A 132,742-nucleotide genomic window follows, 5' to 3' on the forward strand; every position below is an offset into this window, starting at 1 on the left:
GTTCTGAATGAGCAAATAAAGAGCAATGGAATCAACAAAAATTTGAAGCTTGGACGCTCCTGAAGGCAACTTGTTACTGAAGAAGAAAAAGCGCTCCTGAAGTTAAGTCGCTTCTGAAGTAAGAATAGTGCTCCTGACGTTAAGACGCTTCTGAAGTAAGAATAGTGCTCCTGAAGACAAGAAGTCCAGAAGCTGCATCATCAGAAGCTGTATCATCAGAAGCTGCATCATCAGAAGCTGCAGAAGTCATATCATCAGAAGCTGCCTCATCAGAAGCTATTTCACCAGAAGCTGAATCTCAACTGGATTTGCAAAGAATCAAGAATTGAAGAATTATCAATGCAAAAGCTGTCTATTGGATTCGAAAACACAAACAAAGGATTAGTGGAGTTTGCAACGGTCATTTCAAAGGTGTTTGAAGGCGTGTGCTTGCAATTTGGACGAAAGCGTTGACATTGTACTTTGTACGAATTGTACAACCACGTTCTCCACTACTCTGTTTTGTGTCCACGCTACAGGACAAGAAAACAGCTCCAGAATACGGTTTCGCCTGCATAGATGTTCCTTTGGATAAGGAATGGATTTCAAATTTGTTCTTCATAGGACAACAACCAAATCAGGCAAAAGATCATTGGTGAAAGATCAAGCTTCAACAACGACTCTTTGGTGTGCTGGCAATTTCACAACGTCTCTTTCACACCTCTATATAAAGGAGTGAAGACCTAGAGCTTTGGTAATGCAAGAATGCTGAACGAAAGACTCACAAGATTTTCACAAGTACCAAACCTCTGCTGAAATTGTTCTGCATTCACTTAGAATTTCTGTGTCTTAAAGCCATATCTTAGAAATTCTTAAGTCCATTGAGTCTGTATCTGATTTGTATTGTGAGCACCTCTGATTGTATATCAAGTGTTCAAACTTAAACAATTTTCTGTGTAATTTTGTTTAGTTAGGAAGTCTCTTGCAATTGTGCTTGAGCAGGAAGTCTCTTGATTGTGTTCTTGAGCAAAGGAAGTCTCTTGCTTGTGTGCTTGAGCATTGGAAGTCTCTTGCTTGTGTGCTTGAGCATTTGTAATCAGATATTACTCATAGTGAAATCTCCTTGGAAGTGCAAGGGGGACTGGACTACTTCCGGTTTGTGGAAGGAACCAGTATAATTGCTTTGTGTCGTTCTTCTTCTCTCTCTCTGTTTTATTCCGCTGCATTTAGATTCTGTTTATCACTTCAGAAGCTGTCTCACTTAGCTTCTGATCAGTGTATTCAGTTGTTTAGGAGAAACGAAGAATTTTTCAAAACACAATTCAACCCCCCTTCTTGTGTTTTTCTCACCTTCATTCTAATGGTTGTCTTCTTCATCAATAAAATACAATCTACAGAGTCCTTAGTCTAAGTTAAAATTCATAGTTTTTAAACCTTGTGTATGGGGTTTTGATACACCACTAGTGGCTATTTTCTTCTTTTGTCAATATTTGTTGTAGTTATTGCTCTTTTTGTCCTTTCTCTTTTTTGATACAAATATATAAGGCTTGTGATCAAAGATCGGATAGTTTAACTGATTTGAACTAAAAATTTCAAAATTTAAAGGAACATGGTACAAATTTTATCATAGGTAAAAGAAAAAATTTGTAAGATCAAAATGAATTTTCGAAAAAAGAAAAAAAAGTGAAAATTATATTTCAACCTAAATACAAAATGAATAATGAATACTAGAACCTTCATAAAACTCTTCCTCTCATTACTTTTGTAATGAGTGTGACCTTACAAGAAAACAATCACTACAATCAAATTGTCCAAAACATTCTTCTTTTTTTCGGATACAAAACTTCTATGAAACATATTACTAATAAAAACAAAAAAAACAAAGAATGTGGACAAAACTAAATCCAAAAAGCAGAATCAAATTCAATCTAGCTAGTCTAAAAATGGATATAGAAATGTAACATAATGATCTAAATCTTTTCAACATTTGGGAAGATCAGAAGGTGGAGGTGGCAGCTTCTGATTGCGCCGTTTTCCATCCTGGACAATCCATGCCATTTTCAATCCCCAACTTGTATGTACTTCAAGATGGCAATGCATGAACCAAACACCTGCTCAAGATATATGATCAACATAACATTAATTTCGCAAACATTAACACTAAATCATATCCAAATTATGTAAGTTTTTATTTGTTAACTCTTAATTAGTGTATTAGATTAATATGATGTAACCAAGAAGTTGGACATTATTAATGAATTAGGAGAACTAAGTTCAATCCCCGAATGAAACAATTTTTAACCAGACTTTACTTATCTACGGATTACCTTGCTCATTGTCATCTGGGCCGAACGGTTAAGAACAAAAAAATATATAATATTACGTCAAACATATTTATTGATTAAAAAAATGGAATTTAGTATTTAAAATGTTTCCCACCTGGATTATCTGCAAGGAATCTCAAGGCAAGCCATCCACCAGATGGAACACCAGCAGTATTCCTTTCAACAGGATCTACCAAATTGAACTTAGAAGGATCCCTTTTAGGGTCAAAGTTTCCATTTCCTTGACCAACAATGAAGAAGTTAAAACCATGAAGATGCAATGGATGACTCTCAGCTCCAAGAATACTTGTATCTTGCAATACCAACTCCACTTTGGTATTGTATGGCAAAACCAGTACCTTAGTTCCACTCTTTACCATGATGTTCTTTGGTGGTGTTCCAGTGTAGTTGAATTTAACAGGTGGATTAGAAGGAAAATCGGTTGTGAAAACTCCTTTTGATTTGTTGAAGAAATGAGCTTGAAGTAAAGCAGTGTTTGGCATCACAAATGAAACATTGTTAATAGCTGCTGCTACTCTTGTGTTATTAGGTCCTTGACATGCTTGGTTTTTTGAACATTGACTAATACCTAAACCAACAGTGAAGAAAAAGTGCTTGTCGACGGTTTTTGGAACTTTTGCTGGGAATTTCTTGCTGTTCAAGCTACGAAGTTTCGTGTTGAAGTTCATTGCGAAGATAGTGTCATTGAATTTAGGAAGTGTTGGTCTAAAAAGTTTAACAGTGTTGTTTTTTGACTTAGTGTTTGAAAGTGAATGTTTCTTGTACTCCAAGAAACCAATTGCTGTGGTGTTGTCAAAAGATGCAGGACCTGTAGCATAAGGTCTTGAAGCTATGACAAATTTGGCATTTGGGGTTTTGGATTTGGTTTTGAGAAGGACATTGGTGGTTTGTCCTGGTGTGATAAGTACAATGTTGGTTCTAAAGGGCTTTACATAAACAGCATCAGCATCAACAACATGGAGGATGTGATTAGCAATGCTAAAGAACATCTCATCATTGAGTGCAGCATTGATTATTCTTAGTAGATATGTTTTTCCTGGAAGAACCTTGAGCTTAAAGGTATCTGCACAAATAGAAAAATTTAACAACTTGATTGAATGAAAATAATCACTAATAAGGTTTTGAATGGACTATGTTTGTTCTTTTCTTTCGAATGTTCAACACTGACATAGATATGGACACCAGACACAACACTGACACATCAACATCAAAATTATTTTGACAAAACGAAATAATTGAATGTAATCACATGTGTTGGTGTCGTGTCAGTGTTGGAGACCGGTACATGTCGGATACTGGACACACTTTTAATCTAATTTGTTGGTACTACATACCTTTAGCTGAACAGTTGTGGAGAGGACCTGGAAGACCATTGATGGTGTGAGCATCTGAGGTATTAGGTGCTAACCCTGTTTGTGTTGCTTGATTTATAACTGCTTCTGTGTCTGCTTTCCACCACTCCCCTATCATGTTATCAAAGTTAATATACTAATTTAGGAAATAAAAAATGTACACTTATAATATGTAAAGTTAATATTAAAATTTGTAACATATTTTGAGTGGTCTTAATTTACCTAATACAATTGGGATTTGTTTGAAAGGATGAGGGAATGGATAAGGCACATGCTTTTTGGGAAGAATGACAATAGGACCATGAAGAGTAGATCTAAGCCATGAAATATGTGCATGATACCACAATGTTCCTCTTTGTCCTATGATTTTGAAGTTGTACACATAACTTTGTCCTGGCTGAATTGGACTTTGCGTTATATATGCAGGTCCATCTGCCCAAGCACTTCTTACTTGGCGAATTCCGTGCCTGAAAAAATTAATCAAAATTTAAGTATATACTGACCGTGTAAAAACGTTTGAAATACATCTTAATATATTTCACCAATCACACATTTGTGCATGTATTTTAGAAAATTATATTATATATGATTGAATACTTGTGTAAAATAGTAATTAAACTTATAGAATTGTTGGAATAAATTGTGTAATACCAATGAATAGAAACATTGTATTGAACGTGGTTAACCACTTTAACGATGACTCTGTCGCCTTCTCTTGCTATGATTCTAGGACCCGAAAATTGTCCATTGACAGTTACAATACTCTTTGTTTGGCAAAGTCTTGTGACATTTTGCTAATTGGAGGAAGACAAAGATTAGATAGTTCCCAATGAATATGATCGAGTATGACTAAAATTTCTTTATTTATTTACTTTGAAAATGTGGAAGTATTGCTATGTTTCAGATGAATCATGGACAGGATGCAAACAAGCTCGCCAAGGACGAAGATGAAAAAGAACTCACCAAAAGTACAACACACTAGAATTAAAATGTGAAAAAAGGAAGTGCATATGGAAGCAACGGTCCCGCTTACTGCAACCCTGCATAGGGCTCTGCTCATTAAATTTTCTGTCAACCCTGGATAGGGCTCTGAGGCAACACAAATCTCAACCCTGGATAGGGCTCTGAGGCGACAAAAATCTCAACCCTAGATAGGGCTATGAGGCGACAATAACAACTCTGGATAGGGCTCTGAAAATGACTAAAACCTCACCCTTAAGAGGCTCTGAAGTGTAAACATACACCAAGATATATCTAAATCATGAACTTCATAAAAAGTTTACTTTCAAACAAATCACTAAGTTAAAACTAGACTTAAAATAAAGTTTTGACATCGTCAACACTGAGTCAAATACAACAAACGTTTTTGTAGAAGAAAGCCCACATGGCCAAAGATAAAAACGCCACAGGCACCAATCGCTTAGAGGTACTAAAACGCCTAAATTATAAACTGAAGAACTAGAAATAAGTATTTCCAAAAAGTCGATACGTCACTCAAAGTTCGAAAAATAGTTTGGCAATCATAAACATTAAATAAACAACCACAAAAAAGTCGCCCAATAAATTTATAAGTACGCAAGCGACTCAAAGAGATCGCCCGTTTAAATTACAAAACTTAAAAACGGCTCCAAGGAGGCCGCCAAAATAAATTCATAAGTTAGAGAAGTACGAAGGATGCTAAAATTACATCTAAAACAAACAAAATAAATTACGGCTATCAAGCCTCAATCTTCACAATAACCCATCTCGTCTAGACACCATCATCACTTCACCTTGTCCCAAGACTCGTGCTTGGGGGGCTGTGGACCATCTACATTCCTAAAGGCGTAGGTGCCCACAAGAACGCTCCCTGAAGCTCGGGTGTGTCCCTCCTAGAGGCACCGTCCCCTAGCAAGCATCTGAAAGCACAAAAAAACTTATATGAACAATCAACCTTATAGATTCATCACTTCACCTTGTCCCAAGACTCGTGCTTGGAGGTGTTAGCCTGTATTTTCGGCAAGCTACAATACATGCAGTCAATAAACACAATATGCCTCAAGATTTACTGGTTGATCTCGCAAGTTAACCATTTTGAAAACCAGCATTTGTTTACCAAAAACCAAGGTAAACAGGAGGGTTGTAGACCGTTAATATATTCCTAAGGGTCTGAAAGCCCTCTAGAAAGGTTCAGGCACTCTACAGAAGGGCTCTTGAGGACTAGGTGCGCCCTTCCAGAGATGCCACCTTAGTCCGCTTCTAGAAGCATCTAGAAGCAGGTAAAAAGACCTAAAGTCTAGCTTGCTTGGAGCTTAAGTTGCGTCGTAACCAACCCACAAAGGGCTATAAATACCACTCTTTGGGATCATTCTCATAGGATTACGAAAACAGACTAAACCCTAATTTATAATATTGTACTCACTGCAAGTACAATTTAGGACCTACTTCCTTCAATTAAGGGAAAATTAAGGGGAAGGTGAGTTAAGGAGAGATTTTAAAATTTGGGTTTGATTTGAGAACCGGAGAAAAAGAGGGTTTCTTTTGGCGAATAGGGGAGGAAAAGATATTTTATGTTTTATTTCAAATAAAAAATCATCTTTTAAAATGAATAAGCGGATGTGTGGATTACACCCCCCTAAGCTCATGGGACAAAGAGAAGAAATTTTAATTGAGAGTAACCGTAAAATTAAACTGTTCACTATTATATTTATTTCGATTTTTATGAAGGTTAACATGGTGAAAATTATTTATCGGTCTATCATGATGAAATAAAAAATAATCATTGATTTAATAATATAAAAATCAATCATAAGAATTAATTTTTTTTATATCTTTTAATCATTGATTATTTTTGGCTTAAATGCATGTTTGATAACTTATTCTAAGGTGAGCAACGTTCTTCTGGACCAGCTTGGATCTTTTAAAACATAAGAGACCAACTTGAAATTTTTAATACATAAGAGGCCAACTTAAAACCTAAAATAAATATAAGGGACCAAATTTACAATGTTAACCTGCATTTTCTTATCTTTTAAAAGATTCATGTTGGCCTTTTGATTTCACAACATTATGGTCACAAGAATTTAGATACACTATTTGCATACAAACATATACATTATTTATTGATTTTAAAAAATATATAATATTTAATTATTTCTTCATTGAATTATGTTCTTTTGTGTGTGTGTCAAAACTCTTGGAACCATACAATTATCACATCATGACATCAACCATTTATGAATTATTCCATTTTGACATGTGATGGTTGAATTGAATACATGTTAAAAAAACATCATTTTATTTGTACCAAAAGAAAGAAAGAAAAAAACATCATTTTAAGACCATTTTAGCTATTGTCTTCTTCTCCTCGAGAATTCATTATTTAAATTAAAATTCATCGTTTTCAAAATTTATATCTAAGTTGATCAAGATCAGAGGGTGAGACATTTTAAGCAAATATTATGTTTGCTTAAAAAATGTGTTTAATCCTTAAATTGATCTGAGTTGATAATTATTTAATAAATTTATAACTGTTTTGGACTAGGCCCCGACCCTTGTCGTCTGCCAAATGCATGGCGGTCAAATAATCCATAATCCTTGCCATAGGAGGTAGTAGGACAAAAGACTTCATGAGCATCTTACCGCACACGTGTGCGACTCAATCCATAAGAATCGTCGATGCGATCTCTAAGAAACTCTTACTTTTTCTGTTGGATTCACGAATCAGTTATTGCTAGCTCCCCTATATAAGGATGGCTTCTCGCCATAATAAAGAACACACATTTTTCACCGCTTTTCCACCGACTCTCCTATTGAATTTACTCTGAAATCTGACGGAAGAATTTACTCCGACGCTAGTGGAGGTATTTTAGAATGGGAATCTAATCTTGTGCTATATCCAACTCTAGCCGGTGAGAAACAACTCTGTTATAGTTCCCTTACTACTTACTATGTTGCTAATAACGGATATTTCAAGAACTATGACTAATAAAAACAGTAGATATCTATTACTAACGAACTCTGCCAGTAGAATTTCATATGACACACACAACCTTAAAAGGATAAATGTATAATCATCAATTTGTTCTGTGCAGGTACCATTTTTTTAAATGGGAATGTTCAATTGATATATAGATTTTCATAAGTTCTATTTTAGAGTCCTTGTCAATGATTCTCAAAAAAGCAAAAGAAAAAGATATATTGAGTTATATAATATACATAAAAAAAGAAAAAGAAAAAGAAAAATAGACACCTTGATATGCACATCTTTCCCAAAGGACCCTTGTTTGATTTCTTCTTCAAAATTTTAAAACTGTTTCACAAAAATATCCGTAAAACTGTTTGATTTCTCTCTCGCTTGATCTTATATATATGTATATATATTTTGGTCTAGTAGTTTAGTAGCTAAAATTCACCTTTTTCAAGGTGAATAAGTGGGGTGTCCAGGGTTCGAACCCCGGCCCCTGCATATAACAATGCATGTCCCTGCCTACTGAGCTATGCTCACGGGGACTTATTCTTAATAAATGTGAAATAAAAAAAAAAATCGCTAGTTGTGAAATGATGGAGTATTGTATATCTTGCTCTTAGTATAAACTATTTTGTCCGTGGTATGCCACCATGGGTAAGTTTTGGTGGTAGTGGTACACATTTTAAGATTTACAAATAATAATGTAACATATTTTTAAATTGTTTTTAGAAAGTTTTAATTAAAGTAAAAAAAAAGAAGCAAAGCATTCTGCTTTTTCCTGCTAAAAACAAAGCACTCACCACCAAAAAAGTTGAAACAGAAAAAATTCAATGAATTCAAAACTTTTTCGGTACAAAAGAAAAATGTATCATTTCACTCTGCTTTTTCCTGATAAAAACAAAACACTCACCACTAAAAAAGTTGAAACAGAGAAACAAATCACTCACCACAAAAAAAGCAACTGAGAAGCTCAGTTGGTAGAGATAATGCATAATATATGCACGGTCTGAGGATTGAATCCTGGACACCACAAAAAAAAACGTATATTGAGTTATATAATATACATAATGAATGAAAAGTGTTAATAGTGTCCTTAAAAGATCGTTTAAAGATATAAATATAGAAATTTTATATTGGAAAATTGTGTATGCAACTTTTTCAAATGTTGTTTTTCCAATGTAAAAGGTGTACATTTGATTTCATTAACAAATGCCCTTAATACACTCGTTAGCAAGACCCTGAAACGATTTTGCAATCACACTATGTACCCTTATATATATATGACTCAAAATGTCTAACAAAATTATGCTCAACACAATTTCAAACTTCTCAGTTGCTACTTGCTAGTTCTTATCAGTTTAACATGGCTGCTACTACTTCTACTCAAGCAGAGGAGCATGTGTCCTTGAAACTTCTTTTAAACGAAAATGGTAACAAAGTCTTGTTTGCAGAAGCAGGGAAGGACTTTGTTGACATTCTCTGTAGCTTCTTAACAATGCCTTTAGGAACCATTGCAAGATTGGTAGGGAAGGAATCTAGCATAGGGCAAGTTACAGTCGGTTGTCTAAACTCACTCTATAGAAGTGTGGCAGATCTTGATGAAGGTTGTTTCTCTACTGAGACAATCAAGCAAATGTTGCTGCAACCAATCAACTCAGCAGAAGATTATTGCAACGCTCTTAAACTCAACATTGATGACACTCAACCAACAAAGTACTTCACATGTTACAAATTTGGTGGTGGCGCCTATCACGATATGATCACATCAACAGATGAAGATAAATATAAATGTCAATGTGGTCGTTCTTTTACAGTTGAAGTTTTCCTTAAACCTCTCCCCCAAGGATTTGTTAATGGTGTAGCTATTTTTGTCATAACTGATGATCTCACTATCAAGCCAAACTGTATTGATTATACAAGCTTTAGTCTGTTCAAGGAATTTGGCATAAAAAACCCTAGTTCGGTAAAAGAAGTGGTTCTGAATGTCACCAAAGAAAAGGTTTTGTGCTTGAATATGTTTGTTCATCACTTCTCTCTTAAATTTTTGATTGATTATAATTACTATTACTATTTTATATATACAGGTACTTGATCTGCTTAAATGTTCTTTGCTTTCCAAGTCAACTTTGACGGATTTGTTTCTAGAGAAGAAACCATCCCTTGAGAGATCAAGGTTTATCTTCTGTGATGTTGAAATTAGTGGCAATATCCAAATTATTCTGAAGCTAGTTTTAAGAAAATCAAATAACAAGGTATTGTATGCTCAAGGGCAGCAAGATTTTGCAAACTTACTTCTAAGTTTTCTTACATTCCCTTTGGGAGGAATTGCACAAATATTTGGAGGGAATTGTTCCTTGGGAAGCATCAATGGATTGTACAACAGTATAGTTGATTTTGATGAAAACCAATATTTGACATCAACTGAAGCTAAGAACAGGCTTGTTCACCCTTGCATTGCCCCACAGTTAAAGTTAAGCAAGCAGATATTACCAATTCTTGATCCTGGTGTTCATGAATATGATGGTTATTTTGAAAATGCCAACAGTAAAAATAATATTATTCATGTTGAAATTTTCAAAACTGGTGTAAGTAAGATCAATTTTGCTGCAGATTTTAAGAAACTGAATTTATCTAATATGGGGAATCCTGCTGAGGGTTATGTCAAGGGTCCAGCTATGTATTTTGCTACAGATGATTTGGTTGTAGCACCATTGACTCCAATTTCAGCTTTGGGTTTACTTAACCGATTGAATACTCCTCTTAATGACTTGAAGGAAAAAGTTATCACAATCGGCATCAAGGAGGTAAACCATAGTAAAATTTATATTAGATTTTTAATCTTAAGTTTATTTAAATGTTCTAAACGTGGGGCGTGCCAATTTCGGTGGACTAATTTGACTTTTAAAAAAAATGCTTATATTTACCATATTGTCTTGTCGCAGTGTCTTAGCATATTGAAGGCTTCTTTGACATCAACATCTGCCTTAACAAATGGTTTGGCTCACATGTTAACTGAAGTTAAGTAGGAGAAATGAAAAAAGTTTACACTTTGTTGTATGTTTCAAGATTCTTGGAGGAAAGTTGGCAATGGACAAGGAGACAACAATGCTAGGTTTACTGTTTTGAAGTTGTTATTTTAAGTTCTGAAGTGTTATTTAGTTTTGAATTTTGAATGGTTGTTTCCCTGCTAGATATTCGACATGTTATCACTGTTCTCAATTTCATGTTATACAATAATTTGTGTTTGCTGTTGTAGTAAAGTGAAATTTTATAGGACCTACTTCCTTCAACAAAGAGAAAAGGAAAGGGAGGGTAAGTGAGGGAGAGATATTAGAATTCTTCACTGAATTATGTATAATATTTGAAGGTATTTTTAGATTTCTAATATAGCTAACAACATATTTATAGAGTAAAGTAAGATTATTCTATTGCTAACAACATGTCACCAATCATCATAGCATTATTCCTATATAAGTTAATTATTCAATTGAAATATTCAATTTGAAGGTATTTTTAGATGACTAATATTCCTTTCTAAAAATACCTCCAAGAGAATAAACTTAAGATGACTAATTCACTTGACTTGTGATGGTTGACCCATGATGGTTGGTGACATGTTAAAATATCCATACAAGACAATTCTATGTTGGAACAAAATGTGTTTAACAATGAACCTTAAAGAGTTTTGATGATAACAAGGTATTAAAAATTGTAAATTGGACTAGCTAATATTTGTTCAAGTGTACAGGACCATAATTACAAAGTTACATCATCATTGGTTCTGAATGAGCAAATAAAGAGCAATGGAATCAACAAAAATTTGAAGCTTGGACGCTCCTGAAGGCAACTTGTTACTGAAGAAGAAAAAGCGCTCCTGAAGTTAAGTCGCTTCTGAAGTAAGAATAGTGCTCCTGACGTTAAGACGCTTCTGAAGTAAAAATAGTGCTCCTGAAGACAAGAAGTCCAGAAGCTGCATCATCAGAAGCTGTATCATCAGAAGCTGCATCATCAGAAGCTGCAGAAGTCATATCATCAGAAGCTGCCTCATCAGAAGCTATTTCACCAGAAGCTGAATCTCAACTGGATTTGCAAAGAATCAAGAATTGAAGAATTATCAATGCAAAAGCTGTCTATTGGATTCGAAAACACAAACAAAGGATTAGTGGAGTTTGCAACGGTCATTTCAAAGGTGTTTGAAGGCGTGTGCTTGCAATTTGGACGAAAGCGTTGACATTGTACTTTGTACGAATTGTACAACCACGTTCTCCACTACTCTGTTTTGTGTCCACGCTACAGGACAAGAAAACAGCTCCAGAATACGGTTTCGCCTGCATAGATGTTCCTTTGGATAAGGAATGGATTTCAAATTTGTTCTTCATAGGACAACAACCAAATCAGGCAAAAGATCATTGGTGAAAGATCAAGCTTCAACAACGACTCTTTGGTGTGCTGGCAATTTCACAACGTCTCTTTCACACCTCTATATAAAGGAGTGAAGACCTAGAGCTTTGGTAATGCAAGAATGCTGAACGAAAGACTCACAAGATTTTCACAAGTACCAAACCTCTGCTGAAATTGTTCTGCATTCACTTAGAATTTCTGTGTCTTAAAGCCATATCTTAGAAATTCTTAAGTCCATTGAGTCTGTATCTGATTTGTATTGTGAGCACCTCTGATTGTATATCAAGTGTTCAAACTTAAACAATTTTCTGTGTAATTTTGTTTAGTTAGGAAGTCTCTTGCAATTGTGCTTGAGCAGGAAGTCTCTTGATTGTGTTCTTGAGCAAAGGAAGTCTCTTGCTTGTGTGCTTGAGCATTGGAAGTCTCTTGCTTGTGTGCTTGAGCATTTGTAATCAGATATTACTCATAGTGAAATCTCCTTGGAAGTGCAAGGGGGACTGGACTACTTCCGGTTTGTGGAAGGAACCAGTATAATTGCTTTGTGTCGTTCTTCTTCTCTCTCTCTCTGTTTTATTCCGCTGCATTTAGATTCTTATCACTTCAGAAGCTGTCTCACTTAGCTTCTGATCAGTGTATTCAGTTGTTTAGGAGAAACGAAGAATTTTTCAAAACACAATTCAACCCCCCTTCTTGTGTTTTTCTCACCTTCAATTGGTATCTAGAGCCTTGGTCTGTTGTGTAACACTTAACCGTGCAACAGTCAAAGATCTGAGAAAAACATGACTACTCCTCCTCCTAATGGTTCTGGTTCTAGTGATACTAGCTATAAAAATGTCTCACATGATTATAGTGATAGTAAGAAAACCATTGTTGGAAAAGTTCCAAAGTTCAATGGAGATGCTGAAGAGTTCTCTTGGTGGAAGACCAATTTTTACAGTTACATCATGAGCCTAGATGAAGAATTGTGGGATATTCTGGAAGATGGCGTTGGTGGTTTAGTCCTTGATGAAGAAGGAGCTGCTGTGGATAGAAAGAAACATACTCCAGAACTGAGGAAACTCTACAAGAAGCATCATATTATCAGAGGAGCTCTTGTCACGGCCATACCCAAAGCAGAATACATGAAGATGAGTGACAAATCCACTGCTAAAGCTATGTTTGCTTCTCTCTGTTCAAATTATGAAGGGAGCAAGAAGGTCAAAGAAGCAAAGGCTCTCCTGCTTGTACATCAGTATGAGTTATTCAAGATGAAGGATGATGAAACTATTGAGGAGATGTACTCAAGGTTTCAAACTTTAGTTTCTGGGCTACAGATTCTAAAGAAGAGCTATGTTGCTTCTGATCATGTAAGCAAGATACTCAGAAGCTTACCTGCCAGATGGAGACCAAAGGTGACTGCCATTGAGGAAGCTAAAGATTTAAACACTTTAAGTGTTGAAGATCTTGTTAGTTCTCTCAAAGTTCATGAGTTAAGTCTTAATGAACATGAGTCTACTAAGAAGAGTAAATCAATAGCTCTTCCATCCAAAGGCAAGTCATCAAAAGCTCTCAAAGTGGTTGAATCTGAAGAGGAAGAACAGTCAAGTTCAGATTCTGAACCAGATGCTGCTGAAATGGCCATGCTCTCAAACAAACTTCAATATCTGGCCAAGAAGAACAGAAAGTTTCTCTCCAAAAGGGGTAACTCCAGAAGCTCAAGGAAAGAAGATCAGAAGGGATGCTTCAACTGTAAGAAGCCGGGACACTTCATTGCTGAATGCCCTGATCTTCAAAGAGAAAAGTCAAAGGACAAGTCAAAGAGGTCTACATTCAAACCAAGCAAATTCAAGAAGCAGATTAAGCAGAGTTTAATGGCAACCTGGGATGATTTGGGTAGTGAATCTGGATCTGATAAAGAGGAAGCCGATGAAGATGCAAAGGTAGCTGTTGGGTTGGTAGCAACAACAACTTCAGAAGCTGGATCAGATTCAGACTCAGAAGATGAAAACGAGGTATATTCCAAAATTCCCAAAGATGAACTTGTTGAGTCACTTAAAGAACTTCTTACACATTTTGAAGTAAGAACCAATGAGTTGAAGGATTTAAAAGAAAAGTATGCTGATTTGGTACAACAGCAAAAATCAACTCTATTGGATCTGAAAGCTTCTGAACAAGGACTTAGGGGCTTTGATTTCATGTGTAAAACATATGAAGATCAGCTCAGGTTCTTATGTCAGAAGCTACAAGAAAAGTGTAATGAAAAACCTTTAAGTAATCATGAAATTGCTCTTGAAGATTTCATTATATCTGGCATTGACAGAAGCAGAGTAGCTTCTATGATTTATAGCATTTACAAGAACAATGGCAGAGGAATTGGTTTTCCAGAAGTGAAACTTGATAAAACCAATCTAAAGTCTTGTTGTGAATGCATCAAGGAAGGTCTGAAAACATTCTTTGTACCAGAAGGGGCTGAGTTGGAAACTGTTGTTCAATCAGAACCTGAAGCTTCTAGTTCTAAGGCTAAGATTACTTCAAAGCCAAAGAACTCTAAGTCAAAGGCTATGATCAAATCTGATTCCAAGACTTCAAAGGTTAGGATCCTGAAAAGATCAGAACCTATTCCTCAGAGTCTGGTGAAACCAAAATCTGGGGTTCTGAAGTCTAAGTTTCAGAAGAAGACAGTTACTGCTTCTGAAGTACCAAAACCTAAGGTGATGGTTAATCAGAAGCAACCCAACTCACAGCACAAGGTACAAGAAGTGAAGAGTAAAGCCTTAAGTACTAACCTTCCAGGACCCATAGAACAATGGGTACCTAAATCTAAAAATGTCAATGATGCAGGTATGTCTAAGAGCAGTGCCAAAGCAAAGATCATGGTACCTAGACAGCGGTTGCTCAAGACACATGACAGGAGACAAGTCCATGTTCCTCAGCCTAACAATGAAAGAGGGAGGAAATGTGAAATTTGGAGGCAACCAGTCAGGCAAGATCATAGGTACAGGAACTATTGGTAATTCCTCTACCTCAATTAATAATGTATGGTTGGTAGATGGTCTTGAACATAACCTTTTGAGCATTAGTCAATTTTGTGATAATGGTTATGATGTGCTTTTTGAAAAACCCAACTGTACAGTAATCAACAAGGAAGACAAATCCATTGTGTTCAAGGGAAAGAGAGTTGACAATGTCTATAAAATCAATTTTTCTGAACTGGCTGATCAGAAGGTGATTTGCCTACTATCAGTGAATGATAAGAAATGGATGTGGCACAGAAGGTTGGGACATGCTAACTGGAGGTTAATCTCTAAGCTTAGTAAGTTACAACTTGTGAAAGGGCTACCAGACATTGACTATCATTCAGATGCACTCTGTGGTGCATGTCAGAGAGGGAAAATTGTGAAATCATCTTTTAAAACCAAAGACATTGTTTCAACCTCAAGACCTTTAGAATTACTCCATATTGATTTATTTGGACCAGTGAGTACTGCATCCTTATATGGAAGTAGATATGGATTAGTCATTGTTGATGATTACAGCAGATGGACTTGGGTGAAATTCATAAAGAGTAAAGATGTTGCGTGTGATGTATTCAGTAGCTTCTGCACTCAAATTCAATCTGAAAACGAATCAAAAATTTTGAAAATCAGAAGTGATCATGGTGGAGAATTTGAAAATGAGCCATTTGAAGCTTTTTGTGAAAAACATGGAATTTTCCATGAATTCTCTTCTCCTAGAACACCACAACAAAATGGGGTTGTAGAGAGAAAGAATAGAACTTTGCAAGAAATGGCCAGAACCATGATCCATGAAAACAATTTACCAAAACATTTTTGGGCAGAAGCAGTGAATACAGCATGCTATGTTCAAAACAGGATCTATATTAGACCTATTTTGGAGAAAACAGCATATGAACTCTTTAAAGGAAGAAAACCCAATATCTCTTACTTTCATCAATTTGGATGTACATGTTACATTCTGAACAACAAGCTCTACCTAAAGAAATTTGATGCCAAGGCCCAAAGAGGAATCCTTTTAGGTTACTCTGAAAGGTCAAAGGCATACAGAGTGTATAATTCAGAAACACTTTGTGTTGAAGAATCTATGCATGTTAAATTTGATGACAAGGAGCTTGAAGATAAAACTTCAAAGCAAGGTGAAAGTTCTGCAGAGATACAGGTTCCTGAAGCTACTCCAGAACCTGATCAGATAGCTGAATCTGAAGAAAGTCCAGAAGCTGAACCCACATCAGAAGCGCAAGATGAAACTGCTTCTGATGAAGCACAAGATGGCTCACATCAAGAAGATCCTCCCAGAAACACATTCAAACACAAGTCTTCACATCCTGAGGAGCTAATCATTGGAAACAAAGATAGTCCAAGAAGAACAAGATCACATTTCAGACAAGAAGAGTCAATGATTGGACTAATCTCAATGATTGAACCTACAACAGTTGATGAAGCACTTTCAGATGATGGATGGATTCTAGCTATGCAAGAAGAGTTGAATCAATTTCAAAGAAATGATGTGTGGGATCTGGTACCCAAACCTCAGCACAAGAACATTATTGGAACAAAATGGGTATTCAGAAACAAGCTGAATGAGCAAGGTGAAGTAACAAGAAACAAAGCCAGGCTTGTTGCACAAGGGTATAGTCAATAAGAAGGCATTGATTACACTGAAACGTTTGCTCCAGTTGCAAGATTGGAAGCAATCAGGTTACTTCTTTCCTATGCAGTTAATCATGGCATAATATTATATCAAATGGATGTCAAGAGTGCATTTCTCAATGGTGTCATAGAAGAAGAAGTGTATGTCAAGCAACCTCCTGGATTTGAGGATATTAAATATCCTGACCATGTTTTTAAACTGAAGAAATCACTATATGGCTTGAAACAAGCTCCCAGAGCTTGGTATGATAGACTAAGTAATTTCTTAATCAAAAATGACTTTAAAAGAGGACAGGTTGATACTACACTCTTCAGAAGGACCCTTGGGAAAGATATTCTTGTTGTGCAAATATATGTTGATGATATAATATTTGGTTCTACTAATGCATCTCTTCGCAAGGAATTTTCTGAGTTAATGCAGGATGAATTTGAAATGAGCATGATGGGAGAGCTGAAGTTCTTCCTTGGCATTCAAATCAATCAATGCAAAGATGGAGTCTATGTTCATCAATCAAAGTACACAAAGGAGCTTCTGAAGAAGTTCAAACTTGAAGATTGTAAAGTGATGAACACTCCAATGCACCCTACGTGCAACTTGAGCAAAGAAGATGAAGGAGCTAAAGTAGATCAGAAGCTGTATAGAGGTATGATTGGTTCTTTGTTATACCTCACTGCATCTAGGCCAGATATTTTATTCAGTGTATGCTTGTGTGCAAGATTCCAATCAGATCCTAGAGAATCTCATATGACTGCTGTCAAGAGAATCTTCAGGTACTTGAAGGGAACAACTAATCTTAGACTCCTTTATAGGAAATCCTTAGATTATAAGCTAATTGGATTCTGTGATGCTGATTATGCTGGTGATAGGATTGAAAGAAAGTCAACCAGTGGCAACTGTCAATTTCTGGGTGACAATCTTATATCCTGGGCTAGCAAAAGACAAACAACTATTGCTATGTCTACAGCAGAAGCAGAATACATTTCAGCTGCAAGTTGTTGTACACAACTACTTTGGATGAAACATCAGTTGGAAGATTATCAGATAACTGCTAACAGTATTCCCATTTATTGTGATAATACTGCTGCTATTTGTTTGTCTAAAAATCCAATTTTGCATTCAAGAGCTAAGCACATTGAAATCAAACACCATTTTATCAGAGATTATGTTCAAAAAGGAATTTTAGATATACAATTCATTGATACTGAAAATCAATGGGCTGATATATTTACTAAGCCTTTAACTGTTGAAAGATTTGATCTTATAAAGAAAAATTTGAACATGCACTTTGTATCTGATTAAATGCTTGCTTGCTCCTGAATAGGATTTTAGGTTCTGAAGTTAGTTCAGAAGCGGTAGTCCATCAGAAGCTCTTTATTGAGGTTCTGAGGAAAACTCGCTTCTGATGATGACGTCAGCATCTGAAGTCCAGAAGCTGGATTTATTGCTTCTGAATAGTTGAATTAGTGGAAACGTTGGAAGTTACCTTTTAAAAAGTAACTTCTGGCCCACTAACTTGGTAGTTACTCTGTGAACTTCTTACGTGGCCTGTATGTGTTGGTGTATAACTAAAAGGGCAATGATGATTTAATAGCTTTGAAAGTACTTTTCACGCGCCCCCAATTTTGTCATTAATGTTATGTTTGTTTGTCTCTTTTGAATTGCAATCGTTTTACTTTTAACACTTTGACAATTCACACACTACTCACTCACAACAAACACATTTGCTCTCAAACCTCTTGCAAAGTAAGCGCATTCTCTCAACCTTAGAACCCTAAAATCTTCATCTTCTTCAAATCTTCGTCAATCATCAAATGGCATCATCAAGCTCAAAAGTTTCAGAATCTACATCAAACATGCAAAGCGTACCAGAATCTGGGTCCATCTACAAGGAGAAGACTATGGATATTCCATGGAAATCCTTAATCGTCCAAGTAGAATCGCCAGTGGACTTCACTTCACTCAAGAAGTACGAAGTGAACATGGAAGGCTATGTAGAAACTCAGAAACTGTCTGGTTACTTCAACATGCTAAATGGGCCAACATATGTGAACTTGGTCAAAGATTTCTGGTTAAGGGCTGAAATCGTCAATGGAAAGCCTGTGAAGGCAGCAGATAAACCAGCTGGGTCGAAGAAAGGAAAGAAGGAGATTGAGTTGAATCCCACTTCCTTCAGTAGCCTTGAAATAAGGTCTGAAGTGATGGGTATTCCCGTAGTCATCACAGAGGAGATAGTTGCTAAAGCTTGTAGAATGGATGCAGAAGGAAGGTTTCAAGAAATTGTTAAGAAGGATGATGTCCTGCTGCAAAACTACTACAACACTCTTCTGGGTGGAAACAAAGATGCTAAGCCTTCTGAAATGGAGATTCACAACAGGATGTTGGTGAAATTCAGTAACGATTGCTTCTTTCAAAGAGCAGGTGGGTCTGATCAACCCAACAACCAACAGAAGCTAGCAATCTATTTCATGACCAATCTGGAAAAGATAAACTTTCCAAGATATGTATTGGATCATCTCTGCTGGGCTATTAATGAAAGCACAGTCAAAGGAAGGAAACAAGTGCCCTATGGAAGATTGCTCTCTGAGATCTTTTATCAAGGGAGGGTGCTGGATTTATTGAGAAGAACAAGGGATGCTTCTGATAAATGCTTCGAAGTTTCTACTGCAGAGAAGACTATCAGTAGCAAGACTTTGCATTCAATGCACTTTTTCAAGACAGCTCCTAAAGATGAGAAGTGGTTGGAGATGACCACAGAAGAATCTGAGATTATCAGGGACTTTCCCTCCTTAGTTAAGGAAAGTAATCCTGAACACTTAGCTAGATTAGTAGCTGAGTACGTCTTGGAGGATGATGCAAGTTCTCAGGAGGAAGCTGCTCTTGCTAAAGGGAAAGGCAAGAAGGCCAAGGCAGTTGCTGTGTCAGAAGTTGCTGTTTCTGATGCACCTAAAGGGAAGAGGGCCAGAACTAGTTCAGAATCTGATGCTGCTCCTACTAAAGGAAAAAGGGCCAGAACTAGTACTGAGTCAGAAGCTGCTATTGCTAAATCTGATAAGCAAAAAGTTGCTAAGTCTGAAGCTAAACCTGCTTCTATCAAGGATAAAGGAAAGATGCAGAAGGTTGGTGCTGCTTCTATTCCTCAGAAAAGAAGAAAAGGTAAGGCAGATTTGGTAATCACTCAAGAGCAGCTGGAGGAAGCTCTTGAAGAAATGGAGAAAGAAGAGGCTGATCCCAAGCTGAAGAAGAAGAAGGCTCCCCTTCAACTTGTGAGTCCTATGGTTGAGATGACTCCAAGAATGAAAAGGATGGCAGATGAACGTGCTTCTGATCTTATATCAGACAGAAAGGAACAAAAAGCACAATACATTCATCAAAGAGATGAAAAGCTCAAGGCTTTGGGATTGGAAGACTGTGATAGGTTCTACAAAGATAAATTGGCTGAAGTAAGAGCCATTGCTGGTAAGCCTACTGAAGACAATGAGGAAGATGATATGATGCTCATTTTTGAAAATGCTCCAGAAGAGGGAACTTCAGAAGTAGTTCCTCAAGCTGCTGGTCCACAAAAGATAACTTCTGAAGCTGGCCCTGCAGTTCAGGTAATCCAGATTCCAGTCACCTCTATTCCCATTTCACCCTCTTCACCATCAGTACCTGAACCAATAGAAGACACTTCTGTCTTAGACAATCTTATTCTACACTATTCAGGTGACTTACCCAAAGACAAAACCTCAGAAAAGGCCTCTGAAACAACTCCAGAAGCAGCTGCTTCTGAAAATGTTGTTTCAGAAAACCCCCACCAACAAACACCTGAACCACATAAACCCACAACACCCCCACAATCACCAATAGCTACCATTGACCCCCAACTCAACAATCAAACAACAACTTCACCACAACAACCACCAACTGAAACTGAATTTCAACCTTTACCTGAACACTCCCCAGAACTAACTCCCATGGATGTTGACATCTCTCTAGTCAATGTTCAAGTCTCAACCTCTACCACTCACATTGCCTCTGACCAGCCTTCATCTTCAAACACACAAACACACTCTACCATTCCAGTTCCTAACCCTGTTCAAGACTTGGAAATCAGTGATTCTGATCTTGAAACCCTTGAACATCCACCCACAAACATCCTGGAATCTGGATATATCAATACTGAGCTTCTCACAATCCTGAGTCAGATGCATAATCTGGTGGATCAACGAAGGACAATTGATCTCACAAGTGCATATGAAGACTCCTGGGCATCACTTCAGAACCGGGCAGCTGAGCTTATTGACGAGATCAAGGCTAAATGCATCAGAGTCAAGCAAGCTTCAGTCAGAAGGCTAATGGAAAATCTGAATCAGAGTCTTAGAGTAAGAAGTTCTACACTGCTCCTGGCAAACCAGCCTTTCTTCTTTGAAACGGATTACTTGACCAGAGAAGCTAGGTTGTGTAAGCTTCTGAAGAAACAGATGGCACAGCAGCAGCAAGAAGCTAGAGAAAGGGAACAAGCTCTTCTCCAGAGGCAACAACAGCTTGAAGAACTGTTGCAGAAGAAAATTGAAGAAATGGAGGAGATGAAGAAACAACAACAAACCAACCCTTAGTTGCACACCCTTGTGTTTTTCTTTTTGTTTGTTGTTTGTTTTAAATTCCTAGTCCTTGCTTCTGAAACCATCGTGTTTTATTTCTCTATGCTTCTGAATGCTTACTGGTTCTGACTGTTTAGCTGCTTCTGATATTTTAGATATTCATGTTCATATATTTTTGATCTGATTTATTTAATTAATTTCTTGTATACTCTCTTTTGTTTGAGTTTTTCTCAAATCTTTTTGTCTTTTATGCTTATTTTTATCTTTTTTGATAATGACAAAAGGGGGAGTATTTGTGACAAGTATTTAAAGGCTCTGAGCCCCATTAATGGCATTTGAAATTTTTGAAAAACTTCTATCATTCTTACCTTATTGGTATAAGCTATGAACGAACGAAGGAGTATCAAAATTCAAGTAAAATTAATTGAACCATTCTTCTTATCTATAAGTTAATTCTTTCAATGATTCAATTTTGTTTTTAAGCTCTGATAATTTTATTGCGCGAAAAATGAATTTAATTAACCTGGATAGAACTTAGGGGGAGCTTACAAACCTCACCTTAAAGACTATCAGACTCAGGGGGAGTTTGAGCTTACAAACCTCAGATTCTGAGCTTACAAACCTCAGAACCCCAAAGTCAACTTGTTAATTAGATTAACAACAATTGATCAATTTTAAATACTTTTGTTTGTCATCATCAAAAAGGGGGAGATTGTTGGAACAAAATGTGTTTAACAATGAACCTTAAAGAGTTTTGATGATAACAAGGTATTAAAAATTGTAAATTGGACTAGCTAATATTTGTTCAAGTGTACAGGACCATAATTACAAAGTTACATCATCATTGGTTCTGAATGAGCAAATAAAGAGCAATGGAATCAACAAAAATTTGAAGCTTGGACGCTCCTGAAGGCAACTTGTTACTGAAGAAGAAAAAGCGCTCCTGAAGTTAAGTCGCTTCTGAAGTAAGAATAGTGCTCCTGACGTTAAGACGCTTCTGAAGTAAGAATAGTGCTCCTGAAGACAAGAAGTCCAGAAGCTGCATCATCAGAAGCTGTATCATCAGAAGCTGCATCATCAGAAGCTGCAGAAGTCATATCATCAGAAGCTGCCTCATCAGAAGCTATTTCACCAGAAGCTGAATCTCAACTGGATTTGCAAAGAATCAAGAATTGAAGAATTATCAATGCAAAAGCTGTCTATTGGATTCGAAAACACAAACAAAGGATTAGTGGAGTTTGCAACGGTCATTTCAAAGGTGTTTGAAGGCGTGTGCTTGCAATTTGGACGAAAGCGTTGACATTGTACTTTGTACGAATTGTACAACCACGTTCTCCACTACTCTGTTTTGTGTCCACGCTACAGGACAAGAAAACAGCTCCAGAATACGGTTTCGCCTGCATAGATGTTCCTTTGGATAAGGAATGGATTTCAAATTTGTTCTTCATAGGACAACAACCAAATCAGGCAAAAGATCATTGGTGAAAGATCAAGCTTCAACAACGACTCTTTGGTGTGCTGGCAATTTCACAACGTCTCTTTCACACCTCTATATAAAGGAGTGAAGACCTAGAGCTTTGGTAATGCAAGAATGCTGAACGAAAGACTCACAAGATTTTCACAAGTACCAAACCTCTGCTGAAATTGTTCTGCATTCACTTAGAATTTCTGTGTCTTAAAGCCATATCTTAGAAATTCTTAAGTCCATTGAGTCTGTATCTGATTTGTATTGTGAGCACCTCTGATTGTATATCAAGTGTTCAAACTTAAACAATTTTCTGTGTAATTTTGTTTAGTTAGGAAGTCTCTTGCAATTGTGCTTGAGCAGGAAGTCTCTTGATTGTGTTCTTGAGCAAAGGAAGTCTCTTGCTTGTGTGCTTGAGCATTGGAAGTCTCTTGCTTGTGTGCTTGAGCATTTGTAATCAGATATTACTCATAGTGAAATCTCCTTGGAAGTGCAAGGGGGACTGGACTACTTCCGGTTTGTGGAAGGAACCAGTATAATTGCTTTGTGTCGTTCTTCTTCTCTCTCTCTGTTTTATTCCGCTGCATTTAGATTCTGTTTATCACTTCAGAAGCTGTCTCACTTAGCTTCTGATCAGTGTATTCAGTTGTTTAGGAGAAACGAAGAATTTTTCAAAACACAATTCAACCCCCCTTCTTGTGTTTTTCTCACCTTCATTCTAATGGTTGTCTTCTTCATCAATAAAATACAATCTACAGAGTCCTTAGTCTAAGTTAAAATTCATAGTTTTTAAACCTTGTGTATGGGGTTTTGATACACCACTAGTGGCTATTTTCTTCTTTTGTCAATATTTGTTGTAGTTATTGCTCTTTTTGTCCTTTCTCTTTTTTGATACAAATATATAAGGCTTGTGATCAAAGATCGGATAGTTTAACTGATTTGAACTAAAAATTTCAAAATTTAAAGGAACATGGTACAAATTTTATCATAGGTAAAAGAAAAAATTTGTAAGATCAAAATGAATTTTCGAAAAAAGAAAAAAAAGTGAAAATTATATTTCAACCTAAATACAAAATGAATAATGAATACTAGAACCTTCATAAAACTCTTCCTCTCATTACTTTTGTAATGAGTGTGACCTTACAAGAAAACAATCACTACAATCAAATTGTCCAAAACATTCTTCTTTTTTTCGGATACAAAACTTCTATGAAACATATTACTAATAAAAACAAAAAAAACAAAGAATGTGGACAAAACTAAATCCAAAAAGCAGAATCAAATTCAATCTAGCTAGTCTAAAAATGGATATAGAAATGTAACATAATGATCTAAATCTTTTCAACATTTGGGAAGATCAGAAGGTGGAGGTGGCAGCTTCTGATTGCGCCGTTTTCCATCCTGGACAATCCATGCCATTTTCAATCCCCAACTTGTATGTACTTCAAGATGGCAATGCATGAACCAAACACCTGCTCAAGATATATGATCAACATAACATTAATTTCGCAAACATTAACACTAAATCATATCCAAATTATGTAAGTTTTTATTTGTTAACTCTTAATTAGTGTATTAGATTAATATGATGTAACCAAGAAGTTGGACATTATTAATGAATTAGGAGAACTAAGTTCAATCCCCGAATGAAACAATTTTTAACCAGACTTTACTTATCTACGGATTACCTTGCTCATTGTCATCTGGGCCGAACGGTTAAGAACAAAAAAATATATAATATTACGTCAAACATATTTATTGATTAAAAAAATGGAATTTAGTATTTAAAATGTTTCCCACCTGGATTATCTGCAAGGAATCTCAAGGCAAGCCATCCACCAGATGGAACACCAGCAGTATTCCTTTCAACAGGATCTACCAAATTGAACTTAGAAGGATCCCTTTTAGGGTCAAAGTTTCCATTTCCTTGACCAACAATGAAGAAGTTAAAACCATGAAGATGCAATGGATGACTCTCAGCTCCAAGAATACTTGTATCTTGCAATACCAACTCCACTTTGGTATTGTATGGCAAAACCAGTACCTTAGTTCCACTCTTTACCATGATGTTCTTTGGTGGTGTTCCAGTGTAGTTGAATTTAACAGGTGGATTAGAAGGAAAATCAGTAGTGAAAACTCCTTTTGATTTGTTGAAGAAATGAGCTTGAAGTAAAGCAGTGTTTGGCATTACAAATGAAACATTGTTAATAGCTGCTGCTACTCTTGTGTTATTAGGTCCTTGACATGCTTGGTTTTTTGAACATTGACTAATACCTAAACCAACTGTGAAGAAAAAGTGTTTGTCGACCGTTTTTGGAACTTTTGCTGGGAATTTCTTGCTGTTCAAGCTACGAAATTTCATGTTGAAGTTCATTGCGAAGATAGTGTCGTTGAATTTAGGAAGTGTTGGTCTAAAAAGCTTAACAGTTTTGTTTTTTGACTTAGTGTTTGAAAGTGAATGTTTCTTGTACTCCAAGAAACCAATTGCTGTAGTGTTGTCAAAAGATGCAGGACCTGTAGCATAAGGTCTTGAAGCTATGACAAATTTGGCATTTGGGGTTTTGGATTTGGTTTTGAGAAGGACATTGGTGGTTTGGCCTGGTGTGATAAGCACAATGTTTGTTCTAAAGGGCTTTACATAAACAGCATCAGCATCAACAACATGGAGGGTGTGATTAGCAATGCTAAAAAACATCTCATCATTGAGTGCAGCATTGATTATTCTTAGTAGATATGTTTTCCCTGGCAGAACCTTGAGCTTAAAGGTATCTGCACAAATGGAAAATTTTAACAACTTGATTGAATGAAAATAATCACTAATATGGTTTCGAATGGACTATGTTTGTGCTTTTCTTTCGAATGTCAACACTGACATAGATATGGACACCAGACACAACACTGACACATCAACACCAAAATTAGTTTGACAAAACGAAATAATTGAATGTAATCACATGTATTGGTGTCGTGTCAGTGTTAAAGACCGATAGGACACATTTTTAATCTAATTTGTTGGTACTACATACCTTTAGCTGAACAGTTGTGGAGAGGACCTGGAAGGCCATTGATGGTGTGAGCATCTGAGGTGTTAGGTGCTAACCCTGTTTGTGTTGCTTGATTTATAACTGCTTCTGTGTCTGCTTTCCACCACTCCCCTAACCATGTTATCAAAGTTAATATACTAATTTAGCAAATGAAAAATGTACATGTAAAGTTAATATTAAAATTTGTGACATATTTTGATTGGTCTTAATTTACCTAATACAATTGGGATTTGTTTGAAAGGATGAGGGAATGGATAAGGCACATGTTTTTTGGGAAGAATGACAATAGGACCATGAAGAGTAGATCTAAGCCATGAAATATGTGCATGATACCACAATGTTCCTCTTTGTCCTATGATTTTGAAGTTGTACACATAACTTTGTCCTGGCTGAATTGGACATTGTGTTATATATGCAGGTCCATCTGCCCAAGCACTTCTTACTTGGCGAATTCCGTGCCTGAAATTTTTTATCAAAATTTAAGTATATATTGACAGTGTAAAAACGTTTTAAATACATCTTAATATATTTCACCAATCAGACATTTGTGCATGTATTTTAGAAAATTATATTATATATGATTGAATACTTGTGTAAAATAGTAATTAAACTTATAGAATTGTTGGACTAAATTGTGTAATACCAATGAATGGAAACATTGTACTGAACGTGGTTAACCACTTTCACGATGACTCTGTCGCCTTCTCTTGCTATGATTCTAGGACCCGGAAATTGTCCATTGACAGTTACAATGCTCTTTGTTTGGCAAAGTCTTGTGACATTTTGCAATTTGATCTGTACAAAGGAAAATTGAAAAACTGAATGGAATGCATTTTTTGTCACAAATAAAAAAGATCATGATAATGAAATGCAATACACATACGTTAAACTTGTAATGCCTTGTTGTGCTAACATGTTTTGCATGACTTGTTGTTCTAACATGTCTTGCATGTGCTAGCTCTGGCAATATCCACAAAGCACATAACACAATCAACATAGCTCTCATGAAGCTTGACATTTTGATATAAGCAAAATCCATTTCCTCTTTCAATTGTTTTCTTTGAAGCTCTTTAACTAGAAATTGAGGTTGATGTTTTTTTGATTTGGATGGAGAAAACAACAAAATGATGTAGCTTATATAGTAAAGATTGAATTAGTGTAATTAGATAATTAGGTGATTTAAAATGAATTAGTGTGATTAGATAATTAGGTGATTGAAAATGAGATATTACAAACTTGGTATAACTTGCACAACAATGTTCCAAGCTTTATCCATGCCACTTGCTTAAGAGCAATAGAGTACTTTTCAAGCTAGATTTCATATTTTGTAACATCCTCTGACGATCTAACATCATTTTCTAATATGTCCCTTTGTAAGACAAGTTAATTAGTTACATCACTAGATTTAATAAGCCTCTCTAGTATAATCATCTAAAAATATGAATTAACTCAACATAAGTGGCAATTAATGGTACATGTCATAGAGATTGGACAGTGAAAAATATAGGTAACTTTAGATATCTAATGAGATAATTATGTTTTCATATGTTGTTAGTGACATTGGAACAAATTAGTTAATGTAATTATTAGTAATAGATCAAGGGTCAATTTGGTCAAATCATATTATTATTATCCAATAATATTTTGTATAGTTTGAGTGGGAAAATGAATAAAATAAAATAAATATTGATAAATGAAAGGGACTGGTTATCACAAGCTGGGTTGGATGGACTTGGTTGCAAGGTAAACTTCACACATCTACCGTTAATACTTGCTATTTAAGGAAGAAAAGGCAAGTTGCATTGTTCACAACCACATTTTGTTTAGTTAGCAATGTCGGTTGTTAATTTGATGATAGTGTACTATAAACAAAGTCTAACAGCTTTTGATGTTATTCTTGTTGAAAAGGACATTTCCTTGGCAAAATTTAAAATTCATTTTCTAATCCTAGGATATATTTATAATATTTTAAATTATGAAACGTTGATCAAGTTTGTATTCTAAATGCCACCTTATTTAAATATGTTACTATCGATGCATATGTAAGATTACTAAATTAGTGTTATTATAATCACAGCAAATACAACCAAATAGACAAATTTGATTAATATTTTACATTGTTAAGATTATTTTAGAACTTAATTTAAAGGGGTTTTAAAATATTGGTAATATAAGCAATTTGATTGATACAAACCTCCAATTTTAAATAAAAAAAGTTAAAAATTTACCTTTTTCTTGAGTTTCTTTCTCTCTCATATGGCACAATCCATTGAGGCATTGACCATATTTTGGATCTACTTTTAAATTTGGGTTAAATATGTTTTTGGTCCCTATAAATATGTCAACTTTTCGTTTTAATCCCTCTAAAATTTTCCTTCAACTTTTAGTCCCTATAAAATTTTCAATCTTCACTTTTGGTCCCTATTTTAAAGTAAACTCATATGTAGAATTCATATTATTTAATAAAATTTTCCAGAAAAATTCAAAATATTATAAGAATCACTCCAAAAAAAAATTCATAAATTTTTAACAAAACATGAATTTAATATGAATTTTTATATTTTTTACGGTTAAAAATTCATATTTAATTTGTGTTTTGTTAAAAAATTCTAATTTTTTTTAGGAAATTATTTTAGAATATTTTACACATTTCTGCACAATTTCATTAAAAAATACAAAAATTAAATTAAAAATAGGGACCAAAAGTAGTGATAGAAAATTTTATATGGACTAAATGTTGAAGGAAAATTTTAGAGGGACTAAAACGAAAAGTTGACATATTTATAGGGACCAAAAACATATTTAACCCTTTAAATTTTGTAGTGATATTTTATTGGTATGAAACAAATTTAGTATTTAAGGTTTACATTTTACAACACTCACACTGCGTTAGAAATATATGGACTTTAATACTCCCTCCGGTCCTTAATATAAGAGAAGATTCTTTTTTTAGGTTCATTGAATTAATAATGTATCTAGTCTACATTGTAGTCCAAATGCATTAATTATTCAATGAACCTAAAAAAAGATTCTTCTATTATATTTAGGACTTGAGGAAGTAGTTTAAAAAGAGGTAGGACATGTACATATATTAACACTAAAAGAATTAATAAAGTAACTTGCTTTTTCAAAATAGTTTTTGTTGTAACTTACTATAATTTGGGTAAAGATAAAAATAGAAAAAAATGTGTTCGATTTAGTTGAAAGAAAAACCCTCTCTCGAGGGCGCCACATCGTTCAAGTAGGGTCTTTTGGAAAAACCTTGTGTAACATTCTGTGTTCTGCTCTATATACACTCTGGTTTATGTGTTCTGCTCATTGTGCCTCCTCCACACCACCCACCGGCCACCAACATCGCTTTTGGCTGTGTCTACCACTGCAAAAAATCAGTTAAATAACAGCATTGCTGTGGAGGTTTTAAAAAAAAAAACCAAGAATAATCTAAAACAAACATCGAAGACTTCGGGTAGTATCAGGCACGGATGCAAGTGTACCACATTGGGGTCACTTGACCCCACTCCTTGCTTTCTATTTCAACCAATTATAGCATTATTTTGCATTTTGACCCCACTTTAAATTGTATGTTGACCCCATATAACCAAACCAATACATTGAAGGTAAAGCAATGTCATGTTTGTAAATTAATTTTAAACTATATTTGCTAAAATAGTAGTATAACTCTCATACTTTCGACTGCATTTATAGAAAGTGAATTGGGAAAACATTGGCATTTAAGTTTTAACTTTCAAAAATTGATTTTTCATTAAAACAAACAGAAAATGCTCCCAAAAGGTTAAAAGAAAATTCAGGTATTACGTGGATTTATTTTTAAATTGAATTTACAAATGCAAGTCTAAAATTGAATTTATTTTTAAATTGCTTATGATGAAATATACTAGAAACTACTAGGAAAAAAATGGAAATTTGATCTTTTTAAACACTTTTCTAATTTAGATGAAAGGACCAATCTTTCAAGCAAGGTTCTTGAAACTATAAAACATTTTTTTATCCAACATTGTATTTACTTTTGAAGTTAGCATTACTAAAAACGAGCACAAAAAGTACTCGAACATTATAAATGTATGCGACAACGAGAATTGTTGAAAGGAGTTTCTCTGCTACGAATTTTGTGAAAAAAATTGAATGCCTAATTGTATGGATATGAATTTCTGAATTATTGTTTGGTAACATTCATAGACATCGATATATCTGGTAATCTTTGATTTATGGTAACATTTATAGAGACTAATATATGATGACATATTTTTTGTAATATCTAATTTTTCTTAATAATAATGATGTAATTATTTTATTAGTTATAGATTTATATATTTTGCATAAATATTTGTGATAAACAATATTGACCCCACTTATTAAAATTTCTGGATCCGTCACTGGGTAGTATAATATAAATTTTTGTTTAATTTACTGAGGTTAAAGAAAACCCCTCTAAATGAAATAAACAGTTTATCCCTTTTTCCTTATGGTACCTTTTTTACAACATCTTTACACTTAAAAGAATCATGTTAGTCGATCTCGGAAAATAGACAATTATACTATTATGTGAGGAAGCCTCTCAGTCGATTAATTTGTAAGAAAGTGCTATAATTTGGTCAATTGCTGATTCAAAATTTTGGTGACTTACCATTGTCCATTATTTATTTATGAGTTTGTTGATGGAAGCATGATATTATCCCAGTACGGATGAGTTTATTCAATTGTGATTGACATCGAGGGAGGAACTATGTCCCTCAGTTGTGAGTTTCTTAACTTCTCCAATAGGGCTTAGGTACGGTTGTTTTGAATTTTTGAGTTACACTAAGAAATGTATAAAAGTAAAAGATAAAGACAGAAAGATAAATGGGTAAATAAGTGAAAATGTCATAGGAGGATGATCAGCTACCTATGATAGTATCTTAACTACTACCTCCATGGTGTTGCTACCATTCTTTTATTCCTCTCTCGTTCAAAAAAGGTTGAGAGTATTTTATTGCAAGATAATGAGTGAATGTGAAATTGAAATTACAAAACTAACAAGTAAAATACCCATGTCCTTTGGAATGGTAGGGTAACCCAAAGTCCCAAAGTCATTGTCTTGTTCCCATTTTTTGTCCATTTCTTTTGTCAAATTAGACTCAACCCAAAGCTTAAATTTTCATGAACTTTTCAGTTTGGGTTTTATGGAAGTATATGTTGGTCAAACATGCTTCATGGAGATATCCATGTCCTCTTTGTTGATCTCAAGCTGTGCTGTTAAGTTTGGATTTTGGAATGTCCTAGGCTATTCAGATTCACTTCATGTGGTGCAACTGGCAACTATTGGCACACATCATTTTTATCATTGCGCCAATATTTTGGAGATTGTTAGAGATTATGTGAAGAAAGATTGAAATTTTACACTCAATATTTGTGCAGACATTCTAGCAAAGGTAGGAGTTAATTATATAGATACCATAGTTATGGTTCATGAACCGCCGTTGTGTCTGTCATTGACCTTGCTAGTTGACATTGTTGGTGTGTTCTTTATTATGGATTCTTTCTCCTTTGTTTCATTTTTTTTTTTTAATCTTATGTAACCAAAAACAAATCCACACTTTGTTTGGGTTTACAAAGGAATGTTGGGCTTTAATATGGACTGCTTTATTATTGGAAAATTGAGTTTTTTTCATCAAGATTTGCTCACTCCCAACTGAATATCCCAAAATACCCCCACGTGACTTAAGTCACGCAGGTGTTAAACACAACATGATTTTAAGTCACGCTGTAATACAACCTACGTGGTTTAAGTCACATTGCAATCCTACGTGAGTTAAGTCATGTTGCGTATCTTTTTAAAGATCAGACAACAACTCATTTCCTCATTTCACATTTAAAATCTCCAAAAACTCTCTCAAATCAATAAAATCCCTAATTTCTTCAAGTTAAATCAAACAACACTCCAAAAACAGGTAAATTTTCATAAACAAACACCATTATTTTATGCTTATATGTTAGATTTTTCCTCTTAAATTAGAAATTGTTTAGTTTAAGGGTTTGTTTAAATTCTAATTTTTTTGGCACGAAATGATACAATGTTTACATGTAAAAGACTTATGTTGCTTAATTGTTTAGATGTTTGCATGTTTATGTTGTAGTTTAGAGTTTTAGCGTTTATGTATAATTTGCACTCCAAGTGTTTGATGAAATGTTTAAATGAGTTTTTTCTTTGATTGTTTAATTTCTTATGGTGTATATCTTAAACAATGGACAACTTGTTCAACGCTCAAGTACGCTTCAACGGTGGAAACCCTTATTTGTTCAAGGTTTGGGAGAATATAATGTAAGACACTTCAATGCCAACATTTTCGGCAAATTTTCAAGAATTTAATTAAAACCCAATATCATGATGATACCACATATTTAGGGAGAATGTAATGTAGCGTAGATGAAATTAAAACTAAATGAAACTATGTATTATTTGAATTGATTTCATGTACTTGTGCAACTTTATTCAATTCGCAACTTTATTCAATACCAAAATGTGTAGCATATCCAAAAACATGAAGAAAAAAAACATCCAAAAAAATTAGACATTACATTTAATCATCTCCCTTGTCACTTAAGTCAATTGGGTTGTCCTCGACAGTTCCTGGAGCACCTGCTTTTGGTTGTAGACCAAAATAACAGGTCCTTCCGCTCCTTCTCATCTTGTTGAAATTGTACACTGGCACATTCGCCTTACTTTTTTGTCTGGATCCTTCGCATTCGATATCGTGTCATGTCACGATGGTTTTTGCTTTCTTCTTCTCACCCACCTTTTTAATTGAGCATTACCATGTTTCTGAGACATAACTACACAATGCAAACATCAAAGGCCAAACCTACTCTAATCCTAAAAATTCTACCACAATTTTACAATTCTTAACAATTTCAAACATCTAACAATTTCTAGCAATTTCTAACAATTTTTACCACAATTCAATCAATTCTACTCTAATCAACATCTAACAATTCAATCAAATCATAAAAATCTAACATCATAAAATAAAAAATCATAAAAATCTAAATATGTGACAATTTATCCAAAAAATCTAACAATTCAATCAAAAAAGCCAATGCAATATGATAATAAACACTTACTTGATTTTGTGATTATAATTGATGTTGAATGGCTTAAGCTTGGAGAAAATCGCAACAATGGAGATCAAAATTGCAACAATTGAGTTTTGAAAATTCATATGGTGTTGTTATGTTTTTATAACAGAACCCAATGTGAGTTAACTCACGTTGACTTAAGTCACACTGGTAATACACCTATATGAGTTAACTCATGCATGGATATTTCGAGAAGTTCGGCTGGGAGTGAGCAAAACGTGGTGGGAGAATATCAATTTTCTTATTATTGGTTCTACTAATAAGTGTTTGTTCAATAATTCCCTTCAATTATTCGCATTTTTAGAAGAAAAAAAGTCATCGTAGATTACAACTAGATGCATTTTTACTCACAAAAAATATTCATAAAATATTACGACTCGATCGATTGAACAATCTAAGAGGTTTATTGAGCAATCACCCTACCAATATGACAAAACATCACTATAGTTACTCAAGCATACCAAACACCTAACAATAGTCTTAGCAACGTTGCCAAAGTAATCTCGGAGAGATCTTATGTTCTACACATTTAAAAGAATTGTTTTTAGTCATTTTAAAAGGGACAAATAAAAAGTATTAGACAAAAGAGAAATGTTATATGTCACCAAAGCTGACAGAAAAAAATATAAGAAACTTAAAAAAAATGATTATCTATATTTATGTATATACATGAACAAATGTTTATCAATAGAGAATGAGCAAAGAAGTAATTGTATCCTAGCCTACCACCCACATATTTGTATTTTTCGTGCAAATAATTTGGTATGAACAAGTACATTTTCAAAAAATAAAAGAAAATATACAATCTGCAATTTCCTTTATTTTTATATTGAAATATTGCAATTTCAAATGTAGTAACAAAATAATAGAGTGTATGAACCAAGAGACTGATTGTTGATTTTAAGTTCCTCACAATATACAGCCTTCTCCAAAGTTGATTTCTACCAAGAGGCCCCTCATTAAAATCGCACGAAGGGAATGGACCACAACTTCTGAAATTTGAACAAGCTTTAATTGGACCACACCTCAATACAATCATCGTTGTTCAGTAGGTCCTTCAAAATTGCTTTCGTTTCTAAAAAAATCATTGAGAATTACAATTTCATCATGCTTTACGCACAAAACAACGATAAAAAATTACAACCTGATTGATTGAGCAATTTGAAGGATCTATTAAGCAACCGTCCAATACAACATGTGGGTCTAACTACACAAAACCCAATACTTTTTGACCCACCAAATCACATCGTACGTGAGCCAAACCAACCCTAGATTTCACAAGATCAAATTCCATCCACATATTCTGTTGTTGGTGATGCCCAATGATAAATGACTCTACACCTAGTAGATCCGAGTTCCCAAATGTGAAGCAATAAACTGAATCATTCCCCACAACCCGACCTGGAACCCGATATAAAAGTTGTTCGCCTGAAACCCTCATCTCGGCTCCATCAAATACTAAACTAACACTTGGCAACTCGGGTAATTTTGATTGGTTCAATGGAACCCGATAACAAAGATCCATTGCCACTTGAAATGCGAAATTTGGATCATCCAATACTCGTAAAGTACTGTTTGTTTGATTAAGAAACTCTTCTCTCAACACACTATAAACCGGCCCAAGTAAGAATGTAAATTGAGTACCCAAATCAAACATAGTTTGACCCGCTCCAGTATGATCTGGAGCGAGAATATCATTAGACAAATTAAGCAACTTCTCTGAAACCCTAATTCCCATAAGCCGAACCGTGTACGCGGCCCGATCAAAATAGGGCAAAGGAGTGGATATTTGAACCAAAGGAGTATAATTCAACGACCCGACCCATGAGAAATTGGATTCCCCGAGAAGCAAAATACCCGAGAAATCCGAACCCGATATACAATATGAGAATTTGGGTATCTTAAGCTGAGAAACAAAAGAAAGTGACCCGAGATTCATACCCATTAACCCGGTTGTGTTAAAATCTCCATCAGAATTTGTGCTAATGCTTGAGTCCATGCACCCGAATACAATTTCCGAGTTATTGGATCCTCCAAACCCGAATGAATCAGAAGCAAGGTTCCCTTCAGAGGAAGAAAAATCTGCGTATGAAAGAGTTGCATGGCAATGATTGTTGGAGTCACATGAAGCAGGTATGGGAAAATCTCGGGTTTGGGTAGTGCATGTAGATGAAGAACAAGAAATAGGTTTGTAAGAAGAAGAAAAATTCGGGTTAAAAACCGGGTCAGGCATGATCCGGTTTGTTGAGTTGTTGCAATGAAGCCATGAAAGTTCACTTCCTGTGTCAATGACTAATGACACGTTTTGTGGGGGGGTGCCAATAGTAATTGAAACTGTGAGACTAACATTGTGATGAAACCTAAGCTTGTTTGGTGGTCTTGGAAGATACCCAGATGAGATAACTTGTGATTTGAGTGGTAAAGTTAGGATCTTTGTTTGTGTTGTGAGTGGTAAAGTTTGTAGAATGAGAAAAATGATAATTTTGAGAAATGGGTTTGTGAGAATGGTGCATCTCATTATGGCTTTTCACCTTTTGGAATGATGCAAATGTGTGATAATGTTTTGGTTTTTGGTTTTGAGATGAGTTAAATGATTGGTAGATTTTGAGTAAATTTTGGGGACAAAGTAAAGTATATGAAAAACTTGATGTTGTTAACTTGGTGAAGGATCACATGGGAAAGGTCAATCCTTTCCCACCATGGGAAAGTTTTTTTTAAACCATTAGATCAAATAGAGAACATAGTTTTATCATGGACATTCAACACCAAATTTTTTCTCTCACACTCACCACTCACCTCATACAACTCTCCTTCTTCCTCTCCCCGTGTCTGTTTTTTCATTTCTTGTATATGCTGGAGAAAGAATAAAATGGTTCTTCCTCAAAAGCTTCATGAATCTTTCAAAGACAAAACAAGCCAAAAATTGTCTCTCTCCCTAACAAACCAAGAAGTTTCCTTCCAGTTTAAACATGTTGATGTTGATGTTGATCCACAGCCTATTTTACTTACTAAGCAACAACTTTCAGATTTCAATTAATAAAAATATTCATAGATCCATAGAAATCAAATAATAAAAATAACACAAGGACCCAAAATCCCAAAAATGAATTGCAAAGTAAAGAGAAAAAAATATCCTTGGATTGGATTTGAGTGTGGTTTTTCAGTTTGGGGGAATTGTCTTTAGAGGTTAAAAAGAAGCACAAGCTCAATGGAATTTTGGCCATGGATGGTTTTTTATCTTGGACGAAGTAGCAGATCGGATACAAACTTCAAACTCCATTAACAAAGCTTGTATCTTTTCCTCAATTCTAGATGGAATTTTTTTCTATGATGTTAGTTTTAATTTATTCATGTTTAATTATTTGTCACTTGTTGAGAGAATCACATGTCCTTTGTCACCGGAGAAAAGAGGTTCTTTGTTTTAATTGTGAAATTTGTCAATGAAACTTCAATGACAGTGACAAGGCAATGGTTTATGGAAGATCAATTTTTCCTGGTTTGAAGGAGGAAGAAAGAGAGTTGGAGCGGCTGCCGTTTGGGGTGAGTGGTGAGTGTTGAATGTCCATGATAAAACTATGTTCTCTATTTGATCCAATGGTTTAAAAGAACTTTCCCATGGTAGGAAAGGATTGGCCTTTCCCATGTGATCCTTCACCTGTTAACTTATAGGTAAGAATCTCAATGGTTTGTTTTACTACACAAGAAAAAGATCTAAGAAATAGTTGAAATGAGAATGAGATCTACTTGGGATGGTATGGTACAACAAGACTTTGGTTGTACCATTATATCATATGGTACCTAATTAACATACTTTGGTTCTTGTTTGGTAAGTTCATGTGTGTCAATGTATGTATATACAGTATGTTAGATTTGATTTCATTTTGCTGACATATGTTTTTGTTCTTTGTTGAATTGAATTATGTTTCATGATGTGATTCTGAGGTTGCTTTGTTTATACTAATAATTTGGTGATGCTAACATGGTTTAAATGGTATACATGTTATGCTGTCTGTCTAAAGAAAGACAGAATCTCCTACGTATTAGCATTGGAAGGCTATGCATGAAGATTATTTAGAAATCAAACATGCTCAATAAGTCAATACTTTCATATTAATTAACAAAAGAAAAATACCCCAATAAATATTATCTATATGTTTTCAATGTAACGTTATTTATTTTAATTCTAATGTAAAAAATATTATTTATTTTAATTTTATTTCTACCTCCAATTTAACATTATGTATACTGTTATGAAGTTTTCACTCTTTTTTATTTTTATTTTTACAATTATTTTCTTCTGTATAGAATAATAACTATAAGTTACACACAATATGGGGCCAGAGAAGTACTTCCAGTAGTTGAGATCAATCAAGACCCTATAGTTTTATTATCTACTAGCTTTAGCCCCACCTTATAGTAGTTGAAGTGTTGAACTGTTAATTGTTAAATAATTTGGACATCCAAAAGGTAAGTTCGTTTCTGTGTTATTGATATATTAGATAATACTGCGTTTTCTAATATATCAAATAACAAAAATGTTTTTTTATTTGGATATTTGTTTATTAATGAAGTAAATTAAGCAAAAACTTAGTACATCTCTTATTTTTGTGTTGTATTTGTCTCGAATCTTTTTTTTGAATGGCAAAGATATATATAAATAAATAAAAACAGCAAAAAAGCTGCACAAGATACACCTGAGGAGCCGCCCAAAAGACGCTCAAAACTCCACGGAGGCACGACTAGCTCCACAAACGAGCCGGCCGGAAGCCACCAAGGGAGCCACGAAAAAAGAACCACCAAAGAAAACAAACAAGGTCAAAAACAACAAACAAAAACAAAACGAAAACCACCAACAAGGAGGCCAAAGCACCAACCGCCGCAGACGGGATGCCCAGAAAGAACCCAGGATAACGGCCAGGAAAGGAAGGGCAATGAAACCCCCACCAAATCCCCACCCGAACCAAGGAACACCTCCACCACAAAACCCTACCGAAGCCAGCAAAGGACGGGCTGCACCTCCCACTCATGATAAGTGCAGGAGCTAGCAGGACACTGATCATTTTTGGTATATCAAGTATGAATAATATGTCATACATCAGTTGAAAAAATGAATGTTGAACATTTTACAAATAGATGATCCATAAACCTGATATCATAAAGTTTTGGATTGAAATGTGACGTTTCACTCACTTGCTTGATTGTTCAAACCCTAATGTGGTGATCCATCAGAGTCCCTCGTAACTCAACATGTCATCAAGAGTTAATATACAACCGAATGACTTTTAGGAAAATCGACAACTTAGTACATCTATTAAATAATACTAAAAAGACAAGAGTTTTTAAATTGATGGTAAATTCATAAATTTGTTAAAATAATGTAGTAAATTCATTCAATGTCATTGTTGAAATTTGATCTAAAAAAAAGAAATCAAATTATCAAAGTTTTAATCAGAATTGATCATTTTCTTTGGTTGGTAAAATGACATGTGATGCAGATATATTACAGGACTTGTACCTTCACAATGCTTGTTAAGTTTTTTTTTTTGAAGAGCATAATGCTTGTTAAGTTGTAAAGCTCCATTTTGATTATTCTATGAGGGAATAATTGCAAATTGAGAATATATGATGATGGCACACACACGTTGTGTCAAAGGCATGGGTTCAATAGCAGCCTTTTTTGGTGTACAAACATCCATGAAATTATTATACTAAAGAACGTAATGCCTTGCTTGATCAGGAAATTGGTTTTTTAAAAAATGATTCTGCTTATGTGTGTCTCTTAAATAAGAAAAGCATACCCCTCTAGATGTGCTTTAGTTTGAACACGTAGATGTTTACTATTTCATATATGGACAAGTTTTTTTCCGACCAAATTATGTGCATGGACAAGTTGCTTTATCTCACTGTCACCTATATTAAATATCACTCTTTAGTTTTTTGAATAAATGCGTAAAATATCACTCTTTATTGTTTTTAACCTTTTCTTATTGTTTGATAAAAAAATACCTTTTTTTTTTCTTTCTTCTAATACCTTAGATTCGATTTTTATAAAGTGAACAGTTTACTTTAAAGCATAGTAATAAATAATATTAATTCACTTTGGTTGGTCTGGTGGTATTGACTTAAGACCTGAAAGTGTGTTCTTTCTCAAAGTCTCAGGTTCGATTCTTTCCGGTACCAATTTAGATGGACTAATTTAATAATTTAACTTCTTCAAAAAAAATATAATAATAAATAATATTAATATTATTGAAAAAAATAAATCAAAAAAAATATAATAATAAATAATATTAATATTATTGAAAAAAATAAATAAACGATTGGTGTTGTATGTAAATGAATAAAACATCATGAATACATTTTCTTTCTTTGGAAAAGCAAAAGGAATAAACTTTTATTCAAGATATAATATATGTACAATGTGTGTGCACAAAAGAAGTCAATATTTTGTAAAAAATAAGAGTAAAATACACTCCTCTCTTTTAAGAAAAATAAGTATTCAAATTTTGGTGTGGGGGGTAATTCAAACATCTTTGAGGGAATGAGAGTGTAATTTACTAAAAATCAGTCAAAGATCATTTCAAAAAAAAAAATTACAAGGAATTAAGACAAGAGTCAAAACTGAAAACCAAGCAAAACAAAAGAAAGGCCGACCAAACATTACTCACATTAGGACTTAAATGGACATCAAGGTAAAAACACCAAGACAATGAGGGCTATGTCGGAAGACTAGTCATATTCGAAAAAATTGTCCTTTTGTAAGAAATTAGTAGTTAATTTTTTTTATAATTATTTTTTTTTTTTTTTGAGGGAAATTTTTTTTTTTTTTTTTTTTTTTTTTTATAATTATTGTTAACTTTTGACTCACACTTGTGGTGTTTTATTTATGCTAATTAAAAATAGACCAAATACCTCTTTTAGTCCGTTTAATTTGATAGAATTCTCATGTTAGTCCTTTAAGTTTCAAAAGTTTTAAATAAGTATTTTTAGTTGATAAACTATTTCATTGTTGCCCCTGGTGTCAGTCTTCGTTTATTTGATGCTGATGTGGCTATTAAGTTGCTGACTTAGATCAAAACGATGTGTTTCAAAGGTTTCAGGTAGTCAAAATGTTGGGTTTAATGGTCACAAATGATTATTTATAGGGCTAGAAAGGCTGCTATTGACAACAAGAACCGTCTTTCTAACCATATAAATGATAATTCGTGACCATTAAACGTAGTGTTTTGACACCCTGGAGCCTTTGAAACACATCGTTTTGATCCAAGTCAGCAGCTTATCTGCCAGATCAGCATCAGTTAAATGTAGACTGACAACAGGGGAAACGGTGAAATAGTTTATCAACTAAAAAGACCTATTTGAAACTTTTGAAACTTAAAGGACTAACTTGAGAATTCTGTCAAACTAAAAGGACCAAAAGTGGTATTTAGCCTTAAAAATATTTAAACTTACGAGGCAAAATAAATGTCAATTGGTTCGTTGAAAATAAAATGTAATCCAACATTCAAATAATACTAAGATAAAATTATATTAAATAAGATTAGACAAACAAACATAACATAAGCTAACGATAGATGCTCATCAAAATCTACTTCGATGTAACATACAAATAAAGTAGATCTAAATCAAACTATTGTTCTGCAAACAATTCTTGTACACCCTATCAGTCTCGAGTAGTTTATATTCATGATGGACATTAAAATGTTTATCAGATGCCAACAAGACATAGGGCTCCCCGTAGTAAATATGAGTCATTTTGCTAGTGGGTTCGTTAGATAAACGAAAAACGTGATTGAGATGATTCTTAAACCCTAATAATATCATTATTGAACTTAATAACATTTCGAACGGGTTTATCCATTGATCGAAATGAACAATAGATTCTAGCGAAGTAGAATAAGGAGAATACGTGATGATGAAGATGATAGAAAAGAATTGTATAGGTGTTTAAGAATGATTGTGGTTTGTGATGAATGGAGAAGTTGTATTTATAATGATAAAAATAATATATTTTAGTACATTTGGCGACAAAAAATGTCTCGCCATTCCATTTGGCGTGAGACAAAAAAAACACGTCACATCATGCAAGTGACAGAAGAAGAAAAAAGATATCACGCTATTTGGTTTGGTGTGACACCTCGTTAAATGGCAACAGGAAAAAAAATCCATGTGAAACTAGGGCATTTAGATTATTTTCAACTAGATCAGATATGTAACTTTTTTTCGTAGAAAAATAAAACTCAGAGTTGAGAGGGCAAAATAATAAAATTAGTTTTTAGCCCGGTTTAATCTCACGATAGAAATTACAAAGGACCGGCAAGACATGATAAGTAAAAGGTTTATTTTATCTTATCTATTTGGGACATCAAATGAAAAATTAATATATGATATGATAAGTTTATGATATTTTGTCACTTTATCCTAACCATCAAATGAATTCCATATAAGTGAAATTAGAGAAACATGTTTTTAACCAACATCACATCAAAATTTTAATGCAATCAATTAATTGCGGAATACTCGGATATGATGATACATAACTAAATTTTCTTTCTTAAAAATAAAATGTAATTGATTACAAGTGTAATTTTGTCATTTAATATGATATAAATAATGTTATACAGGTTGTTATCATGTGCGCATCAAACACATGGTATGATAGTGTTTATCTTGTCTGTTTCATATCCTATCCCTATCCTGTTTCATATCCTATCCTGCCTTTTTCTTATCCTGACCATCAAACGACCCCTTAGTAGCTTTAGAAGATGGTTTGACTAAATGTGAGGTTTGGAGGAGATGGATGGTAGGGAAGGAGAGGGTTTTTGGAATAGGAAATATAAATGAAAATGGAAAAAAAATTCACATTTTTTGATATAGTATTTTCTATAGAATGATAAATTAATGTTTATGATTAATATATTTTTTATCTTAAAAATATTATAACAATATAAATTAAATTTAAAGAATTGATATAAAGCCTTCAATGTGTTTTGCTCCTTCAATTTTTGTAAAGTTCTCTCCTCCCTTTCCCTTCCTCGTCAAACTCAAAAACAAAGTCTAAAGAAATTTGGAGGACATAAATTACATACCATCATTGGTTTCTAAGTGGGTTGACCGTTACACAATGCTCTTTTATAATTTTCTAATATTACTATTTAATAAATACACATTTCCTGAGATTAGGGTGTGTGTTTCTTTGTCCCCGTGAGCTTAGCTCAGCTGGCAGGGATAGTGCATAGTATAATCTGAGGTTCGAACCTCAGACACCTCATTTCTCTACATTTAAAATGTGTGATCTTCAGCCACTAGGCAACTGGAAAAAAAAGGTGTGCTTCTTTAGTTTACAACCCTTGATTAATTTTGATTAAAATAAAAAGGCAAATGTTAACTTGTGCCCTAAGGGCACATGTTAAAGACATTATTATAGAAATATACGTATTAAAAGTCGTGGTCAACTTCTAAAAAGTTAAATTATATGTTTTTCAATGTAAAATTGCTCATTTTGGGTTCCTTAACATGTGCCCTTAGACACAAGTTAGTATGACCCAAATAAAAAATAAAAAATGCATGATGGAGAGAGATGAAGAGAGGTGAATGCAGTGAATTCATATCCCTATTCTTATAAGAGAAATGATATTTTGACAACCACTTTTTGACAACTTTTGGACAACTTTCTCTCTCATACTCACATGATGTTGTTATCCTCTCTCTTCCTTTTTCTCTCTCCATTGTTTTTGACCAATAAGAAGTAAGAAAAACAAGGTTGTCAACAAAGTTGTCATCAAATGGATGTCAAAATATCATTACTCTTCTTATAAGTCTATATATTAGATGGTGGTCGATGCCCTTACTCCTTATAGGCTATACATTGAACAAGGCATAGTAATTAAATGACTACGTAGCCACTATTTGAGTCTTCCTTCGTTGTTTACAGTGCTGTTAATAAATGTCGAATCCTTCAGCACATGCGTTGTTATTTTGCTTAAGGACACATCATCATGTCTGGGTCCAAGAACAAGTCCTTTTTTGTAGTATGTTCCAAATTTAATATTACGGTAGAAACTCTTTAATTTAATACTCGGTAAATTAATAAACTCTTTAAAATAATAAATTTGTCCGGTCCCGACTTGGGCCAATGTAAAAAATTAAAAAACTCGATAAAATAATAAGATAATAATTTTTCGGGAGATCCCTTTATAATTTTCGGTCCCAAGAAAATCATAAATTAATAATTCATAGAAACTGAAAAAGAAAAATATTAAGAATACATTGAACACATTTGTTCCTCTTGTTTACATTTACTGCACTTCAAAAGTCATTATTGATTTCCAATGCATATGAACACAGTAGTTACTAATTTACGTTGAGTTTCAAGGTTCGCTGCAACGTAATTCTAAGAGGCATAGACTAATTTTCCTTTTTGTTTGGTATGTACAATATAATTACTTAAAAACTCTTTAAATTAATAATTATTAATTTATCGATAAATTAATAACTCTCTAAATTAATAAATTTTTCCAGTCCTGACATTATTAATTTATAGAGTTTTAACTGTAATAGGTTGAAGCATTGGATCGTAGTCATTGTTTCTTTTCTCATTTACCAATGGTAGAACAACAGTACAGTATTTCTACGATTCCAGGTGATAAAAAATAGGAAAATTTTCCTTGTATAGATTTTGACACATTGAGACAGAAAGAAATTAAAAATATAGAAGAGAGAAAGAAATAATGGATGTAATATGTAGGTGAAAGAGAGAATGAAAGGTGTTAAATGAATGTTGGTTTTCGTAGGAGTGCTCATAAATCACTACTCTAAAAAATGATCTAGTAATTTACCACAAATTATTACTAGAATATGCAAAATTAAGATATATAAGGTCTTCCAAATTTTTAAATTGCGTGTTATAAAAATACTACTAACTAACATTGAACTTGTGTTGACACAGTAACTGGATAGTCATGATCCTCATTGGATTCTACTTCTAGATTTGCTGCAGTCGATAGGTACATGAATTCACGCAGTCACGTATTAGAAGTCGTTCAATCAAAATTGGATGATGAAGATTCCAGTTCGCTATTTTTAAAATATAAATAAAAATATTATATGTTTTTCTGGGCCATCTGATCAAGGTTGGGCAACCATTGACGCATTAACCGGGTGCAAAACATTGACAACAGGGAATCAAATATGATTTCACGGTGATGGCAATTGATATTCAATATGCTTTTGTATTGTATACTGTCCTCAACATCATGATTATAATATGGGTACTGAAACCTTCAAAAGTAGCATAGTTGGTGTTCCGGACCCGATAGATGCCCACAAAGCAAGGCCCATTAAGTCAAAGTCCAAGACAGACCAGGCGGTATACGACGATGGAGCACGTTAAGCCCTATGCGGATCACCGCACAAAAGTACACCTTGACTCCATCTCAACCGTCCAAATCATCTCCAACGACCTTCTAAGATGGCGTCGCATTTTATGGAGATCGTTAAGCGTCCTCAGCGCCTATATAAGGGTGACTCAGCGTCACCCTCAAGGTACATTCACTCTTCACCACTTTCTCACTTATCCACCTTTTCCAATACTGGCTTGAGCGTTGAAGTGACTTGAGCGTTGAAGTGCTAACGTGCATGCAAATACCTTTCCCTTCCACCGTAAATACTCAACTTCCACCACAACGAAGCACTGTGAACAACCGTTTCGTTCCCTCGATATAAAAAATAAAATCGTACGAGGTATATTTTCTTTCAAGAACAAAATGTTTTTTTTATAGCAACAAAATGCTTTTCACTACATGTACGAGGTTTAAAAAAAAAAACTGATCAGAAGTTTAATAAAAAAAAAAAGCCGATCAACAGTTACGACCAGATAAGTTGAACCATTAAATAGGCTTAAAGAATAAGACACAACTCGTATTGGAAGTGAAAACGAGGTCAGCCAAAAATATGGGCCCATTAAATCGGCCCATTGTATCCGACCAAAACCGACAACACTTATCGAGTGCGACCTATCTTCTGGTAGGTGTTTTCCTGCATTTTGAGCAACATGGGAGGCCTATAGAGCAATCACCACACTTATTCCATGCATTTTTAAAGTATGATATTTTGTCATTTCAATTTACACCAAAATGTGTATAAAATAGAGAAATAGACAAAACATAATAGAGAAATAGAAGGAAACATTTGCTAGTGGTAGGGAAGGCTTCTGCTACTGAGATTCATTTTCATCAAAGTGTATACTAATAGTACAAATCAAAGAAGCATTATAATCCAATGCTAACAATTTTGACTTGCATATCTCAAAAAGTCTAAAAATATCCAACACAAGCCAAAAAATAACACTATCATTTAGTCTCCATCACCAAATATTCTTGTAGTAGCTGAGTATGTTCCCATCATACCACTTATCACCCCCACAACAATAATCAAAATGCAATTTGTTATCTGAGAAAAAAAATAACATGCAATATAACTTGACGTTGTCGTTGTTGATTGTTGTGTGAATGCAATTTCATTGTTGTGACTTTTTATTGTTTTATATCTGTTTGGTCACCATGTGGGACTAAGTTTTACGCATGCTAAACATGAATGGAAATTACCAACCAATCGGGCCTTAACATATATCTGGCAAAGCTCACTTCTACTACACTTCTTTGTCACACACTACTTATCTATTCCATCCATCCCTCCAAAAGTTAATTTTTTTGTTTGTTTGTAAAAAGTGTGTATCAGATCATCGAATAAGAGTTGCTAAAGGGTTTTTACACTTGTTTGACATCAAGAAACATGTATTAATTCTTTTAACATGTTTACATTTTTTTCGTTAACCTGGTGGGACGAACTTAACGAGAGTTAAGAATGACAAAGAAACTATTGTTTATCATCTTGAGATTCTTAAGGATGATAGTGTCGTAAAATTCAAGTTTTCCTAGATGTAGCTTTTTTCAGGTAGCATGCTATATCATTTGGTTTGTTTGACTTCAATTTTTGTAATGTTGAATTGTTGTTAAATTTTAATATTGGGTGTATTGTTGTTGAATTATGAATGATGATTTATTGTTTTTGAATTGTGAGCAAGTAAATGTCATTGAAAAAATTATTGGTTGTTGAATTGCTTGTGTTGAATGTGTCTAGACAAACCATATTCAGACCATATTCCTAGTACTGCATTCTGGTTTGTGCTACTACATTTATTCCTACTACTACATCTTAACTCCTGATCTTGAGATCGATTTACAACTATCATTCACAAGCAAACTGTTTGTATCTCCGATGGAGGTATTATTAGACGTTTGAGGTTCTTGTGAGCAACCCAAGATGCCTAAAGAGTACTTTTCCTTATGTAATGTAAAGCTGCCAATTTGATTCGCCTCTCCGGCTCGTCTTGCTCTTGTGGACTAAACAGAAAATGGGCAAGACCAGCCATAATTTTATTAGTTTTTGAGAATTTCTTTTTGCAACTTATGTCCTTCTCACGCGCCCTGCAATATTACCATTTTGCCTCCATTCTAATTTTATAATCTGAAGCATATTTTCATTTTTCAGATTATAAAATCCAAACGGTATTTACCTAGTTTTGATTTCAATTTATTAAAATGACATAATTTATAATTACATAATTTAAAGTGACATAATTTAAAATTGACAACAAAACTAATAATTAAACAAAATTTACATTCACATAACGCTTGTAGTATAAAATGTTTGACATCTAAAACTAAATATGTCATTAGTTTTTGTAAAGTACTATGGTAGCCTAGCAAATTTCAATAGTTTTTTGAAATTAATCAAATACGCAGCAGGTGTGATTGGGGCTTAAGGCCTCTTCTACGTGTTTTTAGCAAGCATCAAATCATTTCACATTACCCATTAATTTGAAAAGCATTCACTTTTTTTAGACATGAAACTAAAAATTGACAACACTTATCTCATGCATTTATGAAGTATGATATTTTGTAATTTCAATTTACACGAAAATGTATATCAAATGATTTAGAGCCCGTTTGTTATAGCTTTTTTTTTACGAAAAAATCACTTTTTTTAAGAAAATAATCACTTTTAAGAATATTGCATCCGTTTGTTACAGATTTTTAAAAAAATCAGAATCTAAAAAAAATCTAAAAACAGCTTCAAATGAGAAGCTGTTGAGAGCAACTTCTCAAAAAATAGATTTTTTTTAGAGGAGAGAGAAAATATGGATTTAAAGATTGAACTAATTTTGTAACAAAAAAATCGCTTTTATATAGCTGTATCCAAACAAATTAAATTATTTTTTAAAAAAGTGAATTTTATTACGGTAAACAAGAGCAAAATAGATTTTGATTAATCTCTAAATTATTTTATGTCAAAATCACTTTTATTTTAATCCGTAACAAACGGGCCCTTACACTAATATGTATAAGAAGTAGAGAAATAGAGAATTAGACAAAATATAATAGAGAAATAAAGAAAATTTGCAAGTTGTATGGAAGGCTTCTGCTACTAATATTCATTTTCATCAAAGTGTATATATAATAATAGTACAAATCAAAGAAGCATTACAATCAAATGCTCATTCTCACAAATATATGGCTATAATCCTTCTCTCATCTACTATGGTGTATTCAAACCACATATAAACACACATACAACAACAATTTTGACTTGCATATCTCAAAAAGTCTAAAAATATCCAACACAAGCCAAAAAAAGAAGTAAGTTATACAATAAATAATAACACTATCATTTAGTCTCCATCGCCAAATATTCTTGTAGTAGCTGAGTATGTTCCTAAGATCCCACTTATCACCCCCACAATAATAATCAAAATGCAACTTGTTATCTGAAAATAAAATAATTAACATGAAATATAATTAGTCTCGTAAACATATATTTAGTCTCTCTTGTCAAAAAAAAAAATATATTTTTAGTCTCTATGAAATTCAAGTCTGTTCAAGTTTGGCTTCTACATAAATTTTATTCAATTTTAGTCTCTTTTTACTTTTAAAGAGACTATTTAGTTTGAGGGACTAAAAACACACATATTTTGTAAAAAAAAATGGTTTCAAAACAAGGACTTAAATTGAAATGAATGTAGGGACCAAATTTATATATATATATATATATATATATATATATATATATATATATATATATATATATATATAACCCTAATAAAAAAATGTAAAACAAAGAATGATTGCAAAGAAGAGATTATTGAAATACCTGCATAGTTGATAATCTGCCACTTTGCAGCTTAAGATAACATGCACAAGGATATATAAGTGCCTATCATGAAACATGAAAAATATGTAAACCAATCTGCTTTCATGGTTTATTTAAATAATAAGAAAGGTAAAACTTGAAGAGATAACTTACAACTATCATTGACATCAAAGAACCAATTAGAGCCATCACAGAACCTGCAGTAAATTTGAACAAATAAAGCATCAATTAAACACCGAAAAATTCATTGTCTTTGTCAATATAACCCGTTTCTTGTTTCCTATAATTAACATTGTTCTTGGAGGAAGAATATTGCAATAGTGAGTAACATATCGGCATTTAAGAAAGCAATGTGCGGCATGGTTTTAAATTGCGGTTGTTATTGCATATATGCTGCAAAACTTGAGCAAATGTGGATGCAATTGCAGTCACAATTGCCGTAGAGGAGATCTCTAAAACCTTTATATTGCAGCCGCAATTGCAGTTGTAGGATATGATGTGCATGAATATAACATTGACGTTAATCACTAGTGGGTCAAATAGGTGTTTTGCGTCATTGGGTTAGCTATAAGCTATGATGTATAGATACGAGTACAATACCCGATATGGGTATTAGTACGAAATATGGCAAATTGTTAAAAACAAAGGTACGGGTACATTAATATAACCATGTGTTTAAAATGAAAAGGTAGAGTAATATTATTTGTATTTTAACTATATGTTTAACCACACTTCTATTATTATTCTTTTGAGATTTACTTTTTTCTTTTTTCCCGCGACCTCCGCTATTTTCATCACAAACAAAAGTAAAGAATTAAAAGACAGTAAGAAATTAAAATAAAAAGTGGTCAAACACCATCGGCTACATTTTTTTATTGTATCCACCACTGTGAATCAACCAAGTAAAAATGAGTATGAATCGGTACTTGCAATACTAGTACCATACGGGTACCCAGTACTGGTACGTACCCGATACGGGCACGTTACCATTTCAGAAGTGCCCATATGCTTTAGAGGCTATAAGTGATTTTTGAGGTGAGAATAGATGTGTTTCACAAAAAGCTACAAACTATGAAAATAAAAAAGTAAAGAAAAAGCAATGCACAAAGGTAGTAATAATGGTATGGACAATACTTACCAAAATATGGAAAAGAGAGGGCCACAACTAAACTTGAAAGCACTAAAGCTGTTCTGATAAGAATAGACATAGGATAACATCTTAGCCTAGGAGAAGGGACAAGTTCCTCTATGCTTGATGCAATAGGCAATAATGTTAAGGCATATTTTGCCAGAGGAGTCACAACCTATATATAAAATAAAACACAGAAATTTGTTAAAATGTGTCATCTATGTGATAAAACATGAATTTAAAGCATAGTAGGCAAATCCCGGATAGTGGTGCATAGCGGCCGACCCTAAAAGTGGGATAGAAGGATAGCATATAGCGGTATGATAAATAATGGCCATCGATATTTGATTATTTTTTGGACAAGTTACATGAATAATACTATAAAGTATAAACAAACTATATTAATATAAAATTATCCCATTTGGGATTGGCCTAGTGATTGACTTGGGATCTTGGAGTGTGCTCCTCTGTTCGATTCCCTTTGGTGCGAATTTCGGTGGGCAAAAGTCCATACAAAGCTTTGCTCTGGCTTAGAACGGGGACCCCGCAAGTGGGCGGTGGGATTGGTCCCCTTGGATTAGTCGGTCCTTGGATCGGATATCGAGTTTTAAAAAAAATATATAATTAAATATAACACTCAAATCTCATGAAACATTCATAAATAGAAAGAAAAAAAAAAGCATAAAACAAAAGAAAACAGATGAAGAAAAAAAGAACATTGAAAGAGAGAAGATATCCCCATGTCGTGTTTTCCAATTGAAAGATAGAAGAGTGTGTTTCCCATCGTAGGTGAGAAGAGATAAAAATTTGAAAAGTGTTAGGGTCTACAAAATGCCCTCAAAAAGGTTTTAAAAATAGGGTCAATTTAGAAATTTTCTACTAAAATCAAATAGCAGCTGAAGCGGCAGCTATTTGATCTGGCACCGCAACTACGAATACCATAGTGGTTTGTCGCCGCTACGCCACGCGCAACCGCTATAGTGCTGCTTTCGGCCGCTATTGACTACTCTGATTTAAAGTAAAAAAAGAATAAAGGAAACAAATTTTGCTTTCTTACAGTTGTCCAAGTTGCTATCTTTGATGCATATAACTCTTTGGGCAGGTTTAAGGTAAACTGGGATTCAGTTTTGTCACCAAATAATAAATACCCAACTGCTCCTACACTGGTGTACATAACAAGACAGAAAGCAAAACTGCACAAGAAAATAAAATGAATGAGAATTGCTCTTGAGCAAAACTGCACTAATATTTGACTATGACAAAGAAAATATAGTAGTTATTAATGTCAAAACAACTTCTGTTGAAGGTTTGTTCCTTTAGTTATGCCAAAATTAATGAGCATCATCATGGTTTAAAATCGCGGTAGAGGTCGCATTTGTGCTTATGCTGCGAAGTGCGAACCTCTATATTGCGGTAAAATGCAGACAAATGCGGCCACAATTGCAGTTGTGATGCCATTGTGGAGACCTATAAAATCGTCATATTGCACCCGCAATTGCGGTTGCGCAGCGTAACTTATAAGCATGAATAGAATATCAACCACTTATTTTCTTACGACAATTGCCATATTTTACTTTACTCTATGAAATGAGAAAAATCTCAAACATAAATAGAGAATTTTATACTAACCTGATATATAGAACCAATGGGAATTTGGATTGATCCTTCATGGCAGAGTAGACATTTGGAAAAACTGCATGGCCAGCAAATCCAAAACCAAAGAGACCAATTGATACAGATATTTTTTCAATGTCTATAAGTTTGTTTCCTGGATTAATAATTCCAACTTGGTCTATTGCACCAACCCAAAACAAGCAAAGTGCTACAACTATTGTAGCAAATATTCCTCCAACTGAATACAAAAGTAAACAATAATTAAGATCAAAATTTTAAACTTCAAAGAGAGAAGTTGTAAAATAATTAAAGAAAATATTGTCAATCGCGTATTGCGAAAGATAATGGTATGTTCAAATTCTGATATGCAACAATGATATTGTGCCGTTATAGCTGCTATTTGACAATATTTTGTACTAATAGCATATCGCGGTCAATGGAAAATTGTTCAGATTCCGCTACGCTAGAGTGCAGTTATAGTCGTTATTTAACTAAACTATAAAGAACGTATGATTTTGATCAATAAACTAACCTGAAATATATGAAAGTAGGCTTAGATTTCTCAACCAAACTGTTGGTAAAACAAGAAGAGCTGCGGTGATGCCGAAAACTTGATGTGTACTAAGTTCAGTGCCAGCAATGAACATGCTGGTGTTGGGGAAAAGTGATGAGAGATTATCACTTATAAGTGTTAAAAACTCAACACAAGAAGCCTACAATAAGAACTATGCACTTTTGAGCATACATGAGAAATTAAATTCAGCAAAACAACTTATAAAAAGAATTGTAAGCAGATCAAATCTTGAACTTACAAATAGTTCCATGTATAAAACGATCTGCAATTGGACAAAACATAGTTGTTAGATTTCACTTTATATTCAAAAGTGCACACAACAGACATGCACAAGTTGTTTTAAATTGCAGTCAAATGCCGCCAATGCGATCTCAACCACAGTCATGAAGACGACAAAAACCTTGATGTCGTAGTCAAGATCGTGGTTGCATACCTTTTTCGTAACTCGGTCCTAATAATTATATTATACTTGTAATCCGGGTTTCAAACAAAGGTCAACGAAAGCGATCTAAGCCTCAGAATAGCAGTTTTTTATGTTACCAAAACCACAACATGACCGCTTTTGAGGCCATATCAGCCGTATTTCATCGCGATTCTATACAATATTATTGTTTTCACCACGACCACGACTGCTATTTAAAACCATGCTTGTAAACCTTATTATTGTACTCACCGCGATCCCCAAGCGACCAGCAGTTCCAAAAGCAGCTTGGCCAATATCTGGATAACTGTGGAGTCCAGGGTAGCTTTGTAAACACCTCATCAATAAAATTCCAGTATAGCAACAAATGACAGCAAACAGTAGCAGTAATGTAAGGCTCAACAACCCTCCTTCTTTTACTGCATATGGCATGGTCATAAGTCCTATCCCACATAATAGATTTGTTCCTTCATTCAAAACAAATTTGATATAAGTTCTTAGAAAATAAACACTCTAAGACATATAAAGGGCAACCCGGTGCAATAAAGCTCCCGCATACGCAGGGTCCGGGAAAGGGTCCCACCATTTTTCTGTGTATTGTACACAGTGTTACCCTGTATTTTACACAAGAGACTATTTCCAGGACTTGACCCCGTGACCTTTCAGACACGTGACAACAACTTTACCAGTTGCGTCAAGGTTACCCCTCTAAGACACATGCAGATGAGAAATAAATTATAGAGCAAATTAGTGATACCATTAATTACTGATTGTGCAACGGAGCATTGCCTCTGTGGTGTTGGAAATTCAGAGGTAGAGATTTTTGGACAGCTAACAAGTGATTGATCATGAGATGTTGTCGAAGTTGGATCCTTTTCTTTGATTGAATTTTCCTCGGAAACAAGAGGTATAGTTAAAGAATTGTAATCATCTTGGTTTTCCTTAAAGAGATAACTACTCTTCCCTGCAGAACCAAGTCTCCTTAGGAAACTAATTCCAGGTGGTGTTACACTTACACTGGTTAACATATCCATCGATGTCCTATACATAAAATCAAACAAAGTTAGTACGCGTTTGGAAAACACCAAAATCGCAGTGGATCAGAAGCTACATATTTAATATAACATCGATTATATCATATGTCGACGTGATGTTGTGATTGAAGAACAACACTAAAATCATTTGCATCAAAAATTTCTTGGGAAACAAATTGTGTGTTATCCGGCATAAATGAAAATCTGTTTCAATGCCATAACAACCCATATATTCAAATTAATTTGCCTATAAATTTTATATTATGTGTTAACATTACCATGAATGAATTTCATTATATTAAAGAGGTCATGATTCTCATCGATTCTCATCTTTCTCCAACGACAAATTAATATATCATAAAATTCAAGTACAAGAGATACTTCAACCCGATAAGCAGAGCTAATAAAGAAATGTAGTAATTTTCATCTAAAACCGAAACCGATAATTAAAGAGACCCAACTCAAGCGACAAAAGCCAAATCCATACAAAATTATACGAGACAAATTGTATAGCGAACATGTACATATTTTTTTAAACCAACCACGACAATGGGTCATCAAAAAGAAGAGGGCATCCCAACTAGGGTTGCACCCCCGCAGGATTTGAATGTAGAGAAAACTAGAGGTGATGATGTAAATAAAGAAAACATAAATACAAAAATCAAAACAAGGATACAAACCATAATTTTTTGAAGAATATACAAACCATAATATAATTAAGAAATGCATCATAAATATTACCTGTAGGTTTGAGGCCATGTGGTGTTAAAATCAACCTCATTGGATAAATTTCTTGAAGGAGGTGAATTCTTATTATCTGATGATTCGGTATCATCATCATCCGTTTGATTTTCAAAATCCCTATCTGCTTGATTTTCTTCATCATCCGTTTGAAAATCATCTTCACGGTCAAGCTTGTGATCAAGATCTTCATCAAGCTTCATTTCACCTCTTTGCATGCCAATTCACACCCTTGTTATCAAATGGTGTTGTTCCTTAAATTCCTATAAACTTTATCTTATAAAGAGAGAGAGAGAGAAGAAAACAATAATTAAAAATATCTTTTAAAATTGAAAACAAGGAGACATTTGAATATTGTTTGAGGTTGCTTTGAACTACGTTGGCGTACAAAAGTTTGTGTTACATATGGAGGTGACGGCTTGTGATATATATCAGAAAAAAAAATATATGATTAATGTATTTCTAGGTTTTTGTTTCTTTTCACCAAGAAACTTGCGATGGGTTGTATCCTTACTAGTGTAACGCCCCGTGCCAAGCACGGGATACATTTTATTTAAAATTATTTAATAGGTTGTACATATGAACAGATTTTTTAAATATCATTGTTTTGTTTCTTTTCATCCATAATTTCGGTGTTATGTGGTATTTTATCTTCATATTTAAAATTGAAACAATAAATCATCATTTATTGAGATAAAAAAATGTTAAATTTTATGAAGAGATGGCTATTTTTGTGAAAGTGATAAAACATTTAGCAAAAGTATTAACCTAAAAGATAAAAACACTATAAATAATTAATATATTCCTAAAAAAATAACCAATTAGTAACAATTCATTTTTTTAAGGGAAATTAGTAAAAGTTCATATTAGATTTGGTTTATTAGTCATTCAATATATCCATTTATCAAATGGATATGATTACCTATGTTTTAATTTTTCACTCTTAATAAAATTATTATTATTTTACTTAATTTCAATACTCTCTCAGATCTCAATTATAAACAAAAATACCTAAATTCAAAAATTTAATTGTATCAATTATTATTCTAGGTTTCATAAATAATACAACATTCTCAAAAGTGTCATCTATTAAAACTTTCTTTCATGGGAATATAAAAGTCATTAAAAATAAACTTACATTAAGACAATCTATAACATAGAAGACCTAGTCTATTCTTAACTAAATCTTCACTAATATGAACATGTGTGGAAGACCATCAAATAAAATCATTGATAGATAGGCCTAAAGTACCCAACTTATCTGCGCAACAGTTTTCCTCTCTGAACATATAGGACATCCTGAAATTCATTAATTGCAATAGAGTAAGACAATTAAGTTATCTATTTCTGATATGCCAAGGAACAATTTGAATTACTTGATGGCTAAGGTAACCATTTTTGAATCACTTTCAATCCAAATATTATGCCAATTTTTCTGGTAAGCACATTCCATTGCAAGAATGGATGTCATAATCTAAGAAAACAGAACATTACAAATAGCAAGGTTTGAAACAAAACAACCAATACTCTCTCCCTGATTGTTTTTGTAGATGCCTATAGAAGCTGTTGGTCTTGGATTGCCTTAAGTTATGTCATCAGTGTTACACTTTATCCAACTATAGATAGGTGGCTGTCAAATAACCTCGATAATTTTGGTGTTCATTGATGATGAGTAATCATTTGAAAAGCTTTGAAAATAACAAAATCAAAGATAGTTGGACCATTTGTTAGCTTTGTAAGGTTGCCAGATAGAGAAGCTTGAGTTGTGATCATAGCAATAATTGCATTTCTGACAAGTCTTGGGTTTTTTTTTTTTTGTGACAAAAGTCTTGAATTATTGAATCTGATTATTTCTACAATACCACATAGGATAAACAACATTAAATAGAGACAAAGTAAGTTATATTTGATTTGAGATTAAAAAAAATAATTATTTATTATATTTAAGATTGGAAAGAGTCCCTAAAAAAAATATTCGAGATAGTATTTTTCTCGGAAACAAATTATCTATGAAGAGAGAAAAAATGAGAAAACATTTTTATTTAATATCTTCCCTCAATTTTAAAGACTAGGCGTAACTCTCGAATATCTCCCCAGTGAAGTCGCCAGCTGTTTTATCTTGGTTTTTCGGGTGTCAAACATTGATTACGTTCGAACCTTTCTAACCGGTGATATCTTATTTTTTCTTGGGAAGGGAAAAAGTAAGCAAAACCCTTGAGAATCGAGGTCCGGGAGTTGTTTTCGCTACGGGAAGGTGTTAGGCACCCATAACGACTATAGTATCCTATAGGAACCGTCTTTAATTTCTACGCGCGCGCTTTATTTTTAAATGCTATTTTGAAAATGTTATTTACACCTAAAAGTTACTAAATGAAGAATTGGAGGGAGAAGAATGTTTTTGGATTTTTATTTTAGTTGAATTGAAGGAATTTTGTTCCTTGCCTACGTACCCGTTTAAGGGATCAAATCCACCGTAGTTCTCTCTCAAAAATGTTTTTGTTTTTGTTGGTTGATTTTAAGTTTGAAAATGGATTTTGAAGAATAGAAAGAGGCCTCAAGGGCATGAGATTAGGAAATTGTGAGGTTTGATTAGTGATTTACAAAAGGAGTCGAAGTTTGATTATTTTCATTGAAATTTGATTAAGAAAATGGAACAGAAAATGCAATGGGATGTTGGATCCCAAGGTTTATTTGGAAAAGCTTTGAGTGAAGTTGTTCACATTTGTTTGGAAAATTGGTTTTTTCTAAGTATAAACCCTAGGCATTCATCTAAGCATACAATCCTAAACATACATCTAAACATGCATATTCTAGCTACTTATCTAAAGTGGTGTGTGTGCATGTGTCGGTGCTTGTGTCGGTGTACATTATTAGAGTCCATTGTCCTTTACATCGTACCCTAGATACATTCTATGGCCTCTTTGCCAAGAAAATTAAAAGCATGAAAGTAAAATATTACAAGAATTCCTAAGTGTTTACATTCTAATTTTTGTACAAATTAAGTTGCAAGAAAGAAATAGAGATGAATATGGTATGAAATGATGATGCTTATGAAATGATGAGGCATGAAATGAAAGGAGTTAGTAGCACATGACAATATCAAAGGAAATGAAGCAAGAGAAACACTAGAATATAAAGGATAGAAAATGAGTGCAAATATAGCTAAAATTTGTTCATAAAATGCAAGAACCAAATGACCTATAATTCTCACATTCCAATATATTCTTAAAGGTTTAGAGTCAAGCCTTGGAATGGGAATTAAGGCCACATGATTTACTTGGCATTTTAAAACCAACTTCAAGCATATTTACATTATTTAACTACACAATGACTTGTAAGCTAAGTAACCCACCAAGACTCACAATTATGCAACAATATTAAACACAAACAGTGGCTAAACTTTATGGAATCAAATGGCATAGGTCACACCTATTCACCAAGCAATTGGAACTAAAATCAAACAAATTTTCACTTATTTTTAGCACAAAATATGACAAAAATACCAAGAAAATCAACACCTTATTTTTTAACCAAATCTTAGCATATGAAAATTATCACAAAATGCTACAAAAATATCAAGAAGCCTACATGAATTTTTTTGGAATTTTTTTTAAAAAAATACAAGAAAATTGCTAGTTTTAATCAAGAATGGTGAAAAAGTCACACATATTTTTTTATCAGGTTTTATTGTGAAACAAGGTTATGAAACGTCAAGAAAAATTATCAAAAAAAGTGGAAAATTGTTTGGAATTTTTTGAAGAAATTTTTATCATGCAGGAGGTGTAAAAAAGTGGGAACAGTGTGTAAAATAGCAACAAATTTGCAAGAAAGCGAAATTCAGCAAACACAGACCCAAGCCCAAAGGTTTGAGATGAATCTGGGTGATCCAACTACCTTGCAGCCATCAGATCAACCCAACTCCACCTCAAACCCTAGATCCAAGGGTTGAGGGCGCGTGGTACACAATAAGCAAGCTCAAGCACACAGAAGGTCCCAATCAGGACCGTACAGCACATCATACAGTGGATCTAACGGCTAGAAGGCAAGCAGAGGCTAAACCAGGGCGAACCAGACTGGTTTACATGAACCGGTCCGGTTTACGCCCTATAAAACACCTGAGGCCGGTCCAACCTTCACAATTCACCTCTCTTTCTCTCTCCAGGGTTCGTTACAGAGCAAGATGCTCTCTCTTCTCTCTACACCTCCGGCGGGTTTCACCGCCGCCGGCGGCGATTCCGTCGCCTTCTACCTTCGTAAACCCTAAACTCCTTGATCTATGACTCATCTTATTCATCTCTTTACAACAAACACGAATCTAAGGCTTAAACACACAAGGACTTGATGAATCAGCGTAGATCGGGTTCAAACTCTTACGGTTTCAAAATATTTCCAGTTTTTCAAAATCTTTTTCGACGAAAGCAGTTTGAACTCTTTGGATCTGTGCTGATCTATGAACATACGACATACATGCACTTTCACTGAGATCTTGAAAGAAAAGAACGATGACGAAGTGTTTACCTGTGGTTGGATCGGAGGAAAACGAAGCGAATCGCTTCAGAAAACTTCTCGGAAGATTTTGATTTCTCTGGTGAGTGGTTTGTTGTTGTCGACACCGAAAATAAATCGGTGAAGTTCTACTTTCTTCTTCTCTGATTCAATTCTTCTTCGTCTCCTCTTCAGTCCTCTTCTTCTCTTTCTCAATTCTTGTGATCGCGTCGAATCCGTCCAGTTGTTGATGGATTCGTGCTTGAATTGCAAGGAATCAGGTTCAGTGATGAGGATTCTTGCAGAGAATCACTGAGAACTTGGATTCAAAAAGAACTTGTTGAATTGTGAATGTTTTCGTTTTGATTCTCTGGAAACTTGCGTAGATTTTGTGTATCTGAGGGTGAATTTGATGATTTGCGTTGATTTTTGTGTTTCTGGAGAAACAGTTAGGGTTTTAGAGGATGAAGTTCATCATGAACTTCATCGTGTTCTTGGTGAAAAGTGGCCTTTGATTTGTTTTTCTGGAAAAATGAAATGGAATTGTGTTTGTGGTGATTTGTGATGAGTTGTATGATTCTGACTGGAGTAGCAATGATTGGAACCTCTTATATAGCTGACATGTGGACATATGCCCCAATAGAAAATTGACATGTGGACAAAAACCCTAACTGATTCGGCCTTGGCATAATTTTGGACATTTGGACCCTTTCTGCAATTTTTGAAAGTTGGAGGACCATTTTACAAAACTTTGGACAAAAAAGGACTTAAAAAAACTCAAAAAATTCGAAAATAATGAAAAACTTAAAAATAAAAGTTTAAACTAGAAAAAGGGCCTATATGCAAATTTTGGAAATATTGGGACTTAAAATAAAAAAAAGTAATAAAATTGACTTAAAAAAACGTAATTTGAAATAAACGTAAAGCGAAACGACTAAAATTTGACAAAACGGACTAAAACGAACCAATGGCCTAAATGAGGTACTTTAAAGTACCTCTCTGCCGAAAATTCGTGTGAAATGACTAAAATGCCCCTGGGGCTGAAAATGACTAGAAATGACTCAGATGCAGTTGAAAAATGGATTTTTGACAGAGATTGAATCAAAGACTCATACAAGCAAAAATAAAAGACTCAGAGACAGTTTTTAGGATTTAAATAGTACTTTGACACTTGAAAAGACTAAAATGCCCCTAGGGGCAAAACTGACTCAAAAATGACTTCAAATGCAATTTTTAAAACGGATTTAGACATAGAATGAAACAGAGACTTATTCACACTACTTGAAAGGACTCAAACAAAATTTTGAAAGACTGAAAGAATTTTGACATAGGAAATGACTAAAATACCCTTGCATGTGAATTTTTGCAAACAATATTGAAATAAAATGCAGAGAAAGATGCAATTGATCAGAGACAGTTCAAATGACTTATAATGCAAGAAAAGAAAAATTGACTAGTATTTTTAGGTCCAAAATTAGGGTATAACAGCTGCCCCTATTTAAGTTTCTTTGTCCGGAGAGTCAAGAGACGAAGTCTTAGAGTTGACGGGACGAAGATACTTAAATATTAACATTTGCACTGCTTTTGGACATAAAAATACGCTTTCAGAGTTTCCAAGATATGAATGTTATGCAATACTTCGATTATGAATGCAAGACAAACAACTGGAGTCTATGGAACCTGTCATGTCACTGGGGACTCCGGTGGACATTGATAGGGTAGACAAACCAGGGGGTAAGAAAAAGGGTACAAGTTGTTCTTTGGGTCGAACTGGCCACTTGACCAAGGAATACAAAACAAGAGATGGGTGCAAGCTGTTCTTGGGATTGAACTTGGCACTTGACCGGAAACATGGACATATAGACAGATACGAGCTGTTCTTTGGATCGAACTTGACACTTGGTTGAAGATACAAACAGATAGGCAGACACAAACTGTTCTTTTGGGTTGAACTGGCTGTTTGGCTGAAGACATAGACAAAAAGGGTTGATACAAGCTGTTTCTTTGGATCGAACTTGCTTGTTGGATTATCACCACATCATGTAGGAGAGCACAGACTGTTCTCTTAGAACGAACTTGTCGTTTGACCGAATCAAAGCATAAGCTGGGTACAAACTGTTCTTCAGATTGAACTTGTCGTCTGGCTGATAACAAAACATGAGCTGGGTACAAACTGTTCTTCAAATCGAACTTGCCGTTTGTCCGGGAACATAGGTGTACAAGTAGGTACAAGTGGTTCTTTTTGGATCGAACCTGGCACTTGACCAGTAACAAGATACAAATTGAAAGTCTGGCCTAACAAGATACCACTTGAGGGTAAATTGTCATTGACTTAATCTGAGAATAGACATGACCATTTTTGTTGGCCCAAGAGTAAATTGACATTGATTTGGATTGAAAATTGACATTGAAAGAGAGATTGAAAGTTGAGATTGAACAGAGACATAGACATAGTCATAGACATTGGATTGAGAGTTGCAATTGAAAGAGACATTGGAAATTGGAATTGGATTGAGACATAGGCATTGATATTGGATTGGAGAGTTGCAATTGACATTGAAATTGGATTGAAATTGGATTGAAAATTGACATTGACATTGGATATTGTCATTGGAATTGGAATTGACATTGACATTGATATTGACATTGGAAATTGACATTTGATATTGACATTTGACATTGACATTGACATTGTTATTGGAGATTGCCATTGAATTTGGAATTGAAATTGGGGATTGGAAATTGCTTCGAATTTGACAGTTTGACATTGAATTGGATTTGGAATTGAGGTTGCTTCGAATTTGACAGTTGACATGGTTTGGAATTGAGATTGGAAAGTTGCGATTGCGCCGAATTTGACAGTTGAAATTGAATTGAATTTGACATTGGAATTGGAATTGAAATTGAAATTGAATTTTGACAGTTGACAGTTGAAATTGAGATTGAAATTGAAATTGAAAATTGAGTTTGACAGTTGAAATTTGGATTGGATTTGACAGTTGAAAGTTGGATATGCAACATGTATGTGTGGTATAACAAGGTTATTGGATGTATGAGCACATAAAATGCGTGATTATGCATGTATGAATGCTTGAAATGCATGATTGGTTTGTAATTTGGCAGGGAAAGTTTCACAGGGATAGACAAAACATTGGAAGTTTGGGCACGTAGTGGCTCGTGCTGCGACATATTCACAGGGGAAAAACCTCTCTGGAGAGACCGTCGTTGAGAGACGTATCGAAACCATGGCTGAGGGCAATAAAACTTGTAGAGGAGGGACCCTTGGAAAGTCCTTGGATACAGGTCGCCGTTGCCAGGCGTGTCAGTGCTGGGTAAACATTGGACGTTCGCATCTGTGGTCAATGCTTTTTCAATATTTCATTCTTTCATTTTTCATTTTCAAACCCCATTTTTGCCTGAATCGCCCTTTCGGGTTTTCGATTCACCGGGGAGTAAAGATTCTTTTCATTGCCCCATTTTTGCCTGAATTGCCTTCATAGGTTGTCAATCAGCGGGGTGCTCATTTTTGCCTAAGCCGCCCTTTCGGGTTTTCAACTTAGCGAGCTTTTCATTTTCACTTTTTCAATTTTTCATTTCCATTCTGTTTTTTCATTCTTGCCATTGACCACAGATCATCCTGGGGAGTAACCTGCTTAAAACATGTATTGAAATAGACATTGATATTCATTTATTCATGCATGTTTTATTGAAATGTACCTTGTTGCTCAGGTTTGCTCTCAAAATAGACAGAAAAAGATTTTTTTCAATTTTCAAAGATGTTTGTTTCAGACATTAACAATATCAAAATAGAAAGAAAATGTTTTGTATATAGCATTGAAAGTAGAAAGGAAATAGAGTTTCAAACAATAGAAAGGCTCAAATTGATGTAGAAGAGTGAAAGTCAGCCAAGGGCATGCCTCCACGGATTTACAAAGCTTGGAAAATGGTAATTTTATTGGTTGGTGATACATTGAACACGATGACCGCTACATTTCATAGAAACTTTGAATTCACAAGTACAGAAGCCTCTGATGAAGACGACCGTTGACAGTTGCAGATGCCCCAGGGGTGATGGTGATTTGCCAGATATAGTTACTTGTCTTTTATTGTCAACCTCATTTTTGCATGAACCGCCCTTTCGGGTTTTCGGCTCATCGAGGCGCTCATTCTTGCCTGAGTTGCGTACAATCTCAGCGAGCTTTTTCATATTCATTTTTTTTTGTCCCTAACTTTTGCCTGGATCGCCCTTTCGGGTTTTCGATCCACCGGGAAGCGCATTTTTGCCTAGGCCGCCCTTTCGGGTTTTCGACCTACCACGCTGTTCTTTTCTTTCTAGACAAAGTATTTCTTGACTATATCGGCATTGACAGGATTTGGGAGTTCAACACCATCCATGTGTGTAAGAATCAAAGCACCACCAGAGAAAGCCTTCTTGACAACATAAGGACCTTCATAGTTAGGTGTCCACTTGCCCCTTGGGTCGGGTTGCTGACTAATCCTCCTTTTCAATACAAGTTCGCCTTCCTTGAATTCTCGAGGTCGGACTTTCTTGTCAAAAGCATTCTTCATTCGCACTTGATACAACTGTCCATGAGCCATAGCATCCATATGTTTCTCTTCAATCAGATTCAATTGGTCATACCGACTTTGACACCATTCAGCCTCAGTCAACTTTGCTTCCATGATTACTCGAAGAGATGGAATCTCCACTTCCAGAGGGAGAACTGCTTCCATACCATACACCAAAGAGAAAGGAGTTGCCCCGGTTGAACTGCGCACTGTAGTACGGTAACCATGCAAGGCAAAAGGTAACATTTCATGCCAGTCTTTGTAAGTAGTGACCATCTTCTGAACAATCTTCTTGATGTTCTTGTTAGCGGCCTCAACTGCACCATTCATCTGAGGTCTATAAGGAGAAGAGTTGTGATGTTCAATCTTGAATTCTTCACATAAATCTTGCATCATGCTATTGTTCAGATTAGAACCATTGTCAGTGATAATTTTGTTGGGAACACCGTATCGACAGATGATGTTATTCTTGATAAACTTGACAACCACTTGCTTGGTCACATTGGCATAGGAGGCAGCTTCAACCCACTTGGTGAAATAATCAATTGCCACTAGAATGAAACGATGTCCATTGGAAGCCTTTGGTTCAATTCTTCCGATCATGTCAATGCCCCACATAGAGAAAGGCCATGGGGAAGAGATAACATTGAGGGCATGTGGAGGCACATGAATCTTGTCAGCATAAATTTGGCACTTATGGCATCTCTTAGCATGTTTGTTGCAGTCACGCTCCATAGTTATCCAGTAATAGCCAGCTCTTAACAGCTTTCTTGACATGGTGTGACCCGAAGCATGGGTCCCAAAGGTACCATCATGTACATCATGCATCAACTTCTCAGCTTCTTGTTTGTCAACACATCTCAGCAAGACCATGTCATAGTTCCTCTTGTATAGGATTTCTCCGTCCAGAAAGAATCTACTAGCCCATCGTCTCAAAGTCTTTTTATCCCTGTTGGAAGCACCAGGTGGATATTCACGATTCTGCAAGAATTGTTTGATGTTGTAGTACCAAGGCTTTTTGTCATTCACATCTTCATTAGCTTGATCTGGCATATTTTCAATAGTAAACACATGAGCGGGTCTATCAAGGCGTTGTACTTTGATTACAGGCACATCATTCCAATGGTTCACCTGAAACATGGAAGACAGAGTAGCAAGAGCGTCAGCCATCTGATTTTCATCCCGAGGGATGTGGTGTAGCTCAACCTTGGTAAAATACGTCAACAGCCGTCTCGCATAGTCACGGTATGGGATCAGCTTCTCATGATGAGTCTCCCATTCACCCTTTATCTGATTAATAACAAGTGCAGAATCTCCATAGATGTCAAGGTGTTTGATTCTCAGGTCAAGGGCTTCTTCAATGCCCAAGATGCATGCTTCATATTCAGCTATGTTGTTCGTGCATTCAAAAGTTATTCGAGCAGTAAAAGAAATGTGGTGCCCCTGCGGAGTCACAATGATGGCTCCAATTCCTTTACCGTAAGCATTAACAGCACCATCAAACACCAATCCCCACTTGCTATTGGGATCTGGCCCTTCATTGATCAGTGGCTCTTCACAGTCTTTTGCTTTCAGATACATAATCTCTTCATCAGGGAAATCAAACTTAATTGGCTGGTAATCATCAAGAGGTTGGCAAGCAAGATGCTCAGCAAGGACACTTCCTTTGATTGCTTTCTGAGCTTTGTATACAATGTCATATTCAGACAACAACATCTGCCAACGTGCGATCCTTCCAGTAACAGCAGGCTTTTCAAAGATATACTTGATTGGATCCATTCGGGATATCAACCAAGTTGTATGATTCACCATATAATGACGCAGGCGTTTGGCAGCCTAGGCTAAAGCACAACAAGTCTTTTCAAGCATCGTATACCGAGTCTCGCAGTCGGTGAACTTCTTGCTCAGATAGTAGATAGCATGCTCTTTCTTACCAGTCTCATCTTGTTGACCGAGAACACAGCACTGACAGATACATAATCAAAGGCCTCCCTTCCACTGGCAGGACAAGGATAGGTGGTTCCAACAGGTATTCTTTAATGCTATCAAAAGCTTCCTGACATTCATCATTCCATACAACAGGCTGATTCTTTCTGAGCAATTTGAAGATTGGTCCACAAGTAGTAGTCATGTGAGATATGAATCTTGAAATATAATTCAGACGTCCGAGGAAACCTCTGACTTGTTTCTCAGTTTGAGGGGCCGGCATCTCTCTGATGGCTCGGACTTTGTCAGGGTCAACTTCAATGCCTCTTTGACTGACAATGAAGCCTAGCAACTTTCCAGATCTTACACCAAATTTGCATTTATTAGGATTCAACCGCAGCTTGTACTTTCTCAATCTTTCAAACATCTTTTTCAAATACACAACATGCTGCTCTTCATCACTTGACTTTACAATCATATCATCAACATATACTTCAATTTCTTTGTGAATCATATCATGAAACAGAGTTGTCATACCTCTTTGATAGGTAGCACCAGCATTTATCAAGCCAAACAGCATTACTTTATAACAGAACGTTCCCCATGGAGTGATGAAGGACGTCTTTTCTCTATCTTCAGGAGACATTCGTATTTGATTATAACCAGAGAAACCATCCATGAAGGAGAACCCTTTGGATTGAGCAGTACTGTCAACAAGCACATCAATATGAGGCAATGGGAAGTTATCCTTTGGACTGGCTTTATTCAGATCTCTGTAATCAACACACATTCGAACTTTCCCATCTTTCTTTGGTACTGGTACGATGTTGGCAATCCACTCAGGGTATTCAGCTGTCATGAGGAAACCCGCATCAATTTGCTTTTGTACTTCAGCCTTGATCTTAAGAGCCATGTCTGGACGAGACCTTCTCAATTTCTGTTTGACAGGAGGACATTCAGGTCTTGTCGGAATCCGATGTTCCACAATCTTGGGATCTAGACCCGGCATATCTTCATAGGACCATGCAAAGACATCTGGATAATCATGGAGAAGCTGAATGATTTTCTTTTTCACCTCTGGCTCAAGTGCTGCACCAATCTTGATCTCTCGCCTGTTCTCTTCAGTACCCAGGTTGATAAGCTCAATTTCTTCCTGGTGAGGCTGAATGGCTCTTCTTTCTTGCTCAAGCAGTCGAGTGATCTCATACGGTATCTCTTCATAATCATCATCCTCATCTTCAGCTTCATATACAGGGAATTTAAAATTTGGAGGAACCATAGGGTCACTGTGTTCAACGGGTTTATTATGGTTCAATCTGCATAATATGATTGGGATGATTTTAGAAAAATGTTTTTCTATGCAGATTTTCAAAATTAATAAGAAAATACAGATGTTTTGGTTTTTTCTGGCATTACCATTATTTCCAAGAAAAAGGCACTAAAAAAGTAAAAAACAAAGAGTCGTGAGAAAGACGACCACTTTTTATTGATTAACGGCAATGCCGAAACAAACACGCACTTACAAAGATATCACTTTCGCCTTGGGCAGAGCGAAAGGATTGTTATTTTGAAAACAAGAAACATGAGCAACAAAACACATTACATGGAAGCATGCATGACTAAAGGAACATCAATGGCTTCCCAATTTCTCACAGTGCCTCCTGGTATAACAAATGCAGGCACGTGACCACCTTCGGCAGCATCTTCAGTAATAGCATTGATGAACCCAGCACTGTAGAAAGTTCCCTTTGAAACAGCAGATGTCGGGGAGAATCCAAGGCCCTCTTTACGCTTGTTTTCCAGAATCTGAATCACTTTGCCCCAGCCAGCAGCTTGCCCTGCTTGAACAGCCTTCTGGGCGTCCTTTAGTGAAGCCATGCTAGCACCAGCCCTCCGGGGCTCTGCACCCTCAACAGTCAATCCTTGAAACGACGTCCCTTCAGCGGACCCTGCTTCAACACAAGAGAACGATGATACCTGGCTAACTAGATACGCTTCCTCACCATGCACAGTGACAATCTTACCATTCCTCATGAACTTGAGCTTCTGATGATGGCTCAATTGTCTTAGCGTGGATTCGGGTATTACATTCAGAGATGATCCAGTGTCTACCAATACGTTGGATATCAGGTCAGATCCACAATGTACTGAGATATGTAGAGCCAAGTTGTGGCGTTTCCCTGCTTCGGGGAGCTCATCGTCACCGAACCCCAAGTTGTTGCAGGCAGTAATATTACTCACTATCCCATCAAACTGATCCACAGAGACCTCGTGGTCAACATAAGCTTGCTCGAGTATCTTCATTAACACTTTCCTATGAGCCTCAGAGCTCATGAGCAGAGACAGGATGGATATCTTTGAAGGAGTCTGTAGCAGCTGGTCAACAATCTTATAGTCACTTTTCTTGATAAGTCTCAGGATTTCGTCCAGATTGGACTCTTCAATAGATTGGCCTGCTGGGCCAGTGTTCTTGTCAACAGGAGGAGCAACTGGTGGAGTTACCGTGGCAATAGGTGTCACCACCTTCTTTTGAAACAAGGGTGGACGGACTTTTCCACTTCTCAGAGTTGTAACTTCACTAGCAACATTATCAACTGTAGCTGGGGATACGAGAGGCACCTCCACTCCGTTCTCAATCATGGTTGCATTGTATTTGTAGGGAATTGCTTTGGTAGAGGTATAAGATACCGGACCAGGTAGCCTGATCACCAAAGGCTCAACATACTTTACCTGAGATACACTTTCAACAGGAGAGTCATGGAACACTGGCACAATCACACATACATCACTGGCAATCAAGTACTTGTCATCCATCAGGCTCTGGATATCATTTTGCACAACACAACAGCCCATAGGATTCTGCAGACATTCTGAACAAGAATCATGATCATGTTTGAACAGAGAAGCCTGGCAAAGCTTGAAATGTAATGGCACCAAGGGGGTAACGACATTGCGGACATCCAACATGGGATCCTCTTGAGGAACGGGAACCCTTTCAAAGGCCTCAATCATATTAACAGCAGCATGGTTCGGAAGCGGATTGTCAAGGACATGAGGAACACTGTTCTCAAAAGTCAACCGTCCCTTTTCTATCAGATCTTTCACAATATATTTCAGAGCAAAGCAACCTTCGACATCATGGCCTTGAGCACCCTGATGGAATTCACATGTTAGGTCCTGACGGAACCTGGGAGGCAATGGATTAGGCGGAGGCTTGCCTGGTCTAGTGACACAGTGTCCCTTAGCCAATAGAGTTGGGAGCAGCTCACCATACCGCATTGGTATTGTTGGAAAAGAAGGCTTGGGTCGGGGACCCTGTTGTTGCTGCCGTTGCTGTTGAGCAGGCGGCTGTTGTTGTACTTGCTGAGGAATGGCATTGACGGGCATGGGTGGTTGACCCGGCGGTAGAGGATATTGCTGGTAGAATGGTGGGAAGAAAGGATGTTGAGAGTACTGCATGTAGTGATAAGGCAGAGGTAATTGCGTAGCAGCTGCAGATGGGTTACCAGACACCATCCCCACATCAGATTCTTTCTTCTTATGATGACCATTACCATACTTCTTTGATGCACCATTTGAAGATTCACCTTTCTGTAGGACAATAATACCATCTCGGACGGCCTCCTCTAGACGCGTTCCCATTGTAACCATATCAGAGAAGTTGTTTGGGGCAGAGACTATCATTCTCTCCTTATATTCCTTCTTCAGAGTCTTCAGGAATGTCTGTGTTAACTCTTCCTCATCAAGTCGAGGAGAAACACGGGCAGCTGCCCCTCTCCACCTCTGAGCATATTCTCGGAAGGTTTCATCTGATTTCTGAGACAAGGCTTTAAGAGAGTCTCTATTTGGCCTCAGACGGGTATTGAATTCATATTGACTCTCAAAAGCAGCAGCCAGATCCTCAAAAGTATGGATGTTGTCTTTACTCAAACTAGTGTACCAATCTGCTGCATCATCTGTCAAGCTACTCTGGAAGCAATGGATCATTAGTGCATCATTGTCGGCGTAGTTAGCCATCTTTCGGACATACCGGATAACATGGTTGTGTGGACAAGAAGTCCCATTGTATTTGTCAAATTCTGGCTCTTTGAATTTCTTAGGAACCTCAAATCGGGACACCAAGCATAGATCACGAGCTTTAGCAGGAGCACCATTGTTTCCTCGGCTAGCCTTGACCTCACGGAGTTCTCCAGCCAACTCCATCAACTGTCTTCTCATAGCTTCCATTGCGGGATCTTGTCCACGCGGAGTATCGACATCAATTACCTGTTGCACAGTGTGTACAACAGGGTCGGTAACAACAGTAGTCGTCTGAGGCATAGCAGTAGATACAGGAATCTGTCCTTGTCCAGCAAAACCAGAGACACCAGCAGCAGTATTAGGAGAATAGTAAGCTGAGAGACCATAAGGACGCCCATTGGGCATAACAAAACGAGCATCAGTAGCCACGGTAGATAGTGGGATAGACGGAATTGCTTCAGTAGAAACTGGGACAGATGTGGCTGGTTGTTCTTGTGCAGCCAGCAAAGCAGACATGGTGTCATGAGCCTTAGCCAAGTCTTCTTTCATAGCAGCTAATTCGGCACGGAGCCGAGCATTTTCCTCTTCAAAGTTAGCCATGATCCTTCTCTTGTGAAATCTTGTTTGGTGAATTCTATCTGGTTGATACACTTTGCGAGCACGAGCCACCTTTCAGACTGTGGCAGAAGAACCAGGAGACAATGAGCACGGGAAGCCATTTGTGACCGATGAATAATGCATATGATGCATGATGTGCAAATGCGAAAAGACTCTTTTTTGTCAGAGGACTTTGTCAAAGTGGTTGTGAACATCACGGAGAAACACAGTTTTATTTGAAAATCTTGAGCAAAACTAAAAGTTTAGTTGAGATGGTATCACTTGGTGTTCACATCCGTGATGTTCAAAAGATGACTTGTCTAAGTCCTCCGATAAATGCATGGGAAAAAGTTTATGCATGTATGCATGTATGCATGGATGCATGATTATGTTCAAGTTCGGAGAAAACATGGTGGGTTGAAGTTCAAAGTCGAGGAGTCACGGGTGGACACGGCGTCCGGTGAAACTAGGGCTTTAGGATAATAGTAACCGGGTTCTAAAAAGGTTCCCAAGTTGCAACCTCTCCGACGTATCTCATGGTGTCACGAGACAACACTCGCTCCATGATTATACGTGGAAGGTCTAACTTGAGTGTAGTATCGCGTGACGACTAAAACTCGAGACAACACTCGGTTTAGCCTCCGCACTACATCCTAGAAAATGGCCATGGATGAGTTTGGTTATCTACGGTTCATAGCGTCATAGAACAATTAGAAGTAAAGTGCCTAAACGCGACAACACGCGCCGACAACATCACCCCCAAAATGCCTCGGCTATGTGGGATTGATCGCATAATCCAAAACACGAGGCAACCCCCGGAATGAATTGTCGATTATATCCCTCCTAAATCCTAAGTTCACTCAGCCCGGGTGCAGGACTTTTGATATTCTCACCCCACACGTTTGCAAGAAATTAAACATTTATTCACGTAGGAAAGCAAGTAAAAGAAACAAGTAAAAATACAAGCGCAAGCGTGGAAATAAAGACTAGGCGTAACTCTCGAATATCTCCCCAGTGAAGTCGCCAGCTGTTTTATCTTGGTTTTTCGGGTGTCAAACATTGATTACGTTCGAACCTTTCTAACCGGTGATATCTTATTTTTTCTTGGGAAGGGAAAAAGTAAGCAAAACCCTTGAGAATCGAGGTCCGGGAGTTGTTTTCGCTACGGGAAGGTGTTAGGCACCCATAACGACTATAGTATCCTATAGGAACCGTCTTTAATTTCTACGCGCGCGCTTTATTTTTAAATGCTATTTTGAAAATGTTATTTACACCTAAAAGTTACTAAATGAAGAATTGGAGGGAGAAGAATGTTTTTGGATTTTTATTTTAGTTGAATTGAAGGAATTTTGTTCCTTGCCTACGTACCCGTTTAAGGGATCAAATCCACCGTAGTTCTCTCTCAAAAATGTTTTTGTTTTTGTTGGTTGATTTTAAGTTTGAAAATGGATTTTGAAGAATAGAAAGAGGCCTCAAGGGCATGAGATTAGGAAATTGTGAGGTTTGATTAGTGATTTACAAAAGGAGTCAAAGTTTGATTATTTTCATTGAAATTTGATTAAGAAAATGGAACAGAAAATGCAATGGGATGTTGGATCCCAAGGTTTATTTGGAAAAGCTTTGAGTGAAGTTGTTCACATTTGTTTGGAAAATTGGTTTTTTCTAAGTATAAACCCTAGGCATTCATCTAAGCATACAATCCTAAACATACATCTAAACATGCATATTCTAGCTACTTATCTAAAGTGGTGTGTGTGCATGTGTCGGTGCTTGTGTCGGTGTACATTATTAGAGTCCATTGTCCTTTACATCGTACCCTAGATACATTCTATGGCCTCTTTGCCAAGAAAATTAAAAGCATGAAAGTAAAATATTACAAGAATTCCTAAGTGTTTACATTCTAATTTTTGTACAAATTAAGTTGCAAGAAAGAAATAGAGATGAATATGGTATGAAATGATGATGCTTATGAAATGATGAGGCATGAAATGAAAGGAGTTAGTAGCACATGACAATATCAAAGGAAATGAAGCAAGAGAAACACTAGAATATAAAGGATAGAAAATGAGTGCAAATATAGCTAAAATTTGTTCATAAAATGCAAGAACCAAATGACCTATAATTCTCACATTCCAATATATTCTTAAAGGTTTAGAGTCAAGCCTTGGAATGGGAATTAAGGCCACATGATTTACTTGGCATTTTAAAACCAACTTCAAGCATATTTACATTATTAAACTACACAATGACTTGTAAGCTAAGTAACCCACCAAGACTCACAATTATGCAACAATATTAAACACAAACAGTGGCTAAACTTTATGGAATCAAATGGCATAGGTCACACCTATTCACCAAGCAATTGGAACTAAAATCAAACAAATTTTCACTTATTTTTAGCACAAAATATGACAAAAATACCAAGAAAATCAACACCTTATTTTTTAACCAAATCTTAGCATATGAAAATTATCACAAAATGCTACAAAAATATCAAGAAGCCTACATGAATTTTTTTGGAATTTTTTTTAAAAAAATACAAGAAAATTGCTAGTTTTAATCAAGAATGGTGAAAAAGTCACACATATTTTTTTATCAGGTTTTATTGTGAAACAAGGTTATGAAGCGTCAACAAAAATTATCAAAAAAAGTGGAAAATTGTTTGGAATTTTTTGAAGAAATTTTTATCATGCAGGAGGTGTAAAAAAGTGGGAACAGTGTGTAAAATAGCAACAAATTTGCAAGAAAGCGAAATTCAGCAAACACAGACCCAAGCCCAAAGGTTTGAGATGAATCTGGGTGATCCAACTACCTTGCAGCCATCAGATCAACCCAACTCCACCTCAAACCCTAGATCCAAGGGTTGAGGGCGCGTGGTACACAATAAGCAAGCTCAAGCACACAGAAGGTCCCAATCAGGACCGTACAGCACATCATACAGTGGATCTAACGGCTAGAAGGCAAGCAGAGGCTAAACCAGGGCGAACCAGACTGGTTTACATGAACCGGTCCGGTTTACGCCCTATAAAACACCTGAGGCCGGTCCAACCTTCACAATTCACCTCTCTTTCTCTCTCTAGGGTTCGTTACAGAGCAAGATGCTCTCTCTTCTCTCTACACCTCCGGCGGGTTTCACCGCCGGCGGCGGCGATTCCGTCGCCTTCTACCTTCGTAAACCCTAAACTCCTTGATCTATGACTCATCTTATTCATCTCTTTACAACAAACACGAATCTAAGGCTTAAACACACAAGGACTTGATGAATCAGCGTAGATCGGGTTCAAACTCTTACGGTTTCAAAATATTTCCAGTTTTTCAAAATCTTTTTCGACGAAAGCAGTTTGAACTCTTTGGATCTGTGCTGATCTATGAACATACGACATACATGCACTTTCACTGAGATCTTGAAAGAAAAGAACGATGACGAAGTGTTTACCTGTGGTTGGATCGGAGGAAAACGAAGCGAATCGCTTCAGAAAACTTCTCGGAAGATTTTGATTTCTCTGGTGAGTGGTTTGTTGTTGTCGACACCGAAAATAAATCGGTGAAGTTCTACTTTCTTCTTCTCTGATTCAATTCTTCTTCGTCTCCTCTTCAGTCCTCTTCTTCTCTTTCTCAATTCTTGTGATCGCGTCGAATCCGTCCAGTTGTTGATGGATTCGTGCTTGAATTGCAAGGAATCAGGTTCAGTGATGAGGATTCTTGCAGAGAATCACTGAGAACTTGGATTCAAAAAGAACTTGTTGAATTGTGAATGTTTTCGTTTTGATTCTCTGGAAACTTGCGTAGATTTTGTGTATCTGAGGGTGAATTTGATGATTTGCGTTGATTTTTGTGTTTCTGGAGAAACGGTTAGGGTTTTAGAGGATGAAGTTCATCATGAACTTCATCGTGTTCTTGGTGAAAAGTGGCCTTTGATTTGTTTTTCTGGAAAAATGAAATGGAATTGTGTTTGTGGTGATTTGTGATGAGTTGTATGATTCTGACTGGAGTAGCAATGATTGGAACCTCTTATATAGCTGACATGTGGACATATGCCCCAATAGAAAATTGACATGTGGACAAAAACCCTAACTGATTCGGCCTTGGCATAATTTTGGACATTTGGACCCTTTCTGCAATTTTTGAAAGTTGGAGGACCATTTTACAAAACTTTGGACAAAAAAGGACTTAAAAAAACTCAAAAAATTCGAAAATAATGAAAAACTTAAAAATAAAAGTTTAAACTAGAAAAAGGGCCTATATGCAAATTTTGGAAATATTGGGACTTAAAATAAAAAAAAGTAATAAAATTGACTTAAAAAAACGTAATTTGAAATAAACGTAAAGCGAAACGACTAAAATTTGACAAAACGGACTAAAACGAACCAATGGCCTAAATGAGGTACTTTAAAGTACCTCTCTGCCGAAAATTCGTGTGAAATGACTAAAATGCCCCTGGGGCTGAAAATGACTAGAAATGACTCAGATGCAGTTGAAAAATGGATTTTTGACAGAGATTGAATCAAAGACTCATACAAGCAAAAATAAAAGACTCAGAGACAGTTTTTAGGATTTAAACAGTACTTTGACACTTGAAAAGACTAAAATGCCCCTAGGGGCAAAACTGACTCAAAAATGACTTCAAATGCAATTTTTAAAACGGATTTAGACATAGAATGAAACAGAGACTTATTCACACTACTTGAAAGGACTCAAACAAAATTTTGAAAGACTGAAAGAATTTTGACATAGGAAATGACTAAAATACCCTTGCATGTGAATTTTTGCAAACAATATTGAAATAAAATGCAGAGAAAGATGCAATTGATCAGAGACAGTTCAAATGACTTATAATGCAAGAAAAGAAAAATTGACTAGTATTTTTAGGTCCAAAATTAGGGTATAACAACTATAAAGACTGAACTCATCTAATATCATAATCTATATGGAACCTTTTGAAGTTAAGGTGTGACCAAAATATGGAGCATAAAAAAGACATAAGTAAAGTGTGACCAAAAAATTCTCTCTACCAAAATAATAATACATTTTCTTTACTTCATTTATCTCTATAATTTCAGGGTTGAACGTGATCCTAGTTGATGAAAAAAGATTTTGTAACATTGTTTAATATCTGTTTGAAATCCAATCATTTACTAATAGATATCTCTAAAGAGATATCGGTTTGAATATAATATCTGAAGAGAGTACATTCAATTAACGGTTTGAATATCGGTTTGAACATAATATCTGAAGAGAGTACATTCAAACGGATATCTCTTCAAAATGAGTTGACAAATAATCAAAATTATAATTAAATACCATAGTATATTCCATATTAAAAATAAAAAATAAAAACAAATAAATGTCACTCATTCGAATTCAATTCAATGACATTCATTTTAGTTCTTGTATTATATCTTTTGTATTCTCTTTCAATACCACCTCAGTTGGTTTAATTTATTCTCTTCTTTAAGGCTCCCACAAGTATAACTTCTTCCACTGAATCGTTAATTTTTTTTTTATGCTTTTGTGTGGAGGGAGTAAGGAATCTATAAAAGTTAATTGGGTTAAGAGAGATAAGGTGTATCTTGTTCAATATATAACTTTTTCCATAGAATCCTTAATTTAATTATTATATTTATTTTTGAATTTGTGTAAAGTTTAAGACAAAAGTAAATCGTAAATTGATAACATGAAACCTGAAAGATTTTTCATTGAAGTGTCAATACATACAACAATAGTGATTTATTTAATTGAAAATCGTAATTCCATTGTCTTAACATGGACTTTATTCCACTACATTAAAAACAGACACATAACATTGACATAATGGATAAACAACTTAAACGTAACCAAGTCACTTGTAAATATTATTTCTCTATCTTCACAATCTTTTTGACAGGTTGAACAATTGCGTCAAATGTCACGCAATCTTCGTTTATTGGCAACATTCTCTTCTTAGGAGGTGCAAATGATTAAGAATTTGAGTCAATAACATCTTTCGCGTTCACATCCTGTGGAGTTGTGGAACTTGTTTTAAAAAACTTATCCATTAAATCCTATCGTAAAAATTGTCAAAAGAGTACATTTAAGCTTACCTATAATACATGTTCAAAAAAAACAAACATACAAAAAATTAAGCTTAACAATTTGAATCCAGTTCAATGACATTCATTTTAGTTTTTCCACCATCTCTTTCATATTCTCTTTCAACACTCACTCCAGTCATGACTCCAATTACATCTGCATATATAACACAAATTAAGAATATAATGTATACTTGAATCATATTAAACAAAACGTTTTATTAGCATTAAAAAAAGATCTAAACGGTTACTTAATTATTAAACCTATTAATTCAACTTTTAAGGGAATTATACAACGTTTAAAAATAATGTGTAACATTGAAATACCATTAAAAAACAATATATATGAATGAGAAAAATCAAGGTTGAAAAAAAAATTATATTGAAAAATAAAACTATTTTAAGCAAAAAGTAATTAATTTATTATTGTATTATTGTAAATAAACAATATCAAATAATCTAATTGATACGAAGAAAGTGATAGTCACTTACCAACCAAGTAGTTGTTGTAAAAATCATTGAAAACATCGTATGCATGTGTAAACGAATACACGTTTGTTGGGACCAAAGTAATTTTAGATAGTTTGACTTTTTTGTTGATTGTGAAATTCAGTTTGTATTCGCCGCGTGATGGTCGATACGAACCACTATTGCAAGCAACATCAAATGAGGAAATCGTGAACACCATTCCCTCTTGGAGTTGCTCCTTGAACTTGTAGATCAATATTCTTCGTATAGACGCACCAATTCGATCACCCTAGATAACAAAGATTAAAACACTATACTTTAAACAAAAAAAACAAATAACAAATAACAAAAACAATATGAAAAAAGTACATTTCGATCCATTAGAACCAACTCCATGGAAAATGGTAGTTTTTTATTTTTGTAGTGTTGAACAAACCAAGCACGAACAACTCTCACAACCAATGTCCACGATTGTTTTCTTGGCGAAACATCAAAGATGAGGTCGTGTTTCGTAGACATTTTCCTTTGCAATAGAAAAAATTACAGAAAAAACTTAGAATATAGATATCAGAGAACAGAAAAAGAAAAACTATATTTTGTGATTGTTGTGTACTCGTACCCAAAAGCACTACTATTTATATAGAAAAATAGTATCATAAGGGTTAATATCTTATTATTATTAAGTAATATAATTTTGTAACGAATAAAAATTAATTATATAACCTTAAAAACTAATTACTACAATTAAATTTTTAATTAGTAGGTTACTGTCATAGTGTAACGGACCAAAATTCAAAATATAATTTATTCAAGTTATTTATTATAATTTTGTAACCTACCAAATTTTTAATGCACCGTATAAATGTTAATCGAATACTAAACATATTAATAATTATTTGATTCTAACGTACCAATTTTTTAAAGTAACATATGAATTTTAATCAAAACAGTAATTGCATTAGTAATTATTTGATTGTAACGTACCAATTTTTTAATGTAACATATAAATTTTAATTGAAACAATAATTATATTAATAATTATTTGATTGTAACCAACTATCTATTTTATGTACAATTTAATGTTAAATAAAAAACGGTTTTTAATAATAATTATAATTATTAAGCATGCATTAAAAATTAGGAGGAATTTTTGGAACAAATGCCAAATAGAAATATGATGATGTGGACATCTTTAGAGGAGAGGATTTTAGAATAGGCTATTTCTAAAAACTCTAAATTGTTAGTATAAAGATATGGTACTAAATAAAAGTACTAAATATATGGTACTAAATTATAAATTAATAATAAGAGTAAATTGCATTCTCCATTCAAAAAAAGAAGAGGAGGAAATTACACTTTTTAAATGAATTTTAAATTACATTTCTCTCCACTCTTATGTTAAAATTAAGGGTGTCAAAAACTGAATCAATACAATAGAAAAACCGTAAACCAAATCAATTCAAACCAAAACCGCAATCAATCGCATGGTTTGGTTCGGTTTGCAATTTTTTATTTTACCGATCGAACCAAATCAAACCCAACTGCAACATAAGAAAAATAATAATTAAATATAAATATGTTTTTTATCCCTATAAATATGTCAACTTTTTAGTTTAGTCCCTCTAAAAAATTTCTTCAACTTTTAGTTCCCAAAAAGTAAGTTTTCCATCTTCACTTAATTTGGTCCCTTTTTTAAAGTAAACTAATATATATAATTCATATTTTTGAATAAAATTATGCAGAATAATTTATAATATTATATAATCTCTCAAAAAAATAGAATTGTTTATCAAAACATGAACTAAATATGAATTCTTATATTTTTGGATGGTAAAAATTTATATTTAATTTATGTTTTGTTAAAAAAATCTAGGTATTTTTGGGAGAGACTCTTACAATATTCTACACATTTCTGCTCAATTTCATTAAAAAATACAAAAATTAACTTAAAAATAGAGACCAAAAGTAGTGATTGAAAATTTTATAGGGACTAAAAGTTGAAGGAAAATTTTAGAGGAACTAAAACAAAAAGTTGGTACATTTATAAGAACTAAAAACATATTTAACCCTTCAATATATGTCACATAAATCAATACTCGTAGAAACTCAATGGAAACTTTTATAAGATGATATATCTTTTCTCTTTTTTTTTTTTGAAGGAGACATATATTTTCTCTTGTTAAGTTTCTTCTTTGCTTGTTATTTAAAAAATGTATTTATTTGCTACTTAAACTTTTAGAGACCAATAAAATCTTATTCGAAATCAAGCCTCCTCGCCGCCATTCAAACTCAACCTCCTCCCAAATCCAAACACAGCATCTGACTTCTTTCTAACACAGTACCCACCGCCTTCATCTCCCCCTTCTCCACTCTGTCCTGTTACGATGTAGAAGATGCATCCGGTGGTGCGATGAGTGGCATCGGCCCTCCGCACCACCATCTTTTCTTGATCCGGTGTTGTTTCATCTCGCCGGTGGTTCTCGTTTGAAAACGTGTTTGCATCTCGCGATCTCAAACGCGTCAGTGCCTCTTTTCCGTTCCTTCTTCGTCTGTTCTGCTGGGTTATGGCGGCGGTCGAAGCTGTTCGGGCCGTTTCAAAGAATACGGGTTTGGGTCTGTTTAATCTGACCCGAATTTGTTCTTATGGATCTTCAAAATCGTTATTTGGTTCGCGTTAATTTGTTGTTTGTGTGACTGTGGTTTGGCTCGAAAGGGCTAGGCTCGGTTTGTTATGGGCGGTCAGTGTTGTATTGCTCCTCCAAGATATGGTTGTGCTTCGTAACAGGTCTTCCAAGCTAGAAATGGTCATGCACTTGTTGTCCGTTGTTGTTGTGAATGGTGGTTGCGGGTGTTATCGTGTTGGCGGTGCTCGTGGTGCTCAGACCTGTTGATTGACCATCCCTCGATCTGGCATTCAACTGGTTTTGAGTTGCTTTATATTGGATTGGCTAGAAATGGTCGTGAAGCTCTCTGTCGCAGCATAGTGGGTTGTAGGTGTGGGGTTCTTATCCGTGTTGGCGGTAGAATCTTTCACCTGCACGAAGTTTGGCTCTATATAAATTGGGGGAGATTTCAAAATCCTCATCAGTCTACTGATGTTGGACTGTTTGGCTCAAAAGAAATGTTATGCTTGTTGTTGTTGCAAGGAGTTGTTGGTTCTTGGATTCATTCCGTGTTGACGGTTTGTCCATACACCGCAAGTTAGAAATTCACTGGTGTTGATTTTATTTCTTTGTATTACTCAATTGGGTTGGCATACACTGTGTGGATTGACTGGGTTAAGGTTTATGTCCCCCCAGTTCTTTTTTTTGTATTTATTTTTCCTTTTTTTAATAATATATATGAGCACCTGACATAAACCGGAATCTGCAAGACATTCCAACTTTTGGATTGTTTTCTATTCCTTTTTATGTGATTGGACTCTTGCCTTATAAAAAAAATAATAAAATCTTATTCTTCCCTCCAAAAAAAATCTTATTCTTTTGCATTTCTTAAAAATAAGATTACTTTTTGTGCACGTTTTTTTATTTGGTCTATGTAGTTGGGAAAATTGTTGGATGAAAATGAAATTGTAATGTTGGATGAAATTGAAAACATTGCTGAAAATATGTTGTGTTTTAGCTTTTTAACTTGATTTTAATATTGGAAACAAAAAATTGTATTATCTCGAGAGAAAAAAACCACACCCAACGAACCAACCCAAAACTGCATTGGTTTAGTTTTGTTCGGATTTTCTTTTAAAAGTCAACCAAAGCAAACCAAATCGCATGTTTTTTTATCTTGCGGTTTAGTTGACTTTTAACTTCAAAACCGAACCAAACCACACCACGAACACTCCTAGTTGAAATATAAACTCTCATCTCTCATCTATTGAGAATTAAAATCAAGTTTAAATTATATTATCCTGCCATAAGGGATGCTTGAATTACATTTCATTCTCTTAAGAATTAAATATGTACACTACATTGTAAACTTTTTTTTTGTGGTGTCCGAGGTTTGAACCCTAAATCTTACATATATTATGCATTATCTTTACCAATTAAACTAAACTCACAAGAACACATTGTAAAGTATTTTAACATAAATAAATATTGTTCGCTCAAAAAACACAAATAAATTTTGTTAAGATATCTACTACTATTTGAGAAAAAATAATTTCATTATTATAGGTTTCAATGTCATTGAATTTTGTACTTTCACATCATTACAAATTATACTTTTATAATTTATATTATTTTGTTGCATGTGATTCAAAAAGATAAAATATATATTATATTTGATATATTTTGTTGAAAGATATTATATTTGTTATATTTTTTTTACAAGATATTTGTTATATTGTTGGTATTATTGAAAAAGATAAGTATATTGTAACAAATTGTACTTATTTTTTTCAATGATACCGACAATATAAGAATCAAGAAAGCTCTATTTCTCATTTGCTAGATAAAGTAAAGTCATACTCTTTGTGGTGGCTGAAAGCTAGTAAGGCTAATTTTGTTTTCGGTACTCATTTGTGATGGTCAAACCCTCTTATGTGCTTGGACATCGACTAGCATTTTTGTAGTTTTTGACTGACTCTTTGTATTTTTCATGGTCATTTCAGTACGTCTTGTGCTGAGGCGATTGCTCTGTTCGTGTTAATATAATTCATTTTGCCTTGTTCAAAAAACTGATACCGACAATATAAAAAAATATAAATTCTTATCTTTTTTTAAATGACACCAATAAAATAGTATTGTTATTATAAAAAAATATATATAAATTTTTATCTTTTTGAATGACATGTAACAAAACAGCACTTGTAAAAAAAAAATAGCATTCTTATGGTCAAATTTACTCAAGTGTATAATTGGAAGGAGAAAAAGTCAAAAATGGTCTACTTTCATTATATATAGCATAAATATATTGTAAATGTATTTTTGGTATCATTGAAAAAATAAGTATAATTTATTACAATATGAACGTGAAAAATGCATATACATATAATTTTAAGAAAAATCAAAATTTCATAAAAATTATTGTTCATAATTTATTTATATGTATTAACGCAATAAAAACAAGTTGAGAGACCGACATCATGCTTGTCTGAACGCTATTTTTGATGTAAAGGAGAAGATAGTGTAATACAAATATCTGTTAAGAAAGAGGAGATTCTTTTACGTCATGTTTTATTTCATTTTTTGCATTTATTTATTCTTTCCTATTATATCAATCAATGGTTTGGTCACATGATTTTCATGTGAGACGAATCTTTTTTCCTAATTATATAGGTGTTTCAGACAACATAACATCGTGGACAGAGAATATATAAGAAACCAACAAAAAAAAAAAAGTACTCATGCAAGAGGCGCGCAGATGGGCTGTCAAATTTTATTTTTGTCTTTCTGAACTTGACGAAGAGTTTTTTCCCTTAATATGGTGTAAGTCAGACATCCTTCACGCATGTAATTGCGGAAGATTAATCTCACAAGTTTTGTGGGGCTTAAATAAACGGTAAATTGTTTTTAAGAGTTTTAACGTTGTTGTATTTTTTTTAAAAAAGAAAACGTTGTTGTATGTCAAAAGCTAGATTCAAACTCAGAACCTTGGTTACGTTAAAAGAGACCCGTGTCATGTCATTCAAGGGTTTTTGGATCGAAGAATTTCATTTTTGGCTAAGTAAATAATTAAACTTGTAAAAAAAAGTAAATAATTAAAATTAGTTTTTTCAGAGGAAATAATTAAAATTAGTTAAAATTTTATTTTTATACATAATATATTACCATGATAATTATACATAATAATAATAATAATAATAATAATAATAATAATAATAATAATAATAATAATAATAATAATAATAATAATAATAATAATAGTAATAGTAGTAGAGAATTTTTTTTTTTGGCTAAAATATGGTTTTAGTCCCTACAAATATGCCTCGTTTTGGTTTTCGTCCTTGTAAAAAAAAAATTGTTTTTGGTCCCTGCAAAATTTTTTGTTTTTTAAAATAATCCCTGGAAGGACTATTTTCAAAAACAAAAAATTTTGCAGGGACCTTTTTAAAAAACAAAATATTTTGCAAGGACCAAAAACTACAAATTGGGTTCAGTCATCATGTGCCACATATGCAAATCATCACAAAAATGGGGTCAGGGACTATTTTAAAAACAAAAAATTTTGCAGGGACCAAAAACAAAATTTTTATTTTACAGGGACTAAAACCAAAACGAGGCATATTTGCAGGGACTAAAACCATATTTTAGCCTTTTTTTTCTAGGGAATAGTTGAGAATAGGTTAGCATTGCATTTTTGAAAAGTTAATATTTAAGATTTGAATAATTCCTTGTTAAAACTAGCGAAAAAAAGGGCACTCACGTGTCCGATTTTCCTTTTTTTAGCGAATAGGCTTCGAGAAGTTATTGGTTATGTAGTTTCTGATTCTCAGTCAGCCTTTGTTCGAGGTAAACAGATACTAGATGGTATATTAATTGCTAATGAGCCAGTTGATGAGGCTAGGCGGCTGAACAAGGAATTATTGTTGTTTAAAGTTGATTTTGAAAAAGCCTATGACTCTGTGGACTTAAATTATTTACATTCGGTGATGGTCAGCATTAATTTTCCAACACTTTGGCGGAAGTGGATTCTGGAGTGTGTTGGGACAGCAACTGCTTCGGTTCTTGTTAATGAGAGTCCGACGGAAGAGTTTCATATTGAGAGGGGGCTTCGTCAAGGGGACCCCCTATCTCCATTTTTATTTATGTTGGCTGCAAAAGGGTTTGATGTTTTGATGAGGGTGGCGGTGTCGAATAATTTGTTCATGCCGTATGGGGTTGGTGGGCAAGGGGAGGTCAGGTTGTCTCACTTACAGTTTGCTGATTATACTATTATTATAGGACAAAATGTTGGTTGAATGTTCGGTCTATTCGAGCTGTGTTGTTATTACTTGAGAAAGTGTCGGGGTTGAAGGTAAACTTCAATAAAAGCATGCTGACAGGTGTTAACATCTCTTCGACATGGTTGGCAGAAGCAGCGTCAGTGTTGAATTGTCGAAGTGGTACGTTTCCTTTTACTTATTTGGGGTTGCCGGTTGGTGGTGATAGTAGGAAACTTAGTTTTTGGAAACCTGTGGTTGATCGTATTATTGCTCGTTTGTCGGCGTGGAATAATCCGTTTTTATCTTTTGGCGGTCGCCTGGTTCTTCTGAAATTTGTCCTATCCTCTCTTCCGGTTTAATTTCTTTCTTTTTTCAAGGCACCTGCAGGTATCATCTCATCTGTTGAATCTATTTTTTAAAAAAAAATGGGGGGGGGGGGGGGGGGGGGGGGTTGTGAGACTTCTAAAAAAATTGCTTGGGTTCAATGGGATTCTATTTGTTTACTTGTGGATCATGGTGGTTTGGAGGTTAGGAGGTTACATGAATTTAATGTTGCTTTATTAAGAAATTGGTGTTGGAGGTTGTTGGTTGATAAGGAGGGGTTGTGGTATAGAGTGTTGAAAGCTCGGTATGGGGAGGTGGGTAGTTGTATTCATGAGGGGGGTCGAAATGCTTCTGGTTGGTGGAGGATGATGTGTCACGTGAGGGAGGGTGTAGGGTCGGGTCTAGGAAGTTGGTTTGATGACAATATTAGGCGGGTGGTCGGTAATGGTAGGAATACTTTCTTCTGGACTGATAATTGGTTGGATGGAGTTCCTTTACGACTCCAATTCAGCCTCCTCTATGAGTTATCAGTGCATAAGGAGTATTCGGTGGAGGATATGGCGAGATTGGGGTGGGAGGAAGAAGGTAACGCGTGGAGTTGGCGGAGACGCTTGTTGGCATGGGAGGAGGAGAGTGTGAGGGAGTGCGTTGTTTTGTTGAATAACGTCATTTTGTAGGTTAATATACAGGATTCTTGGTGGTGGTTGTTAGATCCTATACATGGTTATTTTGTTCGCGGGACTTATAGGCTGCTCACATCAGTTGTTGAACCATTGACGGGTGTAGCATTTAACAATGTTTGGCATAAGCTGGTCCCTTCTAAAGTTTCAATTTTTGCTTGGCGTCTTCTTCAAAACAGAATTCCAACTAGATCAAATCTGGTGCGCAGACATGTACTTCAGCCTGACAATAACTTGTGTGTCAGTGGGTGTGGTATCATTGAGATGGCGGATCACTTGTTCGTTGGATGCAAATTTTTTTGGGAGAGTTTGGTCCTTAATTTTTAATTGGCTTGGTATCTCTTTTGTTTGTCCTGGGTCAATTAGTGACCATTTCATTCAGTTTATTCACTTAGCGGGTATGCCGCGATCTTCACATGTTTATTTTAAAGTCATTTGGCTTGCTTCATCTTGGGCATATGGAAGGAGAGAAACAATCGTGTCTTTATAAACGAGGTTACAGATCCTCACAACATTCTTGAAAGAGTGAAGCTAGACTCCTTTTTATGGCTTTCTTCGAATTCTGTTCCTCTTGCTTTTGGTTTCCATGACTGGTGGAGACACCCACTTCTTTGTATGGCTGTCATGTAATTTTTGTATTTATTTTTTTTGGTGGAGGCAACCTTTGTTGTTGGTGCCATGTTATTGTAACAAATATTGTGTGATTCATCACTTTTAGCACATCTTGTGCGGGGTGAATCATTTGTCGTTTGAGCATAGATCCCATTTTGTTTCGTTAAAAAAAAATTGGTTAATTAGGATTCTTCTCATTAAGAAAGTTCAAAAAAGGAATAAATCTTTAAATTTATTCAGGAATAATTATACATTAGGAACTCCTCAAAATATATATATATATATATATATATATATATATATATATATATATATATATATATGGGTTACGATAGAAGACACCTTTTGTGAAGGTATCTTTTATCAAGTTACTCTATGAGCATTTGCGAAAAGACACCAACTTACTTTTATGAAGGTGTCTTTTATCAAAGTTATAACTAAAAAGTGAAAATCACACCTTAAGGTGTGACTTGATAAAAGACACCACCAAAGGGTGGCTTGTAACATAACCCTATATATATATATATATATATATATATATATATATATATATGGGTTATGTTACAAGACACCTTCATAAAAAGTAGTGTGGTGTCTTTTATCAAGTCACACCTCAAGGTGTGATTTTCACTTTTTTAGTTATAACTTTGATAAAAGACACCTTCATAAAAAGTAGTTGGTGTCTTTTAACAAATGCTCATAGAGTAACTTGATAAAAGACACCTTCACAAAAGGTGTCTTCTATCATAACCCTATATATATATATATTAGGAAGTCGCCAAAGTCAAATCAATCATATTATTAGGAAGTAGCCAAAGTCAAATCAATCATATTATATCATTCAATCATTACATAAAAATTAACATTAAATGCTTTTATTAATGTAATATATTTTTGTGACTAATTTGAAATTCCACGAGAGAATGAGCAAAATTTGACTAATATGCCCGGTTTATTATCAACAAATATTGACAAATAATTATCCTACTTTTTCTATTAGTAAACCAATAATTATTGTAACACTAGGGTGGGAATAGGCTAGGTCGAGTTAGGCTTTGCAAGGCCTTAGTCTAGCCTGTCAAATTTTTTGAAGGTCTAAGTTTGGCATGCTGCCTGTCATAGACTTGTTTTTTAGTCATGAGTCTGACATTTTGAAAGCCTGATACGTCCTACTAACATATTTAAAAGCCTATTTCATATGAACATCTTTTAATAAGCAATGTGATATAAGTTTAAATAGACTAGTAAACTAATATATCAATTAGATTAAACTCTCTTTTGATAATCAAGATGAGATTTTAGGGAATTTGACTATATATTGTATCATATTTCAATTCTGGTTTATAATAATACATTTAAATATGCAAAAAATTAATGTATACTAATAAGTTTAAATTAGTGAAAAAGTTAACAAATTTTTATTTTAATTCAAAGTACAAAATATAATATAATAATAAATAATATTATTCATGTTTACTTAAATAGGCCGACCTAATAGGTGTAAGAGGCTTTTTGAATGACTTGTTGCCTGGCCTTTTTAACTGAATAGGCTTCTAAAAGAGCCTAGGCCTTCTCTGTTTAAGAAAAAAGTCTGGTCTAGCCTGGTCTGTCGTAGGCTAGGCGGCCGGCCTAACCTATTCTCGTCCCTATGTAACACCCTAAACTTCACATATAATATTTAAATATAAAATGCAATATATATCAAATACTTTAAGGTGTTACTTTTCGTTAATTTAATTCATATATAGTTTATCATGTAAATAACACATCGCAGCGGAAAATAAAATCTCAACAACATAGAGTCAAATATCAAATCACAAATACATCATCAAAGTGAACACAAAGGTTCCATCAAAATTCAACGAAACATAAAAACACCAAAACTGTCTTAATTAGAGCACCACTAGACAAAACTCCAAAGATAAGTTGTACAAGACGAGTAGGCTCCAATGCCATCCTTGGAAAACTCACGGCAACTATGCGTTCTCAACCTGCAAGTCTACACCACAAGGGCGTAGGCGTCCAACCCGCAACATGTAGGGTGAGATATATAATCAACATAGAGCAAATACAAACGCATGTATAATATTAGGATAAACAACAACATCATATACACATATTCATCTTAAGCATACAATATTCACATGTATTCTCATTTTATTAGAATATATACAATGAATCTCAAATAATCATCAAAAGATTATAAACAAGTAATCACATCATCAATTAATCATCAAGTGAAATATATAGCATTCACACATCATCAACATCCTTACATCATACGTCTTCTACATAGATTCACATAGTCAAGTACACATCTTCCACGTAGAAGCACAAAATCAATTCAAAACATATTCACATAGATTCATATAGCCAAGTACACATCTTTCACATACACTCATATGCATGCAATGTTCTAACTCGACTTTATATGCATGTGGTACCAAACTATCACCATCTTCAAATATTTTGGACATCAGAGGTGTGTTACTGATTTTGTCCACACCATCTTTAAATATTTTGGACATCAGAGGTATGTTACTGATTTCGTCCACACCATCTTCAAATACTACATCTTCAGATATGCTTGACAATGAATGCATGAATGTCAAATGACCACATCAACATTACACATCATTCAATGACTCGACAATACACGTCTTTAAATAGCACCATCGTAAAATACAACATTGTCATATCAACATATATTCACATCGTCATTTCAACACATCGTCATATAATCACTTCATTATATCACACAACTTCATTTAATCACATCTTTATATAATCACTTCATTATATAACACAAATTTGTTTAATCACATCAGTCTCGCATCATTAAATAATTCGCCATTTACATTTAGGCAAATAATTCCTCATTTACACTTGGTCACATAACTCAACAATTACTCATCACATTCTCATCATTAAATAATTCATAAATTACACTTGGTCAAATAGTTCATCATTTTACTCTTCGTTAAATAACTCGACAATTACACATCATCAAATATTTTATTATTTACACATCGTTAAATAAAACATCAATACATCGGCACATCATTTAGCATCCATAAGTACCCTACACTAATTACCTATCTTACTAATAATTTCCGAAGTCCACAATTCAATTCATAATCAACATCTCCTTTATTTTCATCAATACTATGTTACTTAACTCCTTACGTCCCTTCTTAGTCCTTCTCTAACACTGTTGTTTCTCATCTTATGTTTCTTTCATTATAAGCTTAGGAAACAACTCATACAATACCAAGTTATACTCCTATCATTTAAGTTTAAGGGTTTGGATCCTATCTTACATCTTTGGTACCTTTAAGAGCTCAAAAACAAGGTTCTATATGCAATAAGGGAAAAACACAGTATGACCCATGTATAATATTCTGACGATATCTCAAGTTCTAAAAATCGCAACTTTTTTTTTGTGGTGACTGGGGTTCGAACCCCGGACCTTACCATGCAACATCATTAGTTTGTGTTCCTCAATTCCTTCTTTCACAGCCTTCAAATTTGATTACATTTCTTTAACTCCAAATATAACTCAGTTACATAACCCCACTTTAAAACTAAATTTGCCAAGGCTGAAAAAAATATCAAACAGTTGGTGGGCAAAAGTAAGAACAAAAACTAATTCACAGACGGTGGCGGGAGAGAGCAAGACGGGAGCTTCCAGTTGAGATTGCAAAATTTGATCTGAGCTTCCAGTTGAGATTAAAAAAAAACAGAGAGAAGAAGGGATGATGAAAAAATTGCGCACAAATTAGAACTAAATAAACAGGTCGGGCCAAAAAAAAAAACCTAAAGAAAGAGTAGAAAACACTTCCAAAACAGTTGTGAGCAACCAATTCAAGCTAACAAACATAGAGAATAAACTGCAAAAGCAAATACATAAAATAACCTATCAAAGAATTGGCACAATAGCATGAAATTATCAAACCATTGCTAAAAATTAACCAAAAAAACGAAATTGAACAAATTATGGAAATAATTGAAGAAAAATCAAAAGAAAGAGGAAGAAAATTAAGACAATTCTTTTTTGGGTTATATGAATTAAATAACAAATTAGGGAATATAGATTTGAAATGAAGATCCAATTAATAATATTAGAAGTTATCTGCAGAAGAACCAAGGAGGAAGAGGTTTTTGAAGGCATAGTGAGTCCGGTCGGAGATAGCAACTACATCTATAATTTCAACAACCACATTAGATTTCAGCGACCTTCGATTAGGAGTAATCTGAGAAGAAAAACAACATCTTTGTTGAAGGTGCTACGACGTCTGATTGTAACGTGATCGCCGCAACTGACGGCGTGGAAGATGAGACGACGGAGGGAGGCAATGGAGAGAGAGTTCGGTAGTGGTGGGTGAATATTGGAAAGTGGAGGAGAATATTGGTCTGAAGTGTAAGTTACCAATGCATTTTTTTTTGAAGGAAGTTACCAATGCACTTGTGACTTAAAATTGAAAGAAAGTGTTTATTGGGAACATATGGATTGTGTGGAGATCAACATAGATTCATCTAACGGCCAGGACGATTTGGAGCCAAAACATTAGGATTAGGGTTTGGCAATTAGGGTAAGCATGTTTGCTAGAATTAGATATAAAGGATAAAAATAAAATTTTAACTAATATTTCCTCTGAAAAAAAAAAAACTAATTTTAATTATCTAGTTATGCAAAAGTGAAACTCTTAATCAAGTTCAAAAAGACAAAAATAAACATCGGCGAACCTCTTGCATGAGTACTTTTTTTTTTTTTTTTGTTTCTTGTATATTCCTTGTCCACGAGGTTATCTTGTCATATACACCGATATAATTAGGGGGGAAAAGGTTCTATCGTGTAACATAAAAGTCATGTGAAATACAAGCCATTGATATAATAGGAGAGAATAAATAAATGCAAAAACTGAAATTAAAAACAGAGAAAAATGAGTTTAACGGTACTGGAGATTTCTTCATCTTCAATTGAAAAAACATGAGAAAACCAAACTTAAGAGATGCTTGTATTACATTATCCTTCTCCTTTGCAACAAAAATAGCGTTAAGACGAGCACGGTTGCCGTCTCTTCACTTCTTTGACTGTGTTAATGCATATAAATAAATTATGAACAAAGTTTTTATGAAATTTTGATTTTTATTGTGATAATATATATTTTGCACATGACAGAAAAACTTTTTTTTATTAAAATTACATGTATTTGTATTTTTCACTTTCATATTGTAACAAATTATACTTATCTTTTCAATGTCATCAAGAATACATTTACAATCTATATTATTATTATTATTATATATATAAAGAAAATATGATGTTTTGAGCTGACTTTTTCTCCTTCCAATTATACCCTTAAACAAATTTGAATATAAGAATGTTATTTTGTTTGTGTTATTTAAAATGATAAGAATGTACTTTTTTTTGACAAAAGATAAGAATGTACAATATTTGTTATATTTTTTAGAAAGATATTATATTTGTTATATTGTTGGTATGATTTTAATCAAAATCATAATAATTTTAATCAAAATTTCATTAAAATTTCAAATTTACACACATTAGTGCAATAAGAAGACGGGACAGATGGGCATGTCTAAGCACTAGTATATATAAAGCGAATACATGGTTTTGAGCTGATTTTTCAGTTCCAATTATATTCTTAAAAAAATTTGATTATAAGAATAATATTTTGTTGGTGTCATTCAAAAAAATATGAATTTATATTATATTTGTTATGTTGTTGTTATCATTGAAAAAGATAAATGTAATTTGTTAGAAAAAATTACAGTCCCCTCCCTTGAGAACTACAATCATTTGGAACTTGATTAATTAATGGTGTTTTGAGAATAACATATGCTATGTACTCACTAAAAGGTTGCCTTAGCAATTCATCATTCCAACTCTTGGAATGGTTGTTACTCAAACTATCCACAGTAAACTCACGGACGAATTGCGTACCTATTATGTTACCATCAATGCTTTCAGCATTCAACAACCAAGGTTCATAAAAAATTGGGTTATTGCCTAAGTTGGTTGTTAGATAACTTTTATTAGGAAAATACCTAGCTTTAAAAAATTGAGAGACAAGAGATTGTCACTCTGTTTGGAATTTCCACCCTTGTTTATCGAGCATGGCCAAGTTGAAAGCAGATGGGTCCTTAAAATCCATGCCACCATTATTTTTATGCGTCGACAACTTTTCTCAAGACAACCAATTTATACCACGGCTATTGGCACCACCATTTTTCCACAAAAAAGAGTTCATCATTATTCTATGGTAGTGATGAGAGATGTTTAATAAGAGGGAGGGGAGTTTAATTTTTTCTATTATGTTTTGTATGAAAAAGGAGGAAAGTTTATATTTTAAGATAAAAGAGGAGGATAGTGTAATTTAAAAAATTCTCAGGCGAGAGGAGTTTGATTTACTCTAATTAGTAATTTTTATATCAAAATAACATAGAAGAACATTCTTGAGGAATACACAAAAAAAATTACCCTTGTTTGCCCTTGTATCAAATCACCTTCTACTTTATATACAAAAAGAAGGAAATAGTCATGTTTTCCAAACCTCTTATGGTTCACCTCCACCTCATTTATCTCCGTTTGAAGTAGACAAGTGAAAATATTAGTATATTTGTCTATTCAATCCTACCTCTCTGATATCATAACAAATCTTCCTAGAAGAGAATATTTTGGTGCTGCTGAAAAATCTTAAAAATTAATAGTTCATAAAAATACTTCCTAGAACATGCCACAAATAATCAGCTGGATAACAACTATTGAACATACTTTGCTTAAACCGGAAAAAAAATATATATATATATGGATTTCTCAAGAACATACATCAATGTATCATGATGATAGACAGAGAAGAAAACAAATCAGATTTATAATGCAACAAATCAGATTTGTGTCTTTCCCTTATCTCCTTACATTATGAAGTTCATCACAAAGAAAGAAATGCAAGAGAAGCAAATACTTTTATAACTACTTACATTACATTACACATGAAAGGGAAAAAGAAAAGACCGCTTCTTTTTCCATCCTATGAGTTTCTCACGCGCCCTATACAATTTAAATTATATTTTAGATTTTAAAATCCGCATAGGGTCCACGAGAAACTCATAGGGTGGGAAAAGTAATGGCCAAAAGAAAAAAGCATTTCTATTTGTCAACTTGGTTAAGTTTTCCCAAACCATCACAACGAGCACAAACAATTTGAGTTTGATCCTTTCTTGCTGCATTTGCTCTCAATGTCACCCCACCTTTCCTAACAAACCCTGCTCCATCACAATCAGGGCATCTGATACAATGTTTCAACAATAACATCATTAACAAACAACAAAGGACATAGTTACATTCTTTTTTTTTACATGTTTAAACCATTCCAAACAAGAATCAATGAAAAAAAACATGCACTTGAAATAAAAATCTAGGAGAAAATATTCCCAAGTAGATTAAAAAACTAGGTTTCACTTAAATCTTAAAACCACAAAAATAGGTTTATAATTATTGGATTTATTTTAACGTTTCATGTTACCACCAAGGATCGATGACCATCAACGACCAACACTAAGACCACCACCAACCACTCACCACCGACCAAGTCAACCATCACTCCAACTTTCTTAGATCACCTCTAACCACCACCAACCACCACTATGACACCACATATACTCTGATCACCACTGTGATCACCATTTAAAACTACTATGACCACTAATCGACTCCGGCCATTGCAATCCCTTGTCCACCAATCATCATTCTGATCGTTGCAACCACCTGTCCGCCAATCATCATTGCCAATTATCACTCCGATCATTGTAGCCACTGTTTGCTATTCACCACTCCGATAGTTGTCCAACACCTCCTCCAACAACAACCAGTTTCAACCACTATTATTGAGATTATTATTAAATAAAATTATAAATATTTATATTGGGTAAATTCATAAAGAGAATTGTTTTTTTTCGTGGTAGCCAAGGTTTGAACCCCGGACCTTACATATATTATGCATTATCCCTATCAACTGAGCAAAGTTCAATTAAAAAAAACTTTAAACTCAACTTAGAGTCGAAATTCGAAACTAAAAGCCGAAATCAGATTTTATTTTTTAAAAATTTCAAAATAAAAACTTAAAATCAATAAAAAACATCCGTCAAGGTAAAACTATACTTATCTATGGAAATGTCTTCACAAATGTTAATTAATGATTTTTGTGTATATAACTTAGACTCAAAATATAAGAAATTAATTTCTGATTTTTACATCTCTAACAATTCTGAGAAAATTAGAGATAGGTTTCATTTTTTCAATCTCTAATTTCTAGTTGTAATTCATTTTTCTTTATTAAAATAACTATCCAAAAATGCCTATACAAAATTTCTCTTAGAATAAAAAAATGTTAAGTCTTCAAATTATAGTCGTTTCCATTGCAAGTGTAATTTGTTCACATTATCAAAAAGCATAATATAACAAAAGATTAACAAAATAAAGATCATGAAACATGTAAAACTATAATTGAAATGAAAATATAAAACCATGAAAATGAAAATAACGATGATGTTACTTACGTGTCTTTACGTGAGAAGATGATAGGAAATGCAGTTCCAACAAGAGCAATTCCAATAGCACCAGCAACAAGATAAATAGTACCATCAGAAGATACATCTCCAACTGCTGAAACAACAACTGATGAAGATCTCTTCTGATGAATCTTGTTACATGACACATTTGTTGAGCCTCCAAATAAGAGTTTAGTGTTGTTGGAAATTGTAACATTGGGAATGATTGTGTTCAAGGTCATGGATGCCATGTTTCTAATACAATGTAATTATGTAACCAAACAAATTGAAGAAAGTGAGAATTAAGAATAATGAACAATTGTTGTTTTTTTTTTTTGTTATGTTATTGTTGGATTGGATATTAACATGACACGTAGCATGTTTTTGTAAAAAGATTATGGTTTGATAATTATTTGGATAAGGCCATGTCATATATTTCAAGATTTTTCAAGTTTTGTGGATAAGACAGGGTGTACAACCTGTGTTTTATTGAGCAAAAGGATTTCAAGTTTCAACCATGTGAAAAATGGAGCAAGATAGGAGGAATACGAGTGTGCTTTGTAGGGTTACATCTCTATTATGATTTAGATCTTTACAATTGTAAATAAAACTTGAAAGAGTTATGTAAATGATCTTACCATTAAAATAAGAGCATTGCTAAATATTACCAACCAATTTACACAAGAAAGGTAAGAATTTGTCATGTAACCGTTTAAAAAAATATATCAAATCACTAAATCTGACTTCGACGGAAATCAGATCCATCTATTGTTGAAAGTTAATGACCATGACGAATCGTGCATTTCGTCTTTTAATTGATTCCTAATAATGAGAATTAGCCTTTAAATGATAGAAAAACATCCAACCAAAATAGCATAACATATAGGACTATGTTAACATTTTCCCAAAGAGCAATTCTGAGGTGTCTAAAGAACAATTTTCAATTGTGTGGGTTGAAAACATTAACTCAACCCAATAAATAGTGGCCCATGACCGATATACACCTATTTTGCAAGAAAATTGTTCTTCTCCCATCACGTTTTGCTCGCTCCCAACTGAACTTCCAAAAATGCTCTTGCGTGACTTAAGTTATGCAGGTGTTAAACGTTGTGTTACTGAACTCACGCTGCGTGAGTTAAGTCACACTGAATCACGTCCTGAACCCCTCATGCGGGTGACCTTTTCGTCATACATTCAGCTGAAGTAGTCATATAATTTACTTAAATAATTCACCGAGATATTGAGATTTTTTGTTGCATGATTAGATCAAACTTCTATGACATCTGTGAAAGTATATGCCCCGACAAATTGTTGCTAAGCAATACAACACATGATATCCGAAAAACTCATGCGGGTATGAGTCCCAACAAATCCTACGGTCGGTCCTAGCATTTTACGGGCCTTATGCATAGTATGAGAAAAGGACCCCTTACATAATACATCATAATTTTTTTATGATAAATGATGAATGGAACATGCATTAGTTATGGCGGTTGACAAGATATTATCCACTTTCTATCACTAATCTCATACTTTAATTTTCTTGAATTATTTGCATGTGAAATGACTAAAATATTTGTCATTGGGAAATTAAGATTCATTTCTCTGGTAGGCTTATTTATCAAGATTCTCCCAATTTCTTGAAACATAAATTTCAAAATGAGTAATTTCAATATTAGATGCATTTGGCACATCATCACCAAGATTACGTTTGCATTTCTGCAGAGTTTTCATTTCTGTTGTGCTGTGTTTTAGTTTGCTAAAGCTCTGTGTTGCTATATAGACCTCCTTTTGCATTGGTATGGGTCATTTTGATGAAAAAACGGTTTAAGGTTTGCTGGGCTAGAGCTTTGATACTGCTGACTTTTGGGCCCTTTTGGCGCATTTTCTATACAAACCCCCTTATAAAGTAAGTATTACTATATACACCCGCAACATAAAAAAAAAAATTGGGCCCCTACAGGCATGGACCCTAGGTCGTCACTCCTTGGGTCTATGCCTTGGGCCGGCCCTGACTAATCCTTGAAGAGCAATACTACATAGAGATTGCCTAATACCCGACTACAGACGTAGGCCTTTTGTTGTTAACCATCATAAATATAAACGATAGGTAGTATTCAATTTAGGAACATGCACTAATCCAACAAAACATATATAGAGTGGATTTGGAAAACCCTAATCGCCGTTAAAATTTTGAATCAAAACTATTGATTTTCATCGCAACAAAACAATCTTGCAAACTCTCTTATATGGTTTATTAGTTTTTCGACCTAAAAGAACTATGCTTGATTAGTTTATTTTTTCTATTTTAGATATAATTTCACGTCCTTTTTCTCTATAGTGAACTACATAAACAAGACATTTCATATACAATACGTTTGTAGTAAAACCGGAGTAAATCCAAAATTAGCATCGGAGCGAATCGAACTTAAGATATTGAGTACAACACACTCCAAAGTTTCAAGTTAATCTCATTAAGTCAACCTTAATGGTTTAAATTGCAAACATATTTGATAAACTAAGACACATATTTGATACTGAGATTTGCCGATAAACTCTTTTACTAAATAAATATTGTTTCTTTTCCTTTTTAACAACTTGTGGTGCGTGAAATGTCTGTTCGATTAGGGTCGTGTTGTTATTACTTGAGGAGGTGTCGGGGCTGAAGGTTAATTTTAACGAAAGCATGTTGACAGGCGTTAATATCTCTCAGACTTGGTTGACTGAAGCGGCTTCAGTTCTGAATTGTAGGGCTGGTACAATTCCTTTTGTTTATTTGGGGTTACCGATTGGTGGTGATAGTAGGAAACTAAATTTTTGGAAACCTGTGGTTGATCGCATTACTGCCTGTTTGTCATCGTGGAATAATAGGTTCTTATCATTTGGTAGATGTCTGGTTCTCTTGAAATATGTCATGTCCTCTATTCCAGTTTACTTTCTTTCCTTTTTTAAGGCTCCTACAGGCATAATCTCTTCTATTGAATATATTTTTTTGGGGGGGGGGGGGGGGGGGGGGGGGTGGGGTGGGTGTGATGTCTCTCAAAATAAAATTGCTTGGATAAAATGAGATTCTATTTGTTTACCTGTGGATTGTGGTGGTTTGGAGTTAGGAGGTTAGGGGAATTTAATTTATCTTTGTTAGGGAAGTGGTGCTGGAGGTTGTTGTGTGATAAGGACTAAGGAGGGTTTGTGGTACCGCGTGCTCAAAGCACGTTATGGGGAGGTGAGAGGCCATATACAGGAGGGGGGTAGAAATGTTTCAGGTTGGTGGCGGATGTTGTGTAATGTGAGGGAGGGTGTAGGGAATTGGTTTGATGATAATACTAGGCGGGTAGTAGGTAATGGTAGGAATACGTACTTTTGGACTGATAACTGGTTGGGTGGAGCGCCTTTAAAGCTTCAGTTCAGCCGCTTATTTGATTTATCAGTGCATAAAGAGTATTCGGTGGCGGATATGGAAACTTTGGGGTGAGAGGATGGTGGAGGGGCGTGGGTTTGGTGAAGACGCTTGTTGGCGTGGGAGGAGGAGAGTCTCAGGGAGTGCAATGCTTTGTTGAGTAATGCTATTTTGCAAGATAATACGCAGGACATTTGGAGGTGGCTTCTTGATCCTAGACATGGTTATTCGGTGCGTGAGACATACCGTTACCTAACATTTGTTGAAGATTCGGTGGTGAATCATGCTTATACCAATGTCTGGCATAAGCTAGTTCCTTCTAAAGTTTCTATTTTTGCATGACGACTACTTCAAGATAGAGTTCCAACCAGAGTTAATTTGGTGAGAAGACATGCTTTACAACCGAACGGCAACTTGTGTGCCGGTGGGTGTGGAAACTCAGAGACGGCGGATCATCTTTTCATTTGCTGCAACATTTTTGGGAGTGGTTGGTACTTAATAAGTAATTGGTTTGGCATTTCATATGTTCCTTCAGGATTGGTAACTGATCACTTTTTGCAGTTTACTAATTTGCCGCGTATGCCGAGATCTTCCCATATTTTTTTTAAGGTGATTTGGCTCGCTTCTACTTGGGCAATTTGGAAAGAACGGAACAACTATTAGAAATCGTGGTTGGGCCTAACACAACCCCACAAAACCGGCTTGTGAGGTGAGGATTGCCCCACTTATAAACAAATTGTCAGGCCAACTCCTAACCGATGTGGGACTCTTAACAACTGCGTCTTCAAAAATGCGGTAATAAATCCCCAAAGCATCCTTGATAAAGTGAAGTTTAATTCCTTTCTTTGGCTCTCTTCGAATCGCATTCCGTTAGCTTTTAGTTTTCATGATTGGTGGAAGCACCCACTTCTTTGTATGGATGTCATGTAATTTTGTCATTTTGTTTTGAGTTGGCGGCGGCAACCTTTTGTTAGGTGCCTTGTATTTGTAACAGATTGTGTGATTCATCACTTTTAACATACCTTGTGCGGGATGAATCACTTCTTGTTTGAGCAATATAATCCACTTTGATTTGTTAAAAAAAAAAAAAAAACTTGTGGTGCGTGAAGCTTTCTAGCTATCTTTTTTCCTAGCCAAAAATACTCTACGATTTCAATGCCTATTATGCTAATTTGACACGATGATTAGCAAGCTTAATTAGCAGAATATATATAAAGTATATGCGGTTCGAGATGTAATACTTTTTGTTTTTCGTTCCAAATTCGTGGTAGGTAGTGAATATTTTACTCCACAAGTTTCTGACCAATTCCCCTAAAACAAGGAAAGAAACAAGAAATTAATGGTTACTCTCTGATTTATAATTTTATTTCGTGCTCTTGGAATATTAATTTTATGAATTAGTGGCATAAACTAAAGCAAAATTGAATAAGTCAAAGTTTTCCTAGCTGTTTTATGAACCATATTACCTTTTGTTCATTATTTTTATTAATAGTGGATATAAAAGTATAAATAAATTAATAATATACTTGATGATCTATTATTTCAGTGAAGCATATATATAAGTTTTTTGACTTGTGTTGAATATGTTTGCTAAATCTTGCATATGATCATCTGCATCTCATTAAATCACTTCCAGCATAATATAAAGTTTGCATATAAATAAATTCAAAAGAATTTTGCAGCATTTGATTATTTTTTGGAACCTTGCTCTAAGCCGCCAAACCCAATTAAGCCATAACCATTCATCTTATTGATTATTAATTAATTAATAATAGGCACTATAAGACCGACTAATCAAACTGTTGGATTATGGTTTCCTACTTGATTATGGTTTCTTACATAACAAACTATTTGGCATATATTATTTAGAGAAAATGGCTCTTAAGACATAGGTAGGTGTATTTTTCCTTAAAAAAAATAGTGTATTTCGTGAATAAGCAAAAACTTAGATAGGTGTATGCATCTTTATGTGTTCTTTTTTAGGGAAGTTGGTGACTAATCCACTCTCATGTATTACTTGTATTTGAAGTTAACGTTTTGTGTTAATGAGTTTTGAGTATGTCTTATACTCTTTTCAATAATTTATTTAGTTTTGGAGAGTATTTTCATATGTTTGGTGTCAAAACAAATATTTTGAAGAACGTCGACAATATTTAAATGATTAATTATGCAAAATATTTTTATAAATTTTATTTCATTAATATATTTCTTTTATTATTCATAACTCTGACACTATGTAATGTGATGTTTAGTTAGCTATTTTGATGCAATTTTAGTAGAGTTCAAGTGGTTTTGGATGTTTTGAAGTTGGAAAAGAAAGAAAATCAAGAATCTAAAAATCACATCATGACATTAAGGAATCCTGCTGCGATTTTAGGGAATTTTGAGCATTTCAATTCACAAAATGAGTACATCCTCCGGTCACTATTATAAGCAAAATTTTGCATTTTAGATTCATTCATTTATTAATGTACATGGTCTTTATTATAGACCACATACATCATTTAATGAATGAATCTAAAATAGAAAGTTTTGCTTATAATAGTGACCGGAGGGTGTAAATGACATGATTTTTTTTTGACCAAAGTAAATGACATGATTTAAAGGGCATCAGATCTGAAATTTGAATTTAATGAGAAACTGTGGCACGATCTCACCAGATCGTGACACGATTTTGGCGTTACAGAAACACATCTATAAAAGCCCAACTTCATTTCAGAGCAAGGGTTCAGAGTTTTAGGAGATTGAAGACACATTTTAAGTTGAGGATTGCTGAATTTGTGTTGGTTTGCCATCCAACTCATAGTTAGTCACAATTTCATGTAATGTTGTTTTCTTTTACATTAGTTATTTGTGTTATAGTCGTGAGTAGCTAAACTCCTTGTGATTAGGTCTAAGATGATTCTGTTCTAGCTGTTTGAATCATGTAGACCGTGAAACTTTATTCAATACAATTGCAATTCTAGTCTTTATTAGGTATAACTTGTGTTTAATGTTTTTTTTTTATCTTGATCGCATATGAATTAAACTCAAAGATCAATTGACGATTAGCACTAGTTGTTGACTTAGATCTGGTTATATTGTACAATCAAACAGGCCACTTTAGATATACCGGAGTGTTAGATTATGATTATAAATTAACGTTCAATCAAACCTTCAAAGATTATAGAGTCACCTAAGAGATTAGGAGGGTTATAATCTTATAAGACAGCTCTGAGTTAAGATATTGATCAGAGCTATTTTATTAATTATACTCCCTCCGGTCTCAAATATAAGAATTTTTTTTTTTTAGTTTCATTGAATAATTAATGTATTTGCTTTACAATGTAGACCAGATACATTAACTACTCAATGAACTTAAAAAAGGAATCTTTTCTTATATTTGAGACCAGATGATTCGAAAGACCCAGTCATATTTCTACAAAGATCATTACAAACTTATTTACATTTTGCTAGGAAATTATACTTTGTACCCTTACCATTAGTCTTTCACCCCGACAAACCATAAAAAATGTCGATTTTACCCTTTTGATCATTTGAATTCACCCCTATAATTGAATAATTCTCCAGAAAGCTTGAGTTATGTTGTTTGGGTTGCTAAATTTGATAATCGGAAAATTTGAGACAAGTTTTGGGAATTTAACCCACAATTATGTGGCTTAACTGCAGATCCACGGAGGAGGAAACATGAACCATTCCGGTTTACCTAAACCTCCATGATATTAAACCCATTAACATTGTCCAGGTTTCACTTTTAAAAAATCAATTTTCATTGGATCAACAGATCTAGGTAGAAAGATGGTTGGGCATTTATGAGAAATGAGTACTATGGAAATTCCTATCATCTCATCTCTAAAAATTGTTACCATTTATGTGATGATGTTTATGTACTATTTACTTAAAAAATTGAAATCGTGGAATCATGTAATTTTGAAGGGAATAATCTCTAACCCGTACACGAATCATGAAATCATGCAATTTTGACGAGAATCTTGTTTTTCCAGAATATTCCGTCAAAAATCAATTTCTTTACTTAAAGAAGAAGTTTGTACACCCCTACAATTATAATTGACGGGAATTCATGGAATTTTAACGGGAAATTGTGGAATCAATCAACTCTGTGAAGATATTTGTCTTAAATTCGTGGTATCTGCAGTTTCTAAAAAACTTTCCTCAACCTTTCCCGTTTATATCAGCTAACAGGAAACTCATCTGAATGTGGGGGTGAAGTCAGATATGAAAAAGGGTAAAGTTGACATTTTTTATATTTTGTAGGGGTGAAGGATTGATTGCAGGGGTACATGGTATAATGTCCTTTAATTTATGATTGCGAAACCAACTATTTTTCTTGTGCAACCCCAACCCCAACCCCAACCATTTACCTTATTCACTTTAGTCTCATTTGTGATTTGATATTGTATGTGTAAATGTTGTATAGATGTATGCAATCGCATTTTGCTATTTAACTTATTCACTTTTGTCTAATTCAAAATATATTAGTTGTTTATAAAGAATCTGCATACTCCCTCCGTCCCGGAATAACTGACCCATTTTCTAAAAAAAAGTGTCCCAAAATAACTGACTCATTTCAATTTTCAATACAACTTTCATCATTCCCAATACAATATAACACTAAATAATACTACTTTTATCATTCCCAATACAATATATTCCACTTTTCCCTTCATTTATACACTTTTCTTAATCTGTGTGAAAAACCAAAGTAGGTCAATTATACCAGGACGGAGGGAGTATCAATTAAATCCGGTAGTGAGGTCAAAACTCAAAAGTAAGTTAGTGATGGAAACAGCTTTTAGGTGTAGTATACATGTTACTCCCTCCGTCCCGAAATAACTGACCCATTTTCTAAAAAAAAGTGTCCCAAAATAACTGACTCATTTCAATTTTCAATACAAATTTCATCATTCCCAATACAATATAACACTAAATAATACTACTTTTATCATTCCCAATACAATATATTCCACTTTCCTCTTTATTTATACATTTTTCTTAATATGTGTGAAAAACAAAATTGTGTCAATTAAATTGGGACGGATGTAGTATTAGCTATATGGAGCACGTCTCAAGTGAATAAAGATCAATCTTCTAAGCCTTAATTAGGATATATACTAAAACAAATTAATCTATTGCAGCAATCAACTGTATCTAAACAGGGAAAGTACAACATAAAAGTTTAGTGAGTTCAAAAGTAAGTTAGTGATGGAAACAGCTTTTAAGGTATTGGGTAACCAAAAAAGTTTTTCGGCCTAAAACTAAACTTTATATGTATAAATAAATGAAAATGGTTACGCTCTAATCAAAGAAATGGAGATGAATAGTTTTCACACAAAAATAGTTTGATAACCATGCATATATTGCAACATACATTCTTTTTTCAAAGAAGGTCAATTATATTTTGCCATGATATCATATTGTACCTTTTCTTTTAGGAAATCATATAGTATATTATTAATGCATAGTAATTTAATTTAAAAAACTTTAAAAAAAAATGTGTGCACATTTTGCTTATCATCCTCACATAATGGATGCCAAAGGGATTTAGATCCTTTATAGCTATTCATGCACACAATTACGTGATCTTAATCAATTGACTCGAATTCTGACTTTACAAAACAAATTCAAAACTTGAAGTTGGAATTTGAATATTTCAATCAAGATAAGAGAGTCTTGGAATTCTCACCTTGTGAATATGTGACTGAATGCAATCATTTTTAATTTCAAATACCCAACAGAAATTTTATTAAGTGATTTTTGTTATAGACAAACTTAATTGAATTAAATAATGTCAAATTGCAATTTGCATCTAACAATTATTATTATTATTACCACCTTCAAATATGTTAGGCAGCGGTATCCTTCCCATAAAGCTAAATCTAGAGAGGAAAATATATAGGGAAAAATCATCACCCTAAATTAATTTTTTTTTTGTTGGTATAATCACCCTAAGTCAATGTACTACACCCCATTTGAATCAGTTATAAAATTTAGTCCAGCTACAAATGAAATTTATTTTTGGTGCAGGCCGTCAAGTTTAAGCCAAAGAAAACCAACCAAACCACGTTGGTCTCCACATGGGGTCCTTATACTAAAATACAATTAATCACCACCAAAAAGAGGGTGACTCTTCTATTCTCTCACATACATTACATTACACTTGCAACTAAGTGCAAGTTTTTTGCATAATGATTAAATAAAAGGTTGTCTTTAAGTTGGGTGGTTTGTTTATACAATATTAAAACATTCTTGATTTGAAGGCGTGGTAGTGATGGTGGGAGAATCCGCAGCATGTCCCTTCATAGCTTATAGAACCCAACAACGATAATGACCTATCCATTATCTTTTATTGTGATCACATTTCACATCATTTCTTAAAACATTTTTTTGTCTAATTGGTCTCCTGAATGATAATGACGTCAATATATATATAGTGATAATACAATATTTCGTGTTCATATTTATTTTCATATTTGAAATACAATTTAGTTTTTTATATAAATCATTTTATCTTGTATGATGACTATCAATGTGATTTTCATATACCCCATCAATTCAAGAGTTGATGACCTATAACGAACCTACAATTTGGTCTAAACTTAATAAGTATATAAAAAAGTTAATTTTTTAAAGTGTGAAAACAATTTGTTTGAAAATGATAGTTTTTATTATGTTAAAAAATAATCAATAAATCACGCGACTTCATAGAAAAAAAAACATTGAATTTTTTTATAAAATATTAAAATGCCCATACAAAACAACTTCTACGAGCATATCTAGATACAAAGCTACTAATTGTGTCTACATTAATATGTTCTAGTATATTTCTCAACATATTTTGTGACATTGAAGATCTCAAGTAGTTTTTCAATAAGTTTAACTTCGAAGAACTTCTTTTTGCAGATGCAATATTCATAGATATAATTAACTGAATTCAATAAGCAATTGAAACATTTGAATTACAATCTATGACTTTGGTAAACTCAAGAATTTCAAATGCTGACATCAATGCATTTGACAAAGACATTTGTAATACTTTTAATTTAGAAAAAAAGACTATTCAAATCAACATATGATGACAAATTCTTATTTTATTTTGTTTTTGTTTTAATAAAAGCACTAAATCATAAGAGAGGAGATACCTAAACCGAGTACAACAAAATTACAAGTAGATAATTCTAGAATCTGACAAACTAGAACAATATCTAGAGAGCAAAGTGCCTAAAAATAAAGGAGAATTATTCCACCATTGAGAAGTAAAGCTAGGTAATCCAAGACCATTCTTTGCCAAAGCGTAAGCCACTTGGTTCCCCTCCCTAGGAATATGAGTACAGATAGTGTTAATTTGCTCAGCCAATTTCTTACAATTGTTCCAACGGATGTGGAGAAAACACAGCTTTAAAATTTGTGTAAGTTTTTTTTTTTTTTTTTAATAACAATTATCCAATGATTTGAACATTTTTAATGAACCCCTATTTTATTTTAATTTTATAAGCCCACAATTTTTAATTTATTTTTTTAAGGTCTAAAACGACCGCCCTCTTCTTCCTTCCTCAAATACTGTCATGGAATTCACATAACCTTAAGTCCATCTGAAAATTAGGACCGGATTGGAATCCAAAGAACTTAACTTGACTACATTGGATTGAATATTGCTTCAAAACTTATCAATCCGACTGAAACATGACTCTCGTTTAAAAAGAATACAAATTAAATATTTTCTTGCAATTAAACATGATTCTTTCATGCTAGCTACATGATCCAATTAACTCACATTTTCTTGCAATCATTCTTTCCGTAGAGAAATTGAGCCAAATAATTGTCACTCTATAATTTTTTCGTATAATTGTCACTCTATAATTTTTTCGTATATATGTGTATATATGTTTAAATGTTACTTTCCTGGAGCTTGTGGTTGTTCTCTCAAGACTATTGGTCTTATTATCATACACACGAGACATTTGTTTGATACTTTGAGCCTTTTTCAAGCCACTCTAATTTATTATTATATACTATTTTAAAACCCTTTGAGCCTCCATGCAATAATTTAAGCCTCTCTATTTTATTATTATATACTATTCTAAAACCCTTTGAGCCTTCATGCTATAGTTTGAGGTGGGGAACTAGTAGAACTTGGTTATGAATGAAAAAATATAGAAATAAAAAAGTGAAAAATTTAGACCGAATCATAAAAAAAATTAGTCTAAAAAAAGAGAGCCAATATTCAAAAAGTTTGGCTCATAAAAAAATAGAGAAAACAAAGTAGTTCTACTAGTAGTCAATCGATTTTTTGGCACAAAATTAAAATTAAGGATAATGTTCTATTGTTTAATGAATTCGTAGTGAATCCAAGTCAAAATTGCTTCTTAGCCAACTTTTCCAAATATATGTCAATGTCACTTATAATATCATCCACCTTATAACCTTGAAAAGACCTGTAAAGTGTGTGTGATAAATACTTGACTCTGAATATTTGTTCATAATTGCTTCATGTTCATAGCAAGATGCATTAACATGTTAACTGGATGGAAAAATGTTGTGACCAGCCCACTGACTTTAGGAAGATACATATTGGAATTGAGTATGGTTTTGAGAATAATTATCTTCTCTAAGTCTGTCATGTTTAAGCGAAAGTGATAAGTTAGTCTGAGTTGTAAGTGGAACAAACAATGATCTAACTTCTTGATATTTTGTTACTTGGGGATAAGCAATTGCTTAAGTTTGAGGTTGTGATGACAAAGGATCATATGATGGTTTATGCCATGTCTTTAGTCATTTAATAAGCATTTGAAAACAATTTAGATGTAATTTAGAGGAGTTGGTCATGGTTTGAGGAACATTGTATTGTTTTCATTCAAGTTGTTGTAATTCAATTTATTTCCTAAGCATGCAACTCCATAGGTGTTTCTGAATCTTTTTATTGATAAATTATGTAATTCGACAAAACAAGACACTGCATGAGTGATTATGGAAGTTGAAGAATATGAATATCAATTTATCTTGGAAGGTTTTTAAAGACAATACAAGTTGAAGAAAATTCATCACAAGTATCAAGGCATTTCAAGACAAAAAAAAAACACTCAAAAAAAGAACGAAAAACTGTGAAATTTACCCCTAGAGACTGTCCAAAGCACTCTAGGCGCATGGCACAACTCTGTGGGGGCTGTCTAAAGCGCCTAGGCGTATGAGGAAAAGTGTTAGGCGCATCATGCGCGGGTATTTTGTTTTTTCAGCTTGTTTTTCAAACTGGATCTGAGGAAAAAAAACCCATAACTCTCACCTAAACCTAGATGGAAATATGCCCTATAAATAGAGACTTGGACACACTATTATTGATTCAGAAATTTAGCGGTTCAAAGAAAGGGTCAGGCATCTGGAGCATCAGAGAGGGATTCTTCCTTCCAATTGTTCTTGAGTATGTTTTCTTTTATTTGGTCATGTTGTTGGTTACAATGGGTAGTTAAACCTCTAAGATTATGGTTCCACAGTGAATATCTATTTATCAGTTCGATTCAATTAATGAAACTATTTATCTAGTTATGATTAAAGTCTTGTATAATTTTTATTTGTTCTGATCGTTATATTGCTTTTCAACTCGAGGTTGGTATGATCTCTAGGTTACGGTATAGGACTGACTATCTTGCTCTCACCCAAATAAGAACAATAAAAATTGCTTAATTATCTTTAATTTAATTATTGAATTTAAATATGATATTATAATTCATCTCTAAGTGAAGCCAAAAGGATAGACCTTCTAAAGGCACAATAACCAGAGCATCCCACCGACTAATCACAGTTTCATATCTGGACCATCGTTTATCAGGTATAGTCATAACTAATAATAGAAACATATGTTAATCCAACAAAGACGGTAGAGGGGATTCAAGGAAACCTAATATTTTTTAAACATCTGAATCAACCAAAACCTAATATCATATTGTGCAATCAATCAAACTTACAAACCCATAAACTCCTTTAATGTTTTTAATTGAATACGTATAGTGAATTGCTTAGTTGAACGACAATACATATGAATACATTAATTTATCACTTTACTACTTGTTATGGTTTGATGCATTTATCAAATTTGTTATTAAAGGGCATAAACAAAGGGAGTTTTGCTTGCTCTGCTCCCTTGACCCTCTTTTGTGTGTGTGTGTGTGTGTGTGTGATACTCAATACTAATCCATCGATCCACGTAGGACTGCAATGGATGGCAAAACAATCACTAAAGAGATTTGACACTTATGTATTTCCAATGCTGATTTCAAACATATAACCTCTAGTTAAACCGAAAGAAATACCTTACTATCTTATCTAAGCACTCTTAGATAATCAATTATAGCCTTTATATATCTAATAATTAAGACATGATTAATTATTTCTTTTTGTTTAAAATTTATTTAACTCATTAATCAATTAAGGGTTTAAATATTACAACACGAATTTAACATAAATATATCAAAATCAAATTTGGAAATTTTAATAGAAAATACTATTGCAAATCAATCTAAACAACTTCAAGAACTCAAAAACCAAACCGGATTTCTGACTGATTCTCTTTCCAAACTCAATACCAAAGTTGATTCTATTGCAACTCATTCTAAAATGCTTGAAACCCAAATCTCCCAAGTGGCCCAACAAGTGGCTACCCTTTCTCAAACACCGGGAGTCTTTCCTGGTCAAACCGAAGCCAATCCCAAAGCCCATGTTAATGCTATTTCTTTTGGGGGTAGTAAGTTAGGAGAAACTATTGCTAAGGTTAAAAACATTGAGAAAGAGAGTGTCAAGCTTTTAGGTGATAAAACGGTGATAGAAATTGAGAAACTGCTTGATGAGACCAAAGCTCCTTCCCTTTAAAACTTGCTAATCTCAACTTGGAGGGTAAATTTAATAAATTTGTTAACATACTTAAGAAAATTTGCATTAAAATTCCCTTTGCGGAAGCTTTGTCTTGGATGCCTCTATATGCTATGTTTTGAAAGAAAATTTTTTCAAAGAAAAAGACTATAGAGCATCATGAGACAATAACTTTGGCTCGGGAAAGTAGTGCAATAATTCAGAAGACACCCCCTAAGCTTAAAGACCCAGGTAGTTTTGCCATACCTTGTATGATTGGGAGTGAGACCGTTGACAAAGCCTTGTGCGACTTAGGATCTAGTGTTAGTTTGTTACCTTTGTCTCTCTTTAAGAGGATGGGGATAGGAGAGTTGAAACCTACCGAGTTGGTTTTGAAGTTAGCTGATCGTTCTACTATAAATTTAGTCAGTTTTGTTGAAGACATACCTGTTAAGATAGAAGGGATATACATCCCGTCTAATTTTGTGGTAGTTGACATTGAAGAGGATGATGACGTCCTTATAATCCTAGGTAGACCTTTCCTCGCAACTGCGGGAGCTCTTGTTGATGTTAAAAACGGTAGGATTGTCTTTCAAGTGAGTGATAAAATGGTAGGATTTGAGTTGGAAAATGTTATGAAAGGTCCCGCTCTTTACTCTTGTTGCATGCTTAAAGATCATGATGCGAAAGAACGCTTCATAGCGTCATCTACACAATATGATCTCTTTGATCCATTTTAAGGACACTTTCTAACCGTCAAGCTAATGACTCTAAAAGAGCGCTTCCTGGGAGGCAACCCACGCATTTATTTGCTTTGTTTTGTTCGTTTTTCGTTGTTTTAAATGTTTTGTAGGTAATTGTCCGAGTATGATCCGAGAAAAGTGAAATTTTTTGAAGTCCCCATGTCCATAAAGCTGTCACGGCCCGTACTAAGGTTGGCACGGCCGTGCCATTAATTGCCAGGCCAAAACCAACAAAACTCCAGAAATGTGGCACAACCCATGCTAAGGTTGGTACGGCCGTGCCCGATCCCTAACCCCCTATAACCACAAAATTTTTCTTTTTCTTCTTCCCTCATTCTCACACACAAACATCTCTCTACCTTCAAACTTCTCTCTAAAACCTCCATAACCAACAACCTTCAAACCTTCATATCTCCATCAAATCTTCACCAAATCAACCAATTTCTTCCCCAAATCAATTCCAAACATCATTCTAAACAAAACCCACCAATCAAAAACAACTTTCATCCACCCAAACCCATAATTCACCAAATCCTTATTCCCTTTAACCTAACCTAAAAACCACAAATTCATAAACAATCTCCACACCTAAACTCATAAACCTTACTCAAACATTAACCCAAAACCTAAACCAACCTTTCCCACCAAAAATCTTTCCAAACCCTAACCTTCACCAAAACACAAAATCAAACCAAGGTCAAGGTCAATGGCTTCAAGGAGAAGTGGAAAAGAACCAGCAAGATCTTCAGGAGGACCTCCACCAAAGAGGCAAGCACAAGAAAAGAATCATGGAATCAAGTTCAAGGACAACAAACAAAGGGATAGGTATAAAGTTCTAATCTATAAACCCTTGCATCCTTCTCGTTATCCTGATTCTCATAGTTTGAATGTGCTAGGCATTAGAGATGATGTTTATAGGTTGCTAGGAAACATAGGATGGATTGATATGCTGAGACCTATGAGAGGTTATGAAAATTTCACCTATGAGTTCTTAAGTTCAATTGCTTTTACAAAGGATAAGTTGAATTTTGATAACCCTAACCATAGAGTAACCTTCCGACTTATGAACATTGATTATGATATGTCTCTTCAGCACTTTTGTGATGCACTAGGCTTTGCAAATGAGAGGTACATCCATGATTCTTGGGATCAAAGTCTAAAGCCGGTTGACTATCAACTCGCTGTCTTTTGGGAACGTATCACCGACCTTACACAATTTGTCACAAGAGCCAACAAAGCTAGTAACATTCACAACCCCGTGCTTATGTACCTTCAGAGGGTTATGGCTTGCACTATTTAGGGTAGAACCAGGTTAGGGAACACTAGAACCGATGAGCTTTTCATGTTATGGGCTATGCTATACAACCACCCCGTGAACACTTGTTTCTACTTGCTTGATTATCTTGCCGATGTAGGTAATAGGCCTGCCGAAAAGGGAGAGACAGTGGTGGGTGGCATCATCACTTACATAGCTAGACAATTTGGAGTGGGTGAAGATGAGGGGATCAATCCAATTGAGGGAAACAATAGGCTTAACATAGACACCCTCATCGTTATGAACTTCCTAAAACATCATCCGCCAATGCAATATTCACTCAAACTCAATGTGCCTATTTTGTTCCTACTTCCTAACCCATCTCGGACTAACACCGAGGTGGAAGAAAATTTGTTGTATGTTGATGATGACCAGGTACATGAAGAGCAAAATCTAGATGAGGGAGAAGGTGCTCACTTGCACCATGATGCGGAAGAAGGTGCTAACTTGCACCATGATGGAGGGCACCATGACCAAGAAGCCGGTGAGATAAATGACAATGAAAGATGGGCATGGATGCAAACTGAGGTTGAGAGGATAAGCACCGAGTAAAAGTAGTATAAGTTTGTGTGGGAAATAATGTGCTATATTGTTATAATGTGTTAAACTAAAATGGGGCGGGAGAATGACACCGACATGTGGAGGAAAGGACACCCCCTCTCTAACTTCCTAAATGTGGTGGTGACTCCCTAATCGAACTTAAGTTCTAAATCCCTCAAAAGAGGAAATAATTCATCAAAGCATGGAGGAAAGGACATTCCCTCACTGACTTCCTACGCAGAGATGATAAAAAATTGCATCACTACTTAGGGTGATCATGGAATCTAGGAGGAAAGGATACCCCCTCGCGGACTTCCTATGAGAAAATGGTAGCCCCTAAGCAATCTGCAGCCCCCAAGTGCTTAAATTGTTAATTTAATTCTAACTAAATTTCCATCTCTCTTATATGAAATGAAGAAAGGACTTTTCTCGGTTACTTTAGTATTAAGAATAGAACCTGATCCTCATAATATCTGTCTTATACAGAAGCAAGAAAAGGGTTGGACTGCACACACACACTCACTTGAGACTTGATGTTGGGTTGAATAGGTTCACAAGGAATACTTGAAGTTGTGATTAGTGTACATTGAAATAAAACCTTAAGAGAGACATGAGTTTTCAATTGTATTGACATATGTTAATCTTTTTGTTGCTGCTACGACATTGCCTTTTGCTTGAGGACAAGCAAAGATTCAAATGTAGGGGAGTTTGATGAGTCAATAATTAGTTAGTTTTAGCATAATATTTGGTTTCGTTTTAATTAGATTTGAGTTTATTTTATTTTAATATTGTTTCCTTTTTGAGCTATTTTACTTCAATTGCATATTATTATATTTCAGGAATAAATATTCGATGGATTGAATCTTGGAGCAAAAGAAAGGAGTCTGGAGCTGATTCGGAGTAAAAATACGATGATTCGGAGACAAAAATATGTCTCCCCCAAGTCAGAAGCTTGGCACGGCCCGTGTTAAGGACTGGCACGGCTGTGCCACCCTCCAGGATGGCCTTTTGCTGCTTTTGCTTAGGATTTAAGCTACTCTATTCTGGTTTTGACCAAAACCAAAAAGCCCTTTGTTGCTTGTGGAACATTCTATTGATGTAATTGCTTAGATTTTCAGTCAAATGTATCCTATAAATAGAGTAGCTAGCCATCACAAATATATCATCTTTTATTCTTGGAATTCAATAAGTGACAATTGTCTTTCTTAATAAAAGTTCTTTTCTTTTCCTTTACTTTCTTGTATTTTACTTTTATGCTTTACTTCTTCTTCTCTATGTCTACGATGAACATGAGTGAGTAAACTCTTCTTGTCTTGGGATTGTTGGATAAATCTAATGACGTAATCCTAATCAAACCAAACCATAAACCCTAGTTTTATAGACATCTACTTTCTAATCTAGTTTTACCGTTTTTATAATGAATTAGCAATTACTAAGCTAGGAAGCGAACGCGGAGGGATTAGTAATCGTTAAGTCATCATCACAAATATTAGGCGAAGGATCGAGAGATGAAGTTTTAATATTGGAACAAGTAAAATTAGACAAGGGTTGCGAAACATGAGAATAGTCTAGCGAACCTTGAGACATATAAAGTTTCGTTCTTCAAGGTTTCTAATAACGATCAACCATGAGAATAGGTGTGTTTGTTAGAGAGACACACTCACTGAGACCGAAAGGAGATGTGATAGGCTAAAGAGAAACTTGTCTTTAGAAAGTAGATCAATTGTAAAGTTAGAAGTTTATGGTTTGTCTGTGAAGGATTCGTCATTATGATGAACCAATAATCCCAAGGCTCTTTTTACTAATATTTCCTTTCATTAAAAATCAAACCTTTTCAACTGAATTCTCCTCTAATCATTCTCTAAAAGTTAATTGAATTGAACAACTCCCTGTCGGAACAATACTCTCTTTTATTACTACTTCGATAGACCGTGCACTTACGGTTTGTCCTATCAACCATCATCAACTAAAAGATCATAAATCTCGTCGCATTTGGTTACGTCGAACGTATATGTCTTAGGGGCATATCTTTCATTGCTTATTTTGACAGGATTATTCCCATCGGAGGGCCTTAACGACTTACACGTATAAGGGGGCCCTGGTTTTAACTCAGCAATATCGACCTCCTCTATTTCGACATCACCAAAAGCTATGTCGAATTCTTGGTTGCTTTCGTCTTATGCGATATAAGCATCCTTTTCTTTCCTGAAATGTTTCTGAGTTCTAGATTTTTCAGTCTTTAGTCTTTTGACATGTCAAACTCTATCGGCCAATTGGGCCATATCTCTCAAGTGTGGAGTGTCTAATTTCTTTCGAATGGAATAATCTAGGTCACCAACGGCCATTTTGACTAACTCGTGTTCAGGCACTTGAGTGAAACATCTTGCCTTTAACAATATGAATCTATTGAGATAATCATCAATGGATTCAGTGGCATTCCTCTTAACAATCGCCAATTCTTTTAGACTTATCTTAGATTGGCCCATATAGAATTGCTCATGGAATAACCATTCCAAATCAATCCAATGTTGGATCGAATGCGGTGCAAGAGTAGTAAACCATGTGAAGGCATTCTTTGTTAGAGAATCGGGGAAGAATTTCAACCTCAAATTCTCATCATTTGCTAGGTCTCCTGCCTCCGTCAAATATCTTGCGATATGTTCGACAGTGGACTCACTGGTATCCCCTGCAAATTTAGTGAACTTAGGAATTTTATAACCCCTAGGAAGTTCAGATTGTAACACCAATTCCGACAGAGGAGAAACAAAGTTTGGCCTATCCAGGCCAATATTTAAACCATTTTGAGTCATTATATTTTCGACCAAATTGGCTATATTGTTATGTACTCCTATGTTTTGTTGTTGGACATTCCTAACAACTTCATCGGCATTATCATTTATATCTACCAAGATCACTTCAGGTTGACCTTGTATTACTGGTTCGACCGGTTGGGGCTGAGGCACAGGTTGTTGCCTCTGAACCATTGGTTCAACTAACCGCAACGGTTGTTGATTTTGTATTTGTGTAACCGGTTGGTAAACTGGTTGTGGGGGTGCAAAGAAATCTGCTATTCTCCTCATTTGTGTGGTTAAGGCTTGGTAACTCAGGTTTGTCTCCCTTATCAAAGGATTAAACGTTGCACCAATTTGTTGCGTTAACAAATTAACCATTTCGTGGTTACTCTCGTCCATTTGTTGTCTCAACACATTCATCGAATCTGTTGTCAATGGTGGTAGAGTATTCCGACCAAAAATACTAGAACTTGAGGGACTATGTATGTTGTGCATAGCGAATGGATTTTCTTGGTCTGCAAAAACGGGAGCACTATTATGTACATTTGTCATTATTGAAGTTGGCATACCATACGATTGTTCCCTCTAAATGTTCTATATATTTACATTTCGATCAACAAGTCTAGGCCTGCTTGAAGGAACACTAGAACTTGGCATGCTGGTATTCGAAGGAACACCAGCGGTGAATGGGGGTATAACGGTTCCCATTTTTGATCGTGTCATTAGAGTGGACGTAGAAACAGTTGAAGGAGCGGTTACTCCCATTTCCGTAGAGCCTGGCATAGCCATGGTTGCCCCCACAGGGATTGACACGTTTTAATCTCCCAAAGGAGAGGTCGCTTCTAAAGGTTCTGCTTGTGATGATGATTGTGAAGAGGATGAACTGGCACAAGCCATAGATTTACCACTTTTCAAATGCATTCACTAACAATATTGGTGTTTTTAGCAATAAAGTTACCCGAAAATAGTAACAAAATTCTAAAAGCGGATCTCTTCAAAGAGATGGATTTTTGAAAAAGTTTTTGAACTAGAAATCTCAAGACCGTTGTGCAAAGGTTTTTATCGGAAAAAGAGTTTGAAAAAATGCCAAGAAATGCACTCAGGTTGCTTAGAGAGCAGAACAAGTTTGATAGTAAAAGGTACTGTCTCTCGACAGGTTTGAGATTGCAATTAAAAGCTTAAAACAAAGCAAATAAAAGAAAGATAAAAGTAAGTTTACGCACGTAAACTCAAAGAAAAGGTAAAATGCATTGCATTAAAATAAAAGGGGTGGTATACAAATCCGTTTATATACATTATGTATAACTCGTTTCCCTAGACGCCGGTAGTTTGAGTGTTGAAGAATTCTGTATATGATTTGCGACCTAGTTTTCGGCTTGAAAACTCTTATTTATACTAAAACCTAGATGGCAAACCACTAACTCCAAGATCAACACTTCTTCCATCTTGGACAACTGCCTGTCCCACGTCTCCACTACATGGAAACCGCTTCAATGCTTGAAATTGTGCTTTCCCGCCTTTTTGCTTGACTTCGACGCGAGATTACTCTTTCAGCCTTGCTTCGTCGAAACTCTGACTATGTGCCTTAGGCTTAATGTTTCGTCGAGATTCTTCAATTGAAATGAGAAAGCTCTTCGATTCATGTAAAGTAAAAAGGTCAAACAAAATGTTAACCATATTAAATGAGCATTTTAAATTTATAGGCTAACAGGGGGTTGAATTGTATTGACTTTTTTTTAAAGAAAAAAAAACTTTTTTTAAGTGTTTATAAAAACAGTTCAGTGTTTGATCAGAAGCAGCGTTCTTATTAGAATTTGAAACAGAGCTATGCAATGAAATAACTTAAAAACACACACAGAGAGTTATCATGGTTTCTCTCAAAATATGAGTCGCATTGCACTTTCAATGGATTTTTCACTATAATCACACAAGATTTCAATTTTCCCAAACACACAAGTAAGAGACTTCCTTTTCTCAATCACACAAGAAAGAAACTTCTACAATATAAGTTTAATCAAATAAAAGAGATTGTGTTTTACATAAGTGTTTGTGCATTTTATAATTTGACAGAGTAAAGGCACTTGTAAAATATAGAAGTTTTGTTATGTTTCTTCAAGTGCTCAAGTCCTTATATAGGAGAGATTGAGAGAGCCGTTGTTGAACAAGTGTTAGCGCATCAAATTAGTCCTTGAGAAGCTTGATCAGAGATGTTGGGATGTTGCCTCAAATGGATAATGTCGTTGAGTATTCACTCAAAATTACTTTGCTTATAATAGAAAGGATTTGTTACATTATCTTTTTCTGTGAATTTCTTTGTTTGTTTCTGCATGTGGTCAGAAGAAGGCAAATTGTAATACTCTGAGTTTAATAGTGACATTTCTTCAGAAGACGACAAACTAAGTTAGAGCCTTCAACTTCTTATATCACCTTTAGATGCTTCATCCTTCATAGTCTTCACTCCATCAGATGCTTCTAAGAGAAAAGCTTCTTCTGATCAGGACGTTAACTTTCTGGTTGACCTTTCTTCTGATCATGTTTCAATTCTTATAAGCTTCTCTTTTGCTTCAGATGCTTTCTTTTGCATTCGGAGTCTTGATATTTTAGATCTAAAACTTGACTATGAGAATCAGAATTTAATTATATGGTTATGCATACTTGAACACACATTAGCACATCCAATTCTTCTTTTATATATTGTTATGATCAAAACTTGAGAGACATTGTTTTAAAATAATAATTAATTAATATTATCTTGGGTTAATTGTTTAAATTGACCTTGTATGTCTAAAAATTGACTCTGTGAAACAAAAAATGCATATTCTAACCCTGTAATTTGGTATTCTTCTTATTTTTGACCCTACAATATACACGTGGTCCAAACAAGTGATCTAAAGATTGAATTTTTTCATGATTTTTTCAGGGATCTTCAGGATATTAAAACAAGGCTTTACACAAAAAATCAGATCTTTCCAATTAGGAACGAATTTATTATGAATTTTTATTCTCCATAATTATGAATTAATTACCAATTCATAATTAATATGTATCTCGTTTAAAAACTCCAAAATTTAATGGTAAAGGTTCTTATGATGTTCTAACCATGTCTACAAAATTAGATAATGGAATTTGACCCGTGAGTATATGCTTACTCGAAACAAAATTCCAATTTTGCACATTTTGGTTGAAAAAAAATATAAATTGAAACGTCTTTGAAATGCTACGAAACTTTGCAGATCCTTTTTCTGTATTTCTATAGATGTCTCTGCAAATAATCAATTTCTAGGTTGGGATTTTAGATCTTTTGTTTTTTGAGTTTTTGGTGCTTTAAAAATTCATGATTAATTCGTCCTTAGTTGAAATTTTTTTAATTTTTTTTTTGTAAAGTCATATTTTAAGGTTCTAAACATGCCTGCAAAAAATGAAGAAAAAAATCAACCTTTAAGTAGCTTTTTTGAACTTCACCTATATTACAAGGTAAAAAATAATAAGAATATCAAATTACAGGGTTAGAATATGTGCTTTTTATCTTACATGATCATTTTTCAGACTTCACATATATTACAAGGCCAATTTCAATAATTAACCCTACTATCTTTATTATTTTATTTTATTTTTTACAAGTTCAAGCAAGTTGTTTTTGTTGAACCAAGTGTGAGAAGAACATCCAAAAGAAGTGTAGGCATCCCGACTAGGCCGGAACCTCCAAGAAGTTCCCATCCTTTTCCACTCACTCATATAAATATATTATTAAAAAAAGGGGAGAAGTTGTACAAGAGGGAGGGCCAAAATCAAAACCCTCAATAAAGGAAAGACAAAATACAAGGAACAAAAAAGAAAAAACAAGAAAAAAAATAAAAAAGTCCCAAGGAAAAAAAAGTGTTGTTCAACCACCCTTGAGTTCATCCTTAAATCGAGTATTGTAGGAATTGAGTTTGTTAAGTTGTTTCCTCTGCTTCTTTGTTAGATAAGGTGTAAAAGTGGCGTTGACATCTTTACCTTGAATAAGAACTGGTTTCTCCTCCTTGGAAATGTTTGTTGCGGCCAATGCTTGTTGTATAAGCTCAAGATCCCTTGTTACTATCGGACACCTGTGAGGAATAATAGTAGAAAAAGGGTGGATCTAAGACAACCTCACAGAAGCAGATTAAACAATGATAGTCTCAGACTGCACCGATTAAGAATAGTTATTTATGCAACCAATGTAGATGTATCCGTAGTTTCATTGGTGACATTTGATAAAGCAAAATGGAAAGGTGTGATTGCCTTAGGATGCTGCTCAAGATGAGTAAACATGGGTAGAGGTGTCAAATGGGCTGGTCCGAGCCAGCCTGGCCCGACCTGATGGGCCAATGCGTGTAATAAGGTTGGGCCATCTCGGCTCGACTGATGTATGTGCTATAAAATTTGTGCTCGACCCAGCCTAAGATGGGCATCTGGCCTGATGGGCCGGCCCGACCCATATATAGTCAGCATGCCACATAATCAGATATGCACAGTCAGCATGCCACATCAGCTCGCCACGTCATCAATTATGCCCAGTCACATAGGTCAGGGGCTAAAATCAAAGAATCTTATTTTACAGGGTTGGAATCTAAAGAATCTTTTTTACAGTGGGGTAAACCGGAACTCGCTCAAATTACAGGGGGTAAAGACATTAACCAAAAAAAAACTACTCTTTTTTCACATACACACCAAAAGGATCAATAACACAAACAAACAACTCACAAAATAACCACCACATCATCAAATTTTATCCACACAAAATAGCTAGGTCATAAACATTCACCCAACCTTACAAAGTGCAACCTTAAATTATAAAATACGAGTATGATAATTCAAAATAAATTAACAAAAGAAATTATAATACATGAGAAGTGAGAATTTGGTTCAAAATGACAATTCAAATTAGTGGGGATATTTTATAAAAAGATAAAAAAAAGATAAACTCAGGCCATATTATTTTTTTAATTAAAATTTGTTTTTTATTTTTTTTTAAATGGGTCGGCCTGAAGCTTGATTGGCCAGCCCGGCCCTTTTTTAAATTGGGCTGGGCTAAAAATGCCCGGATGCTTTTTGGCCCTGAATTTTAAGGCCCGACCGAACCCAAAAAAATGGCCTAATGGGCTAGCCTGACCCATTTTTTACAACTCTAACCATGGGGGACTTTTGCGCTGTTGGTGTGGTGCATCTACCTCAGAGGCAGTCAACAAATCAAAATGAACCTCTATGTCGTGGTTCATGGATGTGCTGGAGGTGTAACAAAAATTTCATTAATAGAAATAGTTTTACCATTAGTAACAAGAATTGCATCATGGGTCACAAACTTTGTATCAACAGTGTCGTCGTTCGCAACAACAATTGCATCATGAGGCACGACATTTTCTTCAACATTTTTCACATTTTAAACATGAATAGTAACATGTGTTATACTCACCGGTGCTTCAAAAGTTTTGGAGATCCTATTCTGTGTATATTATCCTTTTCAACATATTTTTTAATTGTTTTCTTCGAAACATGTGCGAGTTTCTTACCACGATCTACCTTTTCCACAACTTTATAAGAGCAACTCCAATGCTAGTTCTTGACAGTGTTCTTAATACTTAAAAGCAAGTTCTTGTTTTCTTTACCATTGGAGATGGATGATGTGGCATCCATGCTGGAGAACCGTTCTATGTGAAGAACATGTTCCAGCAGCAAAACTGTCAGAAAAAGCAGATGAAAAAAGGAGAGAAAGAGAGAGAAAATACACAGGTTTTGTTTCTTTTCTCTACTTGGCGTGGGGACAGCAGGTTTTGTTTGTGAAGAGAAGAGAAGAAAAGGTATTTTAATAAGTATTTTAATTTAAAAGTATTGAAATAAATAAAAATATGTGGGGCCAATTGTGGGACCATATAATGTAAGTTAAGAACACAAATATTGTTCTTTGCATTGGAGTAAAAATGAAAAGATGTTCTTAATACACATGTGGCACCTTTGGACCCCACCAAAATGCTTCAAGCCTGTTTGGGACCACGTTTTTCTACCCACGTTTTCAGCAAATCACGGCAGCAAACCCCTTTAACTCAAAAGCTCCAATTGTTAGCTTTTAAAAATCACGGCAGTTTTTGCTTTGGGAATCCCCCAAACTTGCTTTTTTACTTCCAAACTCCATCCCAAACAAGCACTTCAAGAACATAAATATGGTTCTAGCATCCAACAACACACCGTGACGTCATGAACAATAATGTGGCAATGTGAACAAAAGTCTGAAAACCATTCATAGGAGGAAACTTCCTTTTTAAATAAAAGTTTGACTGAATAAAAGTTGGGAAATGCCAACTTGTGTCCTTAAGATACAAGTTAATGAATCAAATATAGAAATCGTTTATTGGGAGTAATCTTTAACTTTTTAATGAATTGAATGCATCAAATTTTAGAGAATATTTCTTCTTTTAGGTTTTTTAACATGTGCCCTAAGGGGACAAGTTAACACTACCCATAAAAGTTTAACTAAATATAGACTAGATACATCACTTACACAATGAATCTAAAAAGTCAATTGTTTCTTATAACAAGGACCGGAGTAATAATTAAATAATAAAAATTTGACCAAATAAAAGTTCGGGCAAGTTTAAATAGTAATTAATGAAGTTCAAGCAAGTTTGACTTAATATACAAGCAATAAATTTGTTTTAAATGAATAACTTCACATTAATGTCAATAAAGATTATTACATTTTTTATAATGAAAATAATAATTAAAAACTTCCACAAAATGTTGAATTCTCATTGCATATTAAATGTTCTCTTTAAAGTCATTATTTTAGTAATTATTTAAATATTTATAAATATTAGTCCTATATATAATGAAGATGTTAGTCTTATATGTTGCAATAAATAACAAATAAGGTGAAATCCTACACAATGGCTTCTCATGTCTATCAATCTCGTTTTTGCTGGATTTTGTGCTTTGTTTTTGCTTTTGCTTTGCTTTCAGGTAAAAGACAAACGTTATTTTCAATTACTGAGCGATGATCACATAGTTAACAATTCTTTTACGTTTTACTAAAAAAAATTCTCTTAGCTTTCAATTGTTATATATTTACCATGAAAGTTCATATTGTTTTCTCTATTTGTATCAAATCCAAAAAAAAAAAAAACTTTAGGGAAATGTTAACGAATACTCTAAGGACACTCTTTAAAAACTTTATATGTTAAGTTTTTATAAAAATTTGTGCATTCAATCCATCGAAAATTAATGTATCAGATATTTTCAATGAATAGTTTCTTAATTAGAAATTCTTAAAGAATATCCTTAGCGCACTTATTAACAAGACCCTAATTTATTTTTGGTAGACTTGTTTTGGTGATCTAGGGCATAAAATGTATTGAAGCTATACCCTTGAGTTTTGTGAACATGGACTTCATACTTATCTACTTTAAACTTTATTTTGTTTGCAGGATTTGCAACTAGTTTACCTGGTGGTACCCCAGGACTAAGCTGCAGAAGGAAATGCATAAATAATCAAGAGTGCAATCAATATTGCAATAGCCATGGCTTCGGGAACAATAATGGTTATTGTTATTGTATGGGAAATCTTGCAGCTGCGGAATGCCCAGTTCCCGGCCAAGTTAAGCTGTGTTGTTGTCATTAGTGATGTTATTGTACTCTTCAAAATACCTAATAAATAAAACATAAGATTAGTGCAATATTTTAATAGGATTGTACATGGTTGGATTGGGATTAATTGCTATTAAGTGACTATAAACAAACACCTAGTCAAATCACACCAGATAGATATTAGTTGAAATATTTTAAAAAGTAATCTAAAACGTGATGCTATAAAATAAATTGATTAAACACATGTCTAAAATAAAAAATTGTTAGTGCATACGAATTAAATTCGTACTAATAATGGTTTGGATAAACCTTTTTCTAATTATCGGTTATGATTTTTGGATTACAATTGTTTTGGATGATATTTTACCCAAACATGGCAGGTAATTGTAAAGAAAATACTTTCTGTGCTCGTGAGCTTAGCACAGTTAGTATGGACAATTCATAATATATGCAATGTCCGGGGTTCAAACCCAGCCACCACAAAAAAAAAGTGTATTCTTAATACAAAATTTTTTGTAAAGAAACAAAAATTACCAAGGAAAAACTCAAATCTTTTGCCGAAAAATTGAATCCAACTTCAAACGTAGAAATACTGAAAAATAGGGAAACATTGCATATTAAGAAGAGCAATTCCCTGCTACGATAAGTTAGATCAGTTTTGTTGGTAGATCGACATTGAAGACTCCTATCAGATCAGTTAGGATCGTACTAAGTTGTTTTGAACTATCAATAAAGATAAGAAAGTGTTATTCACACAATCACACCCAAAAAAAAGATAAGAAAGTGTTTTTTGAGGGAAACCCAAAAAAAAAAAAAGATAAGAAAGTGTTTGTTGGGAGATTTCCACACTGCTAAAATTGTTGGCATTGATGATGTGGAGATGCAGTTCACACGGAAAAAATTGATTCTCAACGACGTGATATGTGCACCAGATATAAGAAGAAAAAAATTTGGTTTCAAGATTTATGTTGAATAAAGTTGGGTTCACTCAAACATTGGAGGGGGATTTGTACATCATCACTAAAAATTGTATTTTTGCCGAGAAAGGATACCACACTGATTACATGTTCAAACTAAATATTGAAATGAATAAATTTTATCCTTCTATTTACATGTTGGGTAGTTTTTATTAACAATTTAGAGTTTCAATATAATAACTAAGAGACGGCTAGAGTTTCAATAAGATTAACAATGACATTACAATAGCATAGGCTACAAACCAATATATAATAAAATCTAATAGACTACTAATTTACTAATATAAAGGCCCAGTAGGTTAAGCCAAATACGTTATTATCTAACATCTACCTTCAATCTCATAATGCATAAACAAGAAGCATTGTGACCTTGTCAAACAAAATACAAAAAATCATACTAAATAATATAACTTCTAACACTACCTGTAGTCGGTGATTTTCGGGTATCAAAACATTAATTAGTTTTGAACCTTCAATCTTTGGACTCTCAATTTTTATTCGTGGGAAGAGAAAAAGTGAGTAAAAACCCTTATGAGACTTTGGATCCGGGGGTTGGTTTCGATAAGGGAAGGTGTTAAGCACCTTTAACGACAACGGTACTCTGTAGGAACCTCTTGCCTAACTTTAATTTGTGCTAAATTATTTTGCTTATTTGAAAATGATTGCCTAAGAGTCTAGGTGAAAGAATGGGGGAGAAGAAGTATGTTTTTGGTTATTTTTATTTGATTTGGAAGGAATAAAATCCTTTACCTACATATCCACAAGTGGAATCAAAACCATTGTAGTTCTCTCTTGAAAAACTATTTGGTGGGTTGGATTGATTTTAATTTTTGAGGAAAAGATTTTAAGAAGAGATAAGAGGCCTCAAAGCATAAAAAATAAGATGAGGTTGGTTAATTTTAATTACAAGAAATCCAAGTATAATATGGATGGTAAATTGATTAAACATTTGATTAAGAAAATAAAAGGAAAAAAACACTTGGGTTAAAATCCAAGGTTTCTTAAGAAAATATTTTTGAAGTTTTGCATATTTGATTTTTTTGGGAAAAGATTTTTCTAAGTTAACGGTAAACTAAAGAAACTAAACGCAACGACGTAACATAATAAAATAAGCGAGAAATTTACAAAGAACGTTGGATCTCAAGCAAATTCTCAAGTTAATGAACCTAAAATTACTAGTGGTTTGATTTTAAGAAAATTTTAAAGTCCAATAGTTAACCTAAAAGTCACTAATTCATTTTGGTCCTCACTCACGGTTATACATAAAGCGGTAAAAAGTAAATATGTGAGTGTCAGTGCTACTTCTCATTTATGGATATTTACAAGGGACCTAGATACATGCTAAAGTCTTCAACAAAATATAAATGACAAGACAAATCAAGTGCATAACTTAAATTACATGAGTTCCTAAATACACACTAAAAATTTAATAAAAATAGCAATAAAATAAATGACAACAATTTTAATATGCATGAGATGATTTTTTAGCCTACATAAACTAAAGAGCAAAAATACATGAGATAGAAATTAAGCCAATAACTAACTAAATAATAATCAAAGCATGATAATTGCAACATGATGACATGCTGTCATTACGTAATTTTTAGGACTTATTGTGACATTTTGATAGAGTTCTCATGCAATTTATACTGTTCTGGAGTGCAAAAGGCTTAAATATTGAAGTCTGTTCGAAGGAAATCGCGCCACGCCAATTTCAAGCCGTGCTGCGATTTTTGAAGCAAAATTACATCCTCCCTGTTTGAGGGAAATCGCGGCACGCCAATTAACAAGGCGCGGCGCGATTTTGATGGGTCAGGCCCATGACTTCTATAAATACTGCACTAATCCTGAAGAACAAGGGGTTACGATTTTGGAGAACGAAAGTGCGATTTTAACACCCAGAAGGCTGCAGCGGAGAGGATTTCATCATCTCTAACCCAGTTTATGTATGTTTTAATTCTTTCATTGATTATGCTATTTGTAATCTCAATTATGAGTAGCTAAATCTCTTAGAGATTAGGTCGGAGATGAACCTATGTAACCCTAATTGATCATATGTTGCTGTGAAACTCTATTGTCTATTAATGAAATTCTAGTCTTTATTCAATTCAATTGTTCTTACTGCTTTTTATATCCTGATCAAATATAAACATAATTTTGTGAGATCGAATGACTACTGACCATAGCTTTCGACTTAGACCTAATTGAATTGTTCTAATAAACATGGTTAGTCTAGGAATGGATAATCGTTTGTTAGTGATATTAGGTTAACGTTCATAAAACCTTCAAGGATTATTAGACCACCTAAGGAATTAGGGGATGTAGTTTAAGAAGAGGGTCCTAACTCAAGGGATTGATTAGGGCTAATTTGTTAACTATCGTGAAACTAGAAAATCATTAGTAACAATAGGTGCAGTAACCAATTAGGGGAAACATAGAGGATTCGAAGACCTGATCTCATCTCTCTCCATATTTTCTTAAGCAAATCTATTCTTTTTTATTTGATTTCTTAAAATCAAACCAAATCTACTGCCTAGTGGCAAAACAAAATAAACTTTTATACATCCTAATTTTATAACGCAATTGAATTATTGAAGTTAAAAACAGTCCTCGTGGGAACGATATTTTTACTACTTCGATAGTATTTGGTGCACTTGCCAGAGATCTATCAAGTTTTTGGCGCCGTTGCCGGGGACTGTTGAATTATTTCAACAAGGCAATTACGTTATAAGTTAGGGTTTTTGCAATTTAATTTTCTGTTTTTAATTTTTATTTTTCTGTTTTCATATTCACTTGATTACTTTGCGTTGTGCAGTGCTACTAAGGTATTTTGCTGTTTATGCGAGGTAAACAGAGCTCAGACGACTTAGAGTACGATCCGGAAATTGAAAGAACTACTAGAGCACTTCGGAAAGCTGTCCGGTCGCAAAAAGGTTAGCTCAGTCCGTTCCACCGGGTGTTCGAGAACAAATACCGGAACAACTCTCAAGTGAATCTGAAACAGTCTCTTCTCCTAAATCTGCAACTATGGAAGGAGAAGGAGTTGTACCACCGAGACCTAAGCTAGGAGACTACGGGTTAGCCACTCATCGCGGTCAACTGACCCACACTTTTCAACCAGCTAACCCCGTTGCTTTCGACATCAAGACAACTGTCCTCAACGGTTTGAGGGACAAGCAATTCGATGGGACTGAAGCTATGAGTCCTCATGAACACTTGAGCCGTTTTGCTGAAACCTGCGAGTTTTGTGTGCAACCAGCCACCGTGACTGAAGCACAAAAGAAGCTAAGGTTATTTCCTTTCACCTTGACGGGAAGAGCAAAAGATTGATTGCTAACAATACCAAACGGGACTGTCCAAACATGGGAAGAGTTAAAGCTGAAGTTCTTGGAGAAATATTTCCCTATGTCTAAGTATTGGGACAAGAAGATGGAGATCTCTAACTTCAAGCAAGGAGAAGGTGAATCATTGTATGATGCTTGGGAGCGATTCAATTTGCTTCTCAAGAGATGCCCTAATCATGAGTTCACCGAGAAGCAATACCTCCAAATCTTCACTGAGGGGGTAACACCAAACACTCGAATGTTTTTAGATGCTTCCGCGGGAGGTAGTCTCAAGAGCAAAACTGATCATGAAGTCCAAGCTTTGATAGAAAATATGGCTGGAAATGAGTATCGTGCTGAAGCTAAGAAGAAAGAAAGAGGAGTGTTTGGGGTGAGTGAACAAACTGCTATCCTTGCTAACCAAGCAGCGATGAATAAACAAATCGAAGCTCTAACTAAGGAGTTTCAAGGCTTCACTTTGGCTCAAAAGCAACAACAAGTAGCTGCAATCAAGTGTGACTTATGTGGTGAAGAACATCCCAACGGTGAATGTGTTCCAGAAGGATCAAATGAAGAAGCTAACTTCATGGGAGGTTATCAAAGGCAGAATCAATACTACAATTCAGGCATTAATAAGCATCCAAATCTAACCTACTCAAATAACAATGCTTTGAACTCTCAGATGCTCACTCCTCCTCAACAACAACAAAGGAAGCCATCAACTCTTGAGGAAACTATGATGAACTTCAAGAAGATGACTCAAGGCAACTTTGAAGAGATGAAGAAGAGTCAAGAAGCTGAAAGAAAGAACAATGAAGCTTCTAGGAAGCTGCTTGAAACTCAACTGGGGCAATTAGCTAAGCAATTGGCTGAACAAAGTAAAGGCGGATTCTCAGGTAACACTAAAGATAACCCTAAGAATGAGTCTTGTAATGCTATTGAATTGAGGAGCAAAACGGTTTTGACACCTTTAGTTCCAAAAGCTCCAAAGAAGGTTGATGATGTAGTTGAGGTGGAGGAGAATGATGTAGTTGAAAAAGAAAATGATCATGGAGTAGTTGAAAACGAAAGGAAGAAAAAAATAGAGGGAGAAAAAAGTGAGAAGTTAATTGATGAAGATTCAATCTTGAGGAAGTCGAAGAGTCAAATTTTGAAAGATGGAGACAAACCACAGGTTATTCCATCATATGTGAAGCTTCCATACCCTCACCTTTCGAAGAAGAAAGAAAAGGATGAAGGCCAATTCAAGAAGTTCATGCAACTTTTCTCACAACTTCAGGTGAATATTCCTTTCGGCGAAGCTCTCGATCAAATGCCGTTATATGTTAAGTTCATGAAAGACTTGTTGACTAAACGAAGGAAGCCTAAGGATGATGAAAATATTGCACTTTCTGAAAATTGTAGTGCTATTCTTCAAAAGAAGCTGCCACCTAAGCTGAAGGATCCTGGTGCTTTTACTATCCCTTGTTCAATTGGACCTGTAGACATTGGAAGAGCTTTATGTGACTTGGGAGCAAGTATAAATCTGATGCCACTTTCAATGATGAAGAAGCTTAAGTGTGGGGAACCAAAACCAACAAGAATGACCATTACTTTAGCTGATCGGTCAATCTCTTATCCTTTCGGTATACTTGAAGATGTGCTAGTCAAGGTTAATGACTTGGTGTTCCCAGCAGATTTTGTGGTCCTAGATATGGCTGAAGATGAAGACATGCCACTCATTCTAGGAAGACCTTTCCTTGCAACTGGTCGTGCTTTGATTGATGTTGAACGTGGAGAGCTAATGTTGAGGTTCCATAAGGAGCAGGTAGTCTTCAATATCTTTGAGGCAATGAAGCACCAAGATGAGAATCCCAAGTGTTACCGGATTGACGTTGTGGAAGAAACAGTCGAAGATAAATCCCTTGAATCTCAACCTATTCAATCTACGGAGGTGGAAAGTGTGGAATCTATAGACAGACAAGAAGTGATTGAAGATGTTGGAATGATAGAGGGTGTTAAGCAACTGGAAGTAAGCAAAGAACAGATGCAACAACAATCATCAGGAGACATCCGTGACAACAAGTATGGGGGATTGACAACTGGTAACAATGAAATAAAGACTACTACCACTGGTCCAGGTGGTAAATTGGCTTATAAGAGGATTCCCTATGGGATGCGTAATGGGCCGGCTGCTTTTCAATGGTGTATGCTTTCAACTCTCTCTGATACTTTAGAAAGAATTAGGAGGTACTGTGACGAAGGGTTGGCAAGAAACAAGCCTATTGATGAAGCTGTGGACCTAAGGAAGTCTGGTGCACAAGGAACTTTCAAGGGTAAGGAACAAAAGCTGAAACGGTACCGTAAAGGAGGACTCCCAAACAATGAAGAGGGAGCCACATCAACTGATCCTTAGGGATAGTCATCAGTCAAGCTAGTGACGGTAAAGAAGCGCTGAGTGGGAGGCAACCCACTATTTATTTTTCTGGTATGATTTTATTGCTTTCAAAAATAAAAACACAAAAATATTTTTCTTTTCTTTTAATACAAGGCAGGAAAGTTTTAAAAATTTGTTCAAAGATACCTCTTGCCAAGAAAATCATGCAAGGTACTGATGTCTTGCATGATTCTCTCCTCAAAAGTTTTTCAAAAATTCAAGGAACTCAGGCATTTTTCAAGAAAACAAAATTTTTGGCCTGAGGAAGCAAAGAATGCTCCCTGTTTGACCAAAATCGCGCCGCACCTATATATGGCCGCAGCGCGATTTTCAAGAGCAGATAGCCTAACCCCCTGTTTTAATGAAATCGCGCCGCGCCTTGTATTTGGCCGCAGCGCGATTTTGCTTGAAAGCTTCCCAACCGTTGCAAAAACTAGCCGTTATAAACCCACCACCTACCAACCGTTGCAAAACTAGCCGTTTCTAGCCGTTACAACGCAAAATCGCGCCGCGCCTTGCATTTTGGCGTGCCGCAATTTTGCCCAAACAGGCCTATAAAAACCTAACTGTTCATCATCATTTTCATCCCATTCTTCCTACCTTTCTCTACCAAAACTTCCCTAAACTTCCATTCACGAATTCTCCTCATTTTCATCTCCTTATTCACTTTCTAACCATCATCAAACCAACATTCCAATCACAAATTCATCAATCCAAACCACCATCAAACCACAATCATTCAAAACTTTCCCAAACTTCACAAAACTTTCCATTCACCATCTTCCCAAACCACAAATGGCCTCCAACCAAAGAAACACCCGCTCAAAGAAAGCCACAAACCCCAAGCCATCCACAAGCAAATCCAAACGTCCTCGTGCCGCATCCGAGCCACCCGAAAACGCCATCCATTTCATCAATGACCAAGCCCAAGAGTTCCATCAATCTATGAAGAGTTTCGAAGTCATAGGGGAGAGGAAGTTTGATTTCACAAAGCTTGTGAAATATCCTTTCTTTGAGTCTGAATTACGAAGGAGGGGGTGGACGAGGTTGAATGAGATGATCGACGAAGCAAACAACAAAACGGTGATCGTCGAATTCTTTGCAAATGCAAGGGTGTCCGATACACCCTTTCAATCTTTTGTTCGAGGAAAGTACATTGATTTCAGCCCGGATGCTCTCAACGCATGGCTGAATGTTCAAGCACCGGAGGAGTGTTGGGTAGAAAAATTGAGGAGGGAGAGATTTGCTATTACGGAGGATACCTTTGATGAGATCATCACCACCATGTGTAGGCCTGGGTCGACTTGGAAAAAGTCCCGGATGCTTACCTATGCGGAGATGCTGCCGGTACACAAGGCATGGGTATCATATGTGGTCCAGACTCTTGAGAGTTCATCTTGCACCTCTGAAATTCCTCTCAAGAGGGTGCTTGCTGCCTACGCCATCATCAAGGAGCACCCTATAGATATTGGCCGCCTCTTGGCCAATAGTCTTCATGATCTAGCAACCGGAAACACCACACAATTGGGGCATGGAAGCTTAATTAACTGGTTGTGTGAGCAACAGTTGGTGCCGGCTTATGATAGTGATCTCAACACAAGCAATATGAAGCCGATCACCGACTCGGTCATGGATGGGTTTGTGAAGAAATATGAAGGCTATATGAAGGAGAGAGAGAGGGAGGCAGCAAGGCAACAACAAATGGAGCAAGGAGGGAGTAGTAGCCAAGGGGGTTATGCTCCTCTTCATCCAAAGCTTGAGGAATTCATGCATGTGCAAGCTAATTGGATGAATGAGACTTCGGACCAGCTGTGGGTGAACCGTCCTAGGTTCTCAGCTGCGTTTGCTGCGGAGGCTCAATTGCATATGGGTCCGATTAGGGGGTCTTATGAGAGGTTTGGAGGCTCCCGTGAGCACATGGAGCAATATTTTACACATCAAGAAGAGTATGGGCTGCGCATGAGGAGGGAAATCACTGATGATTTCAATACCACCGAGCAAGATCAAGGGGATAGCATCTTTGAAGGATTGAGGACACCGGGGGCTGGACACTCGGATGATGATCAGGACATGGGCTGATCTACTGATGGATTAGCATTTTCTGCTTTGTATTTTATTTTTCAGTCATTTTTCTTTTGATGTATTTTCTTTTTATTTTCTTTTTAAATGTCGAAGTCCATTGAACTTATTTCCCTATTGTAATTGCTCCTGCACTTGTTTTATTAATGAATTTGTTTTGTTTCATGTGACCTATTCCAGTTTAGTAACAGTTGTTTGATGAAACGGTATTCCAAAAGTTCTAAAGGAGGGGTGACTTGATTCAAAGGCGAAGTGTACGGCGTTGCTAGGTAGTCACATACTCCCAGAAATCTCAGCCATAAGGTTCATTGCCAAATTTGTTTTTCAATTTACTTATATTTAGATTAGTTTTCCATGCAACTACATTTCTAGAACTTGCATTGTTTCTCTATTATTGATTGGTCTTTGTCAATTACACACTGAGGCAAAAGTGCTTGGTCCTGTGAGCCTTTTTGAAGCCTACCCTGTTTTTAATTTGTTGAAATTATCCTTTCTTAACCAATTGTGAGCCGGTAGGATTAGAACTTTTTGTTCGGTGACAAACTACATTACAAGCCTAGAGACTTTTAGGACTTGTCCCTTAATGTATTTTCTGAGTTAAGGCATTGTAGAATGTTGCTAAAGATTAAGTTTGGGGTTGCTATTGGAATTTGCAACCAACTAAGTTTGGGGTGGGGGTACTAGAGAATAAGAGAACAAAAATGAAAAGAATTATGAAATTGTCATGCAAAATATACACAAAAATGGTGTATCAAAAAAAAAAAAAAAATTGAATGATGAAAAAGGGACAAAACATTGAAAACCCGAGTAACTTCAAACTCGATTGTCCCTAAATGTTATAAATATTCTCTAGTACCTTTGCAATTGTTGTTCCATTAGGTGAATGAATGTGTTGGATTGAACTTTGTGCTTTAACTTCCGTAGGAATGCCTAACTCAAATTTTGTGTAGCCTACTTATCCAAATATATCCCACCTTTCACCTAAGCCCCGTTATAACCCTAAAGACCTCAAAAGTGTGTAATGATATTGACTTTGATTGATATTTAGAAACTTTTCAAGCGTATGGTAATATGTAGACCTGCATGTCGACTGGTAGAACCCTGTTTCAATTTGATGCGAGGAGTTGTGAATTGGTGGATGCGAACAAGTCAAACTAGCTCATCTTTAGCTAGAAGGAGAATGAACTTTTGGGTACTATCGTTTTGTCAGGTAACTGTTATTTTACTGTCATTTGTCACTGTTGCAAGCAAATTCCTTGAGGACAAGGAATGGTTTAAGTTTGGGGTTGTGATGACATGCTGTCATTACGTAATTTTTAGGACTTATTGTGACATTTTGATAGAGTTCTCATGCAATTTATACTGTTCTGGAGTGCAAAAAGCTTAAATATTGAAGTCTGTTCGAAGGAAATCACGCCACGCCAATTTCAAGCCGTGCTGCGATTTTTGAAGCAAAATTACATCCTCCCTGTTTGAGGGAAATCGCGGCACGCCAATTAACAAGGCGCGGCGCGATTTTGATGGGTCAGGCCCATGACTTCTATAAATACTGCACTAATCCTGAAGAACAAGGGGTTACGATTTTGGAGAACGAAAGTGCGATTTTAACACCCAGAAGGCTGCAGCGGAGAGGATTTCATCATCTCTAACCCAGTTTATGTATGTTTTAATTCTTTCATTGATTATGCTATTTGTAATCTCAATTATGAGTAGCTAAATCTCTTAGAGATTAGGTCGGAGATGAACCTATGTAACCCTAATTGATCATATGTTGTTGTGAAACTCTATTGTCTATTAATGAAATTCTAGTCTTTATTCAATTCAATTGTTCTTACTGCTTTTTATATCCTGATCAAATATAAACATAATTTTGTGAGATCGAATGACTACTGACCATAGCTTTCGACTTAGACCTAATTGAATTGTTCTAATAAACATGGTTAGTCTAGGAATGGATAATCGTTTGTTAGTGATATTAGGTTAACGTTCATAAAACCTTCAAGGATTATTAGACCACCTAAGGAATTAGGGGCTGTAGTTTAAGAAGAGGGTCCTAACTCAAGGGATTGATTAGGGCTAATTTGTTAACTATCGTGAAACTAGAAAATCATTAGTAACAATAGGTGCAGTAACCAATTAGGGGAAACATAGAGGATTCGAAGACCTGATCTCATCTCTCTCCATATTTTCTTAAGCAAATCTATTCTTTTTTATTTGATTTCTTAAAATCAAACCAAATCTACTGCCTAGTGGCAAAACAAAATAAACTTTTATACATCCTAATTTTATAACGCAATTGAATTATTGAAGTTAAAAACAGTCCTCGTGGGAACGATATTTTTACTACTTCTATAGTATTTGGTGCACTTGTCAGAGATCTATCACAACACTTATAAAAAATGCATGGAACACCAATAAAGATGATATATCAAAGTAAAAAGGTTTTAAAATTAATTACAAATGCAAGGGAAAACAAAATATGCAAGAACAATATTTTTTTTAAAAGAAACAGAGGGTGCAGAAGCATACATAGGGGTTCAAACAGTAAAACAGTAGTAATTTTAAAAACAATTGGGCTCAAATCCAGATTAGATCTGAACCGTATCATTGATAAGAAGGTTCAGATCTAATCTTAAGGAGATCATATTACAGCCACATGATCTCACTTGATCATGATCAAATAGTTAAAAAACTAAGGAACACAATGAAGATTAAAAAGGTTTTAGCATAGAAATAAAGAGAAAGTAACACAGGGACCGTCGGATCTACAATCTGACGGTTCAAACAGACAGGTATATGATAACACAAAAATAAAAGCACACTGGATCAGAAACAGGTTCATCCTCGGCCGTTAGATCACAGATCTAACGGCCTAAATCCTGAGAGCATACCGATTTCCATGGGGGCCAAAAGCACAGTAGCAACAAAAACAAACATACTATAAATTCGATTTTCAACAAAAAAAAAAACACCATAGCTCGAACACTTCTCTTTGTAAGTTAAACTTAGAGAGAGAAGCTTTGCCCTCTCTCCTTAAAACAGTTCGCCTGAGAAGAAAAAGGTGTGGTGGTCGGATTTGCTTCGACGCGGTGGTCGGCCGGACAGCCGCAGCGTCAGAGCTTTTTTTTTATTTTTTTTCAAAAAATTTTATACCGAATCGCTGCTCTTCTTCTCCTCTATTCAAATCCAAACTTAGATTTTCAAAAACAAGCTTATATTGGCCTAGATATGAGGTTTAAAACAATAAGAAAAGGAAAAAAAACATGGAACTACCTCTATTTCTGTTCGAATCTGTCCTTTGATGCTTCAATATTATTGTTTTGGTTTAAATTCCTTCATTTTCACTCGATCTGGTTCGGATTCCTCTTCTTCTATTTTTTTGCTTCGATTTGTTTTTTCGGTTGAGATCCAAAAGCGCTGCTGCTCTTGTTGTTGTTCGAGTTCGAATTGTTGCTCTTATGGTATCGTTGAGTTTGAATTCATGAATAACAGTTGGTTCGAGAATCTATTTCGGTTTGTGTGTTGTGTAAACGAAATTATGTGGGTTTTGGTAATTTGAGGATGGTTTGATTTTTAGTTTTCTGGAATTTTGGTGTTCATGATGTTCTTGAGATTCATCATGAACCTTGTGAGTATACTATGATTTTGATCTGAAAAGGAAGAGAGAGAAAATCGGAAAAGTGTTTGTATTGATTGAGGGACTAAACTGACTCTGATTCTGACGCATGAACAATGTAAAAAATATGACTGCATTTATGACTGATATAAATAGTGCTAGGATTTAGGGTTTCTCTGATACTTGACAAAGACTAAGATGACTTGGACAAAGAGACACTAAGGACCAGTAAGTGAATGACATGTGGACTTGAACAACTAAACACATTGGACTCTAAAGACTTATCA

General features: G+C 34.8%; 7 protein-coding genes, 1 long non-coding RNA gene, 1 other non-coding gene and 1 pseudogene across 10 annotated transcripts; 3 read left to right on the forward strand and 7 right to left on the reverse strand.

Annotated features, from left to right (window-relative positions):
• Positions 1-1,693: 1,693 nt before the first annotated feature.
• On the reverse strand, positions 1,694-4,470 carry LOC146907561 (laccase-17-like). The gene is made up of 5 exons (XM_085722866.1): positions 4,328-4,470; positions 3,899-4,143; positions 3,659-3,787; positions 2,419-3,387; positions 1,694-2,090 (listed from the first exon to the last, which is right to left on the reverse strand). Exons 4-5 carry the CDS (start codon positions 3,311-3,313, stop codon positions 1,960-1,962), a joined length of 1,026 nt encoding a protein of 341 aa, XP_085578992.1. The 5' UTR covers positions 3,314-3,387; positions 3,659-3,787; positions 3,899-4,143; positions 4,328-4,470; the 3' UTR covers positions 1,694-1,959.
• A 4,460-nt stretch (positions 4,471-8,930) lies between these two features.
• Positions 8,931-11,039, forward strand: LOC146907562 (uncharacterized). Its single transcript, XM_085722865.1, has 3 exons — positions 8,931-9,624; positions 9,710-10,429; positions 10,568-11,039. Exons 1-3 carry the CDS (start codon positions 8,989-8,991, stop codon positions 10,649-10,651), a joined length of 1,440 nt encoding a protein of 479 aa, XP_085578991.1. The 5' UTR covers positions 8,931-8,988; the 3' UTR covers positions 10,652-11,039.
• Positions 11,040-23,793: 12,754 nt separating this feature from the next.
• Positions 23,794-26,871, reverse strand: LOC146907563 (laccase-17-like). Its single transcript, XM_085723502.1, has 6 exons — positions 26,646-26,871; positions 26,406-26,557; positions 25,977-26,221; positions 25,745-25,873; positions 24,519-25,487; positions 23,794-24,190 (listed from the first exon to the last, which is right to left on the reverse strand). The coding sequence occupies exons 1-6, from the start codon at positions 26,799-26,801 to the stop codon at positions 24,060-24,062; spliced, it is 1,782 nt and encodes a 593-aa protein (XP_085579628.1). The 5' UTR covers positions 26,802-26,871; the 3' UTR covers positions 23,794-24,059.
• A 6,825-nt stretch (positions 26,872-33,696) lies between these two features.
• On the reverse strand, positions 33,697-36,414 carry PCS1 (Eukaryotic aspartyl protease family protein). Its single transcript, XM_085726567.1, has one exon. It carries the CDS (start codon positions 35,412-35,414, stop codon positions 34,104-34,106), a length of 1,311 nt encoding a protein of 436 aa, XP_085582693.1. The 5' UTR covers positions 35,415-36,414; the 3' UTR covers positions 33,697-34,103.
• Positions 36,415-47,362: 10,948 nt separating this feature from the next.
• Positions 47,363-54,104, reverse strand: LOC146907565 (Transmembrane amino acid transporter family protein). The gene is made up of 11 exons (XM_085726085.1): positions 53,620-54,104; positions 52,602-52,885; positions 52,097-52,311; positions 51,662-51,685; positions 51,382-51,562; positions 50,865-51,087; positions 50,293-50,428; positions 49,245-49,410; positions 48,260-48,303; positions 48,107-48,169; positions 47,363-47,723 (listed from the first exon to the last, which is right to left on the reverse strand). Exons 1-11 carry the CDS (start codon positions 53,835-53,837, stop codon positions 47,628-47,630), a joined length of 1,650 nt encoding a protein of 549 aa, XP_085582211.1. The 5' UTR covers positions 53,838-54,104; the 3' UTR covers positions 47,363-47,627.
• Positions 54,105-74,873: 20,769 nt separating this feature from the next.
• Positions 74,874-76,340, reverse strand: LOC146907566 (replication protein A 70 kDa DNA-binding subunit D-like). Of its 2 annotated transcripts, XM_085725871.1 has the most exons (4): positions 76,122-76,339; positions 75,777-76,041; positions 75,297-75,441; positions 74,874-75,212 (listed from the first exon to the last, which is right to left on the reverse strand). In XM_085725871.1, exons 1-3 carry the CDS (start codon positions 76,269-76,271, stop codon positions 75,341-75,343), a joined length of 516 nt encoding a protein of 171 aa, XP_085581997.1. In that variant the 5' UTR covers positions 76,272-76,339; the 3' UTR covers positions 74,874-75,212; positions 75,297-75,340. The 2 variants fall into 2 exon arrangements, with proteins under 2 accessions (XP_085581997.1, XP_085581996.1); XM_085725870.1 differs by having other exon boundaries at positions 74,874-75,441; positions 76,122-76,340.
• Positions 76,341-91,031: 14,691 nt separating this feature from the next.
• Positions 91,032-93,114, reverse strand: LOC146907567 (uncharacterized). Its single transcript, XM_085724216.1, has 2 exons — positions 92,811-93,114; positions 91,032-91,540 (listed from the first exon to the last, which is right to left on the reverse strand). The coding sequence occupies exons 1-2, from the start codon at positions 93,050-93,052 to the stop codon at positions 91,402-91,404; spliced, it is 381 nt and encodes a 126-aa protein (XP_085580342.1). The 5' UTR covers positions 93,053-93,114; the 3' UTR covers positions 91,032-91,401.
• Positions 93,115-108,504: 15,390 nt separating this feature from the next.
• LOC146907568 (uncharacterized) lies at positions 108,505-110,557 on the forward strand (annotated as a pseudogene).
• Positions 110,558-119,301: 8,744 nt separating this feature from the next.
• LOC146907569 (uncharacterized) lies at positions 119,302-120,151 on the forward strand. Its single transcript, XR_015020598.1, has 2 exons — positions 119,302-119,420; positions 119,885-120,151. It is a non-coding gene; the product is annotated as an uncharacterized LOC146907569 (long non-coding RNA).
• A 4,290-nt stretch (positions 120,152-124,441) lies between these two features.
• LOC146907570 (small nucleolar RNA R71) lies at positions 124,442-124,548 on the reverse strand. Its single transcript, XR_015020933.1, has one exon. It is a non-coding gene; the product is annotated as a small nucleolar RNA R71 (small nucleolar RNA).
• Between the last annotated feature and the right edge of the window lie 8,194 nt (positions 124,549-132,742).

This window comes from Medicago sativa, chromosome 7 (assembly GCF_051527215.1).
Source record: "Medicago sativa cultivar Bolivia chromosome 7, Bolivia_mono, whole genome shotgun sequence".
NCBI classification, from domain to species: Eukaryota; Viridiplantae; Streptophyta; class Magnoliopsida; order Fabales; family Fabaceae; genus Medicago; species Medicago sativa.

Excerpts from the sequence above, each read along its gene's own strand:
- LOC146907565 (XM_085726085.1), bottom strand. The coding sequence starts at position 53,837 with ATGCAAAGAGGTGAAATGAAGCTTGATGAAGATCTTGATCACAAGCTT. Across the intron at positions 52,886-53,619 it reads ACATGGCCTCAAACCTACAG|GACATCGATGGATATGTTAA; the intron begins GTAATATTTATG and ends TTTTATGTATAG. Across the intron at positions 48,304-49,244 it reads CCTCTCTTTTCCATATTTTG|GTTCTGTGATGGCTCTAATT; the intron begins GTAAGTATTGTC and ends AATTTACTGCAG.
- LOC146907562 (XM_085722865.1), top strand. The coding sequence starts at position 8,989 with ATGGCTGCTACTACTTCTACTCAAGCAGAGGAGCATGTGTCCTTGAAA. Across the intron at positions 9,625-9,709 it reads TGAATGTCACCAAAGAAAAG|GTACTTGATCTGCTTAAATG; the intron begins GTTTTGTGCTTG and ends TTATATATACAG. Across the intron at positions 10,430-10,567 it reads TCACAATCGGCATCAAGGAG|TGTCTTAGCATATTGAAGGC; the intron begins GTAAACCATAGT and ends GTCTTGTCGCAG.
- LOC146907561 (XM_085722866.1), bottom strand. The coding sequence starts at position 3,313 with ATGTTCTTTAGCATTGCTAATCACATCCTCCATGTTGTTGATGCTGAT. Across the intron at positions 2,091-2,418 it reads ATTCCTTGCAGATAATCCAG|GTGTTTGGTTCATGCATTGC; the intron begins GTGGGAAACATT and ends TATCTTGAGCAG.
- LOC146907566 (XM_085725870.1), bottom strand. The coding sequence starts at position 76,271 with ATGTCTACGAAACACGACCTCATCTTTGATGTTTCGCCAAGAAAACAA. Across the intron at positions 76,042-76,121 it reads TGGTTCTAATGGATCGAAAT|GGTGATCGAATTGGTGCGTC; the intron begins GTACTTTTTTCA and ends TTTGTTATCTAG. Across the intron at positions 75,442-75,776 it reads TTACAACAACTACTTGGTTG|ATGTAATTGGAGTCATGACT; the intron begins GTAAGTGACTAT and ends TTATATATGCAG.
- LOC146907563 (XM_085723502.1), bottom strand. The coding sequence starts at position 26,801 with ATGGATTTTGCTTATATCAAAATGTCAAGCTTCATGAGAGCTATGTTG. Across the intron at positions 26,558-26,645 it reads CAAGGCATTACAAGTTTAAC|ATCAAATTGCAAAATGTCAC; the intron begins GTATGTGTATTG and ends TCCTTTGTACAG. Across the intron at positions 24,191-24,518 it reads ATTCCTTGCAGATAATCCAG|GTGTTTGGTTCATGCATTGC; the intron begins GTGGGAAACATT and ends TATCTTGAGCAG.
- LOC146907567 (XM_085724216.1), bottom strand. The coding sequence starts at position 93,052 with ATGGCATCCATGACCTTGAACACAATCATTCCCAATGTTACAATTTCC. Across the intron at positions 91,541-92,810 it reads ATCTTCTCACGTAAAGACAC|ATGCCCTGATTGTGATGGAG; the intron begins GTAAGTAACATC and ends ACATTGTATCAG.
- PCS1 (XM_085726567.1), bottom strand. The coding sequence starts at position 35,414 with ATGAGATGCACCATTCTCACAAACCCATTTCTCAAAATTATCATTTTT.